Genomic DNA, 113,321 nt, shown 5'->3' with positions numbered 1-113,321 from the left:
GCATGTAGGGTTGTGGTCCTGTTCAAGACAATCTCCTGAACTCAAAACTGAATGTCAGAATGGGAAAGAAAGGTGATTTAAGCAATTTTGAGCGTGGCATGGTTGTTGGTGCCAGACGGGCTGGTCTGAGTATTTCACAATCTGCTCAGTTACTGGGATTTTCACGCACAACCATTTCTAGGGTTTACAAAGAATGGTGTGAAAAGGGAAAAACATCCAGTATGCGGCAGTCCTGTGGGCGAAAATGCCTTGTTGATGCTAGAGGTCAGAGGAGAATCGGCCGACTGATTCAAGCTGATAGAAGAGCAACGTTGACTGAAATAACCACTCATTACATCCGAGGTATGCAGCAAAGCATTTGTGAAGCCACAACACGCACAACCTTGAGGCGGATGGGCTACAACAGCAGAAGACCCCACCGGGTACCACTTATCTCCACTACAAATAGGAAAAAGAGGCTACAATTTGCACGAGCTCACCAAAATTGGACTGTTGAAGACTGGAAAAATGTTGCCTGGTCTGGTGAGTCTCGATTTCTGTTGAGACATTCAAATGGTAGAGTCCGAATTTGGTGTAAACAGAATGAGAACATGTATCCATCATACCTTGTTACCACTGTGCAGGCTGGTGGTGGTGGTGTAATGGTGTGGGGGATGTTTTCTCGGCACACTTTAGGCCCCTTAGTGCCAATTGGCCATCGTTTAAATGCCACGGACTACCTGAGCATTGTTTCTGACCATGTCCATCCCTTCATGACCACCATGTACCCATCCTCTGATGGCTACTTCCAGCAGGATAATGCACCATGTCACAAAGCTCCAATCATTTCAAATTGGTTTCTTGAACATGACAATGAGTTCACTGTACTAAAATGGCCCCCACAGTCACCAGATCTCAACCCAATAGAGCATCTTTGGGATGTGGTGGAACGAGACCTTCGTGCCCTGGATGTGCATCCCTCAAATCTCCATCAACTGCAAGATGCTATCCTATCAATATGGGCCAACATTTCTAAAGAATGCTATCAGCACCTTGTTGAATCAATGCCACGTAGAATTAAGGCAGTTCTGAAGGCAAAAGGGGGTCCAATACCGTATTAGTATGGTGTTCCTAATAATTCTTTAGGTGAGTGTAGACTTTGCTGCTGGTAGAAGGATTAACAGTTGAAGGCCACACTTATATAATGGTTTGGCTGACAGTTTGATCTGCATCCTTCAGTTGGAAACTGCAGAGCTGATTGTGAGACGTTTTGCATGTGGATGGATTCTAGTGCTTTGCGCCTACCACACTCTCTTTATGTGTGTAGATGGTGTGTAGTCCAGAGGGGCCTACCACATTTTTGAGAGTTTCGCACACTGTGATCATCTTGGAAAAATTGCAAAGTGTTTAGAAGGAGCTCAGGAACTGCAACTCCCATCATCATTGTTTCCGTTTGCCTATATACTAAGGTGACCATATTTTGGTATTCAAAAAAAGAGGACAGAGCACTCCCCTTCCTCTCCCCGATTCATTTTAGAGTGGCTACCTTCTAATGAAGTGACTTAGAGGTGACATCTCCACTGATTTGAGTTGTACACTTTCCTTTCCTTCTCCATCTGGTCCAGATCATCAAGTGCAGATTACTTTGGCCAGGGGTGTAATACCCCCTCTGCTGTATAAGACACCAGTCCTAATAAATGGCACACTTGATTGTACATGGTGCCTATCACCAGGGCCAAGGCAAGGATTTTTGCCAACACAAGCAAAGCTACATTTTGGCGGCCCTCCCCCGCAGCTCACCTAGCTCTGGTCCTGTCTGCATCAGCTGGCTTCTGCTCTGTGTGGTCCTGGTATCTTCGCTTTGCTCCAGACAATCGCTGGTTTGAGGACCGTATTTTTCTCCCTATAAGATGCCCCGGCACATAAAACGCACCTAGGTTTTAGAGGAGGATAATAAGAAAAACATTTTTTTCCATTACACCTCAGGTCAGACCAGCAATCAGACCCCCAATGTTAATCGAACCTCAGATCAGACCCCCAATGCCTCAGATCAGCCCCCATGTCAGCCATCATGCCCCCCATGTCACATTTATCCCCCTCGAGGCCTCCATGGCACATTTATCCCCCTCGAGGCCTCCATGGCACATTTATCCCCCTCGAGGTCACATTTCTCACCCCTCCATGTCAAATCACCTATGTCACATCAGCCCTCACATTTCTCCCCCCTCCATCCCTGTTGCCACATTTCTCCCCCCTCCATCCCTGTTGCCACATTTCTCCCCCTCCATCCCTGTTGCCACATTTCTCCCCCCTCCATCCATGTTGCCACATTTCTCCCCCCTCCATCCCTGTTGCCACATTTCTCCTCCCTCCATCCCTGTTGCCACATTTCTCCCCCTTCCATCCCTGTTGCCACATTTCTCCCTCCTCCATCCCTGTTGCCACATTTCTCCCCCCTCCATCCCTGTTGCCACATTTCTCCCCCCTCCATCCCTGTTGCCACATTTCTCCCCCCTCCATCCCTGTTGCCACATTTCTCCCCCCTCCATCCCTGTTGCCACATTTCTCCCCCCTCCATCCCTGTTGCCACATTTCTCCCCCCTCCATCCCTGTTGCCACATTTCTCCCCCCTCCATCCCTGTTGCCACATTTCTCCCCCCTCCATCCCTGTTGCCACATTTCTCCCCCCTCCATCCCTGTTGCCACATTTCTCCCCCTTCCATCCCTGTTGCCACATTTCTCCCCCTTCCATCCCTGTTGCCACATTTCTCCCCCTTCCATCCCTGTTGCCACATTTCTCCCCCTTCCATCCCTGTTGCCACATTTCTCCCCCCTCCATCCTTGTTGCCACATTTCTCCCCCTCCATCCCTGTTGCCACATTTCTCCCCCCTCCATCCCTGTTGCCACATTTCTCCCCCCTCCATCCATTTCTCCCCCCTCCATCCATTTCTCCCTGCGGGCCGCACAGACAGACTACTCAGAGACATTTGTCCAAATGTCTTGTTGTCCCCCCTCCATTCATGTCACATTGTAATGTCACCTGCCTCACCCTGACCCCACTCCCATTAATGTTCTTCTGTTTCTGCGCAGCCTGCGCTCAATGAGATCACCTTGACCTACCTACCTGTCTGTGCCACCTACGGCAGTCCGGACGGTCTAGTCTGGGCCTGGCTGTGTGAGTGTCACTGTCTGATGTCTCACAGACTCACTCACACACAGTTACTCACCACCAACAGCTCCGCCTCCAGTCTCCAGACCTCCGCTCCGCAGTCTACACTAGTTGCTACTGCCTGCCGCCGCAGCGCCACTCAGCAGTCACACCCCCCTGACTGTCTGTGTTGCCGATGCCGTGCTGCTGCTGAGCCTGCGTGCCGCTCTGTGAGGAGGTGAGGGCCGGGGCCACACGGAACACCTTTAGGCTGGGGCGGGCGTCTGGGCAAGTCCGCAAGTCATTTATTAAAAAAAAATAATAATAATAATAAAAAAAGAAGATTTCTGCCGTGGTGCCGTCCTCACTTCTCTGCGCCCTCAATCAGCCGCTTGGTCTGACTTATTATAGAGCCAGCCTTGCCCATCACAGATTTTGCATTAGAGCCCACAAGATTCAGGTTACATCTCTGACCTGACTGATTGCTTCTGCAGTCCATCCCCACTCTCTAGCAAAGAACCTCCCTATACAGCTGCCCATTTGATATTGCCAACCTGTGGCACATACTAGACCCCATAATTAATACAGACCTTCTGGCAGAGCCCAGAATTAAAGGTGTTATCCAAGACCTATAATGCCCCCCCCCCTCCTCACAGAGATTATACTTACCACGCTCCCCGGCACCCGCATCGCTTCTGATGCCGACATGGCTGCCGCTGCATCTCCCCTAGCGTCACCCGCTTGTTCCCATTGCAGCCTGCTATTGGCTACCCCCCCAGTCGGCAGATGTTTTCATCTGCACGACGGGGAGATGCAACGGCGGCCGTTCCAACATCAGAAGTGACGTGGGTGTCGGGGAGCGAGGTAATGTGGTGTGGCGGAACCGCAGGGGCTACACGTGAGGTGCACGGTGGGCCGATGAGGGGCCAGTAATAATACAGTTCATTGGTTTACTCACGTTTAGCAGAACGCCTCCCTGGGCCGGCAGCACAGTGATGAGGAGACAGCACGAAATCCTCCGGGGCACGCTCTGTGGTAGGGAAGCACCAGCCTAGATGGAGGTCGAGGTGCCCTTGATGGCAGTGGTGTTTAGGGTGCTTGTGGCGGCTGGGTCCCTTGGCGGTATTTGTCGTGACGCCAGTACCGTTAATGGTGGTACAACCAGTCATAGTAATATTAAAGAATGAAGTAGACAGTGGTAGGATACAACTCACAACTTTTACTATGGCTGGTTTTAGTTGCGACATATACATCCAAACAGAATACAGTCTTTTGATATTTGGAGGAATTCTGTTGATCCACTGTTAATAGGGTTGGCTGGGTTCTGACTTTGCTTCAAGGTCCCTTTTGAACCAGTGTAATTTGGTGAGGTTGCCTGTAGTACTTACTGGTATGCTTAGTCCTATGGTTTCTGTATCTTCCAAGCCCTTGAACGGGTAGCTAATCTGTATTCTTCAATGTATGGTGAGGCTGCCTGTAGCTAGATTGTCCTCCACCATGTGCAAAGGTGCCTATTAAGCCTTAGGTAGTGGCTGTTATCACTGATGTCTCTCTTTTTGCTTGGATTTCTTCCAGGGACACAACACTATCCTCTGGTTGTAGGCTATAAGGAGCTAAGAGGATCACAGGAGGAAAGCGCTCTCCTGCCCCTCATACCTTGGCTCTACCTCATTGCTGCATCAGACTTCACCCACTACTCTGTGGAGTGTAGCCTCAGCTGACTGTGCTCCTCGCTCTTCCTCCACCTTTCTCTCTTTTTTCCTCTCCCTACATTAGGCCTGACTTAAGTATTTATATAACCTAAGTGCTATCCCCATCTAGTGGTGGGATGTATAAAATGCACCTAACCAGCCTATGAACAGGGATACAACAGGTGATGTAATGCAGAATGACATGCAACACCGTAATGCAGTTTTAAAGCTATTTTGCAGTTCCCACATGTCCTGAGTGGGACGCTACAGTAAGTACAACCTCTGTGAGTGGCCCAGGCATACGGTGGGGAAATTATAGGTCTTGGATATTTGGATAACCCCTTTAATACAGACCCCCAGATTAGCCCCACATTCATACAATACCCAAATCCAGGTGGTTCTCTATAACCCCAAGCCCTCTATCCCTTAATTCAGACCTCAGATCAAATCCCAAATTTATAGTCCCTATAGCCCCCACCCCAGAATCCCTTAAATCAGACCCCAAAGTTATGGCCCCTATATAACACTCCCCTCCAATAATCAGACTTCAAAGTTATGGCCCCAATAACACTCCTCCCCCCTTCATAAATAAAACTTCAGAGCAGACCCATAAGTCATGTCCTCTATAACCCCTCCTCCTTATATCCTTTAAAGCAGACCCCAAAGTCATAGCCCCTATATAACCCAACCCCCCTCCATCAATCAGACCTCAGATCAGACCCCTAAGTCATGGCCCTTATAACCCCCCCCCCCCCATAAATCAGACCTCAATCAGACTAAAATAAATAAAACGTACCTCTCCTGCTACGGAAGGCGTGCTCCTCTTCCAGCTCTGCACTGACCTGACATCGCTCGGCGTGAGCTCACAGTGTGCGTCTGTGCTCACCACATCCTCACAGTGAACGCAGTCAGGACACAACACAGCGCGGCACCGGGAGCAGGAGACCAGGGAGCGGTGAGTAATGGCCCTAGCAGCGCTGCACTCACCAGCCCCAGCCTGCTGTATAAAGACAGTAAAAACACATACACAATATTGTAAGTGCGCTCCCTTGAGAATCCTGGACACTTCTGGTCACTTTTTTTTAGGACATGTCCGGGGGGAAAAAAAGGATGTATGGTCATCCTATATATACAGCTATTGTTGTTGGATGTACTACAACTCCCATTCTGCACTTAAGTAAAGAAAGATGTTTATTTTCTATACCTGGCCTTGTTACTGACTCCAGCACCATACGCCAAGGGCAACCCCGACTACCATTAGGCAAGAGCCCCAATACCAGGGTATGCCCTGTGGGAAGAAAGCGTGCACCTTCCTGTCACTGCCCTGGCGCTAGGGGGCAACGGTGTGAGGATTGCCACTGTGAAAACATTTTAAGCTAGAGCCACTACTACTCCTATTCTCTGCTTCCATTCCTCCCTGGCTACTGCAGCATCTAAGGGGTTAAAGACTGCTTCTTTTTCTGTCTTGTCAGGAAGGGGGTGCAGCTTAAGGGCTCAAGCACACGAACATGTTTGTTCCATTTTTTTTTTTTGCGGACCACCGTATGCGGAACCTTTCATTTCAATAGGTCCGCAAAAAAAATTAAAAACGAAGTTACTCCGTGTGCATTCCATTTCTGTATGGGCTCATGCACACTAACATGTACCGGCCGTGCCCGGTTTAATGGGATGGGGGGCCCCAATTTATAGTTTGCCCTGGGTCCCATAAAATTTTAGTTACGCCACTGGCCTATCCAATGAAGAGTCCAACTGATAACAGCAAGCAGAGGTCTTGAAAACCATGAGGAATGGCTTAAACCCTTTAATACGCAATAAAAAAAATTGGGGTGGAAATCTAATTTTGTGGGAGGCCGAATTGCATTGTCTTGATAAGGTGAGCCCTCCGCCTATCAGACACCTACAGCACATGTCACCTACTATATGGAATACCCTGAGCCACTGCTCAGACTTGGGCGCAAACATCATATATTTCCATTCACTGACAGCAAGCAGAGGTGGTAGAGGCAATTTGCATCATTTTGTACACATAACCTTAGCCATGGTCTTGGCAAATTAGCTACTGGAGAGAAAAGGGCCCACAAACTGTCCTGGCACATGGGTCCACAAACTGTCCTCCCACAGGAGCCCACAAGATGTTCTAGCACAGGGGCCCACAAACTGTCCGGGGACATGAGCCCACAAACTGTCCTAGCACAGGGGCCCACAAACTGTCCTGGCACATGAGCCCACAAACTGTCCTGGCACAGGGGCCCACAAACTGTCCTGGCACAGGGGCCCACAAACTGTCCTGGCACAGGGGCCCACAAACTGTCCTGGCACAGAGGCCTCTTGGACAGGGACCCTGTGACGTCGCTGTCCTTCCCTTTAGTTAGTGCAGACAACCCTGGAAAGTCTAGGAGCCTCAGCGCAATGCGGCCCCTTCATCTTCTCCACTACCTTCCGGCAAACAAGGGGTCACCTCTGCTACCCTGCCAGCCCGCACTCGCATCCGAGCGCTCTGATTGGTCAGCTCTTCAGTCTCAAGACTAAATCCCGCCACCTGATTGGTCAGCGCCTTCCCCGGGCCGCTTATAGGTCGGAGCATCCTGTCATCAGCAGCAGTAACAGCAGTAACCTTTTCCCTCGTTTGCAGCGCTGGGATTCCTCGGGAGAGCCGCCGGTAACCGGATCCGGAGCCCCGGGATCCAGCTGCTCTTTACTGTGAGGACGTGATCCATGAAGTGCAAATAACCAGGCTGACAAATAAAGGCGCAGAGAGCAATGTGAGGCTGACGGGAATGGGATTTGCCATGGATTTGTGCAGGGTCCGCCCATACTGATTGCATCAAGGGGTTTGCCCACTGCCTGGTGAAGTGTGGCAGAGGCTTCCACAGCCCCCCTCTGTAGGTGTCTATGTGGTGCATGGCTGCTCTCAGCTAGCTGCTTGCACCCAGGCCTTGTGCTGACCTTGCTCTCTTCTGGGCTCACGTTCTTGCTTTGTCCTGGTTCTGGCTGCCTTCACCATGTGCTCTCAGCTGTGGCTCCTGGCAGACAGGAAGATCCTGGAGGACTATCCTCAGATGCAGATCCTGGAAGCCCTGAAGCAGCGCTGCAAGGAACAGGAGCTGGACTTCTCTTTGGTGTTAATGGATGAGATTGCCCTCACAGTCATTGGTGGCAAGCTGGGTAAGATCTCAGGTTTATCTGTATAGGGGTTGGGAAGGGGCACCTTCATTGACCACATGGTCTGGTCCTGCAGAGCTGACCCCTGACATCTCCCCCCTCCGGCACGGTTCCTATAGTATCCTATGGGATCGTTCACATGCATCACGACGGTATGTGCACCCAGCCACCGCAGTCTGTAACTTAATCGCCTCTTCTGAAACTCATTGCGTTTTAATTCCAGAAGACTCTGATTTCTAAGGGCCCATTCACACACGGCGGTTGTTCACTTTGAATGCCGCGGACCCTCTTACTGCTTCTCTCCATTGAATGGAGCCAAAGCGCAAGCAGGCTCCCGCTGCAGCTTGAAGCGACGTCCGTCCATGTCCATTCTTGGCGTGGTCGTGGCTTTAAACCGTCGCCCCAAACGGCAGCTCTGTCTCCCAATGAGAAACAGGCATCACTTGGCCACTGCCAAAATTGCTCTAAGAACGTGCCCTAAGAGCTATTCATTAGCCCCCCCGCCTTGCCACATTGAACCCTGTTACATATTGTTTCCATTCAATATACTAACTATATAGTTCTGATAGATCAGGGGGGCATTGAAGCACCCTGCCCAGGATACTTAGATCCAGACTGCCCCAAGTGAAGACAGTCTGGACAATAATACTTTGGTGTACCTTACGTTTTTTTGTTTCTGGTTAATGACTCATGCACACAAGTATTTTTTTTTTCAGTTTCCGTTCTGTTTTTTTTACAGGTCCATATGTGGAACCATTCACGTTAATGGGGCTTGACAAAAACGGAAATGACTCCATGTGCGCATGTCCGTTCTGCAAAAATTTTTAAATAGAACATTTCCTATTCTTGTCTGTTTTACGAATAAGGATAGCCATTGTTATAATGGATCTTAAAAAACAAAAAACGATGCAACACGGATGTCATCCGTTTTTTTTGTCAGAACCATGTTTTGAGGACCGCAAAATACATACGGTCGTGTGCATGAGGCCTAAGGCTGTTGTTGAATCATCCCACATGTGTAAGGGTGGAGGCGCTTTACATACCACCCTCTATGGTAGCTCTAGAGTCTGCAGAGGAGGGGGCTCTAGTTCAAGCTGGCCCTTTTCCCATGGGAGGTGTAAAGCTACTCAGGGCTTCCCCTCTCCGCAGGCACTGCAATGACGGCGTGCAAGGGAGGGAGGCACTGACTCCAAGCTCACACCAGCCTTTCCCTATGCTCTTCTAGTTTCTACAACTTCTGTAGTGTAGTAGACATGACATATGTTATTTATATGGTGCAGTATATTACATGGTAGCAGATTTATTTTACTTACTGTGAACATGCTGGAGCTTTCACTAAAAAAGTGCATTGTTTATATCGACTTTTTATTTTCTTACTTTGTGTGTTTTTCTTTCAATTGCTAAGTAAAAAAAGCACCTTAAAGGGAACCTGTCATCTGGATTTTGGGTATAGATCTGAGGACTGTACCAGATCACCGCTAGCACATCCACAATACCCAGTCCCCATAGCTCTCTGTGCTTTTATTGTGCCCAAAAAACCCCAATTTTTATAGATATGTAAACTTTAGATGAGTCCTGTCCTTGATGAGTCCAGCATTCTCTGACTCTGAGCCCAGCCATGCCCACTGTGCAGGAGCCCAGCACCGCCCGCATCCTCCGAATCTCCTCCTTGCTGCCCGATGTCACAAAGCTAAAGCACCGTGAGGTGCACATGCGCAGTTCGTTCCCTGAGGCTGATGCCAGCACAGGGAAGGAACACTATGGCTAGGTCTACACGACGACATTTGTCGCGCGACATTTTGTTGCACCAATGTCGCGCAACAATTTTTATAATGGCAGTCTATGGTGTGGCACTGCAACATGCGACATGCTGCGACTGCGACGCAACAGTCGCAGAAAATCCATTCGAGATGGATTTTTCTGCGACTGTCGCATCGCAGTCGCAGCATGTCGCATGTTGCAGTGCGACACCATAGACTGCCATTATAAAAATTGTCGCGTGACATTAGTGCAACAAAATGTCATGCGACAACTGTTGCGCCCTATCTGTCAAATGTCGTCGTGTAGACCTAGCCTTAGTCGACACTGCGCATGCGCTAACTCACACATGGCGAGATTACGGCGCTCTAGCTTTGTGACGTCGGGGAGCAAGGAGGAGATTCGGAGGATGCGGGCGGTGCCGGGCTCCTTCACAGTGGGCGTGGCTGGGCTTCAGAAACGTTAGTAACAGCTCCTTGGGCTTCTTACTTGCCTCATTTACATATATATATATATATATATATATATATATATATATATTAAGTAGTTTTTTTGACACAATAAAATCACAGAGAGCTATGGGGAATGGATATTGCGGATGTGCTAGCAGTCCATGTCCTCAGCTCTATACCTAAAATCCCGGTGACAGGTTCCCTTTAACCCTGCTTTCACACCTGAGCGTTTCTCAAACGCGCGTTTTACACGCGTTTTTGTCGCGCGTTTTTATGCGCGTTTTTTGTAATAGTAAACGCGCGTTTGACGCGCGTTTGTGTGATTGACTGCAGTGTCCTATGGCCACAAACGCGCGTCAAAACGCCCCAAAGAAGATCAAGTACTTGATTATGCGTCAGGCGTTTTACAGCGCGATCGTACGCGCTGTAAAACGCCCAGGTGAGAACCATTCCCATAGGGAAGCATTGGTTTTCATGTGTTGAGCGTTTTACAGCGCGTTTGAACGCGCTGTAAAACGCTCAGGTGTGAACTTAGGGTAAGGGTATGTTCACATGGCTTCTTTTAGCAGCAGTAATTTAGTGTGGATTCTGATTGTTCTCAATGGGCGGCTGTGCTGCCGTTCATGTGGCTGTTTATAGCCAAAACAGAGCCAATTGGAACCGGATTCTGTGTGGCCACCGGCAGCTTTTTGGCACAGAATCCGCACCAGATTTCCACTGTCAATAGACAACGTGTGAACATACCCTAAATATTGCAGTTTTCTTACATGGTGTGAACATTGGGGACAAGACGAGCACTCTTCTCATTCTTGTCCATGGGCAGGATCAGAGGCATACTGGGCTTAAAAGGAGCCCTAGCACACGGACCCCTCCAGCCCACATACAATATTGGACCCTCTAATACCGGAGGAAAATAACGCCATGCAGTGCATGTTGCAGCAATTTTTTCTCACCGGTTAAACATGTAAACCACACCGTGAACACAAAAACGAAAATAGAAACACCTATTCACACATAACAGTGTAGCACAAAATACCTGTAACGTCCGCAGGCAGGGAAACGCACTCACACGGTGAGCCCTAACTTGCACCCAAACCGCTGACCCTGCCTACTTGCAGAGCAAGCCCTAAACGGTAAGTCCACAACTAGTCAACCATCCCTATACTGGTAAGTGCACAGAACCAAAGCAAGCACCCGCGGTAAAAAAAAACTGCAGGGACCTGTTCACACTACTGGAACTCAACATCCACAGAGGATGGTCGTACAGAAATGGATCAAAAGCCAGGAGGTCAATACAGTACCAAATCACAGGACAGAGAGTGGTCCACAATATCCAAGCCAAGGGTCAAATCAATCACTAAGCAGAGAGAGAGAGAGAGGGATCCAAGTCAACCGAAGTCAAACCCAAATAATAGCAATCCAATAACACACGATAGCAACCAGAGCACAGCAAGTTAAAAACCTATAACTGGCAAGGTTTAGATGATGCATCACGGTGGGGGGTTGAGGAAGTGGCCCAGCAGTGCATTTGACACAGCGCTGCCATGCCCGAGCACCAGACTGCCGTGCCGGAGCTTGGGCAGGTAAGTTGGTAACAGTACCTCCCCAGCAGCACCACACAGCACAGTGCAGCACAAAATACCTCCCTAGCAGCACCAAATAAATACTACAGTGCAGCAAAAAGCACCATCCAGCAATACTGTAGCAGTATTGTCCCCATATCCACGTCTCCCCCCACTGGCAGCAGCACTGTACCTTGGTAGGATTTCAATAAAAGGTAACATTATAAATCTGGGGGCAGGTGACACAGGATCACACCACTGACAACAGGTGATGAATACAACTCCTCCTCCCTCTTCTTGTACTATTAGGCCTCTTTCACACGGGCGTCATGTTTTTTGCCCGGATAAGAGGCGGGTGCGTTGCGGGAAAATGCGCGATTTTTCTGCGCGAGTGCAAAACATTGTCATGCGTTTTGCACTCGCGTGAGAAAAATCGCGCATGTTTGGTACCCAAACCCGAACTTCTTCACAGAAGTTCGGGCTTGGGATTGATGTTCTGAAGATTGTATTATTTTCCCTTATAACATGGTTATAAGGGAAAATAATAGCATTCTGAATACAGAATGCTTAGTATAATAGTGCTGGAAGGGTTAAAAATAATAAAAAAGTTAACTCACCTTCTCCTCTTGTTCGGGTAGATGCCGGTCTGTTCTTTAGCTGTGGGCTGAATGACCTGAGGTGACGTCAGATCACATGCTCCAATCACATGGTCCATCACCATGGTGATGGACCATGTGATCTGACGTCACCACAGGTCCTTCAGCCCACAGCTAAAGAACAGACCGGCATCTACCCGAACAAGAGGAGAAGGTGAGTTAACTTTTTTTATTATTTTTAACCCTTCCAGCACTATTATACTAAGCATTCTGTATTCAGAATGCTATTATTTTCCCTTATAACCATGTTATAAGGGAAAATAATACAGTGAATAGACTGTCACCTAGAACCCATGCGTGAAAATCGCACCGCATCCGCACTTGCTTGCAACCCCATTCATTTCTATAGGGCCTGCGTTACGTGAAAAACGCACAAAGAGGAGCATGCTGCGATTTTCACGCAACGCACAAGTGATGCGTGAAAATCACCGCTCGTGTGCACAGTCCCATAGAAATGAATGGGTCAGGATTCAGTGCGGGTGCAGTGCGTTCACCGCACGCATCGCACCCGCACGGAAAACTCGCCCGTGTGGGCCTTAGGTGTTCAGTTGTCACAAAGCATGCCCACAACACTTGCCAGTTGATGTCAGCGAGTACATTTTAGAGTGTTAGAGGCTGTGTAAGAAAGAAAAATGTGTCTAACATTATTAGCATTTGCATCAATTTATTATTCTTTGGGGCAATTTTAGCTGTTACGAGGATTGCAATGTGAAATACCCTAAGCTGCTATTTCATGCGTTGTATTTGTTCTAATGTTGTGGGTTTTGTGTTAGGAGTTGTTCTCCTGCTCATAGCAGATTTCCTGAATTGTATGAAATTCACTGTTCTCCGCTTCTCAGTCACCCTGAGAATAGAATTAATTGGCGGGCATGTCTCTCTTATAGCGGACTTTGTGTGTTCGGCACTTCATTGTTAGGGGGCATTTTTTTGAAAGAATGCCCTGAAATTATTTTGCATTATTTAGACTTTTTTTTCCTACAGAGAAATCTATTGAAAAATGCCAGAAACATTTTCACACCCAGAGCATGCTGAGATTTGATAAAAACGGCATGAAACTGGAGTATTTGTGCCAGAAAATGCAGCATTTGTAGGACATGTTTACATTTTTATGTTGGCCAACAAGTGACATCTGGCCGCTGTGTTTTTTTGTTTGTTTTTTGCAAAGAAGGAGCACAACCAAAAAATAGTCAGTCAGTGCTGTCTCACGATCAGGACAATGAAGGACAGGAGGAGAACCATGCGATTAGGCTGGGTTCACACCTGAGCGTTCTGAAAGGAGCGCTCTGTATGCGCAATTGTACCGGCGTTTACAATCGCGCATACAGAGACAAGCGAACGCCTATTGTCGCGCGTTCCCGAAAGTCTATGTACGGGAACGCACGACAAAACGCCCCAAAGAAGCTCAAGAACTTTTTTGAGCGTAGGGCGTTTTTCAGCGCGTTCAAACACGCTGTAAAACGCTCAAGTGTGAACCAGGGCCATAGGGAAGCATTGGTTTTCATGTGTTGAGCGTTTTACAGCGCGTTTGAACGTGCTGTAAAACGCTCAGGTGTGAACCCAGCCTTAGCCCTGCAGAACTCCAGGGCTTATGTGGCTCAGTAAACCCCTTTTTAGATTATTGGGGTCATTTATCAAACTGGTGTAAAGTGGAACTATCTTAGTTGCTCAGAGCAACCAATTAGATTCCACCTTTCATTTTCCAAAGGAGCTGTCAAAAATGAAAGATGGAATGTAATTGGTTGCTATGGGCAACCAAACCAGTTGTACTTTACACCAGTTTGATAAATTACCCCTTTTTTTATTTATTTTTTGGTCACTGCAGGAAAAAATGATCTTCTCTCACATTTTTTATTGGATAAACAGCAGTAATCTTCCAGAAGTATCATCCTCAGCAGTACCACGTGACCGTTCTGTGCCGCCGTGACTCTCCAAATGACACAGTGTGGATTGGAAGTCAGTCGCTCTATGCATCTTCATTAGGTTCTCATTATGGTTTGCTATTTAACCATGTGCCTGCTACAAATTTGGAAAAGATAAGAATTGTTCCTGCAGTGGCACTTTTACTTGATAGGGAGTAGAGAGTCTCACTTAAAGGGGTTTTCCAGGATTATTATGGTTTTTAACAAGCTCATGTAGTTGTTTACCTCATATACTGGTGCATCTTCCTCATGCTTTTCTCTTCAATTTCTGACCCAACCTGTTTTCCCCATGTAAACTATACTCCCTGGTTTCTGTACCTCCCATGTCGCACTTCCTGTTGCTGTGTCCAACCAAACCCATGATGCACCTCTCCTTCCTCTATCACAGCTCCACCGCCGCCCCTAACAACAGCCAGCTAACCAGTCACAGCCACTTGTAGGCAGGGGGTTCTCTGAGAGTAGGTTTAGGGCTCATGCACACGACCGTATGTATTTTGCGGTACGCAATAATAGGACATGTTCTTTTTTTGGCGGAACGGACATACGGAAACGGAATGCACACGGAGTAACTTCAATAATTTTTGCGGACCCATTGAAATAATTAGTTCCGCATATGGTCCGCAAAAAAAAACGGAACAGACACTTAAAGAAAATATGTTGGTTGGCCATTCCGTGCATTGGGGACCTCAATGCATGGGCAACATCAGTGCGGATTCCGCAGACATATCCCAACCCATTCAATTTAAATGTATTTGTAATCCGTCTGCATGTTCTATTTTTTTGCGGTGCGGAGGCACAGAGAGAAACCGAACTGAAGCACTCCGTAGTGCTTCCGTGGGGTTCCGTTCTACACCAGATGCAGGCCACAATGCGGGCCAGGCCAGGCTACGGCCGTGTGCATGAGCCCTTAGGTCTTATGCACACGGCCGTTGTTCTGGAACGCATCCGAGCCGCAGTTTTTGCGGCTCGGGTGCGGACCCATTCACTTTAATGGGGCTGCAAAAGATGCAGACAGCACTCCGTGTGCTGTCCGCATCCGTTGGTCCGTCCCGAGGCCCCGCAAAAAAAATATAGCATGTCCTATTTTTGTCCGTTTTGCAGACAAGAATAGGCATGTCTACAATGGGCCGCCCGTTCCGTTCCGCAAATTGCGGAAGGCACACGGGCGGCTTCCGTTTCTTTGCGGATCCGCGGTTTGCGGACCGCAAAAAACTGAACAGTCGTGTGCATGAGGCCGCAAATCCGGAGATGCGGAATGGTACGGAACGGAAGCACGGTACGGAACCCTACAGAAGCACTACGGAGTGTCCTATCTTTTTGCGGAACGGCCGGATCGCGGACCCATTCAAGTGAATGGGTCAGCGATCAGCTGCGGCTGCCCCACGGACTGTGCTCGTGCATTGCGGCCCGCATTTTGCGGGCCGCACCACGACCACGGGGCGCACACGTTTGTGTGCAGGGGGCCTTACACTGAGGATTTTGGAAGAGGTTTTGAGGTAGATTTTCCTTCAGGTTTTTCAGCCAAAGCCAGAAGTGGATCCAGTAGGAAGGAGAAGTATAAATCCTTCCTTTATATTTCCAGTTCCTTTTAAATCTACTTCTGGCTTTGGCTGAAAAACCCAAAGGGAAATCTGCCCAAAAACCTCCTCCAAAACCCCCAGTGTGAACCTACTCTAAACCTGACATTGTGTCACAAAAGAAACACAGTCATTGCTGGAATATATTTTAATTAACAGTGGCAATTAGCCATTAACTAATATTCGTCATCATTATTGATGTGCCGTGCTTGCAGAACTATATGTGTTTTTATTACCGGCCAAGTTCAATTAATCAGTAACTGAGCCGAGCAGCAAGCGTCGCGCTGAATATCATCCGCTGTTCTTTGTAGACATTTTTTTGAATAAAGATTTCCATAGATTATTTCAAGACCATTTGCAGCCAAAATGTTAGATTTCAGTTTCTGAGAAACTAATTCAAGGATGACAAATCTATGGGGGCACTTCATGTAGGAGATTTTAAAAATATGGTAAATTCAGCGCCCTTCTACAGTTCTGCATAAAATGATGAGTGCCTTTCCTAATAGTCCCCTCCAAGACTGTTTGTGCTGAGGAGCTCGTGTAGGGTTAGGCAGGTGTAACGCTGTATTGGGGGGGAAACATTTTTTGTAACAGTGGGAGGAGTCAGTATAAGTACAGTCTGGGAGGGGTTTGGACGGCCCATGGAGAGTGATAGGGCAGGGGACGGCTTGACCCGCCTAGGAGGAGTGGTGGTATGGTCAGCGATAGTGGTGAGCAGAAGGCACGTGAAGAAGGGCGCACAGCCCCTCTGAGCTACCAGTGGCTGCTGCGCAGTATTGGCCACAGTGAAGCGTAAGGCACCAGGGCCACTAAAGGGCAGAACTTGTGGAGTCTGGATTGTCCAGCCAACTGCAGAGAAAGGCCAAAGAATTAAAGGGGTTCTCCAAGAGTATAAAATGTCCCCTCATGTGCTGGGCACCCCACATTGAATATACTTACCCCAGTCCCTGCTCCCGGCGCCACTCCTGTTCCCCGCACCACCGCTGCTGCTTCGCCCTGCACACAGATGAAAACATCCGATGTCGGTGGGAGCAGCCAATGGCAGACGAGGACGCGCCTCCCTAGCATCCCTGGTGAAGCTACGGAGGCTGGTCCCCGCCTGCCATTGGCTGTTCCCCCCGACACAGGATGTTTTCATCCGTGTGCAGGGCGAAGCAGCAGCGGTGGTGCGGGGAACAGGAGCGCCGCCAGGACCGGGGTAAGCATATTGCATGTGGGGTGCCCGGCACATGAGGGGACATTTTATACTCTCGGAGAACCCCTTTAAAGGGGTTGGTCACTTTCTGGTTATGTTGACCAATGGGTTTGTAAGATGACTATATGGCACTTACTAATATAGCCTTTGTAGAAATTCTGTGCCAGTTTCCATATTTCACTAGGTATGTCCCCTTATTTGCCAAGTCCTTTATGCTGTCCATAAAACGGCTGCTGATGGAGGATCATGTGACCAGGAAAATCACCTCCATGACACATCCATCACTCAGCCTCCTCCATTCAGTTACACTGCATCTGCACCGTGCAGTGTATGTGAATGGAGGAGGCTGAGTGATGTCTGGTCACATGACCCTCCATCAGCAGCCATTTTATGGACAGAACCTCTCTGCAGACCGCACAAAAGACTTGACAAACAATGAGACATTCCTTTTAAAATATATAAAATGGCAGATAATTTTAACAAAGACTGTATTAGTATAGACTTCTTACAGACACATTGGTCAGGCAGTCGCCAGAAAGTGGACAACCACTTTAAGTGCAATTGACAGTCAGGTAACCAATACCACCTCTGGAAATCCCAGAAAGTAATTCTGACAATTTGGGGACCATGGCTGGACTTGTGTCCTGTGTTTTTCTGTTTATAGGGTGAAGGAAAGCAGCAAAAATATTCCTTTGTCTAGACCTAAGTTAAAGGGGTTTTCCAAGATAGTTATTTTACTCCTCAGGATAGGTCATCAGTAAAAGGTCATCAGTAAAGGCCGTTTCACCAAAAAATAGAACATGTCCTATTATTGCCTGCATTACAGACAATGATAGAGCTGTTCTATTAGGGGCCAGCCGTTCCTTTCCTCAAAAGGCGGAATGCACATGGCGGTATATGTGTTTTGCGGATCCGCAATTTGAAGACCACAATGGTCGTGTGCATGAGCCCTGTCCAGTACATATTCATCTATATGTGATGCAGAGGTAGCGGTCGACCCGTGACCTGGTGCCTTAGAGCAGCCAGAGGTCCCTACATCACATAAAATGACCCCAGTATTATAAAGGCAAATGGTAGGGGTTGTAGTAAAGATTCTGCAATGAGGCCTAGGGTACTTTCACACTAGCGTTCTTGTTTTCCGGTATTGAGTTCCGTTCTAGGGGCTCAATACCGGAAAAAACTGATGAGTTTTATCCTAATGCATTCTGAATGGAGAGCAATCCGTTCAGGATGCATCAGGATTGTCTTCAGTTCAGTCCCTCTTACGTTTTTTGGCCAGAGAAAATACTGCAGCATGCTGAAGTTTTCTCTCCGGCCAAAAATCCTGAACACGTGCCGGAATGCCTGATCCAGCATTAATTCCCATTGAAATGCATTAATGCCAAGTGTTCCAGCAAAAACGGATCCGTTCTTTCCGTCCGCGCATGCGCAGACCATTAAATCTGTGAAAATAAATAAATACCAGATCCGTTTTTCCGTATGACAACCGGAAAGACGGATACGGTATTTCAATGCATTTGTCAGACGGATGCGCATCCGGATCCGCTTCACAAATGCATCCGTTTGCGTCCAGATTTTCGGATCTGGCGACGGAACTGCCTGCCGAAATTCTCTGCCGCAAGTGTGAAAGTAGCCTTAGGAGCCTCAAGTTACACTTCATACAATACAAAGGTATACTTCCTCAGTGCAGTCAAATAGCATTATTCTGTAAATGCTTCCGTTTTGCAGCCTTTTTGTGCAAATGCAAATGAACTGCACCATGTGAATATTCCCTTACTACATTCATTTATTCGCTCAGATCGGGGTAGCACTTTGTGGAAGCCATGGACATACGGTACTTGTTTAGCAATGCACTGGAGCAGTTAACAGTGAAATACAGATCTCCAATGTCAGATGTTTTTATTGTGCATTTATTCTTCGGCAATGCTCTAAAGCTGCAGGACCAGCCGTCCTGGATTGTACTTCTATCTTCCTGATTGTATTACACTCCTATCTCATTGGTGGCAAACATTACGTTACCTCTCTTGTACTGGTCTTGATTTACGTACTGTGCTGCACTCACAATTCTGCAGGCTTTGGAGCTGAAATCTCCCACTGCATAGTGCCTGCCCTGGTGATTTGCATTCTGGGAGGTTTAGCTATTACACCGTGCGCTGTACAGTAATGTGATGTGGAGAAAAAAGCTGCCCCTGGGGGACGGATCGTGACAGGGAGCCTTGGTGCAACTGCTTAGATGCTGCGGTCACTGGCATCTAGAGAATTAAGTGGCCAGCATCAGAGTTAGGCTAGGTCCACATGACGACATGTGTCGCACAACAATAAGTCACGCGGCAGATAGGGCACAACTATACTGCAACATTTGTCGCGCAAAATTTGTCGCACCAATGTCACGTGACAATTTTTATAATGATAGTCTATGGTGTTGCACTGCGACATGCTGTGACTGCGAAAGTCGCAGAAAAATCCATTTCAAATGGATTTTTTGCAACTGTTAGGCCCCTTTCACACGGGCGAGTTTTCCGTGCGGGTGCGATCCGTGCGGCGAACGTATGGCACCCGCACTAAATCCTGACCCATTCATTTCTATGGGGCTGTGCACATGAGCGTTGTTTTTAACGCATCACTTGTGCGTTCAGTTGAAATCGCAGCATGCTCTATATTGTCCGATTTTGACGTGACGCAGGCCCCATAGAAGTGAATGGGGTGTGTGAAAATCGGATGGCATCCGCAAGCAAGTACAGATGCCGTGCGATTTGCACGCACGGTTGCTAGGAGACGATCAGGATGGAGACCCGATCATTATTATTTTCCCTTATAACATGGTTATAAGGGAAAATAATAGCATTCTGAATACAGAATGCATAGTAAAAAATAAATAAATAATAATTTAACTCACCTTAGTCCACTTGATCGCGAAGCTGGCATCTCCTTGTGTCTCCTCTGCTGATGAACAGGACCTGGGGTGAGCTGCTCCATTAAATACCGGTTAAGGACCTTCGATGACGTCACTCCGGTCATCACATGGTCTTTTACCATGGTGAATCACCATGGTAAAAGATCATGTGACGTACCATGTGATGACCGGAGTGACGTCATCGAAGGTCCTTAACCTGTATTTAATGGAGCAGCTCACCCCAGGTCCTGTTCAGCGCAGAGGAGACACAAGGAGATGCCGGCTTCGCGATCAAGTGGACTAAGGCGAGTTACATTTTTATTTTATTTTTTAACCCCTCTAGCGCTGGTTTACTATGCATTCTGTATTCAGAATGCTATTATTTTCCCTTATAACCATGTTATAAGGGAAAATAATACAATCTTCAGAACATCAATCCCAAGCCCGAACTTCTATGAAGAAGTTCGGGTTTGGGTACCAAACATGCGCGATTTTTCTCACGCGAGTGTGTTAAAATCACCCTAAATTAGGGCATTTTAGATACACTCTGGTGTTCCAGATCAATGTACCCCCCCCAGGGGTTAATATCCACGCGTGGGCAACGCATGACAATGTTTTGCACTCGCACGGGAAAATCGCGCATTTTCCTGCAACGCACCCGGCTCTTATCCGGGCAAAAAAACTGACGCCCGTGTGAAAGAGGCCTTAGGTCCCTTTCACACGAGCGTTATTTCCGCGCGGGTGCAATGCGTGACGTGAACGCATAGCACCCACACTGAATCCTGACCCATTTATTTCAATGGGTCTGTGTACATGAGCGTTGTTTTTCACGCATCAGTTCTGCGTTGCGTGAAAATCGCAGCATGTTCTATATTCTGCGTTTTTCACGCAGCCCTGGCTCTATAGAAGTGAATGGGGCTGCGTGAAAAACGCATCGCATCCGCAAGCAAATGCATTTTTCACTGATGGTTGCTAAGAGATGTTGTTTGTAAACCTTCAGTTTTTTATCACGCGCGTGAAAAACGCATCAAAACGCATTGCACAAAACTGAACAACTGAACGCAACGGAGTCAAAACTGACTGAACTTGTTTGCAAAATAGTGCGAGTTTCACTGAACGCACCCTGAACGCATCCGGCCCCAATCCGCAACGCCTGTGTGAAAGGGGCCTTAGGCCTAGTTCACACTTCAGTGTTTGGTCAGTGATTTCCATCAGTGATTTGTGAGCCCAAACCAGAAGTGGAGCCTCCATAGACATTAGGTAGAAGGGAAAGATCTGCTCCTGTTCTATGTTTAGAGCTGCACCTGGTTTTGGCTCACAAATCACTGATGGAAATCACTGACCAAACACTGAAGTGTGAACGAGGCCTTAGAGTTCGATCAGTCCGGTGATCCAGAGTGCTGTATCAGTGCAGCCTGTGGCGGGTTCCCTTCAGTCCCTGCCGGCCACGCCAGGTTTAAAGATATGATGATTTAAAAAAATAAATAAATCATTAGACACTAAAAGGGCAAATACAGTGGAGGAAATAATTATTTGACCCCTCACTGATTTTGTAAGTTTGTCCAATGACAAAGAAATGAAAAGTCTCAGAACAGTATCATTTCAATGGTAGGTTTATTGTAACAGTGGCAGATAGCACATCAAAAGGAAAATCGAAAAAATAACTTTAAATAAAAGATAGCAACTGATTTGCATTTCATTGAGTGAAATAAGTATTTGAACCCTCTAACAAAAAAAGACTTAATACTTGGTGGAAAAACCCTTGTTTGCAAGCACAGAGGTCAAACGTTTCTTGTAATTGATGACCAAGTTTGCGCACATTTTAGGAGGAATGTTGGTCCACTCCTCTTTGCAGATCATCTCTAAATCCCTAAGGTTTCGAGGCTGTCTCTGTGCAACTCTGAGCTTGAGCTCCCTCCATAGGTTTTCGATTGGATTAAGGTCCGGAGACTGACTAGGCCACTCCATGACCTTAATGTGCTTCTTCTTGAGCCACTCCTTTGTTGCCTTTGCTGTATGTTTTGGGTCATTGTCGTGCTGGAACACCCATCCACGACCCATTTTCAGTTTCCTGGCAGAGGGAAGGAGGTTGTCGCTCAGGATTTCACGATATATGGCTCCGTCCATTTTCCCGTTTATGCGAATAAGTTGTCCTGTGCCCTTAGCAGAAAAACACCCCCAAAGCAAAATGTTTCCACCCCCATGCTTGACGGTGGGGACGGTGTTTTGGGGGTCATAGGCAGCATTTTTCTTCCTCCAAACACAGCGAGTTGAGTTAATGCCAAAGAGCTCTATTTTGGTCTCATCAGACCACAGCACCTTCTCCCAGTCACTCTCTGAATCATTCAGGTGTTCATTGGCAAACTTCAGACGGGCCTGCACATGTGCCTTCCTGAGCAGGGGGACCTTGCGAGCCCTGCAGGATTTTAATCCATTGCGGTGTAATGTGTTTCCAATGGTTTTCTTGGTGACTGTGGTCCCTGCTAATTTGAGGTCATTAACTAACTCCTCCCGTGTAGTTCTAGGATGCTTTTTCACCTTTCTCAGAACCATTGACACCCCACGAGGTGAGATCTTGCGTGGAGCCCCAGAGCGAGGTCGATTGATGGTCATTTTGTGCTCCTTCCATTTTCGAACAATCGCACCAACAGTTGTCACCTTCTCTCCCAGCTTCTTGCTAATGGTTTTGTAGCCCATTCCAGCCTTGTGCAGGTCTACAATTTTGTCTCTGACATCCTTGGACAGCTCTTTGGTCTTTCCCATGTTGGAGAGTTTGGAGTCTGCTTGATTGATTGATTCTGTGGACAGGTGTCTTTTATACAGGTGACTAGTTAAGACAGGTGTCCTTAATGAGGGTGACTAATTGAGTAGAAGTGTCTAACCACTCTGTGGGAGCCAGAACTCTTAATGGTTGGTAGGGGTTCAAATACTTATTTCACTCAATGAAATGCAAATCAGTTGCTATCTTTTATTTAAAGTTATTTTTTCGATTTTCCTTTTGATGTGCTATCTGCCACTGTTACAATAAACCTACCATTGAAATGATACTGTTCTGAGACTTTTCATTTCTTTGTCATTGGACAAACTTACAAAATCAGTGAGGGGTCAAATAATTATTTCCTCCACTGTATATCAAATGAAATAGATTAATCGCTCAGCCCTGATTCATGTGTCCCTCAAATGACACAATGGAGGCTGAAGTACTGATCCCTATCTCAGCCTCCTTATGTGCATCCTTGTAGGAAACCCTCCTGTCAGCGATATTCTCCCAGATTCTCCTTGCCACTAGTGATGTCTTGCTCGGCACATCTGCACTGTGCAGAATGATTGATATATTGCACTCACACACGCACTTGTCTATTAGCCTTGTGAATCGTGACTCCGGAGGAGCTCCAGCTTTCTATTGATTTCACTGGATGCATTATTATGTCTATAAAGAGTATTTTGATGCTTCGGCTACCTAGATGTAGGGGGTCCCAGCAGTGAGACCCCCTGTGACTAGCTTTGCTATTGGCAACCAGCAATATGTGGAAGTGCTATAAACAAAATAACCCCTTTGCATAATGCAAATTGTATTTTTAAGAGGACCTGTCACCGCTCCTGACACTCCTGTTTTCATAGCTTCATGCATCCCCCATGTAATAACAATTCTGGAGACTCTATTCTTATGGCTCTATGTTGTGCCGTTCCTCTATTTCTACTAGAAGTTATGAATGAATTGCTAGCAGTCTGCAGTAAGGGTACAGAGGGGTGGTAACCAGTTTGGGGGTGTCCCTGCACAGACTCGCTATCCAATCAGTGCTGCCATTTTCAGTCTGTGCAGGTACACACCCCTAACTTGTTACCACCCCTCTGTACCCTTACTGCAGACTGCTAGCAATTCATTCATAACGTCTAGTAGAAATAATAAAGTAATGGCACAACATAGAGCCGTAAGAATAGATGCTCCCGGATTGTTATTACGTGGGGAATGCATGAAGCTGTTAAAACAGTCATTTCATATCCTCTTTAACCCCTTCAGGACCTTTATTATTATTGCATTTTACTTATCTTTTTTTTCTGTACAGAGCTGAGATGCTCTAGCTGCAGCCTGTGGGTTTTTTGTCTTCTCTGTCATCTAGGGAGGTGACGGCTCCTTCTCTCTGCTCTCTGACATAAACAAAACACTCATTAAAGCTCAGGTCTTATCTTACTGATAGGAATGTGGCTTTAATAAGTGTTTATGACCTCTTAGTAGTTTAGAGATAAGGTTTATTAGAGGACACAAAGTGAAAGTACCAGTCACACACTTAGAAAAACAGTTAACCCTTTGTGACAGAACGGCTCAATATTTTTGATAAAGGACAATCACAAATGTGATTTTTAGCCAAAAATAAGTAAAATGCAATCATAAACAAATATTGCCTCTGAAGGTGTACATAGCCTTTAAGGAATAAGTGCTGTATACATCTTTGGGAATAGTCAAGCTCCGCAGCGGTTTACAATTACAGGTACTGTCTGCAAAGTGTGCTGTGAACAGGGTCAAGTGACAAGAGCGGTGAGCTGCACCAAATCTTGTTGTATATGTGAGTTTTTATTGATACCATTTTGGAGTATGTGTGACGTTTTGATCACTTTCAGTTCAGTCTTTTTGGGAGGAGGTGAAGTGACAAAAAGTAGCGAATCAGACATTTTTCTTTTGTTTTTTTGTTACAGCGTTCGTCTTATGTGATAAATACATTTATATTTTAATAGTACAGGCATTTTGGGACACAGCGATGACTGCAATATTTATTTTTTTTATTCTTTTTTATTATCATTACGGTAAAAGAGGGTAATTGAATTTTTATATATTTTTAATATTTTTGAAAACTTTTTTTACACTTTTATTAAGTTCCCTTAGGGAACTACAACATGAGATTATTAGATCGCTTGTCCTATGAACTGCAATGATAAACAATTACAGCCTATAGAGTTGTGCCATGTTCCTATGGAGCCCTGCCACCTGTAGGGACACCAAAGCTACTGCAGGGAACAAACAGCTCCCCTGATCGCTGTGTGGAGAAACTGTTCTGGCCCCGGGAGAGTAGTGCTTCTGGGGATAGCTGCCTCAAATGATGCGGTCATAGTTGATCACGGCATCTGAGAGGTTAAATATCTGCGGCATTATTACTGATCGCAGACATTAGCCCCAGGTGTCTTCTTTTTAAAACAGCAGAAACCCAGAGGCTATGGCCCCCCTTACGCTCAGGAGCAGGCACCATTTTTAAACACCAAGCTTCCATCGTACATGTTTAGCGGAGGTCTGGAAAGGGTTAAGGGAGTCTGAAGTTTTGACCACTCTTAGGGCTTATTAACACGGCCATAGTGCCCCCGTGGCCGTATTGTGGCCCGCATACGGCCGAAAATCCGTGGAGATGCGGAGCTGAAGCACAGAACGGAACCCTATGGAAGCCCTATGGAGTGCTTCCGTGGTGTTCCATTCCGTGTCTCCATTGCGCAAAAACATAGAACTTGTTCTATCTTTTTGCGGAACGGACGGATCGCGGACCCCATTCAAGTGAATGGGTCCGCGATCCGTATGTGGCTGCCCCACGGTCGGTGCCCGTGCATTGCGGGCCGCAATTTGCGGTCCTCAGCACAGGCAGCACGCGGTCGTGTGAACAAGCCCTAACAGTGCTAGATAGGTGAGGTATAGAGTAGTTAAAATGAATCTCTCATCTCCAAAATAGGTATCAAAGTAAGCATACCACCATAAGATAGATGCCTTATGGCTTTTGATTTTTTATGTAAATAAGGTTTTCAGTGCACTGTAGGCAGGGCTGCTTCTTTTGGTGCACCACTGCTTCAACAGAAACACCGCCCATTGCACCCCTCTCTTGTTTGATTCACGGTTCCTGACAAGTGCATTCTTTAGGATTAGAGGATTGGATATTCACCAAAAAAGGTATGGTTATGTTTTTGGACATCTGCCCTACATGGTCGTATGCTAGGTGCATGGTTTAACTAATTGTATGACTGAGAAAAAGGAGTTTTAATGCATCATGGTTTAATGTGTCAAGGTACAAAGTGTGTGTTCCCCTACTGTGAAGTCCCAGATCCTAAAGCCGAGAAGCAGAGAGGGGCAGGGGACTGTTCAGCCTAAAAGTCCCAGGACACTTCACAGTAAGGGAATGCCCAGAGGACACTTGGGATCACAGCGTAAGGCCTCATGCATACGGCCATTGCCTGGCCGTGGCCGTATTGCGGCCCGCAAACAGCGGGTCCGCAATATGCGGGCACCGCAATATGCGGTGCGGAACGGAGGCAAGGAACCCCACGGACCCCACTTTATGAATGAAGCAGGCAGGCGGGGCAGGTGGCGCATGACGGAGGGAGAGATGTTAAGCTCAAGCTGCCAGCGCCGTGACGAGTCTGCATGCCACGTTTTTGACACTGTCACTGCACTGATTGCTGGCATTATGCCAGGAGCTTGAGCGGCGCGATGTGGCTGAGCGGGGATTGTAAAGTTGCCGCCCACCCGCGCAGCTTAGAGGGAACACTGACTGCAGGGGCCAGGGGGTCCACAGGCAGCTGGGCCCCCTGGAGCGCAGGGCCCGGTCGCAACTGCGACCCCTGTATGTACGCCACTGTTTGTGCCGCCCCCTCCCCAGACAACCAATGTCTGACACCCGATGTCTAACACCTGACGTCTGACAGCTGATGGAGTTTAGGCCGAGGGCTGACACCTGATGTCTGACCCCTGACGGCTGAGGGATGACACCTGACGGCTGATGGAGTTTGGGCTGATGGAGGAGGTATTTTTTTTTACTGACGTCTGAGGGACTTTTCAGTTAGGGGGGAGGGAGTTTGGGCTGACGGAGGAGAAGGGTTTGGTCTGAGGGAGGAGGACTGATGGAGTTTGGGCTGACGAAGGAGGGAGTTTTGCCTGATGGAGGAGGGAGTTGTGGATGATGTCTGAGGATGTCCTAATATGTATGCCGTACCAGTAGACTTTGTATGTGTACATATAGATATTTGTAGTACGTGTAGATTATATATGCTATTTATCCATGAGTCTCTAAATGTACATGTACTAATGGTCAGGTACTGGATGTGAGTTGGTTAGAAGAGTAGATCCAGTAGACGGTATATTTTGGGACTCTGGATATACTTTATATACATACACATTATTAGCCACATTGCCTAGCATCCAGGGACTGGATGTAGTGTCTGTATCTTTATCTATAATGTCCATTGCTTTGTCATCTCTATGCTATCAGTAAACAATTGTTATATATAAGTATCTGCGAGGGTTCTATGTTACTCCTGGGGTATATGAAGGACTGGAGGGGTGTGTATAATACACAGAACAAGCGGGTTTTATAGGAAACAAAGACAACAGTCTAGGAGTAGAATAGAAGGGACTGAATACGGAGATAGATATAAATCGCTAAATTGCCTTCATCACAGTGCAACCAATCAAACCTCAATAACAATCAATACACAAAAGTAAGAGCGAGGTCTAGCCAAATTAGATTTAAAAAAAACCCATATAGAACCACCAATAACCCCAAGAAAAATTACAAAGAAAATATATATATATGAATAAAATATAAAGTTTATTGAATCTCATAAATAATGACACCGTATAACAAATAGAGCAAAAGCCCCAGAAAAATGCTACAGAGATGAAGCCCAAACAGGGCTAATGGGACCAGTGGAGTGCCCAGGATGGGGGGCGTTCTGCCCCGGATGCTCTAACGGGGGTGCCAGGCCCAGAAGCAGTGAGCGCTTCCATCATTACAGATAGAAGCGCTCATTGCTGGAGCGCTGACACCCACATACTGCGGCGGGGCACGGGAGCGCATAGTTCCCTGAATGCCCCGCTGCCGATCACCTCCATAGGCTGCCTAGTAGGCCTGAGGCATATGCAGTAGTGAAATCCCGGCGCAGGCGTCCGTGACGTCATCGCGTGCGCCTGTGCTGGGACGCAGCAGCACAGTGAAGTGTGCACGCCTTCCTCTGCGAGCAAGTGCCTGGACATAGGTAAGTAGTTAGCTTTTATTTTTTATTATTTATTTATTTTAATGTGCCAACTTTGGGGGATACAGGAGGATATGTGGGGGGAAATATTATGATGGGATACTGTATTTGTGTGGGGGCAATAATTATGGGAGGGAATAGGGATTACTATGTGGGAGCAAATTACTATATGGGGCAATGTGGAGGAAACTACTGTGTGGGGCACATTACTATGTGGGGGGCAGTGTGGGGAAATTACTGTGTGTGGGAAATTACTGTATGGGGGCAGTGTGGTGCAAATTACTATATGGGGGCAGTGTGGGGAAAATTACTATATGGGGCAGCTTGGGGAAAATTACTGTGTGGGGGCAGTGTGGGGCAAATTACTATATAGGGGCAATGTGGGGGAAATTACTGTGTGGGGGACACTACTGTGTGGGGGAAATTACTATATGGGGACAGTGTGGTGCAAATTACTATTTGGGGGCAGCGTGGGGGAAATTACTGTGTGGGGGAAATTACTGTGTGGGGGAAATTACTATATGGGGCAGTGTGGGGGAAATTACTATATGGGGGCAGTGTGGGGGAAATTACTATATGGGGGCAGTGTGGGGGAAATTACTATATGGGGGCAGTGTGGGGGAAATTACGATATGGGGGCAGTGTGGGGGAAATTACTATATGGGGGCAGTGTGGGGGAAATTACTATATGGGGGCAGTGTGGGGCTAATTACTATATGGGGGCAGCGTGGGGAAATTACTGTACGGGGCAGCGTGGGGCAAATTACTGTATGAGTGCAGCGTGGGGGGCGTTGCTATTGGGGAGGCACTGTAGGGGCAATTTTATCATTTCTGGGGACACTATACAGGGATTATAGCCTGGTGCACAATATAGGGTGTTATTATTACTGGGGGGCTCTCTAGGGGACAATATAACTGCTGTGGACACTATAAGGACATTTGGGGTAATTTATCAAACTGGTGTAAAGTAGAACTGGCTTAGTTGCCCATAGCAGCCAATCAGATTCCACCTTTCATTTTTGACAGCTCTTTCTTAAATCCAGTTCTACTTTAAACCAGTTTGATAAATTACCCCAATTATGTCTACTGGGGTCACTATTGTTTCAGCAGTATAGTATCTGGGACATTGGGGAGCACAGTGGGCACAGTATTGAGGGTGGCAGCAAGATGACACTGTGGGGACACCAGGATGAGGAGGTTGATGGAAAAATTTTGAAATCTAACGTGTCTGTGTTACAAACTCTGTAGAGACGAGATGCGGCTGAAAGAATTTGTCATGGCGGTCTAACGGAGGAGAAGAGGAAAGAGAAGGTCTACATGACAGGAGAAGTCCCTGGATGTAAGAGGTATGTGGTCAAGTATTGGGGGGGGGGGGTGGGGGGGGGGTCAGAGAAAGGACCCACCCCGGGTGCCTGTCACAACCAGACAGCTGAGAAGCTCTGACAGAAGCCTTTCAGAACCTCCTCCTTGAGTTTTCTTTGTTGTGATGTTCAGTTCCTCATCTCGTTAGCCTCTCTCAGCTGTCATGTAGTTGGACTGATTGCTTCCCTTTAAATTCCTCCCCATAATGCATTACCTGGCGGCTTATACTACTTCCTGGAGTGTGTGTGCATGCTGATCCTGTTTTCCAGTCTGCTACAAAGTTAAGTGCTGAACATTTATCTGTTATTTTCTGTTTGCTGGATCCCAGGTGACCCTGACTCCCTCCGTGTCTGGTGTAGGGAGCCGGTGGTCGTGTCCCCTCACTATTGTAGGGTGTTCAGGGGTTATATAGTCGAGGTACGTGGATATGCAACCATCCACCTCTGGGATCTTTGCATAGGCTGAGCAGCCAGGGAAAGTCTCAGGTCTTGTGCAGGGGTCTCCCTTTTGGTTCCTTAGCTTTGGATCCAGTGAGTCATATATGCATGTTGCTTTGTCTTGTTTCCTGTACACCGTCCGTGACATTATAAGCCGCCAAAACCGTCTCAAGCATGGACCCGGTTTCACTTTTGGCTGAACGCTTCCAGGGTCTTTCATTGGAGGTAGCTGATCTCCGTAAGACTTTTTCTCAGCTTCAAGTGACCGGTTCAGCTTGCGTTCATGGAGTTTGTTCTGAGCCTAAGATCTCGCTCCCGGATACATTCTCCGGGAGTAGTGAGAATTTTGTGCATTTTAGAGAGGCTTGCAAACTCCATTTTCGCCTTCTTCCCCATTCCTCTGGTGATGAGGAACGGAGGGTGGGGATCATTATATCGCTGCTCAGGGGTAACGCTCAGTCTTGGGCCTTTTCGCTGCCGGAGGGGGCACGGCCAATCCGTTCAGTGGATGAATTCTTTTTAGCCCTGGGTCAGATATATGATGATCCGGATCGTATTGCTCTGGCTGAGTCTAGACTACGTCTATTATGCCAGGGTAAACAATCCGCAGAAATATACTGCTCAGAATTTCGGAGATGGGCAGCTGATACTGGTTGGAATGATGCTGCACTCCGAAGTCAATTTTGCCATGGTCTTTCAGAGGGATTGAAAGATGCATTTGCCTTTCATGAGAGGCCTATTTCTTTGGACTCTGCTATGTCTCAGGCCGTTCGTATTGACAGGCGTCTTAGGCCTCTTTCACACGGGCGTCATGTTTTTTGCCCGGATAAGAGCCGGGTGCGTTGCGGGAAAATGCGCAATTTTCCCGCGCGAGTGCAAAACATTGTCATGCGTTTTGCACTCGCGTGAGAAAAATCGTGCATGTTTGGTACCCAAACCCGAACTTCTTCACAGAAGTTCGGGCTTGGGATTGATGTTCTGAAGATTGTATTATTTTCCCTTATAACATGGTTATAAGGGAAAATAATAGCATTCTGAATACAGAATACATAGTACAATAGTGCTGGAAGGGTTAAAAAAATAAAAAAGTTAACTCACCTTATCCTCTTGTTCGCGTAGTTCGTTCCCGGTCTGTTGTTTGCTAGCTGTGGGCTTGGGCTGAAAGACCTGTGGTGACGTCAGATCACATGCTCCAATCACATGGTCCATCACCATGTGTCAAGGAACCATGAACCAGACGTACAACAAGAGATAAGTGGAAGTAAGAAGGCTTTATTGAAAATCAAGCTGTAAGCAAAAGTCCAAACGGATGGCTAAACCGAAGCAGGGTCTTGCGTAGACAGAGGTCAGGAACCAGGGGGGTGGTCAGACGAAGCCTGGATCAGGAACCAGCAGGGTAGTCAGACGAAGCCAGGATCAGGAACCAACGGGGTAGTCAGACGAGGCCAGGATCAGGAACCAGAAGCAGCAGCAGTCTTAGAAGCATGTGAACACAGGAGGACCAAGCAAGGAACTGAAGCCACAGACCTCCTATATATATGAGCTAGGCATCCAGCTCCTCCCAGTGGGAAGGAGAAGCCGCAGGGTGGGAGGCTACAAAAAACCCAGAAACCAAGATGGCCGCCAGCCAGTGGCGGATTACAATAGGGACGTTCGGGTCGGCAGCCCCGGGCCCATTACCGCTGGGGGGCCCAACGCTGACCCGAACGCCCACATACTGCGGCGGGGCACAGGAGCGCATAGCTCCCTGTCCCGTCGCCGATCTCCGGCATTCACCGCATAGGCCTCAGGCCTTCTAGGCCTGAGGCCTATGCGGTAGTGAAATCCCGGCGCAGGCGTGCGTGATGACGTCATCGCGCGCCTGTGCCGGGACGCAGCACTGTGACGCGCCTGACTCATCCCGCCCGCCTTCCTCTGCGAGCAAGCGCCTGGCCCTGGACATAGGTGAGTATTTATTTTTTCATTTTTTGTTCATTTTTTATTTTTTTATTTAATTTGCCTACTTGGGGGGACACAGGAGGACCTATTAGGGAAGATAAATCGATTACATGGGGGGGAATGTGGGGGCTGTATGGGGCCAAATTATTATGGGAGGGAATACTATGTGGGGGCAAATTACTAGATGGGGCAGTGTGGGGGCAAATTATTATGAGGGAATACTATGTGGGGGCAAATTATTATGGGAGGGACTACTATGTGGGGGCAAATTACTAGATGGGCAGTGTGGGGGTAACTATTGTGTGGGGGCAATTTGCTGTGTGGGGGCAAATTATTATGGGAAGGACTACTATGTGGGGGCAAATTTCTATCTGGGGGTAGTGTGGGGGAAACTATTGTGTGGGGGTAATTGCTATGTGGGGACTATGTGGGGGCAAATTACTATGTGGGGGAAACTATTGTGTGGGGCAGTGTGGGGGAAATTGCCATGTGGGGACAGTGTGGGGTAATTGCTATGTGGGGACAGTGTGGGGTAATTTCTATGTGGGGACAGTGTGGGGTAATTTCTATGTGGGGACAGTGTGGGGTAATTTCTATGTGAGGGCAATTTACTATGTGGGGGCAAATTACTATGTGGGGGCAGTGTGGGGAAAACTATTGTGTGGGGGCAAATTATTATGGGAGGGAATACTATGTGGGAACAAATTACTATGTGGGGGCAAATTATTATGAGAGGGACTACTATGTGGGGGCAAATTACTAGATGGGGCAGTGTGGGGGCAAATTACTAGATGGGGCAGTGTGGGGGCAAATTACTAGATGGGACAGAGTGGGGGCAAATTGCTATGTGGGGGCAGTGTGGGGAAATTGCTATCTGGGGACAAATTACTATATGGGGCAGTGTGGGGGCAAATTACTATGTGGGGGAAACTATTGTGTGGGGGAAATTGCAATGTGGGGACAGTGTGGGGTAATTTCTGTGTGGGGTAATTTCTATGTGGAGACAGTGTGGGGTAATTGCTATGTGGGAAAATTGCTATGTGGGGGCAAAATACTATGTGGGGGCAGTGTGGTGGAAATTACTATGTGGGGGCAGTGTGGGGCAAATTACTATGTGGGGGCAGTGTGGGGCAAATTACTGTGTGGGGGCAAACTACTATATGGGGGCAGTGTGGGGCAAATTACTGTGTGGGGGCAAACTACTATATGGGGGCAGTGTGGGGCAAATTACTGTGTGGGGGCAAACTACTATATGGGGGCAGTTTGGAGGAAATTACTATGTGGGGGCAGTGTGGGGCAAATTACTATGTGGGGGCAGTGTGGGGCAAATTACTATGTGGGGGCAGTGTGGGGCAAATTACTGTGTGGGGGCAAACTACTATATGGGGGCAGTGTGGGGCAAATTACTGTGTGGGGGCAAACTACTATATGGGGGCAGTTTGGGGGAAATTACTGTGTGGGGGCAAATTACTATGGGGGGATTACTATGTGGGGGCAGTGTGGTGGAAATTACTATATGGGGTGTTGCTATTGGGGAGGCACTATAGGGGCAATTCTATTATTTCTGGGGACACTATACAGGGATTATTGTCTGGAGCACAATAGAGGGTGGTATTATTACTGGGGGTCTCTAGGGGACATTATAGCTGCTGTGGACATTATAGGGACATTTGGGGTAATTTATCAAACTGGTGTAATGCAGAACTGGCTTAGTTGCCCATAGCAGCCAATCAGATTCCACCTTTCATATTTGACAGCTCTTTTGGAAATCGAGTTCTACTTTACACCAGTTTGATAAATTACCCCAATTATATCTATCAGGGTCACTATTTTTTCAGCAGTATAGTTCCTGGGGCATTGGGGAGCACAACGGGCACAGTATTGGGGGTGGCAGGATGACACTGTGGGGACACCAGGATGAGGAGGTTGATGGAAAATTTGAGAAATCTAACGTTTCTGTGTTACAAACTGTAGAGACGAGATGCGGCTAAAAGAATTTGCCATGGTGGTCTGGGTCAAATGGAGGAGAAAAGGAAATAAAAGGTCTACATGACAGGAGATGTCACTGGATGTAAGAGGTATGTGGTGCTGTATTCTCCTCCATGTCTTTTTTATTACAATTATATGTATTTAAAATTTGACGACCAAATTTTTCAGTTTAGGACCCAATTTGGGGTATTTTTTTTTTGTCTGAAGATGTCATATGGCCTAAGAAGAGACTGTGGCGCTCATAAGGCACCGCAGCCTCTTCATACAAAAAATAAATAAAAATAAACTAAAATGGAGGGGGGGGGGGGGGGGCCCAAGTTGGGTAGACAGCCCCGGGCCTATCATGCACTTAATCCGCCCCTGCCGCCAGCACATGTCAAACGAAGGAGAACAGTGGAAGGTAAGACCATGACAGTACCTCCCCCTCAAGGACCCCTCCTCCGCGGAGTAAGGAACGGTTTCTGAGGGAAGCGTGCGTGGAAGGCTCGGAGCAAAGCAGGAGCATGGACATCTGCGGAGGGAACCCAGGAACGCTCCTCTGGACCATAACCACGCCAATGGACCAAAAACTGCAACCGACCGCGGACCAGGCGTGAGTCCAGGATATTGCTCACCTCATATTCCTCACGATTGCCCACTTGGACCGGACGGGGCCGAGGAACCGAGGAAGTGAAACGATTACACACCAATGGCTTCAACAGGGAGACATGAAACACGTTGGAGATCCGCATGCCAGGAGGAAGCGCAAGGGCATAGGCTACCGGGTTTACCCTGCGAAGCACTCGGAAGGGACCAACAAAGCGAGGCGCCAGCTTGGGAGTGGGCACTCGAAGGTTGAGGTTGCGGGTGGACAACCATACACGGTCTCCGACCTGGTAGGAAGGAGCGGGCGCTCGTCTGCGATCAGCCTGGAGTCTCTGGCGCTGCGCAGAGACCTCAAGGGACCTCTGGATCTGTACCCAAGAAGCACGTAGGACGGAAAGGTGATCCTCCACAGCCGGAATATCCTGGGGAGAGAATACCTCCGGTAACACGGCAGGTTGGAACCCATAATTGGCCATGAAGGGAGACGTCCCAGAGGAAGAGTTCACCGCCGTGTTCCTGGCAAACTCAGCCCAAGGCAGGAGGTCAACCCAATTGTCTTGGTGATCGGAGACATAGCAACGAAGGAATTGCTCCAAGGCCTGATTGGATCGTTCTGCGGCCCCATTGGACTGAGGGTGGTAGGCCGAGGAGAAAGAGAGATGAATCCCCAACTGGGAGCAAAAGGCGCGCCAGAACCTGGACACAAACTGACTCCCCCGATCCGACACAATCTCCTTGGGCAAACCGTGCAACCGGAAGACCTCCCTGGCGAAAATCGTGGCCAACTCTTGTGCAGAGGGTAACTTCTTGAGAGGAACACAGTGGCACATTTTGGAAAACCGATCCACAATCATGAGAATGACCGTATGGCCTCGGGATGCAGGGAGGTCCACAATGAAATCCATCCCCAGGTGTGACCATGGGCGCTCCCCGGTGGCTATGGGTTGCAAAAGGCCCAACGGAAGGTGCCGAGGGGACTTACTCTGGGCACAAACGGAGCATGCCGCTACATATGCGGCGATGTCGGAACGTAGAGAAGGCCACCAGAACAGACGTGAAACAGCCCAGGACAGCTGATTCTTTCCAGGATGCCCCGCGGCCTTGGAGTTATGGTAGGTTCGCAACAACCGAGTGCGCAACTCCTCAGGCACAAAACACCTGCCGTTGGGTCTCCCAGAGGGAGCACCAGATTGAGCCGCCAAAATCTGCTCACCCAGGGGAGAGGTCAGGCTGGTGCGAATGGCGGCCAGGATCTGATTCGGAGGTATGACCGAAGTCGGAATCGACTCCTCCCCGGACAGCTCGGAGTACTGCCGTGATAAGGCATCCGCTCTGATGTTCTTGGAACCGGGTAGGTAGGAGACCACGTAATTAAAACGTGACAAGAACAGAGCCCATCTGGCCTGACGTGGTGTCAATCTCTTGGCCTCAGAAAGGTAGGTCAGATTCTTGTGGTCCGTCAGGATGAGAACCGGAACCACCGAACCCTCGAGCAAGTGCCTCCATTCTTTAAGGGCCTGCACGATGGCCAATAACTCCCTGTCACCAATCTGATAGTTGCACTCCGCGGAAGACAGTTTCCGGGAGTAAAACCCACAAGGAAGCAGAGGACCCTCTGGTGTTCTACGCTGAGACAGAAGGGCGCCTACTCCCGTCTCAGACGCGTCCACCTCGAGGACAAAGGGCAACCCAGGGTTGGGATGCGACAGAATCGGAGCCGACACAAAGGCGGACTTTAGAGCCTCAAAAGCTCGGATGGCCTCGAGCGGCCAGACCTGGAAATTACTGCCCTTCCTGGTCAGATCCGTGAGAGGCTTGGCTAGCATAGAAAAGTCCCTGATGAACTTCCGATAATAATTGGCGAAGCCCAAAAAGCGCTGCAGGGCACGGAGACCACTGGGCTGGGGCCACTGTAAGACAGCCGAAACCTTCTCAGGATCCATGGAGAACCCCTCAGCGGAAATGATGTAACCTAAGAAGGTTACCTGGGATCGGTGAAATTCGCATTTCTCAAGCTTACCGAACAGCCTGTTCTCTCGTAACCGTTGCAACACTCGTCTGACATCCATAATGTGGGCCTCCATGGATTCAGAATATACCAAGATGTCATCCAAATAGACCACCACACACTGCTGCAACAGGTCACGGAAAACATCGTTGATGAATTCCTGGAAGACTGCGGGCGCATTGCACAACCCAAAGGGCATAACCAAGGATTCATAATGACCGGTCCTGGTGTTAAACGCGGTCTTCCACTCATCGCCCGCCTTGATCCTTACCAGGTTATATGCCGCCCTCAGGTCGAGTTTGGTAAAGACCGTGGCCCCTTTGAGGCGATCGAACAGCTCGGAAATCAAGGGTATCGGGTAAGCGTTCTTGATCGTGATGCGATTGAGACCCCTGTAATCGATGCAAGGCCTCAACTCACCGCCCTTCTTTTTCACAAAGAAAAATCCAGCCCCTGCCGGGGACGAGGATTTGCGAATGTGTCCGCGTGAAAGCGCCTCCCTCACGTACTCCTCCATGGCCTCATTCTCCGCTACCGACAGTGGATAGACTTTGCCACGAGGAGGAACGGCACCAGATTGTAACTCTATGGCACAATCGTATGGGCGGTGCGGAGGTAGGGCAACCGCGCGCACCTTATCGAATACATCCCGGTACTCTTCGTATTCAGGAGGCAACAGAGAGTCCGAGGAAGTACACAGCAACTTGACAGGCCCATGGATGCAACTAGCCCCACACTGCGGTGACCACGAGAGGATCTCGGCCGATCTCCAATCGAAAGTCGGATTATGCTTCTGGAGCCAGGGGTACCCCAAGACCACCGAGTAGTGTGGAGACGAAATCACCTGGAGACAGACCGACTCTCTGTGAACGGCACCAATGGCTATCCCCACTGGAAGGGTCTCATGAGTCACGTGTGGCGGCAGAAGGGGTCTGCCGTCTATCGCCTCAAGAGCCAGTGGGGAACCTCGAGGCTGCAGAGGAATGGAATTGGCGGCAGCGAACACACTATCAATGAACAAACCACCAGCACCAGAGTCCACCAACGCCTGGGTCGTCACCGAGCCCCCGACCCAGGAGAGGACAACAGTGATCAGTGGTTTGTCAACACGGGAAACCGGGGACGAGGAGACTCCACCCAAGATCTGCCCCCGACAGGATCTCAGGTGCGAGCGTTTCCCGGACGGTTCGGACATGCCAACCGAAAATGCCCACCGAGACCACAGTACATGCATCGGCCCTCGCGTCTCCGGAGTACCCTCTCCCCCTCGGACAGGCGAGCAAACCCCAGCTGCATGGGTTCACCCCCAGACAAGTCATCCCCAGGAGGCGTGGGAGGAGAGGGAGGCACGGGTGGGACAGCAAACGTAGGCGCCAATCTGTTAGAAGACCTCCGCAGGCTCTCCTTAAAGGAAGGTCTCTCCCTGAGTCTGGTGTCAATCAAAATCAGGAAAGAAATAAGAGACTCGAGCTCCACTGGTAGGTCCTTAGCTGCAACCTCATCCTTCAAGGCATCCGAGAGACCATGAGAGAAAGCAGCGACCAGAGCCTCATTATTCCAGCCCACCTCTGCTGCCAGGGTACGAAACTCAATGGCGTATTCAGCTACGGATCGTGAACCCTGTCTGATGGACATAAGGAGCTTCGCAGCAGAGGCAGCACGAGCCGGCACATCGAATACCTTCCGAAGAGAAGCAACAAAACCGGAAAACTCGGCAACCACCGGATTGTTGTTCTCCCATAAAGGGCTGGCCCAGGCCAAGGCCTTGTCCGAGAGCAGCGAGATCAAGAAGCCCACCTTTGATCTCTCAGTAGGAAAGGCATGTGGCAGCAACTCGAAATAAATGCCCACCTGGTTAAGGAAACCTCGGCACTGAGTTGGCTCTCCCCCAAAGCGCTGTGGAAGGGGGGCAGAACCGGTCATACCCCGAGACACCGCAGGCGCAGCAACAGGTGTCGGGGTAGACTCTGGCGCAACAACCGGAGCGGCAGTAGGAGCGGGCCCAGGAGCGACAACCGACCCATCGGCAACGGAAGCGAAATGAGCCGTGCGTTCAAGCAGGGTTTGCAACGCCACAGCGAACCGACCCAACAGGTGATCCTGCTGATCAAGTCTGGCAACCAGCGTAGGTAGCGAGGATGGCCCTGTACCGTCAGAATTCATGGCTTGGATCCTAATGTCAAGGAACCATGAACCAGACGTACAACAAGAGATAAGTGGAAGTAAGAAGGCTTTATTGAAAATCAAGCTGTAAGCAAAAGTCCAAACGGATGGCTAAACCGAAGCAGGGTCTTGCGTAGACAGAGGTCAGGAACCAGGGGGGTAGGTCAGACGAAGCCTGGATCAGGAACCAGCAGGGTAGTCAGACGAAGCCAGGATCAGGAACCAACGGGGTAGTCAGACGAGGCCAGGATCAGGAACCAGAAGCAGCAGCAGTCTTAGAAGCATGTGAACACAGGAGGACCAAGCAAGGAACTGAAGCCACAGACCTCCTATATATATGAGCTAGGCATCCAGCTCCTCCCAGTGGGAAGGAGAAGCCGCAGGGTGGGAGGCTACAAAAAACCCAGAAACCAAGATGGCCGCCAGCACATGTCAAACGAAGGAGAACAGTGGAAGGTAAGACCATGACACCATGGTGATGGAGCATGTGATCTGACGTCATCAAAGGTCCTTTAGTCCAAGCCCACAGCTAGCAAATAACAGACCGGGAATGAACTACGCGAACAAGAGGATAAGGTGAGTTAACTTTTTTTTTTTTTTTTTTTTTTTTTTTTTTTTTTTTTTTTTTAACCCTTCCAGCACTATTATACTCTGCATTCTGTAGTCAGAATGCTATTAATTTTCCCTTATAACCATGTTATAAGGGAAAATAATACAGTGAATAGACTGTCACCTAGAACCCATGCGTGAAAATCGCACCGCATCCGCACTTGCTTGCGGATGCTTGCGATTTTCACGCAACCCCATTCACTTCTATGGGGCCTGCGTTGCGTGGATTATCGCACCACAATGCACAAAGAGGAGCATGCTGCAATTTTCACGCAACGCATAAGTGATGCGTGAAAATCACCGCTCATGTGAACAGCCCCATAGAAATGAATGGGTCAGGATTCAGTGCGGGTGCAATGCGTTCAACTCACGCATCGCACCCGCGCGGAATACTCGCTCGTGTGAAAGGGGCCTTAGAGAGAGAGGAGAGATGTCCCCTTCCTGTCATACTCAGTCCCAGGACAGTGCAGCGGTCTCATTCTGTGCGCAGGGGTCTCGGTCGCTGTCAGCTCCTTCTGAGCAGGAGCCCATGCAGCTGGGGTTGATTGCTTCTGACAATAGAAGATTCAGCTCGCATGGGAGGGTTTGTTTTTGTTGTGGAGGTATAAATCATTTGGCAAATGTTTGTCCCTCTAGGAGATTCAGGCAGTTTTCTGGGAGTAATAAAGAAACAAACAGGAAAAAATATTTAAAAAATGTTCCGTCTGTTACTATTGGCAGGGTTGAGGCGGAAATTGAAGGTTTTCCGTTTGCTTGTAGTTCCCGTTTTTTGGCGCTAGAGAGCAAGAACATTTATTGTGAGATTTTTGTGGATAGTGGAGCAGCTGTCAATCTCATTGATAATCAATTTGCAATAACTCATGGTTTCCAGGTGCGCACTTTGGGAAAGGATATTCCTGTTTTTGCTATTGATTCCGTTCCACTTTCTCAGAAATCATTAAAGGGCATAGTTCACAATATCCGTTTAATTGTGAGTGATGCTCATGTTGAGGATGTGTCGTGTTTCGTCCTTAGCGGTTTGCCTACTCCTCTAGTGTTGGGGCTACCCTGGCTCACTAAACATAACCCCACCATTGATTGGCAAGCAAGGCAAATAAATGGTTGGAGTGACTTTTGCAGAGAGAATTGCCTCACGACATCTGTTTCTGAGGTTGCTACTAAGACTGTACCATCTTTTCTCTCTGAATTTTCGGATGTCTTCTCTGAGAGTGGAGTTCAGGATTTGCCCCCGCACAGGGAGTACGATTGCCCTATTAATCTCATCCCAGGTGCCAAACTGCCTAAATCTCGTTTATACAATCTTTCCCAACCTGAGAGGATCGCTATGCGTGCTTATATCTCTGAGAGGCTGAGAAAAGGACACATACGACCCTCGAAGTCACCTGTTGCCGCTGGTTTTTTCTTTGTTAAGAAAAAAGATGGTTCTTTAAGACCTTGTCTGGATTTCAGGGAGCTGAACAGTATCACTATTCGTGACCCTTATCCGTTTCCTCTGATCCCGGACCTGTTTAACCAGGTTGTTGGGGCTAAAGTTTTTTCCAAATTAGATCTAAGAGGGGCATACAACCTGGTCAGGGTCAGAGAAGGAGACGAATGGAAGACGGCCTTCAATACCCCTGAGGGCCATTTTGAGAATTTAGTTATGCCTTTTGGTTTGATGAATGCCCCAGCCGTTTTTCAGCATTTCGTGAACAGCATTTTTTATCATTTGATGGGAAAATTTGTATTGGTGTATTTGGATGACATTTAGATTTTTTCTCCTGATTTCAAAACTCATAAGGAACATTTACGTCAGGTCTTGCTCATCCTGCGGGAGAATAAATTATATGCGAAACTGGAAAAATGTGTGTTTGCGGTTCCAGAAATTCAATTTCTGGGGTTTCTTCTCTCCGCTTCTGGTTTTCGCATGGCCCCCGAGAAGGTCCGCGCTGTGCTTGAGTGGGAGCTTCCTGAGAATCAGAAGGCGCTGATGCGTTTTTTGGGCTTTGCCAATTATTACAGGAAGTTTATTTTGAATTATTCCTCTATTGTTAAACCACTCACTGATATGACCAGAAAGGGGGTAGATTTTTCTTCTTGGTCAGTAGAGGCGCGTAAGGCTTTTTCTAGTATCAAGGAGAGTTTTGCTTCCGCTCCCATCTTGGTGCAACCTGATATTTCTTTACCCTTCATAGTTGAGGTTGATGCTTCTGAGGTGGGTGTGGGGGCGGTCTTGTCTCAGGGTTCCTCTCCTGCCAAATGGCGACCGTGTGCCTTTTTCTCGAAAAAACTCTCCTCCGCAGAGAGAAATTACGATGTGGGAGATAGGGAATTGTTGGCCATCAAGTTGGCTTTTGAGGAATGGCGCCATTGGCTAGAGGGAGCCAGACACCCTATTACCGTATTTACTGACCATAAAAATCTGGCCTACTTGGAGTCAGCCAAGCGTCTGAACCCGAGACAGGCCAGATGGTCTTTGTTCTTTTCTAGGTTTAATTTTGTTGTCACGTTCCGCCCTGGAGTTAAGAATGTGAAGGCAGATGCCCTGTCACGTTGTTTTCCGGGAGGCGGGAATTTTGAAGACCCGGGTCCCATTTTGGCTGAAGGTGTGGTGGTCTCTGCTCTTTTTTTCTGAATTGGAGGCAGAGGTGCAGGCAGCCCAGTCAGAGGCTCCTGATCTTTGTCCTCCTGGGAGGTTGTTTGTGCCTCTCGCTTTAAGACACAAGATTTTTAAGGAACACCACGATACGGTCCTTGCTGGGCACCCGGGGGCAAGAGCCACACTGGATCTCATCGCTCAGAGATTCTGGTGGCCTGCGCTTCGTAAGTCGGTTGAGGGTTTTGTGGCAGCCTGCGAGACTTGCGCTCGTGCCAAAGTCCCTCATTCACGGCCATCAGGTCCTCTCCTTCCCTTACCCATTCCTTCCCGTCCTTGGACACATCTGTCCATGGACTTCATAACGGACCTGCCTCGTTCCTCGGGGAAGACTGTGATTCTGGTGGTGGTGGACCGTTTTAGCAAAATGGTGCATTTCATCCCTTTTCCTGGTTTGCCCAATGCTAAGACGCTGGCGCAGGCATTTGTTGATCACATTGTCAAATTGCACGGTATTCCTTCAGACATAGTCTCTGATAGGGGCACGCAGTTTGTTTCCAGATTCTGGAAGGCTTTCTGTTCTCGCTTGGGGGTTCGGTTGTCATTCTCTTCTGCTTTCCACCTGCAGTCGAATGGCCAGACAGAGCGCGTCAATCAGAATCTGGAGACATATCTGCGCTGTTTTGTGGCGGAGAATCAAGAGGATTGGTGTTCTTTTTTGTCCCTTGCTGAGTTTGCTTTAAATAACCGTCGTCAGGAGTCCTCTGATAAGTCACCATTTTTTGGTGCATATGGGTTTTATCCGCAGTTTGGGACTTTCTCGGGAGAGGGGTCTTCTGGTTTACCTGATGAGGACAGATTCTCCTCGTCTTTGTCATCTATTTGGCAAAAGATTCAGGATAATCTAAAGAGCATGAGTGAGAGATATAAGCGTGTGGCAGATAAGAGACGTGTGCTTGGTCCGGACCTGAATGTTGGTGATCTGGTGTGGTTGTCTACCAAGAATATCAAATTGAAGGTTCCCTCCTGGAAGTTGGGTCCTAGGTTTATTGGGCCTTACAAAATCCTGTCTGTCATCAATCCTGTTGCATATAGTAATATACAGTTGCAAGAAAAAGTATGTGAACCCTTTGGAATGATATAGATTTCTGCACAAATTGGTCATAAAATGTGATCTGATCTTCATCTAAGTCACAACAATAGACAATCACAGTCTGCTTAAAGGGGTTCTGCACTTTCAATTAACTGATGATCTATCCTCTGGATAGATCATCAGCTTCTGATCGGCGGGGGTCAGACACCCGGGACCCCCGCCGATCAGCTGTTTGAGAAGGCAGCGGCGCTCCAGCAGCACCGCGGCCTTCTCACTGTTTACCGCCGGGCCGCCCGCCCACTGACGTCACGACTTGTATCAACTAGAGTGGGCGCGGCTAAGCTCTGTTCACTTGAATGGAGCTTAGCCGCGCCCACTCTAGTTGATACAAGTCGTGACGTCAGTGGGCGGGCGGCCCGGCGGTAAACAGTGAGAAGGCCGCGGCGCTGCTGGAGCGCCGCTGCCTTCTCAAACAGCTGATCGGCGGGGGTCCCGGGTGTCTGACCCCCGCCGATCAGAAGCTGATGATCTATCCAGAGGATAGATCATCAGTTAAATGTAAGTGCAGAACCCCTTTAAACTAATAACACACAAAAAATTAAATGTTACCATGTTTTTATTGAACACACCATGTAAACATTTACAGTGCAGGTGGGAAAAGTATGTGAACCCTTGGATTTAATAACTGGTTGAACCTCCTTTGGCAGCAATAACTTCAACCAAACGTTTCCTGTAGTTGCAGATCAGACGTGCACAACGGTCAGGAGTAATTTTTGACCATTGCTCTTTACAGAACTGTTTCAGTTCAGCAATATTCTTGAGATGTCTGGTGTGAATCGCTTTCTTGAGGTCATGCCACAGCATCTCAATCGGGTTGAGGTCAGGACTCTGACTGGGCCACTCCAGAAGGCGTATTTTCTTCTGTTTAAGCCATTCTGTTGTTGATTTACTTCTATGCTTTGGGTCGTTGTCCTTTTGCAACACCCATCTTCTGTTGAGCTACAGCTGGTGGACAGATGGCCTTAAGTTCTCCTGCAAAATGTCTTGATAAACTTGGGAATTCATTTTTTCTTCGATGATAGCAATTCGTCCAGGCCCTGACGCAGCAAAGCAGCCCCAAACCATGATGCCCCCACCATCATACTTCCCAGTTGGGATGAGGTTTTGATGTTGGTGTGTTGTGCCTCTTTTTCTCCACACATAGTGTTGTGTGTTTTTTCCAACAACTCAACTTTGGTTTCACCTGTCCACAGAATATTTTGCCAGTACTGCTGTGGAACATCCAGGTGCTCTTGTGGAAACTGTAAACGTGCAGCAATGTATTTTTGGCCAGCAGTGGCTTCCTCTGTGGTATCCTCCCATGAAATCCATTCTTGTTTAGTGTTTTACGTATCATAGATTCGCTAACAGGAATGTTAACATATGCCAGAGACTTTTGTAAGTCTTTAGCTGACACTCTAGGATTCTTCTTCACCTCATTGAGCAGTCTGTGCTGTGCTCTTGCAGTCATCTTTACAGGACGGCCACTCCTAGGGAGAGTAGCAGCAGTCCTGAACTTTCTCCATTTATATACAATTTGTCTTACCGTGGACTGGTGAACAGCAAGGTTTTTGGAGATACTTTTATAACCCTTTCCAGCTTTATGCAAGTCAACTATTCTTAATCGTAGGTCTTCTGAGAGCTCTTTTGTGCGAGGCATTCACATCAGGCAATGCTTCTTGTGAAAAGAAAACCCAGAGCTGGTGTGTGTTTTTTATAGGGCAGGGCAGCTGTAACCAACACCTCCAATCTCATGTCATTGATTGGACCCCAGTTGGCTGACACCTCACTCCAATTAGCTCTTGGAGATGTCATTAGTCTAGGGCAGGCATGTCCAAACTGCGGCTCTCCAGCTGTTGCAAAACTACAACTCCCAGCATGCTCTAATAGCTGTAAGCTATCCAGGCATGCTGGGAGTTGTAGTTTTGGAACAGCTGGAGGGCCGCAGTTTGGACATGCCTGGTCTAGGGGTTCACATACTTTTTCCACCTGCACTGTGAATGTTTACATGGTGTGTTCAATAAAAACATGGTAACATTTAATTCTTTGTGTGTTATTAGTTTAAGCAGACTGTGTTTGTCTATTGTTGTGACTTAGGCTACTTTCACACTTGCGTTAGGAGCGGATCCGTCTGGTGTCTGCACAGACGGATCCGCTCCTATAATGCAAACGCTTGCATCCGTTCAGAACGGATCCGTTTGCATAACTGTTTATTTCAGATCTGATTTTTCACTTCGGAAAACTCAGATCTGACAGTATATTCTAAACACAGAAGCGTTCCCATGGTGATGGGGACGCTTCATGTTAGAATATACTGAGAACTGTGTACACGACTGCCCCCTGCTGCCTGGCAGATGCTGCCAGGCAGCAGGGGGCAGACCCCCCCCCCCCTCCTGTATTTAACTTATTGGTGGCCAGTGCGGCCCCCCCTCCCTCCCCAGTATTAAATATGACCAGTGCGGCCTCCCCCTCCCTCCCTCCCCAGTATTAAATATTACCAGTGCGGCCCCCTCCCTCTATATTTATTGGTGGCCGGGCCAGTGCGGATTCCAAGTATTGTGAGCAGTGCGGCCTCCCCTCTCCCCCCCTAATTAAAATCCCCCCCCCCCATCATTGGTGGCAGCGGAGAGTACCGATCGGAGTCCCAGTTTAAATCGCTGGGGCTCCGATCGGTTACCATGGCAACCAAGACGCTATTGCAGTCTTGGCTGCCATGGTTACTTGGCAATAAATACAAGCATTATACTTACCTGAAGAGCTGCGATGTCTGACCCGCCGGGAGCTCCTCCTACTGGTAAGTGAAAGGTCTGTGCGGCGCATTGCCTATAGCACAGACCTGTCACTTACCAGTAGGAGGAGCGCCCGGCCGGTCAGACATCGCAGCTCTTCAGGTAAGTATAATGCTTGTATTTATTGCTAAGTAACCATGGCAGCCAAGACTGCAATAGCGTCTTGGTTGCCATGGTAACCGATCGGAGCCCCAGCGATTTAAACTGGGACTCCGATCGGTACTCTCCGCTGCCACCAATGATGGGGGGGGTGATTTTAATTAGGGGGGGAGAGGGGAGGCCGCACTGCTCACAATACTTGGAATCCGCACTGGCCCGGCCACCAATAAATATAGAGGGAGGGGGCCGCACTGGTAATATTTAATACTGGGGAGGGAGGGAGGGGGAGGCCGCACTGGTCATATTTAATACTGGGGAGGGAGGGAGGGGGAGGCCGCCGCACTGGTAATATTTAATACTGGGGAGGGAGGGGGAGGCCGCACTGGTCATATTTAATACTGGGGAGGGAGGGAGGGGGAGGCCGCCGCACTGGTAATATTTAATACTGGGGAGGGAGGGGGGCCCGCACTGGCCACCAATAAGTTAATTACAGGAGGAGGGGGGGGTCTGCCCCCTGCTGCCTGGCAGCATCTGCCAGGCAGCAGGGGGCAGTCATGTACACAGTTCTCAGTATATTCTAACATGAAGCGTCCCCATCACCATGGGAACGCCTCTGTGTTAGAATATACTGTCGGATCTGAGGTTTACGATGTAACTCAAATCCGATGGTATATTCTAACATAGAGGCGTTCCCATGGTGATGGGGACGCTTCAAGTTAAAATATACCATCGGATCGGAGAAAACTCCGATCTGATGGGGACTCCTGACTTTGCATTGAAAGTCAATGGGGGACGGATCCGTTTGAAATTGCACCATATTGTGTCAACGTCAAACGGATCCGTCCCCATTGACTTGCATTGTAAGTCTGGACGGATCAGTTTGGCTCCGCACGGCCAGGCGGACACGAAAACGCTGCAAGCAGCGTTCAGGTGTCCGCCTGCTGAGCGGAGCGGAGGCCAAACGGTGCCAAACTGATGCATTCTGAGCGGATCCGCATCCACTCAGAATGCATTGGGGCTGTACGGATCCGTTCGGGGCCGCTTGTGAGAGCCTTCAAACGGAACTCACAAGCGGAGCCCCGAACGCTAGTGTGAAAGTAGCCTTAGACGAAGATCAGATCACATTTTATGACCTATTTGTGCAGAAATCACATACTTTTTCTTGCAACTGTATCCACATATATTAAATAAGTAGCTCCTTAAATGCAAAGGGGTGAGTCACCACTAGTACTATTGCGCTGTATCAGCAGGAGGTCCCCACAGAAATAGCATAAATGCGTGGACAAAAATCACAATACAGAATATACCAGCAGTATCTATAATAATAAAATCCCTGTGTGAGTGCGCTGTGTGCATCTGTGTGTCACCAGTTTTGCACTGGGCATGCGCGGCGCGGCGTCCAATCAGGACACAGTGCTCTACAAGCGGCCACAGCATCGCGCCGGCAAGCAGGTCGGAGGGCCATTTCAGTTTGCCCGCACCGCCCACACCAGAGCCCCCACCAATGAGCACACGGCGCTCCACATGCGCCGTGTGAGGGGGGAAACCGCTATTGAGAAAAGGGGTGTGGAGCCTGGAGAGTAGAGTTGAGCGAACACCTGGATGTTCGGGTTCGAGAAGTTCGGCCGAACATCCCGGAAATGTTCGGGTTCGGGATCCGAACCCGATCCGAACTTCGTCCCGAACCCGAACCCCATTGAAGTCAATGGGGACCCGAACTTTTCGGCACTAAAAAGGCTGTAAAACAGCCCAGGAAAGAGCTAGAGGGCTGCAAAAGGCAGCAACATGTAGGTAAATCCCCTGCAAACAAATGTGGATAGGGAAATGAATTAAAATAAAAATTAACCAAAATCAATTGGCGAGAGGTCCCATAGCAGAGAATCTGGCTTCACGTCACCCACCACTGTAAGAGTCCATTTTCATAAATTTAGGCCCAGCACCCAGGCAGAGGAGAGAGGTCCCGTAACAGAGAATCTGGCTTCATGTCAGCAGAGAATTAGTCTGCATGTCATAGCAGAGAATGAGGCTTCACGTCAGCCACCACTGCAACAGTCCATTGGCATATATTTAGGCCCAGCACCCAGGCAGAGGAGGGAGGTCCCGTAACAGAGAATCTGGCTTCATGTCAGCAGAGAATCAGTCTGCATGTCATAGCAGAGAATGAGGCTTCACGTCAGCCACCACTGCAACAGTCCATTGGCATATATTTAGGCCCAGCACACACACAGGCAGAGGAGAGAGGTCCCGTAACAGAGAATCTGTCTTCATGTCAGCAGAGAATTAGTCTGCATGTCATAGCAGAGAATGAGGCTTCATGTCAGCCACCACTGCAACAGTCCATTGGCATATATTTAGGCCCAGCACACACACAGGCAGAGGAGAGAGGTCCCGTAACAGAGAATCTGGCTTCATGTCAGCAGAGAATCAGTCTGCATGTCATAGCAGAGAATGAGGCTTCACGTCAGCCACCACTGCAACAGTCCATTGGCATATATTTAGGCCCAGCACACACACAGGCAGAGGAGAGAGGTCCCGTAACAGAGAATCTGTCTTCATGTCAGCAGAGAATTAGTCTGCATGTCATAGCAGAGAATGAGGCTTCACGTCAGCCACCACTGCAACAGTCCATTGGCATATATTTAGGCCCAGCACACACACAGGCAGAGGAGAGAGGTCCCGTAACAGAGAATCTGGCTTCATGTCAGCAGAGAATCAGTCTGCATGTCATAGCAGAGAATGAGGCTTCACGTCAGCCACCACTGCAACAGTCCATTGGCATATATTTAGGCCCAGCACCCAGGCAGAGGAGGGAGGTCTCGTAACAGAGAATCTGGCTTCATGTCAGCAGAGAATCAGTCTGCATGTCATAGCAGAGAATGAGGCTTCACGTCAGCCACCACTGCAACAGTCCATTGGCATATATTTAGGCCCAGCACACACACAGGCAGAGGAGAGAGGTCCCGTAACAGAGAATCTGTCTTCATGTCAGCAGAGAATTAGTCTGCATGTCATAGCAGAGAATGAGGCTTCACGTCAGCCACCACTGCAACAGTCCATTGGCATATATTTAGGCCCAGCACCCAGGCAGAGGAGAGAGGTCCCGTAACAGAGAATCTGTCTTCATGTCAGCAGAGAATCAGTCTGCATGTCATAGCAGAGAATGAGGCTTCACGTCAGCCACCACTGCAACAGTCCATTGGCATATATTTAGGCCCAGCACACACACAGGCAGAGGAGAGAGGTCCCGTAACAGAGAATCTGGCTTCATGTCAGCAGAGAATCAGTCTGCATGTCATAGCAGAGAATGAGGCTTCACGTCAGCCACCACTGCAACAGTCCATTGGCATATATTTAGGCCCAGCACACAGGCAGAGGAGAGAGGTCCCGTAACAGACAATCTGGCTTCATGTCAGCAGAGAATTAGTCTGCATGTCATAGCAGAGAATCAGGCTTCACGTCACCCAACATTGGAACAGTCCATTGGCATATATTTAGGCCCCGGCACCCAGACAGAGGAGAGGTTCATTCAACTTTGGGTTGCCTCGCAATATAATGGTAAAATGAAAATAAAAATAGGATTGAATGAGGAAGTGCCCTGGAGTCCAATAATATATGGTTATGGGGAGGTAGTTAATGTTTAATCTGGACAAGGGACGGACAGGTCCTGTGGGATCCATGCCTGGTTCATTTTTATGAACGTCAGCTTGTCCACATTGGCTGTAGACAGGCGGCTGCGTTTGTCTGTAATGACGCCCCCTGCCGTGCTGAATACACGTTCAGACAAAACGCTGGCCGCCGGGCAGGCCAGCACCTCCAAGGCATAAAAGGCTAGCTCTGGCCACGTGGACAATTTAGAGACCCAGAAGTTGAATGGGGCCGAACCATCAGTCAGTACGTGGAGGGGTGTGCACACGTACTGTTCCACCATGTTAGTGAAATGTTGCCTCCTGCTAACACGTTGCGTATCAGGTGGTGGTGCAGTTAGCTGTGGCGTGTTGACAAAAGTTTTCCACATCTCTGCCATGCTAACCCTGCCCTCAAAGGAGCTGGCATTGACACAGCTGCCTTGGCGACCTCTTGCTCCTCCTCTGCCTTGGCCTTGGGCTTCCACTTGTTCCCCTGTGACATTTGGGAATGCTCTCAGTAGCGCGTCTACCAACGTGCGCTTGTACTCGCGCATCTTCCTATCACGCTCCAGTGCAGGAAGTAAGGTGGGCACATTGTCTTTGTAGCGTGGATCCAGCAGGGTGGCAACCCAGTAGTCCGCACAGGTTAAAATGTGGGCAACTCTGCTGTCGTTGCGCAGGCACTGCAGCATGTAGTCGCTCATGTGTGCCAGGCTGCCCAGGGGTAAGGACAAGCTGTCCTCTGTGGGAGGCGTATCGTCATCGTCCTGCCTTTCCCCCCAGCCACGCACCAGTGATGGACCCGAGCTGCGTTGGGTGCCACCCCGCTGTGACCATGCTTCATCCTCATCCTCCTCCTCGTCCTCCTCGTCCTCCAGTAGTGGGCCCTGGCTGGCCACATTTGTACCTGGCCTCTGCTGTTGCCAAAAACCTCCCTCTGAGTCACTTCGAAGAGACTGGCCTGAAAGTGCTAAAAATGACCCCTCTTCCTCCTCCTCCTCCTCCTCCTCCTCCTGGGCCACCTCCTCTTGCATCATCGCCCTAAGTGTTTTCTCAAGGAGACATAGAAGTGGTATTGTAACGCTGATAACGGCGTCATCGCCACTGGCCATGTTGGTGGAGTACTCGAAACAGCGCAACAGGGCACACAGGTCTCGCATGGAGGCCCAGTCATTGGTGGTGAAGTGGTGCTGTTCTGTAGTGCGACTGACCCGTGCGTGCTGCAGCTGAAACTCCACTATGGCCTGCTGCTGCTCGCACAGTCTGTCCAGCATGTGCAAGGTGGAGTTCCACCTGGTGGGCACGTCGCATATGAGGCGGTGAGCGGGAAGGCCGAAGTTACGCTGTAGCGCAGACAGGCGAGCAGCAGCAGGATGTGAACGCCGGAAGCGCGAACAGACGGCCCGCACTTTATGCAGCAGCTCTGACATGTCGGGGTAGTTGTGAATGAACTTCTGCACCACCAAATTCAGCACATGCACCAAGCAAGGGATGTGCGTCAAATTGGCTAGTCCCAGAGCTGCAACGAGATTTCGCCCATTATCGCACACCACCAGGCCGGGCTTGAGGCTCACCGGCAGCAACCACTCGTCGGTCTGTTGTTCTATACCCCGCCACAACTCCTGTGCGGTGTGGGGCCTGTCCCCCAAACATATGAGTTTCAGAATGGCCTGCTGACGTTTACCCCGGGCTGTGCTGAAGTTGGTGGTGAAGGTGTGTGGCTGACTGGATGAGCAGGTGGAAGAAGAGGAGGAGGAAGCCGAGAAGGAGGAGGTGGCAACAGGAGGCAAAGAATGTTGCCCTGCGATCCTTGGCGGCGGAAGGACGTGCGCCAAACAGCTCTCCGCCTGGGGCCCAGCTGCCACTACATTTACCCAGTGTGCAGTTAGGGAGATATAGCGTCCCTGGCCGTGCTTACTGGTCCACGTATCTGTGGTTAGGTGGACCTTGCCACAGATGGCGTTGCGCAGTGCACACTTGATTTTATCGGATACTTGGTTGTGCAGGGAAGGCACGGCTCTCTTGGAGAAGTAGTGGCGGCAGGGCCGGCGCCACCCATAAGCAGAGTAGGCCACCGCGTAGAGCGCACTCTGCCTGGGGGCGCCGACGCTCTGGATTCCGAATCCCGAGTACTATTAGCCGCCGCCGTGCCACGCCCCCTACTTGTGAGATCCATCCATCTAAGTGACTAACATCTTCTTCCAATTCCTAGACGCCGCCCGCGCCACGCCCCCTACCTGTGATCCATGTCTGACATCATCTGCTGCTCTGCATTAATGATCTGTGCCGGCTTCTTGACTCCTCCTGTTCGGCTGTTCCTTAGTTGCCGCCGCCGGCCGGATCATGGTGGATGTGCTGCCCCTGTTCAGTCGCTTCAGCGTGAGATCCCGCGAGACTGGAGGAGGTCACGGGTCTTGCGAGATCTCGCACCAATACACCTGATCCTATTGTCATATCCGGGGGACGTCACAACAGGAAGTGACGACTGAAGGTATTCAAATATTACGGGGGTAGGGAAAGATCACTAGACAAAGACACCCGCGGCAAGTACAGGAACAGGATCATCAGCGTCAGCGAGCGACACAAGTATGTACGGGGGGGGGGGGTTTTGGCGGCAATTTCAAATTACATAATGGAGCCTGTGATTGAGTCTGTGCACTGTCTGTGGGGGCAGTTCAGTATTGGAGGCAATGTGGGGGCAATATTACTGTATGTGGGGGCAATATTAGTGGGGGCACTGGGGGGGCAAATTACATAATGGAGGGCACTGTATGTGGGGGCAGTATTACTTAGTGGGGGCATTGGGAGCAAATTACATAATGGAGGGCACTGTATGTGGGGGCAGTATTACTTAGTGGGGGGCACTAGGGGGCAAATTATGTAATAGGCAGTGTGCACTGTCTATGGGGGCAGTATTACTTAGAGGGGCACTGGGGGGCAAATCACAAAATGGAGGGCACTGTGCACTGTATGTGGGGGCACTATTAGTGGGGGCATTGGGGGCAAATTACATAATGGAGGGCACTGTATGGGGGGGCAGTATTACTTAGTGGGGGCACTGGGGGGCAAATTATGTAATAGGCAGTGTGCACTGTCTGTGGGGGCAGTATTACTTAGAGGGGCACTGGGGGGAAATCACATAATGGAGGGCACTGTGCACTGTATGTGGGGGCACTGGGGGGCAAATTACATAATGGAGGGCATTGTGCACTGTATGTGGGGGCAATATTACTTAGTGGGGGCATTGGGGGGCAAATGACATAATAGAGGGCACTGTATGTGGGGGCAGTATTACTTAGTGGGGGCACTGGGGGGCAAATTACATAATGGAGGGCACTGTGCACTGTATGTGGAGGCAATATTACTTAGAAGGGCACTGGGGGGCAAATTACATAATGGAGGGCACTGTATGTGTGGGGCAATATTAAATGTCAAGTAAAATGTTGCATGCAATAGGTGGCCGAAAAAGGGGGCGGGTAAAGGGGTGTGGTCAATGGGCGGAGTCATGGGGCGGCAAAATTACCTCTTGCCTAGGGTGGCAAAAATCCTTGCACCAGCCCTGAGTGGCGGCTGGGAACAACATACTGTGGGACAGCAAGCGACATGAGCTGTTTGAAGCTGTCTGTGTCCACCAGCCTAAATGACAGCATTTCATAGGCCAGTAGTTTAGAAATGCTGGCATTCAGGGTGGCTAGGTGGGAATTTACGCTTTCTCTCAAATGTTTGTGAGATGGAGAGCTGAACGCTGCCGTGTGACATGGTTGAGACGCTTGGTGACGGAGGTGGTGGTGGTGGTGTTGGTGGTATATCCCCTGTTTGCTGGGCGGCAGGTGCCAACGTTCCTCCAGAGGCGGAGGAAGAGGCCGAGGCGGCAGCAGCAGAAGAGGCCGAGGCGGCAGCAGCAGAAGAGGTAGCAGGGGGAGCCTGAGTGACTTCCTTGGTTTTAAGGTGTTTACTCCACTGCAGTTCATGCTTTGCATGCAGGTGCCTGGTCATGCAGGTTGTGCTCAGGTTCAGAACGTTAATGCCTCGCTTAAGGCTCTGATGGCACAGCGTGCAAACCACTCGGGTCTTGTCGTCAGCACATTGTTTGAAGAAGTGCCATGCCAGGGAACTCCTTGAAGCTGCCTTTGGGGTGCTCAGTCCCAGATGGCGGCGGGCAGTAGCAGGCGGAGTCTCTTGGCGGCGGGTGTTCTGCTTTTGCCCACTGCTCCCTCTTTTGCTACGCTGTTGGCTCGGTCTCACCACTGCCTCTTCCTCCGAACTGTGAAAGTCAGTGGCACGACCTTCATTCCATGTGGGGTCTAGGACCTCATCATCCCCTGCATCGTCTTCCACCCAGTCTTGATCCCTGACCTCCTGTTCAGTCTGCACACTGCAGAAAGACGCAGCAGTTGGCACCTGTGTTTCGTCATCATCAGAGACATGCTGAGGTGGTATTCCCATGTCCTCATCATCAGGAAACATAAGTGGTTGTGCGTCAGTGCATTCTATATCTTTCACCGCTGGGGAAGGGCTAGGTGGATGCCCTTGGGAAACCCTGCCAGCGGAGTCTTCAAACAGCATAAGAGACTGCTGCATAACTTGAGGCTGAGACAGTTTCCCTGGTATGCATGGGGGTGATGTGACAGACTGATGGGGTTGGTTTTCAGACGCCATCTGTGCGCTTTCTGCAGAAGACTGGGTGGGAGATAATGTGAACGTGCTGGATCCACTGTCGGCCACCCAATTGACTAATGCCTGTACCTGCTCAGGCCTTACCATCCTTAGAACGGCATTGGGCCCCACCATATATCGCTGTAAATTCTGGCGGCTACTGGGACCTGAGGTAGTTGGTACACTAGGACGTGTGGATGTGGCAGAACGGCCACGTCCTCTCCCAGCACCAGAGGGTCCACTAACACCACCACGACCATGTCCACGTCCGCGTCCCTTACTAGATGTTTTTCTCATTGTTATGGTTCACCACAACAACAAAAATATTATTTGGCCCAATGTATTGTATTCAAATTCAGCGGGATATAAATTTGAGGCCTAGTATTTAGGCGCTGGGTGACCGGTATGGATTTACTAACAGAATTAGACTTGGAAATGCACAGTAGCGTGTGTGTGAAGTTATTCTGAATGACCCTATGTGCACCTTGAATATTATATACCCTTTTAGGGATAGATTTCAAATAGCTCTGATACAGCAGAAACCACTAAATTTTTAAATTGCTAAATTGGGAATTGTATTTCAACCCAGAACAAAAAATGTGCTTTGACGGACACTAAATAACTTTCCCAGCCACAACAGGACAGCGGTAACGAGAGATTTAGCGGGATATCAATTTGAGGCCTAGTATTTAGGCGCTGGGTGACAGGTATGGGTTTAGTGACAGAATTAGACTTGGAAATGCACAGTAGCGGGTGTGTGTGAAGTTATTCTGAATGACCCTATGTGCACCTTCAATATGATCTACCCTTTTAGGGATAGATTTCAAATAGCTCTGATATAGCAGAAACCACTAAATTATGAAATTGCTAAATTGGGAATTGTATTTCAACCCAGAACAAAAAATGTGCTTTGACGGACACTAAATAACTTTCCCAGCCACAACAGGACAGCGGTAACGAGAGATTTAGCGGGATATCAATTTGAGGCCTAGTATTTAGGCGCTGGGTGACAGGTATGGGTTTAGTGACAGAATTAGACTTGGAAATACACAGTAGCGGGTGTGTGTGAAGTTATTCTGAATGACCCAATGTGCACCTTGAATATTATATACCCTTTTAGGGATAGATTTCAAATAGCTCTGATATAGCAGAAACCACTAAATTATGAAATTGCTAAATTGGGAATTGTATTTCAACCCAGAACAAAAAATGTGCTTTGACGGACACTAAATAACTTTCCCAGCCACAACAGGACAGCGGTAACGAGAGATTTAGCGTGATATAAATTTGAGGCCTAGTATTTAGGCGCTGGGTGACAGGTATGGGTTTAGTGACAGAATTAGACTTGGAAATGCACAGTAGCGGGTGTGTGTGAAGTTATTCTGAATGACCCTATGTGCACCTTGAATATTATATACCCTTTTAGGGATAGATTTCAAATAGCTCTGATATAGCAGAAACCACTAAATTATGAAATTGCTAAATTGGGAATTGTATTTCAACCCAGAACAAAAAATGTACTTTGACGGACACTAAATAACTTGCCCAGCAACAACAGTACAGCGGTAACGAGAGATTTAGCGGGATATAAATTTGAGGCCTAGTATTTAGGCGCTGGGTGACAGGTATGGATTTAGTGACAGAATTAGACTGGGATATGCACAGTAGCGTGTGTGTGTGAAGTTATTCTGAATGACCCTATGTGCACCTTGAATATTATATACCCTTTTAGGGATAGATTTCAAATAGCTCTGATATAGCAGAAACCGCTAAATTATGAAATTGCTAAATTGGGAATTGTATTTCAACCCAGAACAAAAAATGTGCTTTGACGGACACTAAATAACTTTCCCAGCCACAACAGGACAGCGGTAACGAGAGATTTAGCGGGATATCAATTTGAGGCCTAGTATTTAGGCGCTGGGTGACAGGTATGGGTTTAGTGACAGAATTAGACTTGGAAATACACAGTAGCGGGTGTGTGTGAAGTTATTCTGAATGACCCAATGTGCACCTTGAATATTATATACCCTTTTAGGGATAGATTTCAAATAGCTCTGATATAGCAGAAACCACTAAATTATGAAATTGCTAAATTGGGAATTGTATTTCAACCCAGAACAAAAAATGTGCTTTGACGGACACTAAATAACTTTCCCAGCCACAACAGGACAGCGGTAACGAGAGATTTAGCGGGATATAAATTTGAGGCCTAGTATTTAGGCGCTGGGTGACAGGTATGGGTTTAGTGACAGAATTAGACTTGGAAATGCACAGTAGCGGGTGTGTGTGAAGTTATTCTGAATGACCCTATGTGCACCTTGAATATTATATACCCTTTTAGGGATAGATTTCAAATAGCTCTGATATAGCAGAAACCACTAAATTATGAAATTGGTAAATTGGGAATTGTATTTCAACCCAGAACAAAAAATGTGCTTTGACGGACACTAAATAACTTGCCCAGCCACAACAGGACAGCGGTAACGAGAGATTTAGCGGGATATAAATTTGAGGCCTAGTATTTAGGCGCTGGGTGACAGGTATGGGTTTAGTGACAGAATTAGACTTGGAAATACACAGTAGCGGGTGTGTGTGAAGTTATTCTGAATGACCCAATGTGCACCTTGAATATTATATACCCTTTTAGGGATAGATTTCAAATAGCTCTGATATAGCAGAAACCACTAAATTATGAAATTGCTAAATTGGGAATTGTATTTCAACCCAGAACAAAAAATGTGCTTTGACGGACACTAAATAACTTTCCCAGCCACAACAGGACAGCGGTAACGAGAGATTTAGCGGGATATAAATTTGAGGCCTAGTATTTAGGCGCTGGGTGACCGGTATGGATTTAGCGACAGAATTAGACTTGGAAATGCACAGTAGCGTGTGTGTGAAGTTATTCTGAATGACCCTATGTGCACCTTGAATATTATATACCCTTTTAGGGATAGATTTCAAATAGCTCTGATATAGCAGGAACCACTAAATTATGAAATTGCTAAATTGGGAATTGTACTTCAACCCAGAACAAAAAATGTGCTTTGACGGACACTAAATAACTTTCCCAGCCACAACAGGACAGCGGTAACGAGAGATTTAGCGGGATATAAATTTGAGGCCTAGTATTTAGGCGCTGGGTGACCGGTATGGATTTAGCGACAGAATTAGACTTGGAAATGCACAGTAGCGTGTGTGTGAAGTTATTCTGAATGACCCTATGTGCACCTTGAATATTATATACCCTTTTAGGGATAGATTTCAAATAGCTCTGATATAGCAGGAACCACTAAATTATGAAATTGCTAAATTGGGAATTGTACTTCAACCCAGAACAAAAAATGTGCTTTGACGGACACTAAATAAGTTTCCCAGCCACAACAGGACAGCGGTAACGAGAGATTTAGCGGGATATAAATTTGAGGCCTAGTATTTAGGCGCTGGGTGACCGGTATGGATTTAGTGACAGAATTAGACTGGGATATGGCCAAAAAATAACCACACTATTGCTGGTTAAATGCACTTGGTGACGGGCGCAGCTTGCCCCTGATGTAGTATATGGCCAAAAAATGAACAGACTATTGCTGGTTAAATGCACTTGGTGTCACAGCTTGACGAACCACACTACTGAGGGTTAAATGCACTTGGTGACGGGCGCAGCTTGCCCCTGATGTAGTATATGGCCAAAAAATGAACAGACTATTGCTGGTTAAATGCACTTGGTGACGGGCGCAGCTTGCCCCTGATTTAGTATATGGCCAAAAAATGAACAGACTATTGCTGGTTAAATGCACTTGGTGTGATAGCTTGACCAACCACACTACTGAGGGTTAAATGCACTTGGTGACGGGCGCAGCTTGCCCCTGATGTAGTATATGGCCAAAAAATGAACAGACTATTGCTGGTTAAATGCACTTGGTGACGGGCGCAGCTTGCCCCTGATTTAGTATATGGCCAAAAAATGAACAGACTATTGCTGGTTAAATGCACTTGGTGTGATAGCTTGACCAACCACACTACTGAGGGTTAAATGCACTTGGTGACGGGCGCAGCTTGCCCCTGATGTAGTATATGGCCAAAAAATGAACAGACTATTGCTGGTTAAATGCACTTGGTGACGGGCGCAGCTTGCCCCTGATTTAGTATATGGCCAAAAAATGAACAGACTATTGCTGGTTAAATGCACTTGGTGTGATAGCTTGACCAACCACACTACTGAGGGTTAAATGCACTTGGTGACGGGCGCAGCTTGCCCCTGATGTAGTATATGGCCAAAAAATGAACAGACTATTGCTGGTTAAATGCACTTGGTGACGGGCGCAGCTTGCCTCTGATTTAGTATATGGCCAAAAAATGAACAGACTATTGCTGGTTAAATGCACTTGGTGTGATAGCTTGACCAACCACACTACTGAGGGTTAAATGCACTTGGTGACGGGTGCAGCTTGCCCCTGATGTAGTATATGGCCAAAAAATGAACAGACTATTGCTGGTTAAATGCACTTGGTGACGGGCGCAGCTTGCCCCTGATTTAGTATATGGCCAAAAAATGAACAGACTATTGCTGGTTAAATGCACTTGGTGTGATAGCTTGACCAACCACACTACTGAGGGTTAAATGCACTTGGTGACGGGCGCAGCTTGCCCCTGATGTAGTATATGGCCAAAAAATGAACAGACTATTGCTGGTTAAATGCACTTGGTGACGGGCGCAGCTTGCCCCTGATTTAGTATATGGCCAAAAAATGAACAGACTATTGCTGGTTAAATGCACTTGGTGTGATAGCTTGACCAACCACACTACTGAGGGTTAAATGCACTTGGTGACGGGCGCAGCTTGCCCCTGATGTAGTATATGGCCAAAAAATGAACAGACTATTGCTGGTTAAATGCACTTGGTGACGGGCGCAGCTTGCCCCTGATTTAGTATATGGCCAAAAAATGAACAGACTATTGCTGGTTAAATGCACTTGGTGTGATAGCTTGACCAACCACACTACTGAGGGTTAAATGCACTTGGTGACGGGCGCAGCTTGCCCCTGATGTAGTATATGGCCAAAAAATGAACAGACTATTGCTGGTTAAATGCACTTGGTGTCACAGCTTGACCAACCACACTACTGAGGGTTAAATGCACTTGGTGACGGGCGCAGCTTGCCCCTGATGTAGTATATGGCCAAAAAATAAACAGACTATTGCTGGTTAAATGCACTTGGTGTGACAGCTTCACCCTGATGTAGGCTTTAGCCAAAAAACAACCACACCATTGAGGGTTAAATGCACTTGGTCGCAGCTTGGATGCACTTGGTCGCAGCACCGCACAAGACACAAAATGGCCGCCGATCACCCCAGAAAAAAGTGACTGACAAACGGTCTGGGCAGCCTAAAAACAGTGAGTGAGCATTTGAATTTCAGCAGCTCAATGATGCACAGCTGCAGATCGATCGATTAATCAAGTGAAGTCCTTTGGAGGAGTTAATCTGCCTAATCTCGCCCTACTGTCGCATCCGCAGCCTCTCCCTACGCTAATCAGAGCAGAGTGACGGGCGGCGCTATGTGACTCCAGCTTAAATAGAGGCTGGGTCACATGGTGCTCTGGCCAATCACAGCCATGCCAATAGTAGGCATGGCTGTGACGGCCTCTTGGGGCAAGTAGTATGACGCTTGTTGATTGGCTGCTTTGCAGCCTTTCAAAAAGCGCCAAGAAAGCGTCACAAAAGCGCCAAGAAAGCGACGAACACCGAACCCGAACCCGGACTTTTACGAAAATGTCCGGGTTCGGGTCCGTGTCACGGACACCCCAAAATTCGGTACGAACCCGAACTATACAGTTCGAGTTCGCTCATCCCTACTGGAGAGTCCTCCTCTCTGTCGTCCCTCATCATGGAGCCCACTCCCCCAGTGTCCCTACATGACTCCACTGCCCTTAGCCCTGTCACTGGCCGCGGCAGCAGGGGATGGCGGATGCGGTGTCTATCAGTGGAGAAAACAAGGAGGAGGATGGAGGGCGAAAGACGGCGAGCAGCACTGCGGACCCAGCAGAGATCATGGGCTTCTATGAGCGGAGCGACAGCAGCAGGCGGCTGGAGGGGAAGAAGCGCAACCTGTCACGTAATTGACGGGATGGGGAGGGCTGATTGGCAGATCGGGGGGGGTTAACCCTGTACTGGCCGGAACAGTGTAACGTGACAGCTGCTCCTGTCATACCAGGGAGTGGATGACTGCACCTGACAGCCGTGTCCTGAGCTACCACCATAGGAGGTCCCTCAGTGACCAGCCAGTGTGACTATCGCCTGCAGCATGGGATTGAATTTATGTGGTTACCCATCAGTGACCCCAAAAAGTTGCCCCTTCCCCCCCCCCCTCACTGCCTGGCTTCTGGCCCCTGACCACTGGTAATTGTCCTGCATAGAGGTGTGTGTGATAAGCAGCTGCCAGATACTTCCTGTGACGCTGATCGCCTGGGTAAACAAAAGATAAGAGGTCTAAGAGACCCCGAGAGAATGACGCACTGACCCCTATACAAACTGCGCATGCGCGGCACGCCGACCAGTCATCACACGGCGCTCCACATGCCGCCCACACCTGCACGCCGGCCAATCACCGCCGACGCTCGCAGGTTATGGTGTACTCTCCACGTCGGATTTCCGACATTACTGTCCGTGCATCACAGATCCGTACAGTGCCAGCTCTCTCAGCCACAGACAGCAGCCGCTGCCAGCAGTCTCAGCCACCAGTCAGTGCCAGCCATGACTGCCACCAGTCACAGTGCAAGCAGTCTCAGCCACCAGTCAGTGCCAGCAGTCTCAGTCACCAGTCAGTGCCAGCAGTCTCAGCCATCAGTCAGTGCCAGCCGTCTCAGCCATCAGTCAGTGCTAGCCGTCTCAGCCATCAGTCAGTGCCAGCAGTCTCAGCACCACCAGTCAGTGCCAGCTGTCCCCTTGCCATCTAATATGGACTGTTCCTACTAATGTTTATGCACTACTGTTCTACCGCCCGTTATTATAACAGGCTTAATGTCTGGTCAATTCAATAAATCATATAGCTCCCCATATTGGCGATGGTCCCAGTTATGCCCCGTGTGGCAGAAACGCTGAACGCACGTTTCGCTATACAGTCTCGTCAGAAGAATTTTATTGATATATATATTTTCTTTGTAATTTTTCTTGCGGTTATTGGTGGTACTATATGGGTTTTTGGGATGGATACAGTAGACTGACCCCTGGGGTAGCTGCGGAGGGGCGTAGCTGGGCAGGCTGCTCTGTGGAAAGAGTGGAATCCTGCTCTCAGGACCTGTAAGGGTTTGATGTCCGTTTCAAACAAAGAGAAACTGACGAGTAGTTATTAGGTGCCCTGGCTTCCAAGAGCTTGGACTGCCATGCATGCTTTTAGTGCTTTTAGCGCACTCAGCAGTCAAATCTGCTGGCTGACTCCCTTTAAGGATAGAGACCATCTGCAGAGGCATAACGAGATGCATGATCTGTAACAGGGGCCCCAACTTACATGTGCCATTTATAATGCTTTCTTTTTGTGGCTCTTCCTAGCAAATGCCCAGATCTGTAAATCTGAGCTATCCCTGGCATATCGGCTGCTGCAGTTCTCAAGCAGCTGAGGTCAATCAGTTTTACAAGTCCCCTCCAGCTTTGCTCTTGCCCTGAGCTTGTGTGGTGAAGACTGCTCAGCACTGCTTATGGATGCAGTGGAAGTGTAGCCATGCTCCGAGCTCACTGTCTGTTCTAGTCACAGTCATTTGCTTGCAAGTCAAAAGCTGCCACCTTGCTTTTCATCTTAGATACATGTTGGAATTTTATGTGTCACATCCAATTGGCTTCAGTTGTAGAACATGCATGCTGTGGAAATAGAGGGATTCATATGTATCTACAGAATCTGGATAGTCTGTAGAGTCTATGTGATATCTACTCCTGATAGTGTACATTCCCCAAGTGATTCCCCCCAGCTCTGTCCCAGAGTCATTTCAAATGTCTAGCACAAAGTGACTCTTGAGGATAACAGCAGATCTCTGCCGGTCTGTCTTCTTTCGAGGGGTTGTCCCATTTCAGCAGAATATGCCATAAATGTCCTATAGATGCAGGTCCCACCTCTGGGCTCCCACTGTGAACAGGGAGAACACTGCGCATGTGTGGCCTCCTCTCTGCTGGGAGACTTGGCAGTGAACAGAGAGCGAGCTGCACCTGCATGGCCAGTCCTCCTACTGCTATGGGATTTCCAAAAATATCTGATCCAGCAGTCAGCTAAAAGTCCCATGAATGGAGGGGTGGATGTACATGCAAGGCTTGCCCTCCACTCACTCCAGAGCTGCACGGAATTTGTAAGTTTGTGTGGGTTTCATGCCACACTCCAAAAGTATAGAAATAGGCAAACTCGTTTCCTACAAAATTGACCATATTGTGTGGTAGAGTTGAAGGCCTGTATGGCAGCCATTTGACTTCCCAGGTTGTTGCCCCAGCCACACAACTATCCCTGCATTTCAAGTCCCTATGAGAAAGTCATTGAAGGAGGCATACTTTACAGTGAGCTATATCCTTTGAAGGACATTTTTAAACAGGCTCGGAAGGGTTCAAAAAAATAAAATGAATAATGTTGACCTTACCGATCCCCGACACTCCTGTTCCTGGTCCTCCGCTGGTCTCTGCTTCCTGGTTCCACTTGACACACAAGAGAAGACGGCTCAGCCAGTCACAAGACAGTCAAATTATTCAAGAACACATATTCCACCAATAATATGTGATGGGATCATATATGTAACATATTTAGGGCTTCATATTGTGCCAGCAAATGACATACTGCCCTAGTGTGACATTTCCTTTCTCTTGTAGGTGATAAGCAGAGCAGATGAGTCAGCACATTACTGTATTTGCCGCATGCATTTTGCAGGATGTTCCCCTTCCAAGTTCCAGTATTTAAGCATTTGCAGCTTTGCACATTTAGAAGACGTCAGTCATTATTTAGCTAACATTGATCTATAATTAATGTTGGCCTCTGCACTCATTTGTCATGTCTTTTAAGTTGGCAATTACAGAGTATGCTGCCTGCAGTGATTTGTTAATGGATAGGAACAGACATTTCATACACCAGTCTTGATCAGAAGTGCCCTGGAGTAAGCCAAATTTTTAAAGAGGCCCTGGCTTCTTAATAAATTTGGTGCATCTACTGGCAGTCTATGCACTGGCATGAATTATAATAAATCTCTAAATAAGCCATGGCTTTTTTTTAAAACTGGTTAGAGAAGTGGAAAGTCATAAAGTTGTGCATAAAATGTGGCTTGCGCAAAAAATGTGTAACTTTTGTACACCAGGTTAAGTAAATTAAAGGGGTTGCCACCCTTTACTAAGCATTGGCCTGTGCTCAGGGGTCCAACACCCTCCATCACCGCCGTACAGGTGTTCAGGCGTAGCTCCTTTGCTGGGACTACATTGCTCCGTCAACTTTGTAGTGGAGGGAGAGTACAACACTCCGCCAATAACTTTGTAGTGGAAGGAATGCAGCAACCCGCAGGGGGAGAGCTGTGAGGAGGGTGGGAGTGGGGTGGCACAGATAGGATTAGTAGTGGTTCACCGTGGCTGTCCTAACTCTGGCGCTCGCTGGAGCCATGCATCATTAAATGGAGGGTGCACTCTGTACTATGTACATAGGTCAAATGGAGCACCAAAACCAAGTTCAGTACATAAAAACAGCACTAGACAGCTCACTACATAAAACAGCACTAGACAGCACACTACATAAAACAGCACTAGACAGCACACTACATAAAACAGCACTAGAACCATGCTCATAACAGTGATACAACAACAGAATCAAGATCACTACATAAATATAACACTGGAACTAAGCCCATAGGTCAAATACAAGACCAGAACCAAGTTCACTACATAAATACAGTACAGCGCCAGAACCGAGGCCATACCATAAATACAGTGCCATAATTAATATCCGTACATAAATACAGCACCAGAACCAAGTGCACTACGTACATCACCAGATTAAAAACGTTCAATACTAATATCATTTAAATAGTCAGGTTAGCCCTTGTCATGAAAGCTTGTACAGAGTGGAACTACAGCTCCCAGTGTGGCCTGAATGTGTAAAGGGATGCTGGGAGATGTTGTTTCACAAAACAGCATGCTACCAACCATCATCAGCTGTTGACCATACAAGTGACTACAGCATTGACCAGATGTAGTCTGGGTCAGCATAAACATTTGCATTTAGTGACTTACAGGGGACTTCTCCATCCGGTTCAGGCCACCATGATGACATCTCCTGGCCTTGACTCGTTTCTGCAGATTTTGCTGAGAAGATCTTTTCAGCTTCTCACTTTACCAACACATCAGACCCTTTATACTTATACAAACTCCTCCTAGTGCCACGTGGCCATAAATACACTACTCTCAAAAAATTTGGATATTTGGCTTGTGGGTGAAAATTCAAGTTGAACCTAAAATGCACTTTAACCTTTACAGGTGAACTTAATGTGACTTTCTCTAAACTTTTGAATGCACATGTCCAACTGTTCAGTGTTTCAGTACTTTTTGCACAACTTGCTGTTCTCTAGCAAGGAGCTTAATGGCAAAATTCACAACAGGTGTTTGATCCATGAATCGCCCAATAAATTTCCTGGTTCAATTAGAATTGGTATTTAAACAGTCCTCCTCATCATGTTGTTCACATTTTGACATCGTGAGACCAAGACGACCCCTAACAATTGATTAACAGTACCTTGCCATTGCGAGGCTTCAAGCAGGATGTTCTCAGATGGAAGTGGCCACTGAGCTTAGAGTGTCATCAGCAGGCTGCAACAGAGAGACTGAAAGAGTCACAGAAAGACAAAGAAGTGGACGTCCTTTGGCCACATCCAACACTGATGACCACTTCATTGCAAGCAACGCTCTGCGGAACTGGATGATGAATGCCACAGAACTCCAGGTAGATTTAAAGAGGACCTTTCCTGGTTATGAAAATGTGAACTAAGAATACAGACATGGAGAGCGGCGCCCGGGGATCTCACTGCACTTACTATTATCCCTGGGCACCGCTCCGTTCTCCTGCCATGCCCTCCGGTATCTCCGGCCACTAAGTTATAGTAGGCAGAGATTTCAGTCACTAAGTTATGGTAGGCGGAGTCTGCCCTTGTTCTGCTGTAGTGCTGGCCAATCGCAGCGCAGAGCTCACAGCCTGGGAGGTTATTTTCTCCCAGGCTGTGAGCTCTGCAATGCGATTGGCCAGCGCTACAGAAGAACAAGGGCAGACTCTGCCTACCATAACTTAGTGACCAGAGATGGCGGAGGGCATAGCGGGAGAACGGAGCGGCACCCAGGGATAATAGTAAGTGCAGTGAGATCCCTGGGCGCCGCTCTCCATGTCTGTATTCTTAGTTCACATTGTCATAATCGGTGAAAGGTCCTCTTTAAGGGAGGTGAGAGGCACCCAAATATCACGTCAGACCATTCAAAACCGTTAACATTAGTGTGGTCTGCGTGCTAGATGACCTGCAAGGGTATCTGACCACACCACCAGGCACAGGTGTCATGGTCTTGCATGAGCCAGTGAGCATCTACGCTGGATGAGGGACCAGTGGTCCTCAGTGCTGTTCACTGATAAAAGTCGATTCATGCTTAGCAGAAATGATGGCTACCAACAATGTTGGAGATGTCAAAGAGAGCTCTATGCATTAGCCAATGTTGTTTTTGGTGGTAGTGGTGGTGTTGCAGTGTGGGCAGGTGTGTCTAGTCAATACAAAACTGCCCTACACTTTGTGAATGGTACAGTGACAAGCCCATACTACTTGAATAACATCATTAATCCAGTCCTTGTGCCTCTGCATGAACAACACAGGCCTAATTTCCTCTTCATGGACGACAATGTGCCAGCAAATCGAGGTCGCATCATTAGGGAATGGCTGCTGGAGACCTCAAATGGAGTGGCCTGCTCCTTTTTCAGACCTGAATCTCTATGGGATCAGCTGAGTCGCCGTGTAGAGGCTCGTAACTCTGTAACCCAGAACCTCAATGACCTGAGGGCCGCCCTCAAAGAAAAGTGGGATGCCATTCCTCAGCAGACAATAAGTCGACTTGTGAACAGCATGAGATGTTGTCAAGGCAGCTGTAATTGATGCTCAAGGCAACATGACAAGTTCTTGAGACAATGACATTTTTGTGGGAGGTATACCCACCACTGGTGTTGGCTTTCGTTTCAATAAATTGTTGGAGATGAGGAAATCACCACTGCATGCTTCTACTTAATTGCCCTACTATCATGATATAATATTACTGTAGGGTGAACTTTAAAATTTTCCATAAATTTCCCCCGAAAGCCAAATATCCCTAACTGTTTGTGAGTAGTGTATGTATTATAAATTGATTAATTGCTAGCTTATTGGTAATGGCCATGCAGTTTTGTAGGTTTTCGTCTCAGACCCGTGCAGCCATTAACAATAGGCAAGCAATTTACAATCTATTTTGTAAGGATTTATAGAAAACAGCTGCAGCTCGGAGGACCATGACAATTTCGGCCCTGCTGTGTCCTTGTTTCCACTACTGGACGCCAAGTCTGGTTCTACCCTGAGCAAGTAACACTATTTCTCTTGTTTAACCCTTGTATTGTGTTGAATACATGAGTAATGAAATAAACATGTGTTTGTGGGATTAAATCTTTCATAAAATTTTGTTCCAGGCTTGCAAATTAACCAGAAGATTGTGACTGCTTACCCTCAGGTGATACTGGTTCGGGTCCCAACTCCAACAGTGCAATCCGATAGTGATATTACTGTTTTGCGACATCTTGAAAAGCTGGGCTGCCGTCTTATCAATCGCCCACAAGCCATTTTAAACTGTATTAACAAGTTCTGGACGTTTCAGGAATTAGCCGGACAAGGAATTCCTCTACCAGATACTTTCTCCTATGGTGAGTCCCAGAAGCTGTACTGAATGATGTCATGTTCAATGGCCCAAATTAAAGGGGTTGTCTCACTTGAACTAATAGCATTTATTATGTAGAGGAAGTTAATATAAGTGACTTACTAATGTAATGTGATTGTCCATATTACTTCCTTTTCTGGCAAGATTCATTTTTCCATCACATTATACACTGCTTGTTTCCATGGTTACGACCACTCTGCAGTCCATCAGTGGTGGTCGTGCTTGCACACTATAGGAAAAAGTGCCGGCCTTTTTGGTAGACCGGACTGAAGGAGCGCACATAAGCAAGTGCTTTGTCCTATAGTGTGGATTGCAGGGTGGTCGTAACAATGGAAACAAACAGTGTATAATGTGATGGAAAAATAAATTCAGTCAGCATAGGAAGTAATATGGACAATCACAATACATTAGTAAGTGCCTTGTATTAACATTCTCTACAATAAATACCACTTGCTGAAGTGAGACAACCCCATTAACTGTTGTATTTTATGCCACTTAAAGGGGCTGTCTCATCACAGACAATGGCGGCATATTGCTAGGATATGCCCCCATTGTCTTATAGGTGCGGGTCCCAGCACTGGGAGCTGCACCTATATCAAGAACGGAGCCCTGAAAGCAGTGGAGAGTGCACTCCCATTCACTTCTATGGGGAGAGTGCTTAATGGTTGCCGGACTAAGGTCCTCCAGCCACCTTGCGGGGCTCTGTTCCCAATATAAGTGTGGGTCCCAGCGGTGGGACCCGCACCTATAAGACAATAGGGGCATATCCTAGCCCTCATTGCCTCAGATGAGACAAACCCCTTTAATAGGTGCATGTGTGTATTGGGGAATGTAATACTTTAATGCACTAAAGTCCAGCATTGGTATACAGAGCTCTGCATACCGCTGTACAAAACTATTCCGGTATACGGAGTCTCCATGAAAATATTGGCATATATCAGGCAGCACTTTTTCATCACTTCTAGGGGTAAACTGTGATATGGGCATCCCATATAAAATTATGCAAGCCAAACATGAGCCATATTACGTTAGCAGCAACTGGATCTTTGCAGTTTACTGAACCAAACTTAGATCATCACAGAGGATGGTTGAACCATAAATGTGATCATGCGAAACTGAAATTTTTTAGTATTTTTAAACTTCATGCACATGGACGTACTATGGCCCTACTTTGTACAGATGTAGTTTAGAGGTGTATGAGCCTCTATTGCATTTCCCTATGACTCGATATGATGTAATTCAGAGACATACAGAGGTTTTTACTATCTGATTCCATATGACTCCAACAGATGTAATCTTGTGGCATGCTCCATCAGACTGTCTACACAGCCGGTGTGGCAGTGCACAGAACCTGTATGGACCGTATAGGCTCTCTGCACTGTTATCTGTACTTTTACTTCTGACCTGATTCTTCAGACCACCTTTCTACTGCATTGATTCCCAGGGAGCGATGGCCTGAGGGAGTACACCATGACACATCAATGCCACTACAACTCCCATCCTCTGCATCAGCTCCTCAGGGGCTCCCTGCACTATTGCTACCAGTAGTGTACAGTACTGACAAAAACGAAGCAGCAAAACCACGTGCACTCTATTAAATTTGACGTCCCTAAAATTGGAAATATCTTTACCCAATAAGTAAGCCTTAAGTTGGTGCTCATACACACTGACACGAAGCCTGTATGGTAGTGCAGAGAGCCTATACGGTCCATACAGGTTCTGTGCACTGCCACACCGGCTGTCTAGACAGTGACGTAACTGGCTTAGGAAGAAGCCACATTGCTTACCGGAGTGCTGCTACTGATTGGTCGGGGTGCTAGGAGTCAGACCCCACCGATCAGATATTGATGAGCTATCCTGAGGGTAGGCCATCAACATAAAATTCCCAGAAAACACGTTTAGGACCCTTCAGATGAACCAGTTCCACGCAGTGGACTTGCCACGTGAGTATGCGGCAGTTCCCGTCCTGACCTCCCAGCACTTCCGGGATCACATAGCATTGTATTAATTTATGATGCTATGTAACCCTTACAGTTCTGGAATGTATTGGATAACACTGACAGCATTATGTCAGTGTCATCTAATACATTCCAGACTTGTAGGGGTTACATAGCATCATAAATCAATATAATGCTATGCGACTCAGTTAGGGAGGTCAGGACGGGAACTGCCGCATACTCACGTTGTGAGTCTGATATGTGGAACTCACTTGTCTGAAAGCGGCCTTAAGGGATTTCCGATTGTCTTCACAAGTGGTGTTTTAGATAGGGAAAACAGTGCATGCTGGGATTTATTGTTCTGCATACAGCAGATTACTGGTAACTAAACTATGAATCCCAGCATGCACTTTTGCTCCTCATGTGACTTGATACTAACATAGCAATTTTTTTTCAGAAGAATTGCAGGTTCAGTGGAAGGGTAGTGATCTTTTTATTCCAGGGTATTCCTGCTGAAATATAAAAATACAATTTACCTTTAAAATGCAGCTGTCCGCCGAAGAAAGTCCTTAGTGTTCTGCATAGTAATGATGTGGCTAGCAGATCCGCTATGGGAGTGCTCAGTGCCAAGAACCATTACACTTGTGTAGAAATAATACATGACTAGCAGTAAATGGCTGGAAGCTTGGCTCTGTCATTCTGCATTTGGGCCAACAGATGCATTTTTTGGGGGTATTTTTTTCTTACATTATTTCCTTTCTAACATGACAGGTGGACACGATGAATTTGCAAAAATGATACATGCAGCGGAACCTCTTGGATATCCTGTGGTTGTGAAGAACACTCGAGGACATCAAGGTATTTTATGATATATAGTGTACAGTCAGATTTCTATAAAGGGGTTCACAGAAACAGGAATCCCCTTTTCATATGTGCAGGCAGGGTACGGGGATTTTTTTTTTAAAATAATGTTTTATTTTTATTGAAAATACAAAACAAAGAAATTACAGACATTTCTTGTACATTGTTTCATTTATCAGCTTCCTAGCATAATAAAGTATTGCTATATTTCAAATATAATATATTTTTAATTGCATATCTTGTCATTACAAACTCAAATTTTACAGAAGAAAACCAATAAAATTGTATCATATATAGCAATAACGCCCCCCCAACCTACCCCAATTTTCTTGCGGAGAGACAACCATCCTAACCCATATTGGGAAAACATTGTGTTATGATGCTTGGCGAGCACTAGTTATCTAGTCCAGAATGCCGGGACTGCCCAACCAGTTATATTAGGATTCCCCTCGGTTCACAATATTTGCTCTAGCATAGGAAGTTGACCCTGTAAGCAATCTCTTACCAACGATTGCAACGCCAGTCCCAGGACATCAAACCATCCTCTCCAAATAGCCTGGAATTTAGCTGGGCATCTTCTTTTCAAATATATTACTCTTTCCCATCTCAGTATATTATTAAGTAGGTTTACATATTCCCGTTTAGTGGGTGGGTTCTGTTCTATCCAATGTTTGGCTATTAATATTCTAGCTTGGAATAGCATTCTTTGTATACTTAAAGACATTCCGCTGTCACCTCTTATTACGTCTACAAGACCTAGTATACATACTCTGGGATCACTTAATAGCTATAACTGAGTTGTCTGGGCAATTATCTGCAAAATCTCCTTCCAAAATATTCCTAACCCAGGGCATTCCCAAAACATATGCATCAAGGAGGCCTCCTCCGCTCCACACCGGGGACAGCACGAGTTTGTCTGAATACCTATCTTGTGTAAGAATACAAGGGTTTTATATACTCTGTGTATTAGATATAACTGGGATAGACGTTGAGCTTCACTAAGAGTTAAGAGTTAAGAGTTAAAGCCAGGACATTGTCCCACTGCTCCCGATAATAGCACCCATGTCCCGTTCCCATTTATCTTTAATCGATAAACAGCTCGATGAGGTAGATTTGTCAAACAGATGTCTATAAAGCATAGAAATAAATCCTTTAGAACTTCCACTACGCAGGGGAGCCTGATATTTGTATGCCCTCCTTAAACTGCGCCTGATATGCATGTCTCAACTGTAGGAATTGCTAGAACACAGTGTGTGGGAGACCAAATTCCTGCTGTAATTGTGCAAACGGCTTCATAACACCTCCCTTCTGAATCTGATGAAGGAGAAGCCTTCTAATCTAAATATTTCAGGTAACCGCAGGTTGCGCCATAAAGGCGTGTTGTCATATAGTCCTTAGAGACCAATTCATTACTTAAACCTAGGACAATTTTTAGTTATTAGTGATACTGTGGGCTAGTTCTCAGAATATGTCTGCGGCATTCCCAGTTCTGCCGTAGCAATGGGTGTCTTTTGTTTCATAATAAATGAGTCTATTCTGGCTGAGGGTCCCAAACCAGCACATTGTCCCCATCCCTTAAGGTGCTGTATTTGTGCGGCTACGAAGTATAGCCATGGATTTGGGAGAGAAAGGCCCTCCCTCCTCCTTACCCCTCTGTAGCGGCTTCATACAAATTCTAGGTTGCTTCTTTTTCCATACTAGGTAGCGAAAAATACCCTGGATCTTATAAAATACCCTTTGGGGGATCCACACAGGGGAGTTATGTAATATATACAGCAATTGAGGCATCAATATCATTTTGATTAAATTGCAATGACCAACTACTGACAGGGGGAGTTTACACCAGGCGTTCACCTTGTCTGTAAGTTTGTGAATCAGGGGGTCTAGATTAACCTTAACATAGTCTGTGATTGTTGTTGTTATTACTACCCCCAGATACTTAAAGCTGTGGGTGACTTGTAGCTGGATCTGCGTCCAATCCATCTGTGATGGGAGGGATCAAGAGGAAGAATTGCAGATTTATCCCAATTAATTTGCTTTCCAAATTCGGTAATGCATTTCATAATTGGGCGAATAGAATACGCTATGTCTCCTGTGTATATATAAGCATATTATCAGCATATAGGGGGACTCTTTCCTCCCGAGAACCCAGTGGAAACACTTTCCAATCAGGGGATGCACACAGAAGACAGGCCAAGGGCTCAATAGCAATAGCGAACAATAGAGGGGATAATGGACAACCCTGTCTTGAACCCCTATGCATTGGAAACTGTGCAGATAACTCCCCGTTTTCCCTAATTCTGGCCACTGGCGAGAAATTGAACCCATGAATCCCCGCCCAAACCGCATAGCCCTCATGACCTCCCACAGATATTCCCATTCAACGCTGTCAAAAGCTTTGTGTAACAGCGGCTGCTGTACGCTGCTGGTCCTCCACTTATCGCCGCGGACCCGGGCACCGCGCTCAGCGGTGACCTGTGGTCGGTGCTTCCCATTTCACCGCTGCGGTCCTGGGCTCTGTCTCTGTAGGTGGTATTGCTTTTAAAGATTTCCCCACCACAGCTTCCACTCAGCCCCGGACACAGCATGAGGTCAGCTGGTTTCATGTTACACTGCTCTAAGGGCGGAGCACATCACTCCCTGGGCTGTGTGGGTTAGGTCACCTCGCTGACCAACCCTGGCTTTCCTGCAGGTATTTAAGTGGCTCAGCCCTCTTCCCAGATGCCTCAGTGTCAAGGTCCTTGAGTTTGCTGGTTCCTGATACTCTCGTGTGCTCCTGGTTAGGGTCCATTCACACCTCCGCAATTCTGTTCCGCATTTTGCGCAACGGAATTGCGGACCCATTCATTTCTATGGACCCGCACTTCCGGGTATGCATTTCCGTTCCCGAAAAAAATAGAACATGCCCTATTCTTGTCCGGACAAGAATAGGCATATTCTATTTGTGCCGGCGATGTGCAGTCCGCAAAATGCGGAACGGATGTGTGAATGGACCTCTATACTTCGTTCCTGGACTCTGCTTATCGTCTGATCCCTGCCTTCTTGCCTTGTCTCTCCTGTTGCCGACCCGGATTGCCTGACCTGTACCTGTGCCACCTGCCCTGACCTTTTGCCTGTCTGACTACTCCTCTGCCTCATCCTTCAGTACTTCACTGTTGCTCCTGGTAACGACCCCGCCTGCCTGACTACGAGTGTACTTCTGGTACCTACCCAGGTATCTCCTGGTCCGCCATGACCAGCTGCCACTGACTCGGGGGTTGCTCTGGAGTAGCCCCTGGCAACTACCCTAACGGCTTAAGTCTATCCTCACCACCTGAGGCTCTAGTGAAAACCAGGTAGTTGCTTAGACACGCCCCTTCAGAGTATAGCCAGTCAGTGGCACAGTGGGTTCACACCCACTGATCCGTGACACTTTGGCAGCGTCGAGGGACATCACCGCGTGGCAGCCCCCAATGTCCATCGATCTCTGGAGATTAAGAAAAAGTCTCTGGAGATTTATGGAGGTATTCTTGTCCGGACTGGTCCTCATGTATGAGGGAGTTAATAACTTTATTCAAGCGATTAGCCGGTACCTTCGCCAGTATTTTCACATCTGTAGACAGGAGGGGGATGGGCCTATAGGAGTCAGGTAAAGTTGGGTCCTTTCCAGGTTTTGGCAGCACTACTACCACAGCCTCCCTCATAGATGCAGGCAATTTCCCCAAATCGCAAAGCATCCTTAAATGTGTCTAATAGGTGAGGGAGAAGGGTTTCCTGATAATGTTTAAAGAACTCAAAACCCGGGGCCTTCTCGTTGGGAAAAGAACCAATGGCCGCCTTAAAGGGAATCTGTCACCTGGATTTTGTGTATAGAGCGGAGGACATGGGTTGCTAGATGGCCGATAGCACATCCGCAATACCCAGTCCCCATAGCTCTGTGTGCTTTTATTGTGTAAAAAAAACGATTTGATACATATGCAAATTAACCTGAGATGTGTGCTGTTCCTGACTCATCTCATGTACAGGACTTATCTCAGGTTAATTTGCATATGTATCAAATCGTTTTTTTGTTTTTTTTACACAATAAAAGCACACAGAGCTATGGGGACTGGGTATTGCGGATGTTCTAGTGGCCATCTAGCAACCCATGTCCTCCGCTCTATACACAACATCCCAGTGACAGGTTTCCTTTAAGTTCCTCCAGCACTAAGGGCTCATCCAGATATCGGGCCGATTCCAGTGGGTATATTGGCTAGATAGGACTAAAGATCACTAATCTCCATGTCTAGTTTTGAGGTGTACAACTCTTTATAGTATCTATGGAACTCATTAAGGATAACCAGATCGTCTGTAGAGTGGATTCCTTCTCTAGTTCTGATAGCCATTTTTCTGGATGGGCCTTCCTGCGAGCGGACCACTCTGGCTAGTAAGCTGCCCGCGCTTTTCCCTGCTTCAAAATATTTCTGTCGCAGGAAGAAACGTTTGTCTGCAGTTTGAGTCAGATGATCTTTTAATTTATCCTGTGCCTCCCTCCACACCGACTCGGTCTGTGTAAATGGGTCCTGTATATAAGCAGCCTCAGAGTCTTTCACCTCTCGTTGCAAGGAGTCCAAAAGTCCGCTAGTCTTATTTTTCCGCCTTTTTAATTTTTTGTATGTATAAGCCCCGGACATAAGCTTTCATAGTATCCCAGACTGTCCCCATGGCCGCTGAGCCTACATTAGAGAGAAAAAATTCCCTAATCTGTTCTGTAAAGGGGGTCTCCCTCATCCAATAGCTGGATCCAGAATGGATGAAGTTTTCAAAGAAATGATCCATTGCGTTCCCTACTTCTCACCAGTTGCATCTCTAATCGAATGGGGGAGTGGTCTGATAGAATACGTGGTAGGTATTCTATAAAGTAAATATAGGACGATGCCTCCAAGGACCCAACAGGCAAGTCTATCCTGGAGAGAGAATTATAAGATGTTGAGAAGCAAGAGTATTCGCGTACATCACGATATCGGAGTCTCCACAAATCATGAAGATCCAACTCGCGCAATAGCTTTGCCAATGAGGTCTCCGGGGCACCCACCAGAGTGGAGCCCTGATAGAATTTATCTAGAGAAGGGTCTAAGTACTTATTAAAGTCTCCTTACATGAGTATCGGGACTGAGGGACCTCGAAGTACGGCTGTCATCACCTGCACTATTACAGGAATATGGTGGCGGGATGTACATAGCGATTAGGAAGAATTGCACTTTATATATGGAACAGTGTAAGCAAACATATCTACCATCAGGGTCAATTTCCAAAGAGTAACATTCAAAGGGTAAGGCCCTGTGTACAAGAATACTGACCCCTCTAGCATGTGTGGAATAGGTGGAGTGGTAGGCGTGGGAGATCCACGGCTTGTGTAGCAGTCTCTGGGAGTGCTTAGACAAATGTGTTTCTGGGAGACATAGTATGGCCGGTTGGTATTTTTGCATAGCCACAAAGATAGCCTGACGTTTTGTGGTATCTCCCAGGCCTCTAACATTCCAGACTATAACCTGAGCCTTACCCGCCATATTTTAGAAAAATACTGAAATGTTTAGGATACTTATGTCTATATGGACTAATCTGTATCCGTTGGTCAGATAGATAAAGAAGTAGGTTATCTCTCCGCAGATACCCTCCCAGCACAAACAATATAACAAAAAGAACCAAAAAGGAATCTCTCCTTTTGTCCCAAACAGGGCACTTGAGGCACAAAAATTTCCTGAAGCCAACAGACATGAAAAGACGGCACCAGTGCAGTGACCCACCTCCAACAGTACAGTAGAACCCCGAGCAGCAACATTTCTTGTGCAACAAGCGGCATCTTAGTCCTACAGTATAGATACACCATAGAAATATAGACGACTGGCCTAACAAAGATAAAGGCTAAGGACAGCTTTCTGTTCATTATATATGTCTAACGGACAGCAAATTCATAGATAAGAGAGGGATAGTAAAATTCAGGATGAAGTACAGAGGTGGCAAAATACTCATCATTAGGGTCTATTCACACGTCCGCAACTTGGGTCCAGGTCCGTTCCGCAATTTTGCGGAACGGGTGTGGACCCATTCATTTTCAATCTGCACTTCTGGATCCGCACTTCCGTTCCAGTAAAAAATCAAACACGTCCTATTCTGGTTCGCAACTGTGGAAAAGAAAAGGCATTTTCTATTATAGTGGCGGCGATGTGCGGTCTGCGAAATGCGGAACACACGTTGCCAGTGTCCGTGTTTTGCAGATCCGCAATTTGCGGACCGCAAACACACCTGAATGGACCCTTATACTGCGACGGCCGCTGTGGTGTCCTCAGTGACAGTTCACTTCAAGATAGTTAGTCCCCATGATCAGCCAGTCCCGGTAGGATCACAGAGGGAGCTTTCATGTAAATCCATCCAGCGGGTAGCGTCTTCAGGTTATTCAAAAAAGTGGATCTCTCCGCCAGCGACCACACGTAGCTTAGAGGGATAAAGCATAGAATATTGCACATTTTTCTTTATTAAGCGTCTTTTAACATCCAGAAAATTTGCCCGTCGTCTTTGGACCTCTGACGAAAAGTCAGGGAAGACGGATATCTTATTACCATTGATTGTTAAATCCACATGAACTCTTGCATTACGAAGAATAGTGTCGCGGTCTTTGAAGTGCAGGATCCTGAGCAAGATTGGTATGGGGGTGCCCCCGGTGGTGGTGGGTGGAATGGTACTCTGTGTGCCCTTTCTATTGCAAATAATGGAGACAGGGAGTTTTGTCCAAACTTATCTTCAAACCACTCCTCAAAGAACAACGTAGCATTAATACCTTCTGCCTTCAACACCCTCCCTAGTCACTCTAGATGCTGAAAAAGTATTTGACAATATACACTGAGAATGGCTAGGGAGGGTACTAGACAAGATTGGGATAAGGGGCTCTTTCAGGGAGTACCTGTCACAGTTGTACACAACCCCAATGGCCAGGATAAGCACGCAGGGTTTTTTTATCTGAGTCTTTCAACTTGCATAGGGGAACAAGATATGGCTGTCCCCTGTCCCCCCTTCTGTTCAATTTGGCAGTGGAACCCCTGGTTCGCCTTTTAAATTCTAGTGGGAAATTTGAAGGCATCAAAGTAGGAAATATCGAATTGAAAGCTATTTTCTTTGCTGACGATATACTCCTGTTTATGGAGAACCCCAAAGCAGAGTTGCAGGAGGTCCTAAGTACTATAGCAGATTTTGGTAAGCTATCAGGTTTTAAGATCAACACGACAAAGTGTGCTCTTTTGCAGTTACGGGGGGAGGGGAAAAGATTGAGCCAAGAACAGACCCTATGCAATATACCAATAGTGAAAGACTACATAACCTACCTAGGGATTAAAGTAGGACCTAGGACTGAGTCCATGTATCGACTTAATTATACCCCTCTCCTTAGCAAGGTGACACATGAACTGCGCAAATGGCAGAATCTACCTCTATCCCTCCTAGGCAGAATTCATCTAGTCAAGATGATAAGTTTCTCCAGACTTCTTTATCCACTTCAAACATTACCCTTACTAATTAAACACGTAGACATTACCAGACTTCATAGCGAAGTGACGCATTTTATTTGGAAAGGTAAAAGACCTAGAATAAGTTTAAGGAAACTTATGGCCCTTAAGACCAAGGGGGGAATGAATATGCCTGACATAAGAATATATAATCAAGAGTGTTTGCTCAGACATATTATTGATTGGGTACGCCATACCAATTTTTACTCTGTCTATGTACTAGAGAGGAACCTATGTGCCCCTTGGCATCCCTGCACACAACTTTGAAGTCTCTCCCCATGCACTTGCGAAACTCAATTCTATTCCGACATACTTGGGCAGCTTGGCGAACCCTTAGAAAAAACCTACGTCTCTGCCAAAGGGTGTCGAAATATCTAGCTTTATGGGGACACCCGAAATTCAAACAAGGTAGATGTAATGCTCGGTTTAGGGAGTGGAAACAGAAAGGAATATTAACAGCCCAACAATTGCTGCATAAAACTGAGAATAGATGGCTATCGTGTCAAGAAATAAGGGACATATATCAATTGAGTCCTTTTCAGAGCATTCAATATGCACAAATCAAGAAATTCTTGATTGATAGACTAAAGGATGTCTCTAAGGAGATAATTAAAAATGATTTTGACAAGATACTATTAAGAGGTACATCCCCCCAGTCCTTTTTGTATTCCTAACTACGGGAGATATTGGGAGATGGACTGCCGCAACAGGCTTTTCGACCATGGGCTCAAATTTTGGAGGATGAAGAGGCAGGGGAAAAGATCTTGAAAGGTTGGTGGGCTTTAAGGAACTCTATAGTAAATGAAACATGGAGGGACACTCACTTTAAGCTAATGCATAATGCCATTTACGCTTTTAACCTACCATCGTCTCCCAGCAGGCCTGACAGGCTCACCAGCTGCCCAAAATGCCCCCAGATCCATAGTCTATGGAGACATGTTGCTCAGATATCTAGAGATTTCTGGAACATTGTAGTCCCACTAAATCCCATGACATTTTGTTCCATTACTGGGAGGAAACGAAGGATGGGGTCCCCACGGAACGTAGGTTGCCAGCTCTTTTTCATGCAATATGCATGGTAACCAAAAGGAGCATATTACAACACTGGTTACAATCCTCGATTCCCTCTAGATATTACCTTATATACTGCCTAAAAGATTTATTGGCTTTAGAGCGTAGGGAGGCGGAAAGAAGGAAAAGGAGGCAAGTTTCTGAAAAGATGGCGGGGTTTTCTGACACAATTCTTGTCTGACTCAGAAATAGAGAACATAATGAAACCTTTCACTCTTACACAGTGGTACTTACAGGAACAGCTGAAAGGGCCGCTAGGCCGCTTAGCACAATGATACTCAGTTTGCAACGGTACAGGGGGAAGAAATGTATATGATCAACATACATTTTCACTATTTATCTCTTGATGTATGGAATATGCATGTTGTATTTGGTTCTCGAGCAGGATATTTACTAGGTTAAATAATGTTGGGGGGTAAGGGAAGGAGGGGGCAGGGTTCGGGAAGAGGGAGGGGGATGGGGGGAGGGGGTTATTGGAAAAAGGGGAAAAGTGGGAAACATATTGTATGGATCACTTACTCTCCAGTAAATGGTACACGAAACCATCAACCTGTTCCATGCACTAATGTCTTTTACTGCTATGATATGTAACCTTCAAGATCTGGTGATCTCAATGATGATTATATTTTGTCATGGACCATACATGTCTTTTCCCGAAATAAAATTTGTTAAAAAAAATGTATAAATACCTTCTGCCTTTTCCGGTACTCCCACCAATCGGAGATTGTTTCAGGTGTGATCTGTTCTCCAAATCCTCCATTTTTTTATAGGAAGGGTGATGTTATGGATCACCTTGGCTAGGTCCCGCTTTACAGGGGGTACTTGATCTTCTAAAAGGTCCACTCTTTCCTCCACCCCAGCAACACGTTTATTAACTTTCCTTATGTCTTGCCGGATAAAAGAAACACTTTCTTGAAGGGACCCCATGGATGTATTTAGGGTCATTAATGCAGAGCTGCAGTTTTGCACTGCCAAAAATATATCTTTAATTGTAGGTTCTGTCTCTTGTGGCAGCGCATGAATAGGTAATTGTGGCTGTATCATGGGTTGTGCAGTTTATTGCTTTGTGGACTCCCTCTTCACCAGCTCCTGCCCTCTCCACGTGGGCTCCGCCATCTTGGTGAGCGCTTTCTCCCATGGTGTTATTCATAAGGGAGCTCCCCTCCGTCTCCTCCGCGGTATGTCCACGCTTTCAGGACTTCCCTCTGTATGGGGGACCCAGCAAACTGCTACAGTCGGGCAGCCACGTCTGCGGACCTGGTCAATGTGGCGGCGCCATTTTGTTTAGCTGGCCGTTGGTCTCGGTCTCTCCCGACCCTCCCGCTCCTCTCACTCCTTCTGTGTTGTTCAGGTCATGCCCGAAAATACTTGCAGGGCGTTTATCCACCCTCCTCAACCTCCGTCCAGCAGATTCGGAGGCTCCAGCCACAGGATGTCACAGGATGTTAGTGGGTGCTGCTCGGGAGCTCAGAGGTGCACGTCCCCTCATATTGCCGCCTAGGGTACGGGGCTTTAAAACTAAAAGAAGCACCTGTCAGCGGTGGTTCAGTTCCAGCACTGAGCTCCTTTCTCCTCTGCGTCCAGTCCGCACTGAACCGGAAGTGTGACGTGCTGTCTATATAGACATCACCACTGCAGTCAATCTGTGGCAGGGGCCACATGCCAGGCCTGCATAAATCACCACTGAGGCCAATAATTGGCCAGCAGCGTTCACGTGCATGTAGTGGTGGGGACCAGAAGAGGCGGAAAATTGAGTTTGGCGCTGGAACAGGAGTGCTAGTGATAGGTGAATCTTTTTTTGTTTTTAACCCTTGCACCCTGCCTGGCATATAAAATTGAGTTCACAGGCTCTGAAAATCCTGAATCCAGCAAGTTACTTCCAGCACAGAACTGCATTATAAGGTTTCATGCACTTTGCATATTATGGCTGTCTGCCATAGGGCAGCCATTTTTTCAGCTTCCATATAAATTGCATACAAGTAGAGCGTGCACAAAGTTCTGTTGTCTTGAAGGAAATGTTATATCTTTTCTATGACTGCCTAATAATTAGCGTTTTCAGCACCCTTCAGGTCCCATTGATGGGTATGGCCACATGTGCATAAGCAGTGCATATTTTCCGCAGCAGAATTGTGTGGGGAAAATCCACATTGTTGTACACTAGCCAGGAATAAAAAAAAAAAAGCTCATTCAGCACACTATGGAGAGTGTCTGCACCGGAACGCACATAACTGCAGATTTCATATCCTCAGAATGTCAGTTCATGTTGCAGATATCTGCCACGGTATTCACCCTTCACAATGCATAGGGTGAAATCTGCAGCATTTAATTTGAAGCAGATTTTGCTGCTGCGGATTTTGGACAGATCCGCTGCAGATTTTTCGCTTTGAAAAATCAGCAGCAGACTCACTACATGTGGCTGTACTCCAATGTCTCCTGCACATGATCACGTCCATATTTTATTCTGGAAACCATGGATCCGCATAATACAGGTACCATCCATGTGCACTTCGCATTTCGCTCACTCCCATCAATACAAATGGCTATTCTTGTCCGTGGTGTGGATAGGAATTGGGTATGTTGTATAATTTGTGGAATGCCCATGTGGATCTGTAAAAAAAATACGGATGTGTGCATGGCTCTGTAGAAATGCCTCAGCGTGCTGTCCACAGAAAATGTTGATAGCACACGGATGAAAAATACAGTCATGTGCATGATCGCTTAGGGTCCATTCAGACGTCTGTAAGTGTTTTACAGTCCACAAATTGCAGATCCGCAAAACACGGATTCATGGCGTGTGCATTCCACACTTTGTGGACCGCCCATGGCCAGCCCTATGATAGAAATGTATATTCTTGTCCGTGATTGCGGACAAGAATAGGACATGCTCTATCTTTTTTGCGGGGCTGCAGAACGAATTGAAATGAATGGGTCCGCACCTGTTCCGCAAAATTGCGGAATGGATGCGGAGCCAGAAATATGGATGTGTGAATATACCCTAAAACAGAGTTTACTGTGTGCACATGTGTATTCCATGGCAGCTCCATAATAAGATATAAATTAGGAAAACTGGTAATCAATAGTGGTATCCATTTGGCAGAAACAGATATAATGACTTCACACAAGCAGGGAGTTATATTCTACCATGTTTTGTCTGTTGAGGACAACCACCCACTGTAGGTAACCCCTGCAGCCCTCATCTGAATTGCCCTGAGCAGGTCCTCCACGATAAAAGAGCAAATAAGCAGGTGAATAAAGGAAACTTCTGCTGGCACCTTCTTGGCTATGTGATTGCTTCACTTTGAAAGTTCTCTTGAACCATAAATATTTCATTGTGATTGCCAGAGGCAGTCTTCCAATTTCTAGAGAAATAAGCTGCCGTGGGATAATAACGATATGAGCGCCCTGAGGCGTACCAGGGCATGATGATATACAGTGTACTGTAAGATTCCTATAAAATGGTTCTCAGAGACCAGGGATCCCCTTTATGTGTGCAGGCAGGGTGCAGGGATTTAAAAATAAAATAAAAATATATCACCAGTGCTTTTGTTCCAGTGCTGAGCTCCCTTCTCCTCTGAACGAGTGGGGACTGGAAAATACAGGGATAGGAGTTTGGCACTGAAACTAGAGCGCTGGTGACAGGCAGGGGCGTTGCTAGGGTCTCAAAAGATCCGGGGTCCAAGTCCCAATGAATATGGCCCAATTCTCTAAATCGATCCCCCCCCCCCTTCCCACACACACACACACACCGCATTTTTCTGTACTTACTATACAGCAGCACATACCTGTCACATCCAGGTACCTCCAAGGTGACGTCTCCTCCGATGTAGATCTTCTCTGTCATCATCTTCTCCATTTGGTCCATACAACTTCTTTCAGCCGCTCCTCGTCTCTGCAGAGTGTGACACATAGACATCTTAGCGTTCTCACTTTTCTATCATCATCCTCCAACCTGGACTCCTCACAGTGTTATTCCTGCTGCTCGCTGTGCTCCCAAATACTATCCTGAAGAAAAATGAGTGCCCCCATAGTAATACTGCCCCCTACAGTGCCCCCAACCTTGATAACACTCCCCAAGAGTGCCCCCATTAGTAAAAGAGCCCTCCAGTATTAATAATACCCTCACAGGGCCCCCAGTAGAAATAAGCTCCCTTCTATTGTTCCCCCAGTGGTAGCTCTCTACAGACTCCTTAGTAGTAATAAGGCCCCCCATAGTGCTCTTTAGGGATGAGCGAATCAACTTCGGATGAAACATCTGTAGTCGATATGCATAAAACTTAGTTTGAATACTGTACAGAGTGAGCGCTCCGTACAGTATTAGAATGTACTGGCTCCTATGAGCCAAAGTTATCACTTTGCGAAGTCTCGCAAGACTTTGCATAATAACTTCATAAATCAATTTTTTACTGTAAAAAAACATTTCCCAAACTCGGGTTCGGTTCCAAGGTACCACTTGACAGAGTTACAGGGACTATAAAGTGATTTTTCCTGGCTGCTGTGGGACAGATCAACAGATCAACTGAGTGTGTTCCAGAGGAGCAAAGTGTTCAATTCAGAGATCTGTGACAGGACGGGGGTTACTCCTGTCAGAGCTGAGCTATGTGGATGCACCGCGCTGGGACAAGCAAGCGACCGGATCAGGAGCCAGACTGCACCTGCCTTCACGTGCCAGACCAAGGCAAGCAGAACTGTGAGTGTGCACCGGTACTTATCTGTGGTAGGACATAGAGCAGGAGACTTCGTGCTCTGGTTAGCAGGGACAGACAGGGAGTAGCTTGCATTTTTTGTGTGTTTGCTGTTTAGAGCGCATTTTTTGTGATGCAAAGTTCAAGTTATCCTTCCTGTAAGTTTATGTAAACCTGTTTACACTGTTTCTGTCATTTGTCGATTGTGCCTCTGGTGCATCGGCACAATACTGTTAATCCGATTTTCCGGCCGTTATATTTTGACTTTTGATAAAACCGTTATCTGCTTTAGCCTCCTTGTCTGCTGTACTGTATTTGAATCCTGCCCTGCGGTCTTTTCCTCCCCTGACCACTACAAGTGGCACTGCGAGCAGGGTACAGTCACAGAGATGGAGGCGGCTGAAGGCAATGTGCGTGATGTTAATGTGAGTACCTCAGGCAATGGTGGAACCCCTGCAAAAGCCCTCCCTATGGGCACGCTGTTTAACTTGCTGCCCAAATTTGATGGCCAGAACATTTCACTGTCGGACTGGGTGACAAGGTTACAGAGCGCTGCTAGGATTTACAATGTCAGCTCAGAACTACAAGTAGAAATCTCTTTGGCCGCTCTAGAGGGTGAGGCCCGAAGAAATTGGTTCCTACAACCAGAAGCCACGCTCAATACGTTGAAAGAGGTTGTGTGATTCCTGGAAGAAATATACGGTGAAACAGCTTGTTCAGGGCACCTCCGGGCAAAATTATTTTACCGGATTCAGCGGGAAGACGAAGGGGTCTCACAATATGCGACGGCGCTACAGGAAGTATTGGCCGAGGTACAGAAAAAATAGGCAGACAGAGTAGCCGGCCTGGGACCTGTGGATCGGTTACTGCGGGAACAATTCATTCTAGGGCTCTACAGCACTCCCCTGAAACAGGCCCTGTGGGAACCAGTCAGGGTGGACCCTACACTAACCTTTAGACAAATATTGACAGAGGCTGTGGCACAAAGCAAAGAAGAAAGTTATGTCTCAGGAGTGATACGTACCCAGACCGTCACACCCCTTGGGGTTACAAAGAATAAAGAGGTCCTGGTCAGGGCACCACAAGGCTTGCAGAGCTCCCTGAGTGCTATACACGAAAAGTTGACGCACCTGGAAAAATGGATGGGGTCGTGTTATACCCCTGAGGCTACCTATCCGACCCGATAACAAACCTTTCAGGCGACCCTGTGGGTTCCTACACCAGAATATCCTCACCCTAATTTACCTTCTCACCATGTTTCTCAATATCCTCCACTGAGGCCAGTCAGTCAAGTCCTAAGGGCACCCCCACACGCAGGAAAAGAGAAGGCCGTCAAGAGGCACAGTGTTGGTGGTGTGGAAATTACGGACACTTTGCCAGAGGGTGTTCAGAACTACTGTTAAACTTCCGGCCCCCGCAGTAGTGGGGCGTACTGCGGGGGAAGTGGAGATCCAAGTTACCCAGCATGGCTCCAAATACCTGGTTGCAGGGTGTCCCACCATGCAAGCTGAATTTCAAGGTGTCCTTGTCGTCTGCTTAGTGGATACCGGGTCACAGGTGACATCTATGCCTGAGTCATTCTTAACCGTTACTTTCAAGAGCTGGCCAAGCCAGAGCGTGAGACATTGGTCCGGGTTACAGCAGCTAATCAACAACAGATCCCTGTCACGGGAGTCGTGTGGATAAATGTACGGCTATGTGGGCAAGAAGTGGGGAGAAAAGGTATCCTGCTGGTCCCCGAGACATTCAAAGAGGATTTAACGGTGATAATGGGCATGAATATTCAGCGAGAATTGGATCAGATCATGTTCACTAAACGGGGACTGAGTTATTGGAAACAAGCCACTCCGCACAAACCCACCCAGAAAGCAGAAAGCCTTTCAACGGTTGATCCGATTCTGTGGGACACAGAAGAGTGTCCCAGGACATCAGCCCGTGAGCACTATCTGAGTGGCGGTAAGGGCTACCCTCACCCTCCCCCCTGGCCAGGAGACTGTACTGACACTGCCCGTGGGAAATTTCTGCAAACTGGTATGGAGGTGATCATTGAACCGGTGGGCCTAGGGGAGCTAGGCCTGGATGCCTTGGCGGCCCGGACACTGGTGATGGTCCAGAATGGACGAGTACCCATAAAAGCTGTGAATGTGGGACATCTAGAAGTCTCCTTGACGCCAGGAGTGGAACTGGCTCGTGTGTACCTACAGCGGGAAGAAGTACTAAGTCGGAGAGAAGTGACTCTAGCTCCGGTAGGTGACGCTGTTTGGAACCTGGCAATTACTGCCAGTGCAGAAGAGGCCGCGACCCCAGAATGGAATGGGAGAACCATCTTTGACCAAATGGAGATAGATGTGAAGGCTCTCAGTTTGGACCGCTTGCGAGCAGTTGAAACCATGCTGTGGGAGAACCAGACAGCGTTTGCCCGCCATGCCGATGACTTTGGCTGCACAGATGCTATCACGCATGACATACCGACGGGGGATACTCCTCTAATTCGGGAGAGATATTGGCAGATTCCGCCCAAGTTGTACCAAGAAGTGAAGACATTGTTGAAACAGATGATAGATTCCGGAGTGGTGTGGGGTAGCCAGAGTCCCCAGTGGTGCTTGTCAAGAAGAAGGACGGCACTGTTCTATTTTGTGTGGATTACCGGCAGTTGAATTCGTGTACCACGTGAGACTCATACCCTCTGCCTCGTATCGAGGAGTCTCTGACGGCTCTAAGACGCGCAAAATACTTCTCCACCCTGGATCTAGCAAGCGGGAACTGGCAGGTACCAGTGGCAGAGCGGGATAAGGCGAAGACAGCATTCATATTCCGCATTGGACTATTTGAATTCAGCAGGATGCCATTCAGGCTGGCTAATGCTCCTGGCACCTTCCAGCGGCTGATAGAGAGATGTCTGGGAGACCTGAATTTTTAAGCCACCCTGATATACCTGGATGATATCATTGTGTACTCCGCTACTTTTCAAGAACCCCTGAATCGACTAGGGCAGGTACTCGAGCGACTGCGAGACAATGGCCTGAAGGTAAAGCCAAAGAAGTGTTATCTCTTCAAGAGGGAGATCGAGTACTTGGGCCATACGGTGTCCCAGGACGGAGTGCTGCCATCCCAAGACAAAGTGGCTGCAATACGACAATGGCTAGTGCCTAGAACGCTGCAGGAGTTGAAGGCCTTCCTTGGACTGACCGGGTATTATCGGCGGTTCATCAAAGACTACGCAAAGATAGCGGGCCCTCTGAATGAGTTGTTGAGGGGAACAGTTGGGGGACCCAAGGGCCAAAGTATTCTCTAGGGACAGGAGCAGGAGGAGGGCTTCCAGGCCCTAAAAAAAAGCCCTGACATCTTGGCTTATGCTGACTTCGACAAACCATTCCTCTTGTCTACTGATGGCAGCCTCTATGGACTCAGGGCAGTCCTGTCGCAGGTACAAGATGGACACAAAAGAGTTATCGCCTATGCCAGTAGGTCCCTGCGGGATACAGAGTGAAACCCCCATAACTGCAGCCCCTTTTGGCTGGAACTCCTTGCCCTGGTATGTGCCATGACTGAGAAGTTAGCAGGATATCTGACAGGAGCTAAGATCTTTGACAACAACCCTCTGGCTCATCTGGACACTGCCGAGCTGGGAGCCATGGAGCAACATTGGGCAGCTCGCCTTGCAAAGTATGATTTCTCGATTCGCTATCGTTCCGCTACGGAGAACACTAATGCCGATGATCTGTCGAGGATTACTTTTGAAACTCCGGTAGGGGATCCAGATGAACAAAAAGAAGAGGATGAAATCCAAACTTCCACAAGTTCACACCTCCAGCAGTTGCGGCGCAAACAAGTGGTGAGGTCCGTGCCCTACCCAAGGCATTAGGCAGAACTAATGAAGAATGGCAGCAAGTGGCAGCAGCCTGCTGACCTAGAGGCAAAGTGGCAAGTAGTAATTCCCAGAAGCGTGGCACGGGAGATAGCCAAAGAAGCCCATGTATTTGGAGCTGACTTCGGGCCAGTCAAGACCTACCAGGGGCTGCAGCGTTATATATATTGTCCGCGACTGGAGGCCACGGTTGAGGAAGTTTGTCGACAGTGTCGAGTGTGTGATCTCACTAAAAGCCATACAGAAAAGAACCGCTGGAAGTATTAATAATAGACTATCTCCTTGTGGGACAATCAGCCAGAGGCCTACAGTACTGCCTGGTCATGATTGACCACTTCTCCAAGTTTGCAGTGGTCACCCCAACTCTGGACCAGACAGCTGAGTCCGCAGCTCGGGCTCTCTGTCAGGACTTCATCCGGGTCTACGGGTGTCCGAAGCGGATTCACTCAGATCAAGAAGCGTGTTTTCAAGGGAAAGTGATGGAGGAGCTACACCGACTGTATGGCATTGAAAAATCCAGGACAACCCCACATCATCCCTAAGGGAATGGGGCCTGCGAGTGCTTTAACCAGGACACTGCTTCAAATGCTGAGGGCGCTAGAAGAAGACAAGAAGACACACTGGCCTGACTATCTGCCTGAATTGGTCTAGGCTTACAATAATCGGGTCCACACCACCACCGGCTACACCCATACATGTTACTGTTCGGGAAATCGTTGACTTGAACCTCGAACAATCAGAGAACCTAGTAGAACGATCAACCACCTCATGGGTGAAAGAACACCGTCAGCGGCTCCAGACCATCCGCCGGTCAGCGGTTGCAAGAGAGAACACATACTGACCGTCCTCCAATCCAGGAGGTTCCGTTGCAGCCTGGGGACCGGGTACTGGTGCGAGAAACTTCCCAGAGGCAAGTTAAGCGAGTGTTGGGAAGTACAGCCATACAAAGTGATCAAGAGAGTGTACCCCAATGGTCCGGTCTATGAAATAGGGGTTGAAAATGAGGAGTTAGCCTCAAGGACTCTACATAGGTATATGCTACGGCCATGCCGTTCTGAAGATCCCATACCTGCTCAGAGGACACCTCCTTCTGTCCTGTCCTCAGACTTTATTATCCCCGATGAAAACGATAGTGAAGACTGGTTGGCCGTTCCTCACACTGAGGAAAGTTCCCAGGCCACAGGTGATGAAGCTAGTGCCACAGAACCAGTGCCGGCTCGCAATGAGGAGGAACCCTCGACCACACCTGAATCTCTTATGGCAAATGGATGCCTCTAGGTTGGCAGCTCCCAGTGGGGAGAGTCCAGTCTTAACAGATAGTCAAGATCTCCGGAGATCCAGTAGGCTTACTACAGGGGTTCCACCACACAGGTACGCTGCCGATGAGTTAATTTGGTCTACCTGTATGTATTGTGGACAATTTTGTACTGCCGTTTAGAAGTTGTATTAACCATTCCTTTCTCATGGACTATATAGCAAGGCCGAGGATGGCCACCTTTAAGTGGGGAGGCATGTAAGGGTCATCCCCTAGAATTATCAAGTGCATCTCCAGTGATAATATTTCACACAGACTGTTATGCCTTCTTCCGGCCACAAGAGGCCACTGTGTCTTTAAGAAAGAAAGAAATGAAGTTGTTGTTCCAAAGGATGTAGGAGGAGTTCAGGTTCCCGGGCTTGGAGATGGCGTGCTTGCTGAGGTGTACAGAGAGAGCCTGCTGTTGTGGGACAGATATCAGGGACTATAAAGTGATTTTTCCTTGCTGCTGTGGGGCAGATCAACCGAGACTGCAAAGTAGAATAAAATCTAGTTGTGCACTCCTCATCTGGAATAATACAGCTTTCGCATGTATAATATGTTGATTAATATTTAATCGAGTAATGAAAGTATATAAAATCTTAAAACAATCAGGGGCAAATCAAGAACAAATACATTAATATATGTCTCAATTGATCTCTTGAAAGGGATCATTTGAAGCATTCATTTGGCTCACTAAGACCCGCCTCCGGGTATATCACCCAATGGTCCCTGTGCTGTTGTTATCTCTGTACAGTTAGAGATACCTAATATATGGAGATCAATTGAGACATATATTAATGTATTTGTTCTTGATTTGCCCCTGATTGTTTTAAGATTTTATATACTGTCATTACTCGATTAAATATTAATCAACATATTATACATGCGAAAGCTATATTATTCCAGATGAGGAGTGCACAACTATATTTTATTCTATATTGACTCCTTATATAGACTGGGTGTGTCTATATTAGTTGTAGCACCCATTCAATACACAACAGTGTGGTGAGCCACTACAAACCACCAATAATAATCAGAGACTGCAAAGTGTGTTCCAGAGGAGCAAAGTGTTCAATTCAGAGATCTGTGACAGGACGGGTTACTCCTGTCAGAGCTGAACTATGTGGATGCCTGCACCTGCAATCTAAGAGAGAGAGAGAGGAAAAGACCGCGCTGGGACAAGCAAGCGACCGGATAAGGAGCCAGACTGCACCTGCCTTCATGTGCCAGACCAATACAAGCAGGTACCTGCAGAAATGTGAGTGTGCACTGGTGCTTATCTGTGGTAGGACATAGAGCAGGAGACTTAGTCAGTGCGTTTTAGAAATGTGCCCTGGTTAGCAGGGACAGACAGGAAAATATTAGAGGAGAGAAGCTTGCATTTTTTATGTGTTTGCTGTTTAGAGCGCATTTTGTTTGGATGCAAAGTTCAGTTATTTTTCCTGTAAATTTATGTAAACCTGTTTGCACTGTTTCTGTCATTTGTTGATTGTGCCTCTGGTGCATCGGCACAATAGTGTTAATCTGATTTTCTGGCCGTTATATTTTGCCCTTTAATAAAGCCGGTATCTGCTTCAGCTTCCTTGTCTGCTGTACTGTATTTGAATCCTGCCCTGCGGTCTTTTCCTCCCCTGACTGCTACATAACTATCACGATCGGCGTGACTATCACATACGTGACACAGAGGGAGGGAAAGAGGAAGGCCCTGCCCAAGTGAGAGGGAAGGTGGTGACCCCTGACTCACCTTGCGGCTGGCACCTGGCTGCCATGACGTCCCTAGACGGGTTCCTCAACCATACGCCGATCACGTGCCTAAAACCCTGGCTTTCCCTAAGATGAGCCCTAGATAGTGAACAGGGCGGTGGGAACACTAGTCCGCACCACTAGCTCTAAAGGAAAACACCAAGGGGAGGACAGACAATACAGACTAAACATATAATCCCAGGTGGGCGACAACAGGAGACAACAAAAAGCCCAACAGGGATCCGGAGGGTAGCACTCTGGAACAACAACCAGGATTCACAGCTCCAGTGGGTCAGTATAGATGTCCAGGCAGGAAGCTCTATAACTGGCAACTAGAGAAGTGAGAGAGGAGAATATAAGGAGGTTGGGAGTGGCAGACAAGAAACAGCTGAGGAGGAGAAGCTACGGATCCCTGAGTGAGACAAAAAGGATTGCAAGGCAAACACAGAAAACAATCACTAAGAAACAACGTGATCTTTAGACATAGAGCGCGCAGCCACCCGCTGCGACTTCCTGACCCCGGGTATAACGGAGTCAGACGTGGCTCTTGACACCCTCGTGACAGTACCCCCCCCTTTCACGAGGGGCCTCCGGACACTCAGGACCAGGTCTCTCAGGATGAGAGGCATGGAAAGCCTGAATTAACCTGTTGGTGTTTACCTCTGACGCTGGAACCCACATTCTTTCCTCGGGACCGTAACCCCTCCAATGCACCAGATACTGAAGAGAGCGGCGGACCCGACGAGAATCAACAATTCTGGATATTTGAAACTCCAGATTACCATCCACAATAACAGGAGGAGGTGGCAGCGGTGATGGTTCTAGAGGTGGAACATACTTCTTGAGTAACGACTTATGGAAGACGTTATGGATCTTAAAAGTCTGAGGTAGCTCCAGGCGAAAAGCCACAGGGTTAATGACGGCTACTATTTTATAAGGACCAATGAACCTAGGACCCAGTTTCCAAGAGGGAACCTTCAACTTAATATTCCTAGTAGACAACCACACATAGTCATTCACTCCTAGGTCCGGACCTGGCGACCGTTTCTTATCGGCCATGCATTTATATTTACCACTCATATTTTTCAAGTTAGCTTACACCTTCTGCCATACCGATGAAAGAGATGAAGAAAACCGTTCCTCTTCGGGAACCCCAGAAGACCCCCCCTCTTTGAAAGTACAAAATTGGGGATGAAAACCGTATGCACCAAGAAATGGTGACTTGCCAGTGGATTCCTGACAGCGATTATTTATGGCAAACTCGGCTAACGGTAAATATGTTGACCACACCTCTTGGTTTTCAGACACAAAACACCTTAAATATGTTTCTAGGTTTTGGTTGGTACGCTCAGTCTGTCCATTCGACTGAGGATGGAAAGCTGAGGAAAAGGACAAGTGTACCCCCAAACGAGAACAAAAAGCTTTCCAAAACTTAGAAATAAACTGGGTTCCCCGATCCGAAACCACATCGGAAGGGACCCCGTGAAGCTTCACGATTTCACTGATAAACACCTGAGCAAGAGTCTTAGCATTAGGAAGTGCGGGTAGCGCAATAAAGTGTACCATTTTGCTAAACCTGTCTACTACTACCAAGATAACTGTTTTACCCGCAGACAAAGGTAAGTCAGTGATGAAATCCATTGATAGATGTGTCCATGGCCTATTGGGGATGAAAAGTGGCAATAAAGACCCTGCTGGACGTGTATGAGAGACTTTCGCGCGTGCACAAGTAGAACAAGTAGACACGAAATCCTATTACATCCTGACGCAACCTTGGCCACCAAAAACGACGAGACAATAGCTCCAAGGTTGCTTTACTACCCGGGTGCCCAGCAAGTGCCGAATTATGATGTTTCTTTAATAGTTCAAGACGCAGGTTTAACGGTACAAACAATTTCTCTGAGGGGCAAGAGGCCGGGGCGTCCCCCTGGGCCTCTAACACCTTTCCCTCTAGAACAGAGTGTACAGCAGAGACAACCACTCCTCTTTGTAAAATAGGTACCGGATCACTAACATTACCCCCTCCAGGAAAACTACGAGATAATGCGTCTGCCTTGGTATTTTTTGCCCCAGGACGATAGGTGATTACAAAGTTAAATCTGGTAAAGAATAGCGACCACCTAGCTTGTCTAGGGGTGAGACGCTTAGCCGATTCTAGGTACAGAAGGTTTTTGTGATCCGTTATCACCGTGACGGGGTGGATTGCTCCCTCTAAGAAGTGACGCCACTCTTCAAACGCCAGTTTAATCGCCAACAGTTCCCTATTTCCAATATCATAGTTCTTTTCTGCTGTAGATAACTTTTTGGAAAAGAAAGCGCAAGGACGCCATTTGCCAGGAGACGGACCCTGAGACAATACAGCCCCCACTCCCACCTCTGACGCATCTACTTCAACAATAAAAGGCTGGGAGACATCAGGTTGAATTAGAACAGGTGCCGAGGTAAATCTCTCTTTTAGAGAGGAAAATGCAATTTTAGCGGCGTCAGACCATTTAGAAAAATCAGTCCCCTTCCTAGTCATGTCAGTAAGGGGTTTAACGATCACTGAATAATGTTTAATGAACTTTCTATAGAAATTTGCGAAACCCAAAAACCGTTGTAGAGCTTTAAGGTTCTCAGGAAGATCCCAATCTAAAATTGCCTGGACCTTCCTAGGATCCATACGGAAACCTGAAGCAGATAATAGATATCCCAGGAACTGTATTTCCTGAACGGCGAAGACACATTTTTCAATTTTCGCATATAATTTATTCGTCCGTAGGACCTGCAGTACTTGCCTGACATGTACTTCATGTGTTTTCAGATCAGCCGAATAAATTAAGATATCATCTAGGTATATGACTACAAACCTGCCGATGAGATGACTAAAAATATCATTAACGAAATGTTGGAAGACAGCAGGGGCATTGGTCAGACCGAAAGGCATGACTAAATTTTTATAATGCCCCTCAGAGGTGTTAAAAGCTGTCTTCCACTCATCCCCTTCCTTGATACGAATCAGATTGTACGCCCCCCTAAGATCAAGTTTGGAGAACCACCTAGCACCCGCAATCTGATTAAAAAGGTCAGGAATGAGAGGAAGAGGGTATGGGTCTCGGACTGGTTATCCGGTTTAGCTCACGGAAATCTAGGCAAGGACGCAGGCCCCCATCTTTCTTTTTAACAAAGAAAAACCCTGCAGCCACGGGTGAAGAAGAGGGTCTGATGTGTCCCTTAGGCCAGACTCTCGGAGATATAATCTTTCATGGCTTGTCTCTCGGGACCCGAAAGATTATACAACCTGGACTTGGGTAATTTTTCACCGGGAATCAGGTTAACCGGGCAATCATAAGGACGATGAGGTGGTAGCTTCTGACAACCCTTTTCAGAAAAAACGTCCTCAAAGTCCGAAATAAATGTAGGTAGGGAAGCTATGGAGGCGATTAAGCAATTGTTATCTAAGCAATTCTCTCTGCAATGCTCACTCCACTCCAATATCTCCCTGGCCTGCCAATCCACCACTGGATTGTGCGCTACCAACCAGGGAAGACCCAATACCACAGGAGAGGGAAGGCCCTCCAGAACGTAACATGAAAGACACTCATTATGGTGGTCCCCTACCCGAAGGATGTAAGTTATGGACAATGTGAGTGAGGTTTCTCTGAGACAGAGGAGCAGAGTCAATAGCGAATATGGGAATAGGTCTCTGCAGCGTACAGAGAGACAAACCCATAGTGCGGGCAAAATGGGCATCTATCAAATTTACCCCTGCACCACTGTCTAGAAAAAAAGAAATAGACTCCGTCTTAACACCAAAAACAATAACCTGCTGGCAACACAAATTGAGATGTTCGTATGGAGGAAACGTATACCCCCCGGCTGACATCCTCCGCACAGCCTGGGGTTAGTAGTTTTCCGACGGTCTTTTGTTTTTGGGAAAAGGAGGGACAGACATTAATGAAATGACCCTTCCCCCCACAGAAAAAACAAGCCCCCCACCTACGGCGAACCTCAGGAGGACGGACCTGACGAGAAGTTCCTCCTAGCTGCATAGGCTCATCCTAAGTCAGTACAGACTAACTGCTGCTTGGGAGAGGTTACCGATTGCTCAGGAATTTTCGATCTCTCCCTAAGACGTCTATCTATCCTGATAGAGAGGGACATAACAGCATCAAGGGAAAGGGGGGTCTCATACAGCGCCAGCGCATCCTTAACCCTTTCAGATAACCCAGAGCAGAACTGACTCCTGAGAGCCGGGTCGTTCCACTGAGTATCCGTAGCCCACCTACGGAACTCTGAGCAATATTCCTCTGCTGGCCGATCTCCCTGTAGGAGTCTCCGTAACTTCGACTCAGCCAGGGGGACACGGTCAGGGTCATCATATATGAGACCCGAAAGCCCCAAAAAATCCCTCCACTGACCTGGAGAGCCTGGGAACCAGGGGTTAACGAGAACGCCCAGGATTGCGGGTCCCCCTGAAGCAGGGAAATAACAATCCCCACCCGCTGTTCTTCATTACCTGAGGAGTAAGGGCGCAGCTTAAAATATAATTTGCAGGCCTCACGGAACAGTCACAAATTTGTCCCTTCCCCCAGAGAATCTGTCAGGAAGAACAACCTTGGGTTCTGTAACAACCTGGTTACCCATAGCAACCGCTGGGCTTACGGTCTGCTGCATTTGCTGCTGCTGTTGGAGGACAGACGCCTTCAATCCTGCCACCTCCAAAGACAGGCCTTGAAGCTGTTTTGCCAAAGCAGCAATAGGATCCATATTGGATTCTAAGTAGAGAAAAAAAAAAAAAATTATATATATATATATTTTTTTTTTTTCTCAAAAAAATAAGGGCCAGTTATAATATCACGGTCGGCGTAACTGTCACATACGTGACACGGAGGGAGGAAAGAGGGAGGCCCTGCCCTAGTGAGAGGGAAGGTGGTGACCCCTGACTCACCTTGCGGCTGGCGCCTGGCTGCCCTGTCGTCTCTAGACGGGTTCCTCACCCGTACGCCGATCACGTGCCTAAAACCCTGGCTTTCCCTAGGATGAGCCCTAGATAGTGAACAGGGCGGTGGGAACACTAGTCCGCACCACTAGCTCTAAAGGAAAACACCAAGGGGAGGACAGACAATACAAACTAAACATATAATCCCAGGAGGGCAACAACAGGAGGCAACAAAAGCCCAACAGGGATCCGGAGGGTAGCACTCTGGAACAACAACCAGGATTCACAGCTCCAGTGGGTCAGTATAGATGTCCAGGCAGGAAGCTCTATAATTGGCAACTAGAGAAGTGTGAGAGGAGAATATAAGGAGGTTGGGAGTGGCAGACAAGAAACAGCTGAGGAGGAGAAGCTACGGATCCCTGAGTGAGACAAAAAGGATTGCAAGGCAAACACAGAAAACAATCACTAAGAAACAACGTGATCTTTAGACATAGAGCGCGCAGCCACCCGCTGCGACTTCCTGACCCCGGGTATAACGGAGTCAGACGTGGCTCTTGACACCCTCGTGACAATAACCTAGAGTCAGACTACAAACAGAAGAAGTGCAGCATACAGAAGAAGCTGAGTTATACAGCCAGCCTGTCAGTACAGCAGAGTCAGAGAGAAAGAGATATAGCAAAGTTGAGTTTGCCTGCCAGTTTCATGCTAAAGCCTGCTGGAACCAAGACAAAGCCTGTAAACTGTTTTGGAGAACGTTTATGAAAAGTAAAGCTGCCAATGAACTTCATCTCAAGGTCTGGACTCCAGTTATTCTTTTATCCCTCAATTATTCCCCCTATTTATTGCTTCGGAGCCAAAGCCTGGGGTTCAGCGGTATCCAGGTAGGAGCACCGTGACACACAATAAGAGACATTGTAGGCTGCACTATACCACTCGGCATTCCTACTTTTTTTATATATAGAGGGCCCTAGGGGGAGGCCGCCCATTGCAACATCATCGCAGGTCCTTCTCAACCACTTCCTGTTTTACTGGTCACATGACCTGTGATGTCAACACAGGTCCTTCAGCTCTTCCACTGCATTAGATTCAATTTTATTGCTGTCCTCGACAATACAGTTGTATCTAGCTGGCAGGCAGGACCTTCGGGCTTGGGGCAAAACATCAGGGGCCCAGGCCCCGAATGTTTTAACCTAGCAACGCCCCTGGTGACAGGAGACTCTTTTTTGTTTTTAACCCCTGAACCCTGCCTGGCATATAAAATGGGGTTCCCAGGCTCTGAGAATCCCTTTAATCTCGAATCCAGTAATCTAGTCTGTCACTTTCAGCAAAGAACTGCATGCATTATAAGGCTTTATGCACTTTGTGTATTATGGCTGTATGCCATAGGCTAGCCATGCCAATAGGGATGGCATGTATGAATATGCAGAACCAAAAGCTCCTGGCAGAGGCAGACAATAGACGGCCCCTGTGCAAAAATAGCATTTGGGCCCCTCGATATTTAACTCTTAATTTTTCAAGAATGAGGGGCTCATCATGGTGCTCCTTCTACCTTACCATGACTCTGTAATCTGTCCTTCCTCTAATCAATCAGAATCTCTCAGTAATTTTGAGCCAAGGGAACCTTTATTGCTTTTTTTGCTTGTACAGGCTGTACCAATGGCATGTCCACCTCTGGCTTCTAGGTCCCACTTTACATCCCGTTTTTATGTTAAGCATATTTTTAGTGCTTTTGGTAAATGTTGCTTTAATTTTCCATGTTACTATCTATGTTTTAAAAAAAATCATAAAGGCTGTCAGTTTTCACACTGGTCACTAGGCCTAAAATATGTTAGGAATTCCTGACTTTTGAGAGGAGCTACATGGATCATAGACACAATGGCTAGAGGGCTGAATCATTGACTTCTATGGGAGAGTTTTCTAGGCATGCTCTGTGATCTGTACAGAGGTCAGGGGGGAGCAGATAAGGATACTTTCACACTTGCGTTGTTGAATTCCGGCAGGCAGTTCCGTCACCGGAACTGCCTGCCAGATCCGGCAATCTGTATGCAAATGGATACCATTTGTAGACGGTTTCGGATGAGGATCTGTCTCACAAATGCATTGTAATATCGGATCTGTCTCTCCCGTTGTCATCCGGAAAAACGGATCTGGTAATTATCTTTTTCACATTTTTAACCCCTTAGGGACCCATGACGTATCGGTACGGCATGATTCCCGAATCCTTAAGGACCCATGACGTACCGGTACGTCATGGCTTTAATTCGCGATTCCGGCGCCGCGGGGGTTAATCGGAACGGGATGCCGGCTGAAATCATTCAGCCGGCATCCCGTAACAACGCAGGGGGGGGTCATTTGACCCCCCCCGTATAGACGATCGCAGAAAACCGCAGGTCCATTCAGACCTGCGGTTTTCTGCGTTTCCGGTCCATTCGGGTGTCCTGTGACCCGATGAACCGGAAAAAGACTGCGATCGGTGGCGTAATTTTACACCACCAATCGCAGTCCGAGGATTTGGAGAGGCGGTGCTGGCCCTGGTGCTGAACACTGCTGTCCAGGGTGCTGATTGGTGCAGGGGAGAGAGGCGCGAGATTCAAACTTCCTGCGCTCCTCTCTCCCCTCCTCTTCCTGTCCAGCACCCTGACCGTGCAGCATCGTCCAGCACCAGCTCCTGTGTCCCCCTAATCGGCATCCATCACCCTCCTGCACCCATCGCCACCCAGGTAGGTTAGGGTCAGTGAGGGAGAGGCACCATTAGGAAGGGAAAGAAGGGAAAAGTTAGTTAGGAAAAAAAAAAAAAAAAAACTTTTACACAAACTTTTTTGATCCATCTATCAGACCCCAGACCCCCCCTGCCACTTGCCCCCCCCTACCAGCCCCCCCCCACCCACCCCCCCCCCCCCCTCCACCACTAGCCCCCTTACCACCACTTTTTTTTTTTTTCTGCGTTCGCTGACTGGTCGGCACTTTAGCGTCCGTCCACTGTTAGCGCATCGCCCGCCCCACCGCTGATCAGCGTTGTACCGCTGATCAGCAACTTTGAACTTTTTTTAACACTTGCCTTTTTTAGTACGCGAACACCCGTTGCCCCCACACACGCACATATAAAGGTTTCCACACACGCACACCTACACGCACACACACCCATGGCCCGCCGGGTGTTCTCGGCCGAGGAGGCATACCCAGATTGCCTCCGACTCCGAGAGCCCCAGTGAGGATGAGGATGACCCCACATTCCTTTTCATCCGCATCCTCCTCATCATCATCGGATGACGATGAGCCACCAAGGCGGCGGAGACGCCGCCAGGCGGAGCCAGGGGCCACACATGCTAGGGATCCTGTGGCCCACCCTAGTACGAGCCGCCCTGGGGTTCGTACTGGTTTCCCGGCCCACCAAATAAGTTCACCGGAGCCCCCTGCCGATGAACTTAGCTGGTGTCCCCCAGTGGACTTTGAGCCTGAGATTCCGGATTTCGCTGGCAATCCTGGAATCCAGATTCCCACAGTGGGGTTTACTGAAATAGACTTTTTTAGTTTTTTTTTCAGTAACCCACTGGTGAATTTGATGGTGGAGCAGACGAATCTGTACGCCCAACAGTTCGTCGCTCAAAACCCAGGCTCATTTTTGGCTAGACCCGGTGGCTGGACGCCGGTCAGTGCAGCCGAAATGAGGACATTTTGGGGCCTCGTGCTGCATATGGGTCTAGTCCAAAAACCCAGTGTCAGGCAATACTGGAGTGGGGACGTCCTATACCAGACCCCACTGTACAGTATGGCCATGACACGTCCCCGGTTTGAGGCCATCCGGAAATGTCTGCATTATTCCGATAATGCAGCATGTCCACCCCGAGGTGATCCTGCCTATGACCGGCTGTATAAGATACGGCCGGTCATCGATCACTTTGGGGCCAAATTTGAACAGGCCTACGTACCTGGAAGGGAGGTCGCGGTTGATGAGTCTCTCGTTGCGTTCAAGGGGAGACTCAGTTTCCGCCAATACATTCCCACAAAGCGGGCGAGGTATGGCGTGAAGCTATACAAAATTTGTGAGAGTACCTCAGGGTACACTTACAAATTTCGTGTGTACGAGGGGCGAGATTCCCGTATTCAACCCCCAGAATGTCCCCCCACTCTGGGTGTTAGCGGGAAACTCGTGTGGGACCTTATGCACCCACTGCTGGATAAGGGTTACCACTTGTACGTGGATAACTTTTATACCAGCATTCCCTTGTTCAGGTCCCTTGCCGCCAGATCCACGTTCGCTTGTGGGACCGTGCGGAAAAATCAGCGCGGCCTCCCTGCCCACCCCCTCCAGGTACCTATCCCCAGGGGTGAGACCCGTGCACTTACCAGTGGAAACCTGTTGCTGGTCAGGTATAAGGACAAGAGGGATGTCCTTATGCTGTCCACAATCCACGGTAACAGCACCACCCCAGTCTCTGTGCGAGGTACCACGGCAACGGTCCTCAAGCCCGATTGTATCGTCGACTACAATCGGTATATGGGAGGAGTTGATCTCTCTGATCAAGTCCTCACGCCATATAATGCCATGCGCAAAACCCGGGCATGGTACAAAAAAGTTGCGGTCTACTTGGTGCAGGTTGCCATGTACAACTCTTTTGTACTATCCCGAAGCGCTGGCAGCACAGGGACATTCCTCCAATTCTATGAGGCAGTCCTCAAAGACCTGATCTTTTCGGACCGGGAAAGAGCAGGCCGGAGTACCTCGGGAACTGGAGGCGCCCGGATCGTCCCTGGCCAACACTTTCCAGGTGTGGTCCCCCATACTGGAAAGAAGGGACGAACCCAAAAAAGATGCAGAGTGTGTCACAAGAGGGGGATACGGAAGGACACCACCACTCAATGTGACACGTGCCCCGATCATCCGGGCCTCTGCGTTATCGATTGCTTCAGGGAGTATCACACTTCCATGGAGTACTAAATTTTTATAATCCCCAACAGTCCACTAGAGAACATAAAACACTATGGCTCTTAGACTTTGGAGACACAGAAACAATTTTTTTTCCCCAAAAAAATATTAGTTTTAGAGCAGGCATCCTCAAACTGCGGCCCTCCAGATGTTGTAAAACTATAACTCCCAGCATGCCCAGACAACCTACAGCCATCAGCAGGGCATGGTGGGAATTGTAGTTTTACAACATCTGGAGGGCCGCAGTTTTTAGGATGCCTGCTTAGTGTCTCCAAAGTCTGAGAGCCATACATATTGGGCATCGTCGCGTGCGTAAAAGTCGTCGCTATAAAAATAACATTTGACCAAACGCCTCGAATGAACGGTGTTAAAAATATAAAACAAAAACGGTGCCAAAACACCCATTTTTGGGCAAAATTTCAATTTGAATCCCTTTTGCCGGTAATAAAGCAAGGGTTAACAGCCAAACAAAACTCAATATTTATGGCCCTGATTCTGTAGTTTGCAGAAACACCCCATATGTGGTCGTAAATGGCTATATAGCCGCACGGCAGGGCATAGAACGAAGGGAACTCCATACGGTTTCTGGAAGGCAGATTTTGATGGACAGTTTTTTTTTTTTGACACCATGTCCCATTAGAAGCCCCCCTGATGTAGCCTAGACTAGAAACTCCAAAAAAGTGACCCCATCTAAGAAACTACACCCCTCAAGGTATTCAAAAGTTACTTTACAAACTATGTTAACCCTTTAGGTGTTCCACAAAACTAAATAGCGAATGTAGAAACATTTTTAGAATTAATTTTTTTGTTACATTGCCTCAAAAAAGAGTAATATAGAGCAACCAAAAATCATATTTACCCCTAAAATAGTCCCAAAACAACAACCACCTTATCCCGTAGTTTCCTAGATGGGGTCACTTTTATGGAGTTTCTACTCTAGGGGTGCATCAGGGGGCTTGAAAGGGTACATGGTGTAAATAAACCAGTCCAGCAAAATCTGCCTTCCAAAAACCATATGACGTTCCCCTCCTTCTATGTCCTGCCGTTTGGCCAAACAGTAGTTTACGACCACATATGGGGTGTTTCTGCAAACTACAGAATCAGGGCAACCCATTTTGAGTTTTGTTTGGCAGTTAACCCTTGTTTTACTCCTGGAAAAAATTGATTATATTGGAAAATTTTCCAAAAAATAGAAATTTCTAAATTGTTTCTCCATCTGCCATTAACTCTTGTGGAACACCTAAAGGGTTAACAAAGTTTGTAAACCCAGTTTTGAATACCTTGAGGGGTGTACTTTCTTAGATGGAGTCACTTTTTTGAAATTTCTATTCTAGGGGTGCAACAGGGGGCTTCAAATGGGACATGGTATAAACAAAACCAGTCCTGCAAAATCTGCCTTCCAAAACCCATATGGTGTTCCCCTCCTTCTATGTCCTGCCGTTTGGCCAAACAGTAGTTTACGACCACATATGGGGTGTTTCTGCAAACTACAGAATCAGGGCAACCCATTTTGAGTTTTGTTTGGCAGTTAACCCTTGTTTTACTCCTGGAAAAAATTGATTATATTGGAAAATTTTCCAAAAAATAGAAATTTCTAAATTGTTTCTCCATCTGCCATTAACTCTTGTGGAACACCTAAAGGGTTAACAAAGTTTGTAAACCCAGTTTTGAATACCTTGAGGGGTGTACTTTCTTAGATGGAGTCACTTTTTTGAAATTTCTATTCTAGGGGTGCAACAGGGGGCTTCAAATGGGACATGGTATAAACAAAACCAGTCCTGCAAAATCTGCCTTCCAAAACCCATATGGTGTTCCCCTCCTTCTATGTGCCTACCGTTTGGCCAAACAGTAGTTTACGACCACATATGGGGTGTTTCTGCAAACTACAGAATCAGGGCAACCCATTTTGAGTTTTGTTTGGCAGTTAACCCTTGTTTTACTCCTGGAAAAAATTGATTATATTGGAAAATTTTCCCAAAAATAGAAATTTCAAAATTGTTTCTCCATCTGCCATTAACTCTTGTGGAAGACCTAAAGGGTTAATAAAGTTTGAAAAAACAGTTTTGAATACCTTGAGGGGTGTAGTTTCTAGAATGGGGTCATTTTTGGGAGGTTTCTATTATCTAAGCCTCACAATATGACTGCAAACCTGAACTAGTCCATAAAAAGTGGGATTTTGAAGATTTCTGAAAAATTTCAAAATTTGCTTCTAAACTTCTAAGCCTTGTAACATCCCCAAAAAATAAAATATCATTCCCAAAATGCTACACACATGAAGTAGACATATGGGGAATGTAAAGCCATCACAATTTTTGGGGGTATTACTATGTATTACAGAAGTAGAGAAACTGAAACTTTGAAATTTGCTAATTTTTCAAAAAATTTGGTAAAAATTGTATTTTTTTGTGCAAAAAAATTTACTTTTTTGACCCAATTTTAGCAGTGTCATGAAGTACAATATATGACGAAAAAACAATCTCAGAACGCCCTGGGTAAGTCAAAGCGTTTTAAAGTTATGAGCACTTAAAGGGACACTGGTCAGATTTGCAAAAAATGGCCAAGTCCTTAAGGTGAAATAGGGCTGAGTCCTTAAGGGGTTAAAGGTCTACGCATGTGCAGACCGCAAAACCCGATCTGTTTTTCTGGAACACTTGGAGCCGGATCCGGCATTAATGCATTATTCCGGCAAGTGTTCTGGAATTTTGGACGGAGAAAATACTGCAGCATGCTGTGGTATTTTCTATGTCCAAAAACCGTACAGTGACTGAACTGAAGACATCCTGATGCATCCTGAACGGAATGCTCTCCGTTCAGAATGCATTAGGATAAACTGATCAGTTTTTTTCCGGTATTGAACCCCTAGGACGGAACTCAATACCGGAAAAGTTTAATGCAAGTGTGAAAGTACCCTAAGCTGTGATATCACCTATTGTGAATGGTGGATCCTGTGTTATCTGTAGAGAGGTGATAGCTGTCATTGTAGTCCTGCCTGTGATGATAATGTGATGGCTACTGAAAAGAAACTTGTACAGAAATAGGCCATCTGTCACGGCTTGGAGGTAGTTTGCCATGACACATTCTCCACGCATGCTGGTTGCCGGTGGCAACGTGTTGTATTGCATGCGTGTGTGTTTTCCCTTTAAGGCTGTTGCCCTTCCTTTCTGGTGTGCACGGGGTTAAGGTGTGAGCAAGGTGGAGCTGGGTGTGGTCTCAGATCTCTTAATATACTGTTGCTATGAGACTGAGATCATTGTTATATCTGCCTTTGTATGAGAAGGAGCTTGCTCCTTTCTTGGAAGCTATCTGAGGGCCAGTTTGACATCAATGTCATCTGCGATGTCATCGCCTTGTCTTCCCTTTGTTTCTATCCATTTACCTATCCTCACTTGTTGTTTTGAGTATGGTGTGTGATGTACTCAGTGTTTGTTGTATGTCATTTGGTGTTCCATGTCTGGTCTATTTGGTGTTTGTAGTCCAGCATGGTTGTTTGACATTTCCCCTGTTTGTCTGTCCCTAGGGTTCCCTAGAGGGGGCACTACAACTCAGTTAAGCAGTGTTGTCTGGGTTACTACTGCTCCTGTGTTTGGTGTTGGTACTGTGTCCAGATTTGTGTGTTTGGGCTTTAGTGCTTTTCACAGAGTCCATTGGTTGTGGTGCGGATGACTCGTTCCTTTTAGTTTTTGTGGGCAGGTAAGTGATGTTGTGGTCCTGTGGTCTGTTGTCATTCTGCCACAGGACACTTACCTGTTAAGTTTGCCCTCTGCTTGGTGTGCTGGCCTCTCCTTGCACCTAGGCCATCAGGGCCAGTTAGGGTCCGAGGTTCCGGTGCATGAGCTCTCCTACCATCTGGGTTCGCTCATGCGGTTAGGAGGTCAGGGACGCTATAGGAGGTGACCTGATCCAGCATCCAGGCCTAGTTGCTTTCCTAAATTCCCTACATTGTACGGTGGGTGGTTTTCCCCCACTCCCCACCGTGACACCATCACTACCTGATCAGTTGGTCGGTGAGAGTAGGCCATTACTTATAAAAGGCTGGACAATCCCTTTAAAAGTTGGCTCATAGTGGAGAAAAACATAGTCGGTCAGTGCCCCCAACTCCACTATAAGCATGCATGCTTGGCTTGGCTGAGCATGCATGTTTATTAGAATGGTAAGGGAGGAATAAGCAGCTTTCAGAGGCACTACCTGAACAAATAGATTGGGTATGTTGAAATCTTTCTTCTGACATCTGCCTTTGGGTCATCTTATATGTAAGGCTATCGCTGACAAAATTGAGGAGGTCGAAACGTACATAAACAAAATATCACAGAAAGAAAAATGACCCTTCATATAAAACTTTTACTACTACATTTTAAAATATTGCCCCACAAATTGTAGAAAATCACGATAACATACTGTGCCAATTTTATTAGAATGCAGAGTTTTAGTTTGGATGTATCCTTGAAATTGTAGTCCAAAAATAGAAAAAAATTCAATCACTTACAGTTTGGAGACAGCAGGTGTAGATGTTAAGCATACAATGAGTGAGGTCGGGACAGGGGGAGGGGGAGAATTTAGCTCTAATATAGCCCTAGGGCTACCCCTGCCTACAAGTGGAGCACCCACCCCGAAAGGGGCGACCCCACTTCTTGGTGGTTAAGCCCTCGCTGTCACCTACTGTGACCCTGCCGGTGAATCAGATGCTTGTAACGACGCGTTTCCCCAGTGTAAGTAGAGCTGGTTCATCTGGTTCATCAGGGGACCATAGGTAAATAATACAAAGGTCATCGCATCATTAAAGATAATAGCAAGATGATAATGGCATCCTGGTATGGTAAGGTTAGTAGTATTTTAAAATGTAGTAGTAAAAGTTAGTTGTTTTTTTTTTCATCTTATATGTAATGTGTATGTCTCACTTCAGCCTCCAAATCAGGGCCCAGCAGAAGGTGCCCACTTGGGGGATACTATCTCTCCTTGGGGAGAGGGCGCCTTAATTGGCGTGCGGAGACTAATAATAGACCATACATGCTTCTCTGGAATTCTGGGAAGAAAGGGATGAACATGAGCTCTTACCAAGCTCTGCCTTTGATGCCACCAGATGTAAGGTAGCTATCCTATAAGTCAGTGTTCGACCATTTAAACAGGCCTTGAGACATGACTCAGATAGTAAATAAGCCAGCACCTCATCTGCTGACGGCTCTTAAGGTGTCCATATGCATCAGATAACTGCTGATTGAACCGATTGATTTCAGCAGGATGAGCCAGCTAGCTAATGTGTATGGAGATGTCCTACTTTCCCCCGACTGTAGATGCCAGGGTTTACTTGATATAAATCGCCATCGGAAGTGTCAGGCAGTGAAATAGCTAAGGAGTGTTCAGCTGGAAGTTATATTATATCGGGTGTACTTTATGGCCTTTCCAAGCCAGTTGTCTATCACAATTACATTACATAGCTCCTACTGACATCACAGGCTTATGACGGTGAACAGAATCTTTGCCCCACATGAAGGGAAGCCAAGATATGGTTCTAGAAAGATGTCCTTAGTGGAGAACACATGCCGCCGCGATAACAAGTGGCCTGCCGGGTGCAATAAAACAAAAAAGGCAATTGTGAATCATATTCTGTCAATATGTAATGTAGAATACACCATGTAAGTGAGTCATGAGCTGTCGGCTCTTTCAGCACTCATGAGTAACCGCATGTTGAGTAAAAGAAGATACAATCTAAATTCAACGCTTTCTGTTGTAAAAAGCAGGAAATGTCAAAAACCTAGAATCGATTTGATATAGAGAACACATGACTCATCACTAGCATGAGTCCATATTTTTTACAATAAAGTACCTGAATGGAATTAAAAGTGACACCAGTTCACTGAGGCAGAAGTGTGCTTAGACCGGATGCCACTTCCCGTCAACCATCAATGTAGACAGCTCATAAAAAATCTGAAGCACAGGGTAACAATATATGAAATGTATAGCCCAAGATCTAAGGGAACAGATCACTGCTAAGGTGGCTTTCCAGCTTGCAGCCAGTTAAGATTATTACATTGCTTTTGTCTGTTTTCCAGGAAAAGCTGTATTTCTTGCTCGGGATAAACACCATTTGTTGGACATATCTCATCTAGTGCGGCATGATTCTCCCTACCTGTTTCAGAAGTACGTGACAGAGTCTCATGGGAAAGATATCCGTGTGGTGATCGTTGGTGGACGTGTCGTTGGATCCATGTTGAGATGTTCCACTGATGGCAGGATGCAGAGTAATTGCTGCTTGGGTAAGTGTTTTTGGACATTTGTGGAGTATAACCCCTTATTCACACGTCAGTGTTCGGTCAGTGATTTCAATCATTGATTTTGAGCCAGAACCAGGTGTGGCTCTAAAGAAAGAACAGATTCAAATATGTCCCTTAGGGCTCATGCAAACAAACGTATTTTGTTCCCATGTTGTTTCCGTTTTGCGCAACAACAAAAAACGTAAAATGACTGTGCATTCAGTGGCCGTTCCGCAAAAGAATAGAACGTTGAATTTATTGTCCGCATTACGGACAAGGATAGGACTGTTCTATTAGGGGCCGGCTATTCCATTCCGCAAAGTGTAGAATGCACACGGCTGGTATCTGTGGTTTGTGGATTCGCAACTTGCAAAACAGGCAACGGTCGTGTGCATGAGCCCTTATACCGTTATGTTTGTGGAGGCACCAATCCTGGTCACTAGTCAGTAAAAAAAAAACGCACCAGAACCACATGTTTCTTTTATCATTGCTTCTGTATCCAAAATCGATATAGACAGACATCCACCAACACTTTTTACAAGTGCATATTACAAAGTTGAAAATGTCCATACATTATATAAAGTCCAGTATGTGTCCTTTGGGTTACTTCGGGGATCCAATAGGCATGTTGGTGGATGTCTATATCGATTTTGGATAGAAAAGCAATTATAAAAGAAAACATGGTTTTGGTGCGTTTTTTTTTTTTTAACTGAATGTGATTAAGAGCCGAGTGGGAATATCGGTTGATACGCACTTTCTAAGTCCAGACCGAAGTTATAAAGAGGCGCCAGCCTCTCCATAACTTCGATGCATCCAGCACCAGTTCTAAATGTAACAAAGTTTCCCAGCTGTCTTACATTTAGACAATTTTTTTACACGTAAAACAGGCGTAGAAAATGGTAAATCAGATGGGCCTACCCGCCCACCCCCTTTCTCTCCCACGCCACAAACACAATTTAAGACCTGGCATGAGCGGGGCAAAGTGGCAGATAGCGGCACAATTTAGGCGTATTTGAGATTAGTAAATGTTCCCGAATAAGGCTTAATATTGAGGAATGACATAACTGCTGCCAACCTGCTTTTTTTCACCAAAAATTAAAGGGGTATTCTGTATTTTTGTATATATGAAATATGATCTGTGTCTGTAAGCTAGTATGGAGAAGTAACTGACTAGTAACTGGGGAGGCCTTGCCTGTAAAGGCTGTATTACACAGGCAGATTTTCTGCCAGATGATTGCTAATAAGCGTTCATAGTAACACGCGTTAGCCATCATCTATCAGTCTAATACTGCCGGTAATGACATGATGAAGGAGCAAACACGGGCAATCATGATTTTTCAGCATGCTGAAAGATCACGATTTGCCGGCAGCAGATCACTCTGTCTAATCGGGATCTGCTGCCGGCAAATAACTAGACAGCATGGGTTTGAGCGATGGCATAGCGATCAATCCTCCCCATGCTGTGGAGGAGATCGATATATGTAATAGCAGAGGTCTCCTCCACTAGCGAGCAGGTGATTGCTGAGAAGAATCTGGCTGTGTAATACAGCTCTTAGAACACAGACAGTAATCCAGTTTCTTGGGAATATAGAAGGTTAGTCACCAGAAAGAATTTAATAGTGTTAAAGGGATTTTCTGGGAGTCCAGTATTGTTGGCTTGTGCGTCATTGATATCTGATCGGTGGGGTCTGACTCCTGTGATCAGATCAAACAGCTGATCGGCGGGGTTGCTGGGTGTCGAACACCGCAGATTAGATATTGATGACCTATCCTGAGGATAGACTATCAATATTGAACCTTCAGGAAACCCCTTTAAAATATCTACTTTGCAAAGTAAAATGAGAGGGCAGTTGCATTAAATTAAGCACCAGCCTTGACTACTCTAGTAGTCTACGATGTAGCTAGCTTCTCCTCTTGAATGGGTCTATGAAGAATCGAATGTGCCTGCAACTTAGGATATAACTATATGAAAAGAAAAACCAGACCTGGGATTGTTTTAGCGTACCCTCTAAAATATTATTTGACCTGCCTTCTTTTTACGTTACAGGTGGCGTGGGCACGGTCTTCCCTCTTAGCGAACAAGGCAAACTATTAGCTGTGCAAGTGTCAGACATCCTGGGGATGGACATATGCGGCATCGATCTTCTCTTGAAGGATAATGGATCGTTCCTGGTTTGTGAGGCTAATGCAAATGTTGGTTTTACTGAATTTGACCAGGCGTGTAAACTAGATCTTGCCGGTATAATTGCAGATTATGCAATATCGCTTCTCCCCAGAAGGCCATCAAAAGAGTCGTCTCTGCTATCTCCATTATCCAGCCCCCCAGAAATCAATGAGACAAAAGCACTTGCATCTGCCAGCGCTCACACGACCGGTGATGGATCACACTGTAGTAATAGTGTTTCTGATGTAAAGGAAATCAGGGATTCTATCAATGCGCCAAAGCCATGTTCCCCAATACAAACAGATAGCATCTGTAATGATGTCGCAGAGTAAACTACCTCTTCATTACCGATGTAAATGAATGCACTTATCAATCACAGTGGCCAACTTGGCTCAACAGGGGCTTGCAATTAAGTAACGAAAAACAATATGTTTGTGCGAAAAATGTAACAATTCTGCTGCTTCTTTGTGTCTCATCAGTAGCAATGTTACTCATGGGATCTAATTTATTATTTGCACCTGTAGAATTAAATTTGGCTGTGTATAGGGGAACATGCTTGGCCAAAAATTTCTGGGTGCCATGAGAGAGCATTCCCACCTCATGGGTGTATAATAGTGGAGTTAGCAATTCTAGGTATCATTATTATTTATACAGTCTTATCTTCATCCTTCGGTGCTCTCTCTAATATATCAATGACACTAAATGGGATAAACTTGATTGTTGAAGTAGGTTGAAAAGTCACTGGTGACATTTCAGTATTTCTTTTTTAGTTTAGTATTTTAGATCATCCTAGGATAAAGAATATGTGCCGTTCTTGGCGGCAGCCACTGCAACAGTCATGGGCAGAGCCGGTTTAAAGTTGTTGTAGGTCCCCCAGACCCAAAAATTATATTCTAACCATGTAGTCTATTGGACTTGTAGACAGCCAGGTCACGGACTCCCTGAGGCAAAGGAGTGTGGAGACCTTGGCGTGGAAACCTTGCCTTTACTACAATTGCCACGGATGTGCAATGTGGTAATTACACGCGTGTTTTTACACTTAAAACATGTTAAAGGGGTTTTCCAAGTTTTTTAAACTGATTCCGTATGCTCGCGCAGTGTGGTAAATACACTCCACACAGAAAGGAAGTGAAAAGGTATTAGGCCCGCAACTTAGGTACAGGGAAATGGTCACACCTAGTGAGTCCCTATGCCAAGCCCTGACTGCTATCAATACGAACAGACCTTGATGGTAGAAATGTTCATACGCAGGAACCTAAGCCCAATCTCACCTAACAGGGCCCTGCAGATAGTGTCAGGACACGGATGGCCTATTCCTTCCCAGATGAAAGAATAGGAGACCCCCCTAAGGCCTAATATCAGCAGGTAAGGGAAAACAACAAACAACAAATAAGATAAACTTAACCTTTAGTAAGTATGCGGATGAGCAGGAACTCAGAGAGAACCAACATCAGGACTTCCATAAACAAGGAGCTATCAACCGCATAGCATGATGGGTGAGGCCAGACTAAATAGAGGAGAAGAAATGACCACTTAAACTACACCTGATAAAAGAGGTGTGGTCATCCCCAGCAACAACACAGAAAGGTGAAACCAAAGGGGCTGTCAATCACATGCAGCCAGTCTCCTCGATCTTCTAGTCCCTGTAGATTAGGCGGTACCATGACAATAGGTCATCGGTATCTAATTTTGGGGGTCTGACACACGGGACCCCAGCAGATCAGCAGTTTGAGAAGGCTGCGGCGCTTTTCCTAAGCCAAGTGATGACACGTTCATGTGTCACGTGGCCTAGGACCAGCTCAGCCCCATTCAAGTGAATGGGGCTGAACTGCAATACCAAGCACAGCCACTATACAATGTACGGCACTGTGCTTGGTAAACTGGGAGAAGGCAGCGGTGCTCAGAACAGCTGATCAGCGGGGTCCTAGGTGTCAGACCCCCACCAATCAGATACTGATAACTTATCCTCTGAATAGGTCATCAGTAAAAAAAAATCCTGGAAAACCCTGCTCCACCCGTAAAAACATAATAATTGCATAATAAAACTCTGGCAATCGCGATAAGAAACTGTGCGGTTTTTACAGTGTGTTTTTTTTTTGCCTTTTTTTCCCCGGCATCAACAAAACCAAATGTGTATACCCGGGTTCAGACTTCACAAGTGCATGGCCACCTCCTTCCAGCTGGATAGGACCCCTGTTTCCATAGGACTGCATGTGCATGAGAGGTAGGGCTGCATGTGCTGTCCGTATAAAATAGGACTAAAAAAATATTGGGCTTTATATCAGTTTTGACAGGGCTCTCAGATGATTTACTGAGTCAGGGTAACCCTTGTTATATTATGGTCAACAAAGTAAATTCTAAAAAAAGTAAGGCTACTTTCACATTAGCGTTTTAACCCCTTAGTGACCAGCCTGTTTTGGGCCTTACTGACCAAGTGTTTTTCTTCTTCTTTTTTCATCGTCTCGTTCCAAGAGCTATAACTTTTTTATTTTTCCGTTTATGAAGGTTTATGAGGGCTTGTTTTTTGTGGGACAAGTTGTAGTTTTTAATGGTGCCATTTTGGGGTACACATAACTTTCTGATTAACTTTTATTAACTCTTTCTGGGAGGGAGATGGGAAAAACAGCAATACTGCCACTGCGTTTTTACGTTATAAATTTTATAGCGTTAATTCTTCGGTATAAAAAACAAGGGGACTATAACAGACAACATTCTGATTGATTTTAAAATGCAATGCATTATCCCTATAGTGCATTGCATTTTAATATCAGTGCTATTCTGACATTGACCAACAGGCTGCGCCAGAGAGGCGCAGCCTGCTGGAAATTACTAAAGGCTTGTCTGGGGCCTACACGAGACCCCAGCCAGCCTTCACACACACCGGCACCCCGCGATCCTGCCGGTCCCCGCTGCTGCAGCGCTTAGACTGGGCCACCATAAAAAAACGGCGGCCCAGCCTAAGGCCCCTTAGTGATCGCCGTAAAAAGGCGTATGGGTGATCAATAAGGGTTTAAATTCTGCTATTGAGATCAGTCATAGGATCTCAATAGCGGAAGAAAACGCTTCAGTTTTGCCCCAATTCATTGTCAATGGTGACAAAACGAAACGGAATGCACCAAAATGCATGGATCCGTCCTGACACACATTGTAAGTCAATGGGGACTGATCCGTTTTCTCTGACACAATAGAAAATGGATCCGTCCCCCATTGACTTTCAATGGTGTTCAAGACTGATCCGTCATGGCTATAGAAGACATAATACAACCGGATCCGTTCATGACAGATGTGTGCGGTTGTATTATTGTAACAGAAGAGTTTTTGCAGATCCATGACGGATCCGCAAAAACGCTAATGTGAAAGTAGCCTAACTACTGCAATACTGTACAAAATTCTTCAGGGGATGACAATGAGCACAGGAAAAAGTTCCTGATTCAGGAAAACTAGAATATGAAAACCGTGCTCCCACTGACATGATATATCGAGCAGTTTCCAGCTCAGTATTAATTATATCTAGTATTTTGTACTTTTTGGATTGGTAAAACATGAAATACAAAAAAAATTATTATGAGATATTGTACAATAACAGTAGTAGTGTTAGGTCTGCGGTCCGTGGCTGCCGCCCTCCTGCTGTTCCCTGTGGGCGTGGATGCCGTGCCACTTACCATGTCATCTAGCATCCTGGTCATCAACATCCTCCATGCTTCTGTTTTATTCTCCCTTTGGCCTCTTAAAAGGTCAGTGCGTGCGCTCTAAATTTCATCCCCAGCCAATAGGCTGAGGGTCCCTGAGTATTTAAGCCATCCTTTCCAGAAGGTCTGAGCCTGAACTTTAGGCATCCTGTATTCCTGCCATGTTTCAAGTGTGTGCTATCCTGCCTGTGTGCGTCTGCACTTTCAAGTCCAAGTTCAGTTCAGTTCGTGTTTAAGGTAACCCAGTCTGTCTTCCCTGGCTCAAGTCAAGTCCCCAGCCTGCCTGCCTTGTGCTTGCCTCATCACTCCTCCGCCAGCAAGTTTTTCCTCTGTCTGCATTAAGGCCTCAGGCACACGTCCGTACATTTGGTCTGAGTCCAATCCGCATTTTTTGCACCGCATTTTTTGCAGATCATATGCCCATTCATTTCAATAGGGCCGCAAGAGATTCAGGCAAGGATAGGAGATTTCTATTGAAGTGAAAAAGAAAATGGCAGCATGCACACAGCTGGGACACGGTCGTGTGCATGAGCCCTTACTGTGTGCTGCCTGGATCTCAAAGAACCAGCATTCCTGGTGACTGTTCAGACTATACCTGCAGTTTTGGTGTGTTTATGGTGCGTTTTTGTTATTCTGAGCTCCTGGTGCTTGTGGGTCAGCTGCCAACTGCACCAGGACTATCCCAGGAGGTCACACACCAAAATCCAGATCCCTGGACTTCGGTGTGCGGGGTTTAAGGGTGAATACCAGGGAAGCGCCAGAAGTTGGCACAGTGGGTCCACATTCAATGACCCATAACATGTAGTCTCCTGCCTGTGATTCTGCGGAATATAGCAAACAGTAATGGGGAGAGTGGGCACCCCTGCCTGGTTCCCCTTTGCAGTGATATCGGCTCGGTTATCTCCCCATTAATCTTTATCCTCATGTTCGAGTGGTGATAGAGCAATTGTACCCATCTAACAAATTGTTCCCCCAGGTTCAGCTCATGCATTATTTTCCAGAGGTATACCCACTCCACCATGTCAAACGCTTTTTCCGCGTCCAAAGACAGGACGGAGTGGGCAGCCCCCTCACTCATCTGGATGTTCAGCAGAGCCCGGCGAATGTTCGTTTGAGCCTGACGTTTTGGTACAAACCCTAAATGATCTGGGTGTATTATTTTTTCTATGACTTTTTTTAATCGGTTTGCTAATAATTTGGCAAGTATTTTAAAGTCAGTGTTCAGAAGAGAGATGGGGCGATACGAGTCCACCTTACTCTCCTCCTTCCCCTTCTTGACTATCAGGGTCACCACCGCCTCAGAAAGAGAGGCAGGAAGTTCGCCCCCTTCCATCGATTCGTTGATGACCCACAAGAAGACCGGTAGAAAACCCTCTCCGTATCTTCTATATATCTTTCTTTAAATCTATATATCAATCTTCTCAGCTACTCCTGCTGTAGAACATGATGCCTGGTTCCTTTTAAAATTGGTAGAGAACACTATTTGTGGC

General features: G+C 47.2%; 1 protein-coding gene across 1 annotated transcript; it reads left to right on the top strand.

Moving 5' to 3' along the window:
• Positions 1–7,821: 7,821 nt before the first annotated feature.
• RIMKLA (ribosomal modification protein rimK like family member A) lies at positions 7,822–108,538 on the top strand. The gene is made up of 5 exons (XM_044278390.1): positions 7,822–7,984; positions 66,662–66,892; positions 69,615–69,701; positions 105,778–105,981; positions 108,026–108,538. Exons 1-5 carry the CDS (start codon positions 7,822–7,824, stop codon positions 108,472–108,474), a joined length of 1,134 nt encoding a protein of 377 aa, XP_044134325.1. The 3' UTR covers positions 108,475–108,538.
• The last annotated feature ends 4,783 nt before the right edge of the window (positions 108,539–113,321 follow it).

Source organism: Bufo gargarizans, chromosome 2 (genome assembly GCF_014858855.1).
Source record: "Bufo gargarizans isolate SCDJY-AF-19 chromosome 2, ASM1485885v1, whole genome shotgun sequence".
NCBI classification, from domain to species: Eukaryota; Metazoa; Chordata; class Amphibia; order Anura; family Bufonidae; genus Bufo; species Bufo gargarizans.
Note: the sequence above shows the minus strand (reverse complement) of the source record. Positions and strands in the feature narration are given on the sequence as shown.

Bases quoted from the DNA above. Each gene is read 5' to 3' on its own strand.
- RIMKLA (XM_044278390.1), top strand. From the start codon at position 7,822: ATGTGCTCTCAGCTGTGGCTCCTGGCAGACAGGAAGATCCTGGAGGAC. The intron at 7,985-66,661 runs GTAAGATCTCAG...ATTTTGTTCCAG, and splicing joins AGTCATTGGTGGCAAGCTGG to GCTTGCAAATTAACCAGAAG. The intron at 69,702-105,777 runs GTATTTTATGAT...TCTGTTTTCCAG, and splicing joins GAACACTCGAGGACATCAAG to GAAAAGCTGTATTTCTTGCT.